Source organism: Xiphias gladius, chromosome 8 (genome assembly GCF_016859285.1).
Source record: "Xiphias gladius isolate SHS-SW01 ecotype Sanya breed wild chromosome 8, ASM1685928v1, whole genome shotgun sequence".
Lineage (NCBI taxonomy): Eukaryota > Metazoa > Chordata > Actinopteri > Istiophoriformes > Xiphiidae > Xiphias > Xiphias gladius.
Genome location: NC_053407.1, coordinates 9,572,466 through 9,716,644, shown reverse-complemented (window position 1 = coordinate 9,716,644; position 144,179 = coordinate 9,572,466). Strand labels below are relative to the sequence as shown.

The 144,179-nt window shown below is 39.9% G+C and overlaps 2 protein-coding genes across 3 annotated transcripts in view; one reads left to right on the top strand and one right to left on the bottom strand.

Annotated features, from left to right (window-relative positions):
* Positions 1–2,330, bottom strand: part of cracr2aa (calcium release activated channel regulator 2Aa) — a 17,809-nt gene extending 15,479 nt beyond the window's left edge. The window contains exon 1 of the mRNA XM_040134197.1: positions 2,166–2,330. The gene's annotated coding sequence lies outside the window, so the exon portion shown is untranslated. The remainder of the gene's footprint in view (positions 1–2,165) is intronic.
* A 40,824-nt stretch (positions 2,331–43,154) lies between these two features.
* Positions 43,155–135,565, top strand: tmtc2b (transmembrane O-mannosyltransferase targeting cadherins 2b). 2 transcript variants are annotated; one of them, XR_005708012.1, is made up of 13 exons: positions 43,155–43,306; positions 83,435–84,011; positions 104,283–105,129; positions 107,743–107,857; positions 108,389–108,474; positions 110,401–110,585; positions 111,841–111,919; positions 114,928–115,049; positions 120,409–120,490; positions 122,728–122,842; positions 126,297–126,360; positions 131,762–133,010; positions 134,470–135,565. XR_005708012.1 is itself a non-coding variant. In XM_040133904.1 (12 exons), the coding sequence occupies exons 1-12, from the start codon at positions 43,224–43,226 to the stop codon at positions 131,939–131,941; spliced, it is 2,535 nt and encodes an 844-aa protein (XP_039989838.1). In that variant the 5' UTR covers positions 43,155–43,223; the 3' UTR covers positions 131,942–133,514. The 2 variants fall into 2 exon arrangements, 1 of the variants encoding a protein (XP_039989838.1); XM_040133904.1 differs by lacking the exon at positions 134,470–135,565 and having other exon boundaries at positions 131,762–133,514.
* The last annotated feature ends 8,614 nt before the right edge of the window (positions 135,566–144,179 follow it).

Sequence of the window (144,179 nt, the reverse complement as noted above, 5' to 3'; positions counted from 1 at the left end):
GTCTCAACATTTGTACAAAGCAGCATGGTCTTTATGAAATATGTGCTATTTCTAAATATGTAATGCCTGTCTATGTAATGTAGAGCCTGAACATTGTGCAAGATTTTACAAGCATGATAAACCTCACGAGGAAAGTTACCAACCAACAGTAAGCAACAGACAAAATTTAAGCAAGAACTTTGGGGGGGGGGGTAAAAAAGGGAACTATTACTATTCAATACTATAGAGTATTGAAGTGTTTTTGTACTCAGACACATGGTAATACATAATATTGTCTAATCTTTAGAGACTGTTCCATTGGCCAGAGGCCACAGAAGAGTTTATGGCTCCTTTGTTAAAACTTGGTCAAGTTTGTTGAGACAGGTGGCCAGTGACCTAAGATTAGAGTAGAAGGATATCTGACAAGAAAAACATTCGGATTGTGTTTGCCGGGATACTGGCTTCCACACAGACACTCCAACTGAAAGACATTTGTCCAGAGACCACACCTGGCACATGATTTAACACTAAACTCTCCGTGCTTAAGTGTAAAGATAGAACTCATTCACACACTTGGTCTAACTCAACTAAACTGCAGTCAAATATAAGTTTGGGGAATAAAATAATATTTGCACTGAAACAAAACAATTTGTCATTTTCCAAAGATGTGCGATTAAATGCTGGAGCTTACTGCTTTGCATAGAGTTACCTTATCTGTTTTAGGGTTTGACCTAAACAGCTGTTAGGGCTACAGCAGTTACTACTGGCGAGGCAAAATAAGTTAGAAGAGAAACTCAAACTGTGTTTAAAGCGACACAAATTGATGGAGCGGTGTGTTGGCTGATAGACAGTGAGCTTACATTTCTAAATAGTCATGGCATTCAGCAAGCTATACACAAATGAGGTACAATCTGTTCGACAGACCACACAGTGCTCATAAGCTCCATTTTAAGTAGACAGTGACATTGTGATCAGGAATAGAGAAACAAACGGTTTTGTGGTCCATAGCTGTGACTACAGCAACATGGGTTTGGTTTATACTGTCCCTGACAAAAATGACAAAACTACTGAGTACAAGTTAGCTGTAAAAACTCTTTTGGCCATATTGCATTATTTATTTCCGAATAATAACCATTGTTTATAGGTTTGCCCAGATGAAAATTGGTTTTAAGTGTCTATAATGACAAATTACAGGGCTATTCAGAAAGAAACACCTTGAAAGGCTTTGTAACATCCTGCCAATTTTGTTTCAAAAAACTACAGTGATAGAGCTGCTGTGACACCTGTCTCTTGAACCCCACCTTTAGTAACAAAGTCATGTTTTGTGTTCATGCTGTTGCACACTTTTTAATTACACTGTATTGCATTTTTTGGACGATTCCCAAATTCAGTGGGTCATCCAGCTGTCCGCCTGTTGTCAAATGGCGCAAGCTCTTCGTAGCGCTGTGCGCTGCAATATCGGATTGTTCAGTTAAGAAATATCCAACCCAGCACCACAAATCTGTCGAGAAATGGTGTTCAGGGGGTATTAAGTATTACCCAAATATTTATCCGACTACACATCCGTCTGGCGCGCTGAAGGTATTTCAGGTATAACGAGTCAAGTCGCCAAATTACAATCTACCCCATTTCCTGGAGAGAGGTCCCGGCCATTTTTCACACATGACGAAAATCATCAGTCATCTGCAGTTACCAGGGCACAAACTCTGAAAAACTGCAATTTGCCAAACAAACGTGAAGTTTCACCTGTCAGGTATTTCACAGTTACAACAGAAATGTCATAAAAAATGAAGCAACAAACGCCTGCAATATGTAAACATGATGTCGAAGGAATCGGAGAGGCTTGTGAAAAGCAAAACAATAGCCAGATAAGAGCAACAGGTTGCAGTTTCACAAAACACGTGTTACGAGATAAAACGTTCACTTCCTTCCCGATAAGTATACTTTATTTTAGCGTGAAACGTCCTGCGACAGACAAAGCCTGCCTGGCATGGTGGTAATTAACATCTTTACATAACCCAAGAGTTAACGTTAGCCAGAGAGGACTTCCCTAAAACACCCGGTAGACCAGCAGTTGTAACGTCAGGCTAACGGCGACGGCAAAGAGCAGACCGTCAGCTTAAGGACGCTAAAGTGCTCACTGCTGTAGCCAGCGGACCGGTGGGGAACAAAAGTTAGCTACATACCGGTGAATGAAAAGTGAAATTCAGCTTGGAGGAATTCATTTACTTGCTCTGTATCGGCCTTATCCGCTTTGAGTGAAGTTCACTGTTTACAAGTGTCAACTGGTGAGAGTGCAGGAATTTGACTAAGCACCGAAGGAGCAAACCTGGAGGGAGGGACTTCGACAAATTCATCGCCGGTAACCATAGCAACGCTAACAAGGAAGTCTACATGCAGCAAGCCAGAAGATTCCTTTCCCCACTTTCTTTCTTTCTTTCTTTCTTTTTTCTCCTTTGTCAGAAAAGACAATTTTTCAGCGGCAAATTTCCTCAATCACCAGACATGGAAAAAAGATATGGTTTCTTTTGTACAAATTTAAACATATTCATCTCAGAACTCAAACTTAATTGGCCATATGTAGTTCTTTGTGTGAGAGAAGCGCCAGATTAAATGTGGTATTGTTTCATTAAAAAAATCACACTCGATGTTTTTAGATTTCCTCATATTTTACTTCTATTGAAAGCCTTGAATGATTTTTTTTTTTTTTTTTTATCTCTGTTAGTAACGTACGCTGAAATAACCAACACTAATTTCAACACAGCCTACAGTATAGTGATTGAGTTGTTCCAGCCGAAGACAACAGAATGTGGTCATGTGGATAGAGCTGCTGGTGGAAAGTGAAAAAGAGCATTTGCCTGCAATGAAATCATATGCATACAGAGAAATACAGTGCTGGTGTTGTACAATATTGTACACTACGTACTGTTCACTGGCAAGTAGGAATAATGTAGGAAAATTATTTTTGATAGGTCTGGATATACAAACGTAGCAAACATATAAACAGTAGTCAAAGCCCATGCACTTCTATAAGCACAAAGCACTTCTTCCACCAAAACAGTGGTGGAAGTAAAAGTAACTCTTGACATTTTGGCATGTCATTGCAGGAAACCAGAAGTGGTGCCAGTTACATAAACAATGACTTGGTTCGATTTAGGTGTGATCCACGTCCATGAGTTTAGCCTCTACAATAGACCCTTTTCACAGGTGACATTTTGACTTGTCGTAGCAGGAAAGGCACAAGTGGGACTAATAACATTAATGACGGCTGAGTCCCATCAAGTGTCCCAGCAAACCATCCCAGTGTGTGAGAACGCCCAATTTTATTACCTGAAATACAGATGTATAATCAGGAAAATGTACCTAATGTTTCAAAAGTAAAAGCATTCATTGGCCTTTTTCACAAAGGACATTTTGCCATGTTGCAGTGGGAAAAGTCACAGGTGTAAATAATAAAATGGATGATATTTGAACTACATTAAGCTGCTTAAGTTTCAGGGACATCGTATTTTTCATGTTGGGTCATTGTCACACTGGATTTACTGGGACACTTGAACACAACGGAGTGGTTACTTGAGTCGTTCCATTCAACTGCATTAACTCTACAGCTGTAGTTTTCACAAAAAAACATGATGAGAATATGATACACTGTTATAGATTAAACTAACCAACAGAAGTTTACAAAGTAGGTAAGAGTTGCTCCGCCTTGACGATCTACCATAGTAAAATGTTACTTAAGCATTAATGCAACAGCAATAAAAATAATTCATTATAATATCAGCTTACCTTTGATGCCAAGTACATTTTTCTGATAATACGTTTTCAAAGCAGGATTTTAACTTGTAGAGGAGTGTTTTTACAGTGTAGTATTACGATTTTTCCTAAGTAAGGAATCTGAAAACTTCCTCCACCACTGAGAGTAGTGACTGTTGTTTTCAAATGCATGCAGTGAACTAAAAAGTAGAACGTTTAGTCTACCTCTGAAATGTAGTTGTCCATATAATACTTATTAAAATCACAGCAGAAGAACCAATAATAATTATTATTATTTTATACCGCCTTAATGCAAGTACTAAGCCAACTAATCAAGAATATGAAATTCAAACTATTTTTAGTTTGAGTTCCTCTGTATTAATCTTTACCTGTTTGAGAGAAACTAAATTTCACATTATAAAAACTACAGAAACTAATCAGTAAGGTAAAGGTTCAGTTTTAAATACTGTAAGACAAGGCAAAACTATTGACAATTAATTGCTGTGCAGTTGTAGTACCAATGAGCCTCAGATGGGGGCAGTATAGGACCTCCTATGGATTCATCAAAATAAACGAATAGCATTTCAATACTAGTTTTCCCATCATCATAAAACAGGGAACTTATGTTTAATCAGCTGCTTTTATAGAAGTTATTATTATACTTATTGACCTTTCAACATACTCTAGCAGATTTTACACCTTCCATCTGGCCAGATATAGTCTAATAAATGGTACAGAAGAGCGTGCGCTCTGTCTTATAACAAGTGGGTCTAATCTACAGGGGGAATAGTCTTATACTGTACCATAAAATGTGTCTGCTCGAACGCACAGCAGCCAAGTCCAGGTGTAAAAACACTCTCCCAGGCCACGACAGTCACACTTTCCCACTCCACGGACTGAAACTACATGAATGTTCCAAGTGTGTGGCCGTGATGAGGACCCTTGAGCTTTGACTATCTCCTCTTCAAGTTGTTTATGAAGGCTGATTTGCAGCAAACAGATGTATGCAAGGCAATGCCCCAGCTGAGATTTCAGAGCCGGATGTGTTTTCACTGGAGGACACTGAGTAATGGTCATTTGAATAGTGCTAATTTCGTGCATTTGTGGAAGCAGACAGCAGCAAATAAGTGTGATAATCCTGTAATTGATTTTAAATTCTGTGTTTTCATTATCTGCATACAATGCAGAGAACTACAATTAAAAACTGAGTATTATCTGCTTTAAAGATCTATATTTATTTCCTCAGGTTGTTTCATTAAGACTACAGTTCTTCCAACCCCATCATCCGTGAAGCTCAAGGGGAAGATAGAAAACTATACCCAGGCTCTGAAGCCGAACAAAGATCCACTACTGCAGGACCTCTGGGAACCATTTTTACCAGTGGAGAGAAGAACCAGAGCAGAGTGGCAAGAAAGAGAGGACAGGGTATGAAGCCAGTGTCACCACACTGCTTTGGTTTAAGCCCTTGGAAGGACTGACATCACACTTGGAGAGTTTCATTCTGCTCTGCATCTCAAGAGTATGTGAGGGTATGTGGTTGGGGGCTTGGAGTCATCCATGCCACTGCTTTAGTGGTCTTTCAGTGCCTCTGGGATCACGCTATCTGACTATGATCAGAGATATACCAGTGGCTATGGATGGCCTTTACTGTATCTTTATGTATCTTTGTGGCTACGGTTTCAGGTTTTGCTGGTCTAAAGATGTGCTCTTTTGTGCTTTCAGTCTCGTAACGATAAAAGGATTTTGTGCCAGGGAAAACTGAAGAACTCATTCACATATTTGTGCTGCAGCAGAAAGACTGTAAAACTTTATGAGGAGCTCTTGATCTTTTGTTATTGCACCTCCGCAGTCTGGGTAAACAATTGAAAGCTCACATTTAGGGCAGACCTACTTTGAAGAGTTGTTATCATCTCCAAATTTAGACCATTTTTGACATCTATGATATAGTATGTTTGTTTTTATTTTCACCTAGAGGTTCCCTACTGGCACTCAAACTTAATTTACTTCAGAGCCCCTTTGCTTAAGGTTCACTGGTTCTGTCGCAGGCTCAAGATAACTTCAACCCAGTTATTTTCAAGTTCAATGCAAAAAAATGTGTTTTTTGCGTATAAGATATGTATTGTATATGCACTTCAGAAATGTTTTAAATAGACTGTCTTGAGTGGAGTTTCACTTTCTTACTAAAACCTCTAGGTGGCACTCTAAAGTAGGTTAATGTGGTGAAAGAATCCAGCCCAGCACCTGTGGACTTAATTTGCAGCCAAAACACTCACAATAATGAGCTCTGGATATGGAGATAAAGTAAGTCATGGTTCATTTATGACTGCTGAGTAGTAGAAAGGATTTTATGAATGGATAATCTCAGTTCTTCCATTCTATAACCTGCACATTTCTGCAAAAGAAGCAGAAGACTCCAATGTGCTATTCATTCACAGTATCCTGTGTGAAAAAGGGATTATTTCTAGAGAGAAATGCAGGTGCTTGGTATTGTAAATTGTATGAAAATGAAATGGAAATGTTGCTTTGTTTTTAATCTGATGGTGTCACGGAGCTACGGTTAAATTGCTGTTACAGCAAAATACACAGACAACTCCGTATTGTGCTATGTCTCAGTATTTTTACATTACAGTGACGAAAGGTCTGACTGATCTGACTTATTTTCCAAGGATGTGGTGATGGTTGGGTCCACACTCATGTGGCAACCTGGGCCCTGACTGTAGCCAAGTTGGAAGCACAGTAGTGTGCATGGAAACCAAGCATGCTGCTGCTATTGCTTCTTATCACACAAACTCTTATTGTGCAAGACAAGCTATTACATGCTCCATTTACAGGATGGCTGCTGATACATGGAGGGCCAGAATTTTTAGCCTAATGTGTGACATAATGGAAAGCTTCCAAAGCTGCCATAGTTGCGTCACCAATCCATCCCATTCAGCCTCTTAGGATTCCATTATGTTGTACATATTACCTCCAATTGATTAGTGAAACTCTTATAGGGATCAGTGTTTAATATCTGCACTCAACCTTACTGTACATTTGCATCCGGGATTCCAGTTCCTTCTTGCAACCGGATTTATGCCATTAGACATGATTGCATGTAAATACCACTTGCGATCGGCCCCTCCCCTGGAGAATATGGAAACATGTGTTTCCCATTGTTTCATGGGTTTCTTCATATGTCACACTGACCACACAGACTTTTCCATTATCTCACTGTGCTTGTGTACCTCGACAGACTCTCTTATCGTCTTTGCAGTTTGCCTTCAGATTATATTACCTGAAAGAACGCAGGGGTAAAGCAAATCAGTAAATAAGCGGTAACGTAACTTTATAGCTGGAGCTGTATGCTCACGAATAGTTAAGATTTTTGGCAAATGCTTGCTTGCTTTCTTTCAGAGAGGTAGATGAGACTAATACCACACTATCTGCTTCGCATAATGAGTGGAAGCAGGGGAAAACAACCTGCTACTTCTTTGTTTGTACAGATTTAACAAACAAGATATACAGTAACGTGTTAGATCATAAAATTTAGAAGTGCTGATAGGCCAAATTTAAAAAAAAAAAATTTTGGACAGAGATAGGCTAGCAGTTTCTTCCTGCTTCCAATCTTTATGCAAAGCTACCCTGCTAGCTCTAGCTTCATATTTAGCATACAGATGTGAAAGCTTTATCAATTTTCTCATCTAACTCTTGGCAAGGAAGTGAACAAGCATATTTCAAACATGCTGAACTCTTCCTTTAACCTCATAATCTTTTCTCTTTCTGTCCCTTAACCAATATCGATAACCAACAAAGCTGATTCCAGTTTGATGAATTGTAATATGGAGAAGCAAATTGACGTTTAGACCTTCAATAAAATACATTTTATTGCATAAAAGAACACTTGAGCCTTGTGGGATAATTTTCCCGATTACTTACCATATGCGGTGTTTGAAACGAGCTTTACTTCAAGCCACTTCCATAACCTGGGCAAGTGAAAACATTATCTTTTTATCTTTTATTTGGCTCAGGCTTTCACAAGTCTCGTTTTACAACCCACAGGAAGAAAAAGGACAATTTTCTGGCCTACACGGCTTCAAGATAAATGCTGCTTGCAGAAATGAATTGCAGGTGTTATTTCAATCATGCCATAGCATTGTTTTAGGATACATTTTCTGAGATTTGTCGTAAGGTGAACCAACTAAAATGTTTTGCTGTCTTTGCGAAGATGTTTTTGCTTTGCTGTCCAACCAAAGAAGAGACTACAATAAAACTGCATCTCTATTCATCATGTAATAAAAGCTTGCAGTTCACACTCTTACTAGAAAATACACATTAATATTGAGAAAACTCATCCTGAGCGAAGAGAACTGGATTAGCTTTTTCTGTTGTTAGCTACATTTTTTGCTAAGCGTATACACTTTTTAGATATTCATTTAATGCAGCGGTTTAACAGAGCTTTTGATTTTTCTTTTCATTTTCGGTGGTACTGTTTTTTAAGTCACTCATCAACTTGGTCTCGCTTCATGACATCATTTGTCCAGCCTTCAATGACTCATCTCTAACAGTACAATCACTTTGATGTCCTACATGTTTCCCACTATCTTTGGTCCGTTGCCGAGTTGTGTATGGAAAGGTGATGGTTTTGGGCCAGAGAGGAAAATGACATCAGAGGTTTTCCTTTGTAAAATGAAAATCTGAAAGGTCCCCCTACGGTAGTCTATCAGTTCTGGTGACCGATTAAATAAAACAGCCAGTTGGTGATAAATGAAATGAAACATGCTCTGGCAGAGCTGGCTGGCAATGCACCACAATTTATAACTTAATCTGAATACAATGCAGTCATAACTCAATTAAAAACCTTTTTACAAGTATACTGACATTTGAATTGATGTATATCTGGTAATAAAAATGAATTGTGAGTCTTGCACAATTTTAACACCCACTTACTTTTTGTCAACCTAAGTGCAACCTTTGACCTCTTGAATCGCAGGCCTCCCCAGTGTCTCCTAAGCTTTTCAAACCAGCTCGTATCAGTGTTATACAGAGCAATAGGCAAGGTGGAGCATATGTAAAAATGATATTCCAGCTCCACCATATTCTTTACAGGCCTGCCCATAAATACATGACTGATTTATGAAGCTGATAGTGAGCCAGATGAAATAATCTACTTCTGCTTCTTAGTTCATGCAGGTTGTAATGACAAAGTCTCATTCCACCATTGTCTCTCTTTTCCGTAATAAATATACTCTTCTATTTGGTAGGGAATGTCTCTCAATTCAGTATAATATCAATTATCTTAGGGTCTATCAAGACAAGTAGTCAAAGAAATTGATGGGGTCTTGAGGGCGACAGGATCAAAATCACATTGGTGCAAGATAAAATATTTGTTAAAAGGGACACTTTAAGAGGTGAATAAGATGAAATAAAGTACATGTCAGTAAAGCATGTAGTCTGCACTGCACATCTGAAATGGTTGTGAAGTTCCACTATAGTCAGCAGTGTTTCAGATGTGTTTGTCTGCAACAGCACAAGTTATTTGGTCAACAAACCCAAGATGTGAAAACCCCCTTTATAAAATAGGGTGTTGGCAGAGTGTCATTTTTCTGTCTTCAGGAAAGAAAAATGAAAGCGACAGGCTTCACTTAAGTTCTGTGCATGTCCCAGTGTTTTTGTGAATACATTTATTAGTGATCTTTAGCCAAAATCAATAGTTTTTATACTTCTTCTGCAGTAGGAGTGATAGAATTAATTGAGCTGAGGGGCCTTACCTCATTGTTGCTAACGGAGCATAAAAGATTGTTTTACAGGAATTAGTGATGACAATAAAATGATTTTACAAGACATAATAACATAAAATAAATGATATTGGACATGCCAGGATTGTGCCATCATCTGTAAAATACTGACTTTATTGGCAACCATTTGATGCTGTATGGTTCTTATTTTTTTCTTTTTCTTTTTGGAAAAAATCTGACATTATAGAAGATATATTCAATATTTCTATATTAACAGTGGATCAGATGATTGCTCGTATATGAAAGAGGTTGACCAAAAAAGGAGAGTGAAAATTGGATTTATATATGCTAGGTGGCCAGATTGTTGGATGTGTAAATAGCCAACCGTCTGCAAACAGGTTAGCCATGTGGAAAATTAAAAGATGATAATATGTCAGTGTTGTGTTCACAGCTTGTTTTCGCTGCCCCTCAAGTGGAGAAAAAAATCAGTAACTGCAGGTTTAACTAACTAAATGAGGGTAAAAATTCTACTTTTGCCTTTAGGATACTTTTCTGAAAGTCAGTGTTTGTCTATTGTTTGCAAATTTCAACAGTAGATACTCCATAAAATATAAATACATTTTGTTTTTGAATTCAGCTGTGAAATCACAAGGAAAACAATGCCAAGTTTTGAATTTTAGCGAAGTTTTTCCTCTCTGGTTTGTGTTTGTTATAGGGATATAACATCCTGGTGTATATAACATTATCAATCTTGCTTCTTTCTGGAACAGCAAATACTTCCTCTTGTGGCCGAGGCCAACTGTGGTTTCCAAACAGTGAAATGAGTTTGTTCACCTAATCCAAGTTTTTCAGGGTTTTATATTCCTTACCAGAGGTTTTTCAAACATTAAATGAAGATGAAGTGTCATCTCTTTGTTGTGGGGAAATGTTGATCATTCAGTAAACTGATGCTGACATTTCACATACTACATAGCCCTTTGTGTTAAATTTGGCTGACATAGAAGTACGTGTTTTCCCATTTTTGAGAATACTAAAACCTATATTTTTCAGTTGGATGGCTCACTTATATAATGTCATACCATATAATACGTTTCTGGAAGTGATTTTCACATAATCTATTTGCTGTTTTTTCATATGTAATAGTAGCACAAAAATACTACATTTATTTTCTCTTGTGAGAAATGCCAGATTGTAACTGGCTTCAAAGCTCTCTCAATAAGTTTAATATCACCCAGAAGCTCTGAAGAATAAGAGTGTGGTGAGAACCATATCTTCCTCGAGGGATCAGGGCCTTAAGTTTAGAGCTACAGTTCCTTTTCCACAGCCAGGCTCCTACTGATACTTTCCATCCTGGCCCTCCGTCAGCACTTGCAGTCTTTTACACATAGTGTGAGACTGTAAACCAGAGAGCACAGCACACATAGCTCGGCAGCCACAGAGACTTTCAGCTGTCCACAGGGGGTAGAACAGCTCTGACTTCTAAAGGTGGATGATTGGTGCATAGGTTGTGTATTATGGTTAAACCTGATCTGACGACTCCTAGACTGCCATTATTAAATCTTGAACAGTTTTTCCTGTAGTAAGGAACTTATCTGTAGCCATGGAGTCAGATTAGGTATGTAACGGGAGAGACAGAGACGGAGAGACCGGACCTCCCACTGATAATCACTGTTCTGAATGGGCAATGCCTTCTCACTGGGTGGCACAGCTTGTAAATGCCTGCTCAGACCAGCAGGCAAATACCACAGCAGCACCAGCCACGTGTTGGGTCAGACCGAGGGGCGGGCCAGAGAAGAAAGGTTTCGCAACCTCACCCTAGGCCGAGCACAGCAGCTGATGTACAGCAGCTTGTTATAATAACCATTCTCTGGGGGAACTGAATACTTAGATTTATGGATGCAGGATGACTTCCATTGGTGTGTCAGAATTGAATTAACACAAGTATAATATTATAATATGATAAATGTTGCTTTAAAGTTAATGAAACAAGTTCTTCCCAGTGTTAATTCATATGATTCTAACTAGAGCTGAATTTCATTGACATTACCAATTAAGTCACATTCTTGCACTAGATTTGATAGAACTCCCAACTCATATATCTATCATACATCGCACTAAGGCATTCCACGAAGCTAGTCTATTTTCCAAAGAGCTCTTTTACACCAGAAACCTTCTGTTATTCATGAAAGTCATGATTTAGGATAGTGTCCTTTGGTCCAACTGAAAACCTAAAAGATAATTTTAAACAATTGGATATATTAACTTTTGGAATAGAATGATAACTGTAAAAGTTAACCAGTGAGCCATAACTCAAATATGTTTTCTGGATGAGCTTAGCAGTATTGGTGTGTACAGTATTTTATAGATAAGAAAGCATTGCTATTAACCCTGGTTAATGATTTTTGCTTTTTTGTTGCTATCGGAAGCCCTGAAGAGGTCTTTTTCCCGTCCTGTTGAATCTTTAGTGAGCCAGTCTCTACAAAATGTTACCACAAAGCTTTAGGGTCGACAGATGGGGGTGTATACTTTTACTCATCAGACTAAAGTGGGTCACTGATTTGGCTTGCATTGGGATCAGAGGATTGCTGTGTTTCAAAATCATTACTCGAAAAACTACATTAAAGTTATGGGAATCTAATTGTTATCTTTTTACTTGTCATTTCCCCTGTTCAGGAAGTTACTCAATAAATCAATTATTCATCTTACTGATTGAAAAAGTAGTGAGTAACTAGTTAAGTAAGGGTGACTCTTAGCTATTACAGTCATTACAATCATGGGGAGTACAACTTATACTAGTATTATCCCTCAGTTACTTACACTTACTTACAAGACCTACATAACATTACTCATTACTTTACTTTTGCTAGTCAGCACAGCTCAGTAAAGGTGCCATTAAACATCTCCACGTCATATATTTTGTATTTAAGATGTGTAGAAATAGAAAACAAGACCGTTTGAGACAATTGCATAACAAGCAGCCTACTAACAGTTTGGAGATGTTATTCATCAACAGCTAGCTTCAAGTTAGCTTGACTTTCCGTTCACACAGTGAAGCTACAGGATTGTACACATTTACAAAACCCAGGCTGGCTTACCACTCGCCACGGCTCGAGACACTATGCCAAGCTAACACTTCCCTGACCGTTCTGTCCAACGCATGCAGAGAGACCAAACTAAAGTATATATCCTTTGAATCCTTATCCTTTACGGCTGGCCAGCTAGGTAGCTAGGTTAACATCAGGGACCCTTTGGGGAGGTGCTGAATAGTTGCTGTTGGATTCAGAGGGTTGTGGTTGGAAGGACAAAATATTCTGAGGATAAAAATGTCTACATTTAGTGCCACGAAAAAGACTTGTCCAAGCACTGATGCAGTGAGGGATCCACGATCCACGCTTGTTTATTTCACTAAAAGAAATTTTCAAAACATAGCATTTATATGGTTTGACCTTTCAGCTTCAGGGGTCTGGACTGTCTCAGTCTATTATAACCTAAGCAAAATGGAATATATTGTGAACAGCATAGTTCTTGGTCAACATTATACAGTAAATTCTGAGCCCCACAAAAGCTGAATGTTTGATGTGTTTTACGTCTGTCAGAGTGTGAAATGAAGTGAAATGGGAGCTGTCACAACTCTGTATCTGAAACCCAAGCCACTTAGCTGCAGTTCCAGTCTGCCCTGAAATAAATCTAACTACAGCATAGTGCCTTTCTCTAGCCCACATCCTGGAGCTGTTGCAGATGTTCCTATGAATAGACTGCGTGTGAAGTATTCTGGTACTTGTTATGGATTATTTGAATAGATTGCCATGTAGACGTCCGCATGAATGTACAGAGCTGCAAGTTTTAGATGCATTTCTTCTTGCTTCTTACAGTTCATTAGTGGGAATATCAATTTGAAACGGTGTTGTGTGAGTCATGAATATGAACTACTTTGTTCTCCAGGGAAACACTAGACAAAGAGGTGTTCTGTGCACACTTACTGAGGTATTCTCAAAACAATAACAAAGCACCCATGACCATAATGTAATATCAAGACAAATGCACCCGCTGTCCAATTAATTAGCCTTTCAGAGAATTTTTAACTGAAGAAGTATAGAGGTTCTTTTTTCCTACACTAGAGAGTGTAATGTGAGGAGAATCCAATGCAATGAAGCCTGCAGCAAATAGAAAAAAAAATACATAGGCATTTGGTCTTATAAGTTTGTTTATCATTGATATTCTCTAGGATGTAGTTAGATACGTGCTGACAATGTGGCTATGATTCAATGTAATTTCTTGATTTGTAAAATGATCAACAAGATTTCTGAACTCAAAATAATGGCTTCCCACCGTCAGTTATTACTAACAACCCAATTTAGTATATTCATTTGACATCACTTCAGTTTGCCGTATGAATGATTTTTATGTCTGTGTGCCAATCCTTGTTACTTTAGCAAGTGTGTCCAGAAATCGCAAGACTACATTAAATGAATCAAGTTAATGTATAACTGTATAACAGAAATCACCTGTTGCTAATTTGATGTTCATGATTTTCCATGCAAAGGTTTCACCCTGTCAAACCTGCTACATTCCTTTCCTCATGCTTTCACACAGGTCCAAAATATCAAATGACATATTCTAAGCATACTGTGCATCTGACATTGAAATAAAACAATTGAATGTAATAACTGTCTGTGGGAGAGAAATATGTCCAGCTATGCAGAGCACATACACATAACACCCTTCCAAGTAATCACCTAAAATGAAGTCATTTTTAATCCATGATGGATGACTTGTTCTTGACTTCAGTTTCTGCTCCTTAAGTTTTGTTAATAGCAGAGTTGTGCTGGCCCCTCTCAGCATATTAATCATTTCTGAGTGTTTCTAGTAGAGGGAACACTTTGGAACCAGCTTTAAACAAGCTTTAGTTCTGGCAGAGGAGGTGCAAACTCTGTGAGGAAGTAAACTTCTAGGAATGATAATCTGATGGTGGTGGAAGAGTCTGTTTTGGCTTCATTCAGCAGAAATCTGGCATGTCAGTGGAGGCTGGCAGTGCCAAAGAAAAATCAAAGAATCCACCATGATTCTTTCCCAGCGAGTCCAAATATGCAGATGTCTTTGATTTAATGGGAAGTTGGTGAACTTGTTGTACATTGCCATTTGTCCCAATCCACAGTCTACTGTGGTATATTTTATTGTATTTAATAATGTGATTATTATTGTCTAACTCATCTTTTTTTTCTTCAGCGGTCAGAATGTGATCCAATAAACAACTTCGGACAATGGAAAAATAAAGTGTGTCTGAATATTGAGATATAAAACAGATATTTTCTCATTCCTGTTTCCTGAGACCTTTTTTCATGCTGAGATGCACATTTTCCACAGTGCAGCACTGATTCTGATCAATCATCCTTCCCTTGAGGTACATCTTTGCAAAGCACATCCAAGATATACTAATTGTTTATTATATTTATTATCCTTATGGGATATGATAATTCCACTTTTCTTTTCCTTTAAGGGCCGATTTGTTCGTCATCAGCCTCATTTTTTGTCACGATACTAACCTCCCAAAACATCACAAATAAGGAAAAGTGTGAAATTGATTATTACTAAACCTTTCTGCAAGAATTAACTACCATTTCATCATTTTTATTCAATATTTCAACAGGAACTGTGAAGCTAAATGAACTGGAAAATAGATTTTTGTTTCCTGCTTTGGCAGATAAATACAGTATGTGCTGTCTCGCTGACTTTTGAAAGCTGATATACATTCAAATACTTGACAGTGGTTGTAGAGAAAGTGTGGGCATTTCTACATTAAGTGTTCTGTATACAGATGCCTACTGCCAATGACCTGAGGGCCTCAGGCACTTGCTAATTAAAAGTTGTTTTTCCTGAAGTGGCACAACTTAATCCCCCAATGGGTCAAAATGGATCAGTAATTAAATCTACTTGTATGCTTTTTAACAAATTCCTCCATCAATCACTTTATGATCTCTACTTCAGCAACAGAAATGGGCTGCTGGACTTTATGCCACCTGTCTTTAGCCGAGGATTACTTCATTCTCCTCACCTCAATCATACACGGAACTGATTAAATAAATAAATTAAGGAGGCATTTGCAAACAAATGCTCTACTGCTGAAGACGAAGCACAGCAGGTCATTTTGATTTTCTTCCATCTCGCCATATGTTTCCAGTTTTTTTTGGTTTTGAAAAGCAAAGACTGCTGTCAGAAAAAAGATAAGAGCCATCAAGCTGAGCAAGAAACAATGAATCAAACCTCGTCTTTTCCAACATATGATAAAGAGTATGAATCTGCACACCACATGGTCGATAAATTCTCCTGGACTGTACCTGGATGAAAAGGCTCAGCTGTATTCTGCATGCAATCCCTATTTCTGTTTGGACAGAGAGAGGTCTGCTGGATGAGGAATAAGATTTCTAACACTAATATCATTCAACACAAACAACAAAAAGACATTCTGTAAGGCTTGCATAATTGTTGAAATTCTCCTTTTATTCTGCTGAACATGAATTAGTGTTGGGTGATTTGTTCCAGGCTCCCTTTTGTTTAACAGGCCTGGGATGTCCTCTGGATAAGTTTATTTTAAGGCGTGATGAGTTGTGCACTGACCTCAAAGAACAATAACATGTAAAATACAAAATGTGGGCTATATATCCTCCTGAGGAGGCTGCATTGTTAAGACCGCCAGGATTCAATTTGATTTGAGATTACAACAAATAAAAGTACAAATTTCTGCTATTGCAGTCTGATTATCTCATAGGAATGTCCTGAGGCCATGCCAGACTGAAAACATCTATCATCATGGATATCATAGTACAGGAGAAAGTATGCACAGTATTTCACAGACTTTAACTGGCTTAAAAATTATCGTATTTTTTTGTTTTGCATGCTGAAGATGTAAAGTACATTCAAAATCCAGACATTGCTCACACTGGAAGAACAGTTTTGTTCTGTTAGCAAAGATGCTTGCAGTGAAACTATCACAAAAAAACACACAGATATTTCTTATTGGTTGGAGCACAACAGCTTGGCCAGCCCTATACACGTGAATATCTGTCGCTGACTGACTGAATGAGAGATGAAGTTACACCATAGGTCAATACAATGCCACATGACCGAGTGATGAACTTACATCATTGGTCTGGCGGCCTAGTGTTGGAGTTTCCCCATTAGCCTTTCCTCTTTCAAAATGAATTTGCGTGCAATTTTTATTACGTCATCAGGGGGGCATTTACAGGCAGTGCTGCCAATTTAGTGCCTTCGTCGCTAGATTTACAGACTTTTCAGACCCCTTTGGTGAGTTTTTTTCAAAAAAGCACCTAGTGACAAATCCAGCAACTTTTTGGACAAACCTTTGCTACTTTGCTATATGTTAACCGATAATGTTGGTTAACATGTAGTTGGTTAACACTAAGCAGCATTCAAATATACGTGATGACATCATGAATATGCTAATTAGAGTAGTACGTCTTCCAGCAACAATTAGTGAAAAGACTCATCACTGCTCTAATAGACGGATTAATTCATATTTTGGGAAAATATTCTTAAAATGTTTTGTAAATCATCTCTTACCAAACCGGGATATTATGTTGCATGCATGAGTTGATCATTTAAAAAAAAGTTTGGGGGCTTTTAGTATGTCAGTCACTGAACACAAAACCTCTGTCACTTTGAAGTCAGTGAGTTTCAGATGGTAACACTGAAACTCAACGGTGCAGCTTTTCATCCCCAAACAAGGGAATACTTTGGATAGCCATGCAGCTCGTGTGGGCTAACAATACATATGAAAAGTAGTTGTCGTCTCACTCAAAGCTGTCATTACCATCTGTTTAGATCATTTTAAGTCTGAATGTACTCTGTTATGACGGATTGTAAACATGTCAGACGTCTAATGATCTGTGCTCCTGACAGGAAGATTAGAAAGAATGTTTTCATTAGAAATTCATATGTTACATAAATCCACCTGAAGAGTAGGAATATACAGAATAGTGACAATTTCTGCTCAAAATACAAATATCAATTTATGATCAATTTTGAATATGTTTAATAATGAAATTGGGTTTTTTTTGTTATTCAGAATGTGGAAATAAGAAAAAGACTGGATAGATATAATTTTGCTTACCACATCCTGATGATTTGTCATTGTCAGTGTGACATAAAATGGCCATCACTTTAGGCATTTCAATAAACTGCTTGATAAACCTAGATCCTTAGGGTGTATAGTATTTAACTTTGAGAAGTGCTCTGGTTGCAGTGTTTATGAAACCAGTAAGTCAGATCAAAGAAAAAACACATTTCCGTAATGAAATGTTTGTCTTATTATTTAAAGCATAATTATAATGAGTAATCTCTTTGTTTTTATGTTTTAAATTCTTATGGTAGATTTATTGTTCTCTGACTGCAAAATGTGAAAAGGTAAGTGAATTCCATCTTTTTAATTTTCTTTTTAAATGTCCTGCTAAACAACGATGAGGAAATGCATTATTATCAAAAAAAGAAGGGAGGGAATTTGGGTTCTTTTCAAGTTTCTGTTATCTCATGTGTTCAAAACTCAAAGCCAAAGTCCAGTGTAATAATGGATCACATGTGTACAGTTTCTTTATGTTTTATGCCCAAAGTTTATGATAAGAGGACTGTTACTTGTAAGCACTAAAATAAATGATGAGAGTGGCTGATACATGTTTCATCTGGGTATGTTGTAAAATAAAACTTGGCTCGCGACATTGCAAATCAGGTCTGGTTGTCTGCTTTGCTTATCAAATAATTTTCAAGGAATACTTTATTCTATTATTTGTTTTTTCACTTTTTCAGTCTGCTCTTTACAAAACATATGGATACTTTCCTGGAAGCTCCATGTCAAATAGTCTAACTTGTGCATTTGGAAGCTTTTCTGTGCCATCAGCCAGGCTTTAAAGCAAAAGCTAACAGTTGTTTACACATCCACTCTGACACAAGAGCTGTATAGGAAAATGTAAAAGAGAAGAAACACACAGAAACAATATAAACCCCCAAGGCTATTACTTTGCAAAGGTTTAGTGTGAAATTAAATTCTGTTAAACACAGGAAATTGCACCATTTGAGCTAGATTAAATATATACACAGTTCTGCTTGTGATGAATTGCACACATAGCTAATGAGTGAGGGGGGTACTGATTATAAGTCATTGCTTTCTTTCTGCATGATCTGTTTGTCAGACACCGAGCATCCTGACTCCTAACAGATTTTTATTATTAAAGAAAATTTTATATGGCTGACTTCACAAAGTGTCTGCTACATTGAGTTTGAAATAAAAAACAAAATCCTGCTGAGTGAGGGATTCTGATGTGTATTTCTATTTCTGTCTACTTCAGGACTTCAGCATGCAGTATAGGTCAAACACATAATGTCATAGTTAATGTAGTTGTTTTGAATATTTGGTAAAAATTATTTAAAAGAGGTGAACCCTGTCTTTGTCAATTTCGACTGGGTTGCACCACTTATTCATAAATCCATCACTAATTTTGTGGGTAAAGTCTTTCCAAACTTCATACTACTAGCTTTTTTTTACATAGATAAATTATTAAATTGGGTTGCACCATAAAAAGAAATGTCTTAGCTGCCAATCCTTTGTACATGTAGGTATCAATGTGTTTTATTTATATATGCATACAAGGAGAAATATTTGTTTTTCAGGGTTTGTAGTATCCAAGCAATTAAGAATGAGAGAGACATATCTAACCAAATACTGTTAGCTAGGTTAGCTAACTAATTAGTCATTCCTCCTTAAATCTGGAGGACTGATGTTAAAACAAGTTCTGGGTTTTACTCAGCAGAGATATCCATATAACTTACCAAACCTTTGTCTTGAAACAAACCCCCAAAAAACCAGGATTCATCTACCTGAATTAGTCTGGTGGTAATAAGATGTCGACCAACTTGAAAGTGACAGCAGGTTCTTTGTACAGCAAGCAAAAAATATGATGTGTTCAGTGGGTGCGTTAATTACAATCCCATCAATTACAATCCCGTGGCTTTAAGTTTAGACAGTATACAAGAGCAATATCAAAATCTTGGCATATAGCTGCCAAATATGCCCTAATGCTTCTAAACACAAAAAGTTGACAATTTAGTGATGTGTTGATTGATGTCTTTTAATATTTGTTGTTCTGGGGTCTTCAAGATGTAAAGAATATGGAAAAACGTGTTTGATCACAAAGGGGTATATTATTATTTTATGAATTACATTCTGACAGACGCTTATTTAAAATTAAAACCTCAGATTTTTAAAAGATTTGCAGGTTAAAGATTTACCTTCTTATGCTCTCTACTGGCAGCTACTAGGTGTAACCTATTAGTAACAATTAATCACTGAAGTAGTTTGGGTGGTGAAACTAATGTTAATTTCATCAGCTATAATTAGATTTAGTCTTAATCTTTGTCCTAAAATGCAAAGCCCATGTTAGAATTAGTCATATTTAGTCAACCTCATCCTTTTTATTACTAGACAATTATTAGTTGACTCAAGCTCCGGACATTTTAGTCTAGTCTTAGTCAAAGAAAACCATAAACATTATAGTCTTGTTTTTTTTTCCAAAGAAAACACTTGACATTTTGGTCTTTTTTTAGAAAATGAATTGTCAAAAATGCTGTGAAACATTTTAGTCTAGGTTTAGTTAAGACCAAGAATGAGCATTTCAATCAAACTTCAGCAAACTGCTTTCAAATCAGATTTCATCCAGTTGATTTTAAAAGAAAATTAAAATGAAAATAAGCCACAAAATGACAGGTTGTGTGACTAAGAATGCAGCTTTGCAGAGAGGATGACTGATCTGATGTTATTAATTTAAGAGATGTATCCAGACATTAAAGACGATTGAAAAACAATGAAGTGTGGAGAGCCAAGTCCAAGTCCAATGCAATCCAACTCCAATTGCTATGATCTTAACTTTCTGTTTGATGAAACAAACCCTGAGATTACAGAAAAAAAGAAAACCCTACACAATCGAAAAGAAACACGTACAAAAGCCCAGCAATAAATCCTGGCCTTATAATGTTCGGTTTTCTCAGGACTGTGGCAGAAAGCTCTGGGTTTTTCTTCCTGTAATTTTGTAGGCCTTAGTGGTACTCTTGTACTAGACTATATTATACTCACACAGTAAGTTTTTATAATAGGTTGTACACTGCCATTGAAATGCATTTGTAAAGAAGATATTTGGAACATCTTTACATAATACACAAGATGAGTAATAGGCGGCTGGCTAAAACTTGGGTTTCATTCAAGGCCAAAACAAATCTACATAATATAATGTGCATTTTCATAACCTGTAGATGCCACAAATAGACTACATGTAGCTGCATGGACCCATTCAAAATCGACAAGACCTGACTATTTAAATGTGTTAGACAATTAAGTTGTGTGTTGTTTGGCATGGATAGCATGTTTAACAATAAACATGTGTTGAGCAAAAGGTTAGCCAACTTAGCTGGCAGGGCTACTTACTTTTCACTGAGGCTAAACCCCCATTTGCAACTGGTTGTTGTGCAATGCTAACACATAACAGTCCACTGCATTTAGTAGTTAACTTAATATGGCTTTAAAAGTAACGTAACATTATTTAATGTCTTAACAATAATTCATTTTCTGTGGGGTGCAGCTTGAGGTGCTGTTTCAGGTTTGTGGTTTTCTTCGCGACGATTTTGCAGCTTTCTATACTGCACACTCCCTTTTTCTCTCGGCATGTTGTCAGTGCAGTCATTGGTTGCGCTGCTAGCGTGCAAAGTCACCAGGAAGATGACTTGGGCACGCAGTAAGAGAAATGTGCAGCAAGGCCATACAAAGAAGGACATTTGGATTATTTCATTGTTTGAAAAGACTCTAAATGTAATTTTATCTCCTGTTATTCATCAACAAAAAAATAGCAAGATTTTGCTCTTTTTCATTTTTATTCTCCATTTTATTCACCTCTCTGAGGTGAGGTCTGGAGATTTTGTCACAGTTATTGTTAATGATTTCAGTTTTGTCTTGTCAATGTCTCGTCTTTGACAGGGTAGAAAAGTCATTGATGAATATATTTAGTCACAATTTTTGTCAACAAAATTAACTCTAGGTACAACCCATTTTAATTCTGGTATGTGTAAAGCTCCACATTGTAAACACTTGCATTTTACAAGGCCAGGTTTGAACTTCCAGCTGCAAGGAGGCGGTTGCAGGGCACGTGGACTTCAAAATTACTCTGTATATCAATATGTATCTTCTTGGCAGAATATGTAATTTTAACCAGAAAGTAGATCAGATCAAATAGTACAGATAAAAGTGTCAGGGATTTCATGAAGTTCCCATGGAAACCATTATTACGTTTTGATATTTTCATAACTCGTGATCATGTTTACCAGTGTTACTAGTTTAATACTCTAACACATGCAGAGCACATGTAGAAATCACAAACGCAGCATGTCTAAAGGCTTCATTTCCAGCAACTGAATCTTGAAAGCTTGCAGAATTTAAATCAATGGAATGTCTGAGAAAGTGCCCTTCTTTGTGTGTGTGATAGCCATGTGTGTTTATGTGTGTCGTGCATTTGAGTAATCTGTCCTGTTCGAATAATACCACAGTAGTATTGGGATGTACACAAACCTGAGGCAAAACTGTATCTTGCTGACAGCCCCAGTATTAATTTGGTATGTTGGCCTTTTAGGGTTTCATTTTCAAAACAAGACACAGGCCAAAACTCATTTTAGGAAAGCATCATTCAAGCTGTCTTTTGAGCGTGCATTCATGACCAGTGACCCAAAAGCTAGTTAACCCTTATTTTTTGAAATATAAATAACATTTTCCTCCTTTTGCATATATGTACTTTTTGTGCCCTTGAACTGTCCTGATGAAGGTTATGCAAGTAAAGTTTCTTCACTGAAAGCTATGCAGAGATTATTAGAATCATCTCCTTTGCTACATTATTTGTGAGAAATTTTAGAGGCTTTTGACCATGACCTTACCAATTACAAACATGAATGAGTATGACAGTGCAGCCAACTAGTCTGTGTTTACATGGAAATAATCCAGAGTATACAGACAATGTTTACTTTAAGAAGGATGTAGAAATAATGCCTAGTTTACCCAAAGAGTATGAGTGAAAAATCTTTTGGCTCTGGATAAACAATAACTGTTTAGAAACCACATAAATTGGTCATTTTGGTAATCTTTATTCTCCTGTTTGTCCTCAAATGTCTGTTCACCTGACAAATGCTTTTAGGATGAGTTGACCACAGCCTAAATGAAGGCAATTTACAGCAATTTAATCTCTTTGCATTTTAATTGGTTGGCATAACCCCCTCCATATGCACTCTAAAATGAAGCTATTCTTAGTCAGGGGTGAGGAAAAGTATAAAACAGAGACAGAAAATTCCTTCCTTTCAAGAAGACACTGTCCCTGAGAGGACATTTAAATTCAATTAGAAGACAATTTCTTTCATGTCAGACAGTTAAATGCCACTTTAAGCCAATCTGTTCCACAGTCATGGTGTCGTGGAGAGTCAGAGGCAGGAAGTGTCAGCGTACTCTAAGATCCGATATAGGTAGATTCACGGCTCCCTGTTGCGGTGTAAGTCCTCACAGACCCCGCCGACAGGGGTGCTGGAAAAGCCACCATGGCCTCTGGTTGTTCCTGTAACCCCACACCCAGTGTATCCTGGTTGAGGAGTGTATGGGAAGATGCGGGAGAGGGCCTTGGCGAGCATACTAAAATCCAGTTGTCATACGGGTGAGGGATGAACGGTGGAAGAAAGGGAGCCGGTCATCAAAATTGTTCTGCAGGGACAGAAAATGATGGGAGTATTATGATATTGAGACACTCATTACGGGAGGCTGTTACACCACAGATCGTTAATTAAACTGATATACTGGTCTTTTGCGTGACATAAACAGCACAATTGTAAAAGTAGTTATCCTTCTCTCTGTCGTGGAGGATAAGTTCTAATTAGATGGTTTGTCTGTGCATCCAAGCAAATCAAATCAGAGACATGCGAGCTCCATATTGTAGATGATTTTATTTAATTTAGCTTGTTTAGCGGTGATGCTGTGGGGCTCCAGCAGTAATCTACCAGATGTTATCCTTTGATTCTTTGAAGTGATTATTAAAACATATTTTGCCACCAGGGTTTGGTGGATGCTATCAAAAATGTGTCAAATGAAACTATGTATCTGGCCTCTGTTATTATTTATGTCATTACGTTTATGTTTCCCACAGAGGATACACGATTATCCGCACCAACAATTTAGCCACAGGAAAGAAAAAGCTACTTGTTTTTCAGGTTATTTAATTTACCTTATTAAGAACAACCTGTTATCGTCAAATTAATTTCAGTTCAGCACATGGGACAAATTCATCTCCAGAATTAATTTCTATCTTTTTGTCTGTGCATTTCTTTATTGCCGAAGTCACTTATAAACTTTCTCACTGGTGAAAAAAATCTCTTGAGAAGCTGTTGGGATTTTATACTTGTTTCCCCTTTTGACCACTGGTTTTCACTTTTCCAGCAAAATATCTCAACATCTACTGGATGGATTATCATGAAATTTCGTACAGACATTCAATTTCAGTTTATGCGATATTTTAATTGCTGATCGATGACTTGAAATTTCCATCGGCCTACGGTGTACGACATTGTGAGCGTAGCAGTTCATTTCCAGGTGAAACTAGATACAAATAGTATACAGCTGCTTTAAAATCGATTGTATTAGTGTTAATATTGGATTTTAATTTTTGATGTAACTGCCAGTGGGGATGTATTTGCATTTGTTTGGTGACATGTCTGTTGTGGGAGATATCATTTGTTGCTCAGGCTTCTCATCCTTTACCAGCCAGCTTCATGTGGATCAAAATTACTATCATAGCCTTTATGGTTTCTCATTTATGTACAGTACATTCAGACCAGATTGCATTTTTTGCGGGAGCTTAGATCAGCAGGTCAGGTGTTTCTCAGTATGTATCAATCCTTCACTTTTACGGCTGATGGTCTCATGGATTTCACTGTGTGGAATTTCCTGTAATACGATAAAGATGGCTAAGCTGCAACAAATCAACTGAAACTTTACTTGGTAGTTTTTTGGGGTTTTTTTTAATGTTACAAGTGATATTCAGGTTGAATCATGATTCATCCGTTGGTGTTTTCGACCTTTTATAACCCAATAAGGGTGAATGTTTATATTGGAGAGATATATTCATGGTTTTTGGCTGTGACACCTCAGCTATACAGTGCAACCATCTGACAGTTCTCTGCATACATGATACAGTCGATTGCTTTTCTTGACTACAACCCAAATCACAGGAGAACGACAGACATCACCTGTGACCTATTATGGTGCAAATCATGCTGCTTTGGAGGCCACTAGACGGGACAGCGCATCTTACACAAAAGGAACTCGCTTTGTCACATAATAGCTTCATAAAGACTCACACCTGGGGCTTTAGTGTGTCCAAACCTGCTGGGAGAAAAGCTGAAGCTCCTCTTGGGTATCCATAAGGATCATACAGTATCTCATATTCTCTAAGAAAGACAGTCTATTGCTATGTGGGAGTATGAGTGATGAGTTATGGACATGATAAAATGCTATAGAGAGGTGATGGCTCCCCCATGTCATCTTTTTTAAGATTCCTCCTCAGTCTGCTGCATTGTTTGCATGTCAAATAATGCCCTTACTCTGCATTGTGGTTTTAGCAAAGCTATAAATGATAGTTTGCTTTGAATTAGAGTATAGCGATGTGTTCACTTCATCCTTTTGAGGTTTGAATCGTGTGCGAGTTGGGTTCATCACAAATAATGACAACAGAGCTGGTATTGATTTTCACAGGTTCTCACTAGACAGATGTTACAATACCTCAAGGGGTCACCACTACTGATTTGTCTTTCTGTAGCCGCAATAAAGCCTGGCAGAAAGGAATTTCTTTGTACAGTGCAGAAAACTTTTCAAACACACATTATTTACAAATGCATGTGTTTCTTATTTTTATCTGTTTTCCCACGCACTGTCAGGTACATAAGTATTTGGACAGAAAAACAATTTTCGTAATTTTGCCTCGTACACCACCACAATGGATTTGAAACAGAGCCATTGAGATGTGACTGCAGTGTGGACTTTAAGCTTTAATTCAAGGGGTTTAACAAAAACATCCCATTAACTGTTTATGAAATTACAGCCTTTTTTTTATAAAATAATTGAACAAACCAACATACAACCAAATTATTAATATAAGGATTAATTTTAATACTTGGATGAAGATCCTTTGCAGTCAATGGCTGCCTGAAGTCTGGAACCCATGGACATCAACAAATGCTGAGTTTCCTCCATTGAGAAGCTTTGAGAGGCCTTTACTGCAGCTGCCTTCAGTTGCTGCTTGTTTCTGGATCTTTCTGTCCTCAGTTTTGTCTTCAGTAAGTGAAAAGCATGCTGAGTTGAGTTGAGGTCAGGTGACTGACTTGGCCATTGAAGAATATTCAGTTTCTTTGCCTTGAGAAGCTCCTGGGTTTTCGCCATATGTTTTGGTTCATTTTCCATCTGTACTGTGAAGCACCATCCTATCAGTTTTGCAGCATTTGGCTGAATCTGAGCAGATAGTACAGCCCTGTACACTTCAGAATTCATCCTGCTACTTCTATCAGCAGTCACATCATCAACAAACACCAGTGACCCACTTCCATTGCCAGCCATACATGCCCATGCTATAACTGCCTCCACCATGTTTGACAGATGATGTAATATGCTTTGGATCATAAGCCGTTCCTTTCCTTCTCCATACTCTTCTCTTCCCATCATTCTGGTAGAAGTTCATCTTGGTTTCATCTGTTCAAAGAATCTGGTTCCAGAACTGGGCAGGTTTTTTTTAGATGTTTTCTGGCAAAATCTAATCTGGCCTTTTCTGTTCTTGAGTGTTACCAGTGGTTTTGATGTTGCTGAGCTCACCAGTGCAATCCTTCTTTTTAAGAATTTTACCAAATTGTTGATTTGGCCGCGCCTAAAGTTTCTTCCATCTGTCTAATAGGTTTGTATAGTTTTTTCAGCCTAATGATGGCTTCTTTCATTTGCACTGACACCTCTTTGGACCACATATTGAGAGTTCCTATGAACAGCTACCAAATGCAAAATCAACACTTTGAATCAACTTCAGACCTTTTATCTGCTTATTTTTTCATGAAATAATGAGGAAACAGGCCACAACTGACCATGAAACTGACTGTTTGTCAATTGTCCACTTACTTTTGAGCAACTGAAGATGAGGGACTATGTATAAACATGGCTGTAACTCCTAAATGGTTAATGTGATACTATGTAATACTGTGAGCACACTGGTAATCATACATCCACATACCCAGCCTCCAGCAGTTGTTTAATTTGAGCAGTAAATTTCCCCATCACTGTATTTTTCCACGCAGTCTCAGATGCAAGGGACCACACATACCGCCCTGTCTGAATTGTTCTAATGAGAGACAGGGATAGAAAATGCACTATATGCTTACACGTTGTGGGAGAAGTGCATGAATAAATAAAAAAACGTTTATGTAGCTTTTTGGAATAATGAAAAAATTAAATCCTCAACTTTAAAACTGTGTAAAGTACTGTGTAAATGTTCATTATATTAATGCTTTTTTCAATACTGTAGAATCAATCTGTCCTCCCTGCATGTGATTACACTGTAGCACTATTCAAATTAGTTACAGCGAGAAAGAGAAAAGAGAGAGGACGGATGGCCAGGACAATAGAAACATGGGCACAAACTACAAAAATCACGAAATGTAAAGCTATAATGTCAAGACAGTGATTACATCACTACAAGAAAATAGTGGACATGAAACTCCTAAGTTTGCTGCATTGGGGTTAAGTCTCAGGTAAAAAGGCTTGAAATGGCTTCAGTGTTGACTGTTCACTGCCAATACTGGGTGTATTTTACCTCTGTCAATACAAATGAAATTAAAGATCTACATGATAATCCATTAAATGCATCAAAATATCTATTCATTGCTTGTTAGCTTGCTTGTTTGAAACACTAGAACAGACTGAAATAGCTTAGCAAACTTAATTAAACTCTATAACAGTGAGTTGAATACCCTGGATTTTGCCAAAACTGCCTGGCGCCGGCTGGGATTCACATCCACCAACATAATGGTGAGGCAATACATCCGTCAGTATAGCATTTAAAGTAATTACAGAACCCATTGTAAAGGCTTAATTACTGCTGAGAAGACATTCGTCTTTCTGTGTCCTTTAAATGCCACCGAGTATGTTCTGTCTGTGAGATGCAACCTGAACTGCTGAATCCTCATGGTTTCATACCAAAAGGCATCAGATAGGTCAGCTCACTTCAGGAGGTATCATTGAGCTGTCAGTGTATGCTGTTAGCATTTATTTTACATCAGTTTAAATTGTTTGTTCATCATCACCTGGGCCTCATTGATCTATAGCTACTGTATACGCATGAAAGAGGAAAGGTGCGCCTGTCACATTTGTCACATGAGCCATGGCTTGCTTTTTATGCAAAACATCAACATGCTGCACTTAAATCTCTATTAAACCAGTTAGCATGTGTTGTTTTTATCTGCTCTCTAAATAAATTAACTTGACTTAACTTTACACCGGGAGAAAGTGAATATTGAATGTTATATCCATCACTAAGCACTGCAAAAACATCATGAATTGGCTTTTTCAATGCCAGCTCCAGCATCCAAACATTCATTCGTTTCACTCTGGGCACCTTCTGATGTTCATCTGTTAGCACAGCTCTGCTTTCACAAAAGCCCCCATGACTTGGATAGTTGTTTTATTTATATGACAGTTCAGAGGCTTTATTTTGGGCAACATTCCTGCATGTGTTCTGTTTTGGTGCACCGCCAGGTCCTGCACCTGTTTGCTTTTTTAAAAATATGAAACATTGAACTGCGAATTGTCAAAGTGAAATGTAGCTCGCTAGCAAGAGACTTTGAAACCAAGGTAAACTAATACCTGGCTGACACACACAAAGAGCCAATGCTGAACTGAGGCTACTCAGTCAAACTCCTCTTTGAAGCAGAGAAATGTGAGGCCCGGCTTTTTCAGAACTTTCCACTCCCAAGTCCTGTCACTGTTTACTGGATGACCCCTCCTCTCTGGTGTACAGTCTGTTGTGTGTATGTGTGTGTGCACTCCAATATGCTGTGGGTTTTATAATGCAAAAATCCAATGTGTGTGCACAGATGAGCTTATGTTTGTACAATGAGACAAACCGTAGTGATATCATGCTTGGGCCCTTGTACATGAGATTTGTGCAAGTAAGGTCAACGCCTGTTAGAGGGGTTTGTGTGTCAGAGTGTGAAGATGTGCTCCAGATGGCTGGATGGTGGAGATTTATGGATGAACAGTGGCTTTGTAATGTGAATGTGTGGGAGGGGAGAGAGATCTGTGACCTCAGTGCTGCTGCTTCCACACTGTGATGAGTCTCCATATAACAGGTTTGCTCTGCCTGGGACTCCTTTTGATTGCTCTTCTCTGGGACAACTGGAGCAGGAAAAGAAACACTTCTGGCAATGATTATGATTCCAGTGAGGAATAAATCCTCCGTATTCTACAGCCTCACTGTAGTTTTCAGGTGTGAATTTTACTGTCACTGTGGAGCACTTCTCTGCAGTCCCGATTTTTCTCTCCAAAGCAGTGCACCTGTATTTAGTCTCATTTTCCTTACTCATTGCTGGAGATGCTGTTTTTGTAGCTTCGAGAGTATCTCAATTTCTGCCTTGTGGATAAACCACTGGGCCTTATCATCAAAGGATTTAGCCAGGGGCTAATTGGTTTCTCAACAGGCCTCAGCCCACACTCTCATGGATGCTGCATATGGGTGGAGTGTGTTCAGTCCAGCCAGCCAGTCACTTCTAAAGCGGCTGCACAAAGAGAAAAAAAAAGGAAGCCTTGATGAGATTAAGCACTTCAAGATGTTCGTATGTTGGTTTAAAGCCGAGAGAGAGAGGGAGAGCGGGCCACTCGGGGCATTGCATTGTCACATCCTGTTGTTTGTAATGGTGTGCGCTCTCCCACTCTCTGATACTCACGCAAAGCATGCACAGGCACATGCACTTGCACAATGGCAACAATGTCCTTCTGTGTCTGGCAGCAGTAAACAAGCTCAATCACCACCTCCAGATACAGGAGAAAAAGAAAACGTATTGGAATATTGGAAGATATGCACTTGACAACTTTTGCTGGAACCAAAATATACTCTTTATGGGAAGTGGAAAGTGGAGATCTTGTTGCACAAATGGAGTGGAAAATTAGTCCTGTTGGCTGCCAGAGGTCTTCTTTGACACAAACCCATTAGTTACCTGCTCCAAAGGCATAAAAAGTTTCTGTGTCATATCATTATGTAGCAGGACTTTCGCCTTCATTCATTGCATCAAAGCAGCAAGTTACAGTCCAAAATAATTTCAGTTTGGTTAATTATAGGCATGCAGGCCACTGCAAACATATCGGCACAGCCTAAGGCAGGGTCTTGTGTCCTGATTTCTGAGCTGCCAAACATTTCTAAAATAGCATGCATGTCATTTCACTATACAAATTTCATTCCCCTCTTCTTTCCAGTAAAAATGGGCAAAACAGCTAGAATGCCTTCTTTGTGCTTGTTTCTCTTGGTGTTATTGAATGCTGAGACTGAAAATGACCTGTGTCTAGAGCATGAGGCTCACACTCTCACAAGACTGTGAGTGGCAAGCCCAGCTGCTGCAAACAGAGAGCCGGAGGTAGCAGTGATAAGAGGACTAGACAGGAAAAAGAAGGTCAGGGAGAAGCAGGAGGCTGTGGGAAACATACCTGCTGCACATGTAGCCCTCTCAGTGGAAGGTTACACTACATGGCTAAAAGTCCAAAAGCATATCGACACTTGAACTTGAGCGTGTGTTTCCTGCATCTCCAACCTGCAGAGTTCTGGACTCTATAGTGATTATTTCATATGGACTACAATACTTCTAGTCCACTAAGTGCTTGGCTTTAATGTTGCTCATTGAAACATGCACTTTGCAACAATACATCTGCTCCTTCTCCTTAATTATATGTTACTTAAATAATTTTTATTATGAGAGTAATAGTATAGTAGTAAAATATCACACGCTTAATAAATTGCATTATATTGCTTATATCACTTATATCAACCATATATTATATATACCCCTATATACTTTAGATGTCCTTGACACCAGCATCTGCACAATTCATTTATACAGTCAAAGGAATGGTAATGTATATCATGTATTTAGCTTTTAAATGTCATCTCTCCAAATTCTTTAATTTGGAGTTTATTTATTTCGAAATAATCTCAGCTTCAATGGAGGTAAAAGGTCTAGCCTAAACCATTAAACATTTTGGTGATATACTGTGTGTGTCACTCAAGAAGAGTGTCTCCAAAGTCAATTCGACTTTGGGTAGAAGTTGAACAAAGTATTCTGTTTTTTGCAGTATGTCTAACACTTCTTCCCATTATGTAAACAATTTGTTAACCTGAACTATGTGTAACCTGCACTGAATGATTGCAGCAAGGGCAGAAAATTGCTTGGATGACTTGTTGCATAATTATCAATGCAAAATTCAAGGCTGATCCACCCGCTTATCATCATCATCATCATCATCATCATCATCATCATCATCATCAACATCATCATCATCATCAACATCATCATTAATCTGCTTTTGCTTCCTCGCATGCAAAGTCTGGAATTCAAAGCCTGCCATTAGTATCCACAGCAACAAACCCAGGGATGGATAAGCAACACTCAGACCTTTACAGCAAACTGAATCATGCAAGTTTCAATTGGAAAGAAATGTAGTCTGTTTATCAAGGGCAGCTTATACTAAATGACAACCAATAATTGTGTCTGATAACTGCTCAGAGTAATGGGGCATGTCTGCTTCATGGACACTGGTTAATGTTTAGGTTGCATTTATCAAAATGGCCACCTTTGCTTTTAATCCAAATCCTCACAGCCTCTGGCATTTTATGGCTCAGAAACACTTGTGGAGAACGGAGTTGGTTGCCAAATCTTGTAGTTCTGACAACACATTTACTTTAAAGAGATACTCCAATGATTTAATATTGCACTTCTATAAAGTTGGGGACTCAAAAGAGACAGATTTTCAAAAGTGTTTCATAATCAGAGCAGCAGAGGCAGAGACAATTAATTTGAACTTTATTCCCTAGTATGAACCAAGCCCCGAAAACACCCTGATCCTACATTTCCCATAATGCAACTCAGTAGTCTCTTTCACTGATTTAATCGCAGAGTTCATTTTTCAACCTTTTGAAAGCTCCCATTAAACCCAAACAAGACATTATACAACTATTTTTACAGGCTTGGTAGCACACCTCCTTTTCAGATAAACTGAACTTTATCTATAAAATCGAGGTGTCCAGTTGAAAAATGACGCAGTGTGTTTACAGCAACAGGTCGTTAATGCTCTGAGTCATTAACAGTGCATCTGTGCGCATTTAGTGAGAGACAGCCATCACCACAGGACAGGCAATAAAAATGCATCCCATATATTACATTCACTGTGAAAGCTGTCCCTTTTTTCTGTGATCTTGAAATTTATTAGTTTACTCTTTGAAATATGGAGAGTAAACACTACAGTGCGGGGGTTGTTATAGCTGTCTGTATGGCTGCCAGCACTAAAGAGAAATGTGGGAATCCTGTTCAGTCATAAAAGAAGTCCTTCGGCATGCTTAAGTGAACGTGTTAAGGAACAACTGCTTTGATAAAGCCACCAGAAGACAAATGATACAGAGTTGATACTGCATACTGCCTGAAGCTTGTAACTAGGATAATAAACTTACTGATTGGCCAATATCATTTCTACTTGTCAATGACCTGTTGTAAACTGTTCTGGTTGCAGGATTCAGACAGTCTGTGGGATCTTTTCTTTTCTGACCCCTGTCTAAACTGTAACCTTGTGTCACTAGGATTCTAGATGTACGAGAAGAAAGAGTGGCTCTGTGTTTTATAAGAACTGAACATACAATTTGAAGGAGTAAAATGGGTCCTCCTGAGTAGCAGGGAAACTCCCTATGGGAAAGTCCCCAATGTTACCTCAGTGGGCGATTCACTTAAATGTAGTAGGATTGAATGTGTCATTTGTATATACATTAAACATTATCTGAGTAGGATACAACATTTTCAACAAAGTTGCAGGGTGTATATATAAATTGCACACTTTATTGAAAAAATTAAAATCAATTGAAAAAAGGAGGTAAAAACACCAATAAAGTGGAGCTCCGTCGACAACAAAGTAGAAATTCTTCATTGAATCACTTCCAGATGTCCAGGACAGAAATAAGCTCAAACAAACACATAGACCTGCAAAACACAATCTCCTTCAAAATTGAAATGTTGCAGAAAAATGTCCAAACATTATCAAGCCACTGTTTATCACCAGTCAAAATATTTTCCTCGACATCCTCCACATCTGTCTCCGCCCATGTCTGCTGCGCCTGGCTGCACTGTTGAAAAGATGTGCAAATTAAAGGGCCCATTAGAGGCTCAGTGACACTGTATCCTATATCACAAGGGAGCGTGGTGGAATTGCAGTAATCCCAGTTGACGATGTAAACAGTTTGAAATATCATGGCGCCCAAAGCACAGCACAGGACAAAAGACATCATTATGCATGTGGAGGAATTTCTCTCATGGTCATTACTTATGATACGAAGCTGCTGAGCTGCAGTACCAGAGCAGTCTATGTGATTTCATATGGGAGTTTAGAACCATTTTTCTCTTCTTATTATCTCCCAGGCTTTGGCAGTGAAGTAGTCTGTGTATGGGCCGTACACTTTTGACTATGTTCTCTCTTTTACAATGGTACTGTATGTCACTGATTCAGTCTTGATCAACAATAATGGCTTGCTGCATGTATCATATGCTGGTCTTACACCACAGTAGTTTAATATCTGCACTAGAGGCAGTAATGAATGGGATTTTTCTTTTTTAAACATTGCATTTAGAGGGACTGCTTGCAAGCTTTGGGCAGTGGCAATAATGGCAATCAGCGCCAAACAATGTCTGCTGCACCCCATTCTTTTTCACTGAAAACTAGAAATTATGATGCTGGAAAATAGTCTATTGTTACATTCAGTTAGACTGCCAAAATAGCAGGGGGCTAAGTTGAAAAAACAAACAAACGCATTCTTAGCTCTCTGAGGGGAAAAAAACAAAATAGAAAAAAATGCATGTATACATTTTTAACTTGCCCGTCACATTAAATCTGGGCACATGTACAGTCTATGTACATTGGGCCTGGCAGACGCTCTTGTGTAAATGCAACATTTAAATCCAATTTCATTACATTTGACGGAAAATATGTAGTGGCTGCTTGTGGTATTGTGGTATTTTGAGTGCTCAGCTTTTGTTTAGTATCTGTCATCTCTTCGCCTTGCGTTGCGTGAGCTGGCAAACACGACTGCAACGAGAGCCCCTGTGCTGATGTTCTCAGCTTGTTTTAGAAAATGCACTGGGGAGTCAGACTTGTCAGAGAAGATTCGATTGTTTTACACTGAAGACATCTTTTTAAATGAATGCAAAGGTCCTGGTTATATGCATCTGGTTATATCTTATCTTAACTCTCAAGTTGCAGAGGTTGTTCACTTGCAATATGGTACAGAGTAGCAGCCCAACACAACTCTACTGAGAATGAGATCTGTCATCATGGTCCACAATAACTAAGAGCAGTTAGTTCTAGAGGAGCACATTGTCATATATTTTTATGTCACTCCCATTCACTTGAAATTGTCACTGCTTGTTCTTTGATCTCTGAACAACGAATAGAGATGGTATTATAGTCCGTCTTGTTTGAGAGACCCTTCAGTAGTGTGCAGTACATTGATAATCCAAAATTATGCCAGTATGGAAGGGACAAAATCATTGCAGGATGTCATTATATCCCAAAATAAGACATATGACATTCATTGTTCAGTTTGATTTTTGTTCAGTTGTTTTTTATGTGCTTGTTTGTCTCATCTATGTCCTTTCATACATGTCCTGATATTATTACCCGTGTAAAAGATGTCAGTTTTCTATGATGTATAATAGCACCTAATCCTCTAAACCACATTATATGGACAAATTACAGTCTAAGGGCAGTTCTAATAGCCTCAAACAGCGGTTACTGCATGTCCCCTCCATATCAATCCAGGCTGAAATCCTGGTGTGTGGCCCCACTTAAGCACTGGAGCACCATGTGAATTTCTGGCTCGGACCACTATTGGCGCTGAGAAGAAAAGAAAGAAGTAGGAAGAACAAAGGAAAACGTTGAAACCACTTGCCTTTCCAAGCTTGCGTGTTGTCTTCACAACTCAAACTATGCCACTATGTAGAAAGCATAAGCGTGGCCCAACAATTTGTCAACTGTGTCTTGTCCTCCAAGAGAGAAAAGGAAAGAAAGTCAGAGTGACAGAAAGAACAGGAAAGTGGGTGCAAACGAGAAAACTGAGACAGAGGAGGATGGAAAGAGAAATAGTGCGAGAGTGTGTTGGTAAAAGAGCGAGGGGGAAGACATTTGTATGCAAAGTCAAACTTTGGCACATTAGCATTCAGTGACTAGTCACTCTCCACTGTGTTCACTCCACTATAAATCACACAGCATGTTTACAGCGTAGGAGTGAACTGATGGAGGGGGTTATTGCTGATGCAAGGCACACTATGATACCACTCTGAGCACTTCACATTTGATTTTGCATTTTATGTGCGAGCCCTGCAGTCTAAGCTGGTTCTCTATGTTAATGGCATTCAGAAGAACATCTTGATAAAATTGATTTGACGGATAATTGGCTGCCAACAGACAATAAAAGCTCTTTTGCCAGGAACGTCTTCCCGTAATTCATTCAGTTCAGTTAACTGATTTTCCTTCTGAGAGTTTTTGAGAGCCAACACTTTTGTGATACAGTTCCTCTGATAGCATCTATGACTACGCTTAGGTTATATCAACTTGTTTACAAATTTAACAGGATCTTACTGTTCTTTACACATAAATTAGGGAAGGGTTGATTGGTTGGTCCCAGTCTGTGTCAGAATTCCTCCCAGCCCATGCAGCTTGGTGAAGTGGAATACTGACATAAAATAATACAATCTCAGCCAGTCACATAACTGGTCTCATCTGAAACAGCTGAGCCATGTCTGTTGATAAAATCACCAAAGTGGCTTTGGAGTACAGAAATAATTTTCAAAAACTTCAGCAAAATATTTTCACGACCATTTTGGGGAGCCATAGCCTCCCCAAGCTTCTTAGTAGCGCTGTCTATACGTAATTGGATTCTCAATGCAAATGAAGTCTAATATTCATTCTCCTTTTAGCTTCAGTTTTGGTCTCTACTAACTCATGATGGAAATATTTGGCTCTTAAGCTGCTAAATGCTCCACTATGTTCACCGGCTAGTCCCTAAATGTGTCTGTTGGCTGTTTGGTCCTGAGCAGTTAGAGTACAGTGGGTTTTTGGAGGTTTTTCATTGTAAGTAGCTGCCAACTGTGGCTAAAATTGATGATATGAAAGCAGAGAGAAAGCATAAAAACAATGAAGTTAAATGCCACAAAACCAAAACAATGTGCTCAAAGATGCTATAAAACTCTATAGAGCTAAAGGGGAACTGCGGAGTCAGGTGATAATTTTCTGTGGTTTGCTATGTTTATGACCCCTTTCACATTACACACATTACCTGTGGTACTCTCACACAGGTGTTTTCACTTATTTTTTCTCTAGGCCATTTCTCAGGACTTTGTGGGGGTGTACAGACAGTGCTTGATTGACATCTCCCCCACTCTCTGTTGCACCTCTTAAGACAGGAGAACTTACACCTTTATTATTGTTATTGGTACATTATTATTAGTGAATTTGTTGACTTAATGTAATTTACCGGCATAGCTCGGCTCATTGTCACAGTCAAGGCTTACTAACACCTGTGGTTTTCCTACTTTGACAAGTCAAAATGTCTGCTGTGACAAAGGCCTGTTGTAAAAATTGAAAAGCCGTATGTGTTTTTTCTTGGTGATATTTTTAGTAACAGGTCAAAGAGGTGTATTCATGAACATGCTTCCTTATTTCCTTCCTCTGGTTGTCTGTGTCATCTGCCGAGTATGCTGCTCACTCAAAAATCTGCCAAACTGCAGCAGAGCCAACAGACCCACGACCAGAGACAGAATAATTCTGTCTAACTCTGTCTCAAGACATGACATCAAAAAATACACAACTCCTTAACCTCAACAAGACTTTTATTCATACTTAGCTCTCCTCTGGTGTGCACTTACCAGAGGAGTCGAGGCCGGGGCAGATGAGACCTGAGCTGGCGTTTAAAAGGATCCCTCAACTCGGCTCTCCTCTTCCAACTTCTGCTGAACAAATTAACCCAGATCAGCTGCAGTTCTCATCAGAGGCTGAGGACCAAATGTTACGTATCAAAAAATGACTGGGACTGATGTATAAACATATGCTTTTGCAAACAGACACACTGGTTTAGGTGCACGTGCAAAGCATCAGGACACATGCAACCTGTCTGGCACATATGCTGCACAGTATCTTAACTTAACACTCACACACATACACAGCTACAGCTCGGGCATTCACAACCAGCTCAGGCTGCTAGGACAGGCTCAGGGAGCTGTGTGTTCTTTAAAATGGTTGTAAACATCCTCAAACTGAACGTATTTGTGAGGTTTAGGTCAGAAATGTGCTAACTAAGCTTAAACAGTCCACTGGGTCTCATTAATTGGTCATTTACTGAGTTAATAGTACAGGTCATTGCTACAGATCAAACAGATTGTAGTTTGCAGTTTTACGAATAATCATATTTGAATTTATGTGTATAACTTTAAGTACTTCTTTCTCACTTATGTCTTGACAATCACTCTGTTTTATTTAATTTATTTATAGACCTGGACACAGTTTTATTGACTCTTTGTTGAGCTTGAGAGCGGAGTTAGAGTCTCCAAATCTATTTCCAAGTATATCATCATGTCTGGCTGCACTGAATATCTGACAGATATTCTGAAGCAAAAACAAAGCCAACTGCAGGAGAGGGTCATTTTTTTTCTCTGTGGAAAGGCAGTCGACTAAATGTCCTTGGTCCAAAAAGTGTCATTTTTGCAGCTTTTAAAGGCTACAGAGGGATCCAGTATAAATCCACCCAGCTCAGGTGAACAGTTGGAGCCTGCCAGTTGCCAGTCAAGTGGGTTATGAAGGTTAGGTATAACAGAAGTTTCAGCGATTGTCTCCGGAGTGGAGATGCCGCTCCATCCATAGAAAGACCTCGCTCTGGGTAATTTCATCATGCAGATGAGTGCGAGCGCTCCTTTGCCTGTGACTGTGCTGAAAAGGACACAGGCGGCATGTGGCTGGCAGGGCCCATATGGGCTGGCAGAGAGCGTGTCACCACCACCACAGTGATCTGACCAGTTGCAGTTATCCCCTCTCCTTGGGTTGAGTTAACAGGGGAAAATGGCATTCAGAAAAAGCCACAGCATTCCTCTGACAATGCCTATGTCTGTATAGCATAAACAGATGGGAGGTCTTGGCTACGCTGGTGCCTAGCTTAACTTTACTTTTGGATCTATTGTTTTTATTTATAGCAGGCTGCTGCTGTGTTGGCATTTTCATCCTGTGGAGAATTTGGTGCCTAATCAAAACGAATTGGAAGTTACAGAACCCTCCATTGCTAATGATAACAAAAATTAAAGTGGACATTTAATATAACAGGTTTCATACATAGTGTTGAAATAGACCATGGAAACTGTTCATTTTGTTGATAATTTGCTGGCTTTCTGTTCTTGTAGACAGTTTTTATTGTTCTCCGTCCTTTCTGTCTTTGAGCCATGAATAACCACCTTCCTCCTTCTTGCTGGCTATTAAACCTTAACCATTTCTTCTGCTTTTCTTGTTCATTTTGGGCTTCACAGTGGACATGACTGGTTAACAGCGCAAACATATGCGGAATCCTACGTACCAATTCGATCCATGGTTTACCCACTCCAGCTTGATTTAATGTCACCCATAACAAGATTCTGCCTCAGAACCTTCCTCGCCAAAGATCAAGACTATCCCTCTCTGCTTAGACTTGAGAGAGAGAAACAGCAGCATTGCGGCCGCTGCAGGGGGCATCTGGGGTTCAAAGCAAGTCGCAGAGTGTGCTGACGGACTCCTAAAATGGTGGTTACTTGAAGAGAAAAAAGTATTGCTGCTCTTTTTAAAGAGCTAACAAACCTTGGGTTATGTGCCACTGATTTAGGCAAGCTCACCCCAAACATAGCAGCAAGCTTTGACAATACACTGGATTCTCTTCTCACTTCTCTGCTCAAAATTTAATTGCTTTTTAAATTGGAAATGTTGTTCGCTCCATCGCACACTGAAATGCGGTGGAAGGAGGATGTATGCATGAGTGTGTGCAAGCAGTTATCTCCTTATATATTTAGCAGCACAAGGTTCAATGTAATCTTCCTAACATCACACAGCCTGGCAGCTAGAATCTCCCAAGACCTTTTTCTTGTATTAATGCATAAGACACCGTCCATCAAACTTCCTGCTCCTCCATTTCCGTCACAGTTAATGGACCTGCCAAATACCAAAAACCCTGTTGAAAAAGAGAAGGACAAATACGTACTACCTCCACTTCCTCTCGATCTGCCGACCACACCATCAACTCTGAAGTGAAAAGTAATAGTAATAGCAAAGTACCTATTATGGTTTACTGCTGAGCAAGCTGCTTCAAGATGAATATTCAGAGTTCATATCCCACATTAATGATCTCATGTTTTTCCTGATTGCTAGAGTCTCTCTTGGAGTACAGGTTGAAAGTATGAGAGGACTCAGATTGCAAGAGGATGAAGAAGAAATTAGAGCAAAGACTAAGAATAATATCATGGTACAAAAGGTGGTGAAAGTATTTCTGTTTTCATCTTGGCTTATCACAATACACCACCTGCATGCATTTGTTGGTGTTGTGCAAGTTATCGTTCATTACATTCTGCCCGATATATGTTTTCTTGTTTGATTATGAATGTCAGTCCCTCAAAAACACCCACAAAACAGATTAAGCCTCTTGGCTTCGTGCAAAGCCATGCGTTAAGCATCACTTTCTGTTTTACCACACTCACGTTTCTCCTTCTCCTTTTGATTTTTTTGAAGTGATTTGGCCCTCAAATGTGGGTCCTTAACCTGTAATTATCTAACAGCCAGAACAGTGTCCCTGTAATTCCTTTAAACCATCCAGGATCCAAAGACATTCAGGGAGGTCTTCCTCTGTCACATACATCAAAAGACACCCCCCCCCCCTTCTCTCTTTCACCCATACACACATGCACATGTTTTCACTTTGGTTGGACACTTTACATATGTGAATCTGGGAACTTATCATCCTAATATACAGTTACTATGAATCCCCAACACAGAAGTTTTAACAATAAATCATACCTTACTCTCTAAATCTGACTGAATTTGATCCCTTAATCTATGACTCTATCAAACTGGTCATTTCTATAAGACACAGCAGAAGTCAAGCTGTATTGACCCGTCACTTTATGCCAAGTTCATGCAAGGATCCAGCTGTGAGTGGTCGAATAAGCATTCAGACTCTTTGCTTGAGTAAATGTAGGAATAACACAATGTAAAAATACTACATTAGAGGTGAAATTCCTTTACCCTATTAGTGTTATATTATTACATATATTGCATTATTGGATTATTATCGCAAATGCATCAACATGTACAGTGGGCAGCATTTCAATGCTTCAGCTGGTCGAGCTGAAGCTAATGTCAGTTACTTTGTGTGCTTTTGGGTGGTTTCATCTCCAACGGTGCATCACATTTTACGGACGTGGAATGTAACTAAGTGCATTTACCCCAGTGCTGTGCTTAAGTACAAATTTTAGGTTCCTCCATTTTCAATTTCATGACACTTTGTATTTCAACTCCAATACAGTTCAAAGAGAAATACTGTAACTCCCCCTCAACAGACTACAACATTAAAATGCTGGTTACACATAAATACATCAGTGAGAATAATTTAATGATGTAATATATAACAATATAACTATCACAGGAGCCATTTCATAAGTGCATTTTTCTAATAATATGTACTTTTACTTAAGTGACATTTTCAATGCAGTACTTTTACTTCTTTACCACTTTTACAGTATGAGATTGAGTAAAGGATCTGAATACTTCATCCATCACTGTTATTTTATAAGCTCACCACATGTTTTGTTTGAAATGTCTTATTGGTCTTTGCATCTACCAATTATTTTCATAACTGTTTATGTTCATTTTTGATATAAAATTATGGTTTTATTTATGTATGAATTGATTAATTGTTTGCAGTATAAAATGTTAGAAAATGTTCAAAACCCAAAGATACTCAGTCTTTGAAATTCTGAGAGACAAACAGAGAGACAACTGTGAAGTAAGTAAAAGCAGCTACACGTGCACATAACATAACCATGTGCACATGCACTTAACCCAATGGGAAAACAGCATTGGCTCTTTCATGTTCTGATATTTCATCAGTCCTTGTGAACTGTAGAATAGAAGCCTAAAACCTTGTGCCGGTTGCTCTGAAGTCTAATTAATTCCTGAAATGTTTTACACCATAGTGTCCTGCTGCTGTCCTGTGAAAGGCTACATTGAAGTCTGGCCCAACAGATGGGGTCTGTCTACTGAGACAACCCCAAATCAATATGCAGTGGGTCAGGCTACTTGCTTTGTCTCTGGAGCACTTTTACAATTATTCCTTTTTTCTCTCCTTTGCCACTGGTTCTCTTCTTTATATTGTGCAATATCCTCTTTGGAAGGGAGTCCAAGAACATTTTAACAGTCATAAATAATGGAAGAGTTTGATTATAGGCTAAAATGCTGTATATTGTTTTTGGAAATTAAAACATATTGTTCATCCTGAAATCGATGACACAAGATCCAATCTAGGAAAGTTTAATAATAAGCAGACGCTGATGTTATTTGTCACGAAAAAGAAGTCTTTTTTGTTGTTGTTGTTTTACTCTATCAGAGTTTTAAAGAAGTCATTTTGGGACTATGAGACAATCACTGGATAATTACTGGAAACTGTTATATTTATTAATGGACAGTGCATTTTAGTTGCACAACAGAGACTGAAATAAGGGCTTGTAGGATCTCCCCACAGACATCATGCACTGTGAGCCCTCTACTGGTCACTGTGGGGCCCACAGCAACTGATGGAATGACCCTGTAGAACCTCTCGGGGGCCAGTGTGATGAACATGTCACCTTTTCCTCACATTAACTAAGGGAAAATATTTTTCCTCTTATGTTTTAAACCAGACAATAAAAATAAACAACGTTGAATGTTCTGCCTTTTTCTATTTTTTTTCAGTAAACAGAAGTCAAAGCACAGACACGCAATGTTTCTTTTGTGGCTGCTGTTTTCTGCAGCTGTGCCCATTTATGTTTAGTGTATTGAAGCCAGACTGGTATTACAATAAACGTTTTACCATAATAAGTCACAACACATTGGATGGTTTACAGCAGTCCCACAATATTTTATGTAACCATGGAGTTCTTTAATTATTAGTTTCCCGAATCAAGGAACACGAGATACATGTTAGCCTAAACCATCATTTCTTCTGTATTGTAGGAGTTAGATGAGAAATGCCACACCACTGATTATAATAATATTCCATTCATTATGGTGCTAAACCCTTAGTGAATTAAGTAATAGTGAAATTAAATGAAACATTCGTGATTGTGCTCGGGGAATTCTAGGAGCCTACCTGAACGTCAGTCCGAGGACTACCTCCACATTACGGACTACTGTTTGGGGTAGTAAGTGAACCCTGAGATTTGGGGGTGGAGCGCATGCGCGCGAGATCTCCTAACCACATGCGCCTGGCTCACAAATGCGTCAATGTCACAGAGATACAAGAGTGTAACCGGAGGTGTAGCAGCTTCTCCTCCACATTAAAGCCTGACAAGTCATAAATTATGAGTCGAGTACTAGAAAAATGAATATGAAATGCAGCCTTAATATAGGCTGGATACATTTATTTTATAAATTACATATAAATTGTTTTCGGTGAGGGTGGCTCTTCACAGAATAACAACTAATATGTCCAACATCAGAGGATGCAGATGTTGATGATTGGCTATTTCAAAATGGGCACAGCAGCCTGATTTATCCAGGTGCAAAAGGAAAAATGTATGTTTAGTCATAAGTAATGGGAAACATAGATGCGACACTTTTTACCTGGTTTCTTCTCGTTTTTCATGTTCGCGTCCTTATTTTTTACATTCAGCTCGTTTTCTCAGCAGGCTTTATTTTGACAGTCAGGACCGGACGTCGCGTGTGTATTGTTGCCGACTCGACCGCGGTCTCCATCACGAAGCGGCTCCAGGAGCGGCCGCAGAGCATCGGATCGCCGAACCGCCTCCGTGTCAGGAAGGCGTGCGGTGGGCTCAGCCGCCACAGATTGACTGAACGCCGCTCGTGTTTCATTTCCAGCGCCCGACGCCCAGCAGGACACAGTGCTCCCGAGCTCGGACCCAACATGGGTTAGAAAGAAGGCGACCTATGGATTATCCACTTTGTGCAGTTCAGCGAGGATGATGGAGGGGGAAATGGACTTGTTTTCACAGAGACATCCTGACAAAGACGGGGATTGAGAGGGAGTGGAGATCCGGATTCGCGAGATCTGTCTCGCGTTGCATCTCTATCCTCTTGTTATTTGTCCTGTCCTGTTTTGTTTTGTTATCATTGTTCCCCCCGCGTGCGTGCGAGACAGAGAAATGTTTGCAGAACTGCTGTGCGGCGCCGTGGCTCTGGTCCTGTATGTCAACACTCTGGGCGCCGATTTCTGCTACGATGACAGGTACGTGGGATGACCGAATGACACCCACACACACCCCGTGGCACTAACGTCGGTGTCTCTGCCGCGTCTCCTCACCTGTTATGTATCAGGTCTGGACAACAGCGTCGGGATAATGACGGGCTTCATTCATTCTCATTCTGAATGAGAAGGATTTCCGTGCGCCAGCCAACGCTGGCATTTAACTCGTGTGAGCTGAGCTTCTTTCATTAACGCAACCGGCCGCCTGCCTGAGGGGCAAGTATCAGTTCATCAATGGAGCGTAGTGCTTTGAAAAGCTATCGATTGATCCTCACTGTTTACACTTATGTGTCTGTGGTACGGTGTGCCTAACTTGGAGAAAAATCAGTATTACTTTCCCCCTGCAGACGCTTGTGTGCGTCTAGTGACTTTACAGGGATCATCATCATACAGTGTTTTCATATGTCCTCTAATACCACTATAGTGGGTCCAAAGGACAGAACAGTGAAATCAGTAGTAAGCAGCAAGTGTGCTCGGAAGCCTCGGTGCAAAAGCGTTGCAGTCCCCAGAGCCTGGGCTCGCTCGAAGTCCTGACTTGAGCTGAGGAAATAATTGATCTCTGGAGAAGCCATGTGTCTCGTCAGCCCACGGCAGAAGTCCCTTTGCCAAAATCGTCCAAACGTGCAGCCCGCTGAAACTTTGAGCAAAGTGTTTTATCATTAGTTTACTGAAAAATAGAGTAGAGGTTGCCATCCACAACTAGAAACCATCAGTGCACGGGTTCAGCCTCTTTAATGCATTGCTCATAGCTGACCTTTTGATATTTGACAGCCGAATGGTCGTCAGTGCCTCAGGCTCGTTTATGCACCATCCATGTCTCGATGTAGGTCAGAAGCATCATCACTGTCCTGCCATCACTGTGTCAAGTTGATTAATTATGAGCTGATGTGTAAAGATATGGGGATTGAGTACAGCTGCTCAGAACAGAATATTGTGCGGTTTATAATCTTCAATATATGCTTTGTTCCGGCAGTTTCTATATTTATGACAGGTGTTGTTCTCTATTAAAACACGCCCAGAGGATACAGCTTAGTGAACAAACAGTACATTACAACCTTCCACATCAACGAGTGGTGTATTTCCTTTACTGCTCCGCTTACTGCCCCGTGTATAAAACATTCCCTGCTTAACACATTCCCTAAGGCCTTTTTGCCGAAAGTCTGATACTTTTCTTGTGGTAGAGGCGCTATGCATTTGCACTTTGTGCTCAGGTCAGGTGATTCCGGCACTGCTGTGCAAGAAAGATGGTGTTCTGTGTCCATAAACCTGTCAGGGAGTGGCAGTGCTGTGGAGAGGTGAGAGGCTACTGCTGCTGCAGCTGCTGCAGAGTTGGCTGCTGTGTGGCTGCTGGAGAGACTCGTGCCTCCAAGTTTTAATGTAAGGCAGAAAGCCAAACTCCTCATTATTCTGTGAGGAGATGTTAACATAATGTTATTTATTACCATATGAGTTTTGGTCCAAGTTACTCAGGCTTCTTACAAAACAGATGAATGGCAGCAGCAGCCCAGCCAGGGATTTTTTTTAAAGACTTTCTCCGACATGTTCTGTCTCTGACATGTTTTTCATCGCAGGGTATCTGTCATCCAGCGTTATCTGTTTTTAACACCAAGTGCTTGGTTCTGGCTTGCAATTAGCAGCCGTCTCCTGTCCCCCCCGGCTCCACTGATGGAGGGAGGGAGATAAAGGAAGGGCGGGTGCGAAAGTGATATATAATTTTGCTAAGTGAAACAGTCTTGGACACACAGACTGATCTAACTTGCTAATGCTGTGCTTGTGAAAAAAAGAAAAAAAGAAAAAAGCGAATGTGTCTGTCAAATGAAGCTATCATAATGGAAAACACTGAATGTGTGAAGGACAATAAATCAAACTGTGACACCCGCATCACCCAACACTCTGCAGTCTGTAGGCTGGATTTATTTTAACGATAATGTGACGATAATTTATGGATCATTCAGATAATGTTTTTCAAAAACTGAAAGGACACTAGTATTACAGAAGGCAGGCCCACATGCTCAAAAATAAAACAGTATATTTGATGTTTTTTTTTAGTGTGCATTTAAAAGTAAAGAGAAACTCTGTCTTTTATTGAATTTTTATGATAAATAGTTGCAGAAGAATTAAATATAGATATTTTGTCCTGGCAACATTGATTGCTCTATGTAAGAAGACAGATTCTGCTTCGCTTTTGCCTCTGGCTGTGAAACCAGAGCATCGACGTTACCCATATAGTGATTAAAAGTTTAGCCCCAAGTTTGTGGTGTGTGTTTGGGTGCATGTCTCAGAGCTACAGAGCTGGAATCAAAAAACACCTGAAGATTTGCAATCGATTGGCGGGAAGTCCTGCTACGGCACTGGAATACATAATGATTGTGTTGCTTTCTTCCTATGTGTTCTTGTTACCGTAAAGGGAGTTTGCAAGGAAAAAACATAACTTGCTAGGATATTGTGTGTTCTTGGTCACATTCTTCTTATCAAAGGTGTGTTCAGTGGTTACACATTCATTTGAGCAAACTTTATGCATTATATACATAGCAACCAAGGCCATCAGGAGGTCAGAGTTAAAGGGAAAAAACAGTTTACATGTGTTCCAAACATTTTATCCTCCAGGCAGTTATATTTAAAAAAATCCCATGCAAGGCAATTTTCTGACCCTGCAGTCAGTCTCGGCCCCTCCCTCGATTAAAAAGAACATCCTGGAAGAGTGGCTTGCTCCACGGTGCCAAGCCTTTCCTTGTCTCCCTCCCCTGGACACACTCATCATTAGCACATACACAGCTTCAACACCTGCACTGGAAAATGGGAATCGTACGTCATACAGTTCTTATCTCTGCTGCTATTATCTACAGCTAGAGCTGAGTGAAAGAATGGAAGAGCCCAGATAAATGTCAGAGGAGAAATACTGGTGCAATATTCTGCGACTTGCTGTAAGCCTGCACATGAGAAACTTGCAGTGAAACAGCAAAACTGGGGGGATACCTTAGTGCACTGTTAGCTTGATTGCTGGTGGCAAAATTTAGGTCACACAAAGTTTCTGATTTAAAAAAGCTTTTGTGCCACAGGTCAACTAAGGTGAATCTGCCAGTAGTGAAGCCTGAAAGGCAGCACTCTTCTTCCCCTTTAACTATTGAAAATGTTAGTCTGTTTTGAAGGTACAATTTCATCTGAAACCATGAACACTGGTTCTATGGATTATCGTTCCCGGGCAGTAGGCTGATGGATGTGATGAACTGCACCCACCTCATATCTCAAGGTTGTGTGAAGGTTGTGGGTCAAGCTGAAGGACGCAGCCTCCCTGGGCAGGGGTGATGATTTATAATGCTCAGACACTTGGTAGAGTGTAGTAGTAGTTTAATGATCATACCAACTGGATTACAGAAAAAAAAATGTGGTCAATATTTTTTTTTTCTGGTGTTTGGCATATTTCTATTTTTCTTCATATTTTCTCTATTTTATTCATTTGTTATCATGTAACATAGGCAGTTTCTTTGCCTCTTGTTGTGTGTTTGTAAGCATGTCTCAGATCAGCACGTGTGTTCACAGACACAGACAAAAAGTAGACTGTGTACTTCATAAATATCCCCTTGATCTCTGGAGAAGACACATGTCTCCTCACCCCATAGCAGAAGTCCCTTTGCCAAACTTGTCCAAATGTGCAGCCTGCTGAAAGAGTCATCTGCACTGTGCACTTTTTTCTTGACTGCATCCCAAAAGTTTAATTCTAGCCTTCATAGAGCTTTTGTTTAATAATCTGGAGGCTCTGTGTGGTCCCTGTCAGGTGGAAAACAGTCTGTGTTGGCCAACCTGGACTGACGTGGACTGTGCCACAGTGTGTGACCATGACTGCCTCTTCATTGGCTCTGTGTGTCAGTGCACTGATCTGGAACCCTACTCTCATTGCCTATACTATAAGACAGGCCGGTTAGCGTTGCGGTTATGTTGAGGGCCCAAGGGCGGCAACCCAGCAGTCTGAGTATCTCCAGTTTTTTCCCAGTCAGGGTTTCTCTGTCTGCGCCCTGTAATTACCATCCTGCCAACAGAGAGGGGACTCACGACATGGTTTGATAGATGTAGCTGCTCCACTGTCTCTCCATCTCTCTCTCTCTCTTTTTCTCTGTCTGCCCTCCCTTCTACTACCCCCCAAAGCCTTTTAGGCCGCCAGGTCCCATCAGCCAATGACTGCCTCCAGATGGTCCCATTTGGTTTTTGTCCCGTCTGCAGTTTGAAGGGGAAGGTTTGAAGTGGAATCAAATGGAGGACGTTGTTCCCGATGACACAGACAGTGCGTAGTAGAGTCAGCGAAGATGGCCTCAAAACTAAATTATATACAGCCATATTATCTTATTTTAAAAAAAAAGGCTGATATCAATATTTTTGTAATAAATGTAGATCAAATGGCTATGTGTAATGTTAAAGGAGTCGTTTGTAGTGATGAACCCACAGAGAATGATCACCCAACTATGTAGTTCTCTTCAGCTCTATGGAGCTTTTAGGGCATCTTTAAGAACATGGATTTGGTCGTCGGGCCCACAAGTTTACAGTTTTCGTTGACTCTCACTAGTCAGCAGGAGGCTGGTTTTCACTGTACACTACTTGCCTAGCACCAAATGGTGGACAAACAAAGCTATAGTAAAGATAATGGCGCATATAGCAGCTAAAGACACATTTTTCCTTCAAGATTTAGTGGAAAGTGAAACTTAGCTAAAAGTAGAGTGAATATTTGATTTACATTTGCCAGTTGGCCAAAAGACACAACTCCAAATGAAAGCTCATGTTGCCTCATATCTGCTGGACGTGTGAATAGGCAACTGTTTGCTAACATGTTTCCATAACAAGAGTGAGTGATTGCCCAATAAAATCCGTTGAATTGAATGTCAAAATTAAAATGTCAAATTAAAAATACAAAGCAATAACAAAAATTATCGATGACCAGTGTGTTATTGGCTGTTTTCAATGTGCAGTGATTCTGTTGTCGGGGGGGGAGCTTTGCATTTCTTCAATCAAACCACCAGGGACAATCTGTTGGCAGGAGAGGAAGGAGATATGTTGAAGGCAACCTGCCCAGTCTTGTTGGCCCCACACTTGATAGATAATCTCTGATGAATCTGGATTGTTGTGATTTTTGAGCAACATTTACAGATTATTCACAATTACTGTCCACCAATTTGAGATTCAATTCATATTCCAGGCAGAGTGGGCCTTGCGTGTCAAAAAACTAAAAACTTCTTTGTAATTGAAATTCCAATTCCTGTCTCATTTGTCTCTGAAGATGCCTAAGTATCACAGAAACAATCTCCCACCATATAGTCATTCCATAAAATGATGATTCTCGTGTTAGAATATGCTGCCACTGCGACCATCTTTACTTGAGCTACACCAGCCCGGAAAGATCCGCTCAGTGTTAAGCGCAGATAGATTGGATCTCCATTTTCCTAAGCTCTCATTTTCCAACAGATAGATGATGAGGGTAGAAATAGTTATTTTCACTTTCGCCACAATTGCAGATAAGCTGGCCTGGCAGAAATTAATTTGTTTCTAAAAATATAATTAATGAGGGGTTCTGATATGTTTGTGAGTTAGTTCACATACCCACAAAACCCCACAAGAATTACTTGAAGCATTAGAGTCTTGGATGGAGGGAGTTCATATTTAGGTCAGTAGGAAACAGCTGACTAGATATGATGGTCCTTTTTCTCCCTCGCTGTCATCAGCCCCAGAATAAAACTTCATTATACTGTATCTTGGTTATAGAATTTCAACTCCTTAACTACATTTGAAAACGCTGGCCTTTGCACTGCATTCCCTGAGGTGAGGGCAGAAAGGAAAAATCTGAAATACCTGCATATTTAGAAAATGTGCAATAGAGATTAAATTTGAGAAAGTGTTTTATTGGTGCACTTCCTAATATGTAAAAAGTGTGGAAACACACACATCGCAACAGAACACTGCATTCCTGTTGCTTAACTGTGGGCTTCCTTTTCCCAACCTTTCCTTTCTGGGGCACCAGGTTTCTCAGTGACTTTCAAAACTGCTTTTGCAATTTAAAGAAGGTTTGATCTTTTTCCAAGAGTAACTGTGGAAATGTCCATTATTTTTTGCTTACCTGCAATACTTTGTATTACTTCAAGTAAATACGACATTATCACAGATATGAGTATTAACATATATGTTGGAGAAAAAGTAACAAGAATTTGGAGTGCAGAAATGCTAAAGATATGTTTAAAAATACAACAAAAAGCAAACGGAAGATGCTCTACTGGGATAAGGCAGTACTGAAATATAAAGCAGGTACCCTTGATGCATGAGTAGGTCTAACACTGTTCACATGAAAGGGTATGAATTCCCCCAAAAATCAAGGCACACTGCTTCACCAAAGTACAAAAAAAATGTTATTATCGGGACTACATAGTTCAAAACAACACATAGTAACCAAGACAGCGATAATATTACACTAAGTGTATTAGCTTTGGCAATGCCGCAAAGACACTTTATCCTGCTTTTTAACTGTGAAATGTTTGTTCATGTTATGTGTTTAAGTTAAAAAAAAAAAAAAAAATCGGTCGTGCTATAATAACACTGACATTTCATTTCTCCAGCTATTAAGACAACTAACAAGCTTACTATTCACAAATCTGGCTTTCATTATAAAAACGTTACAGTATATACTGTATGCATTGTGCCCAAAGCTGATTTGAGTGTGAGCAGAAGCATGTTCTAGTGCTTAGCATGGTAGCACTAAATTTGTCACTTAGTCACAGTAATCCTGAATTAGATTTTACATAGGAAACATGCTCTTGTGACGCCACCGGACAACCATAACCTCCAGGTCCAGATGGTGTCTAGACTCTTGAGAAACATGATACCTAAATGAGTCTGAAGTACCTGTGATATCTTGATGGGGAGGTGATCACACAGTGTGGTGGAGAAAACAGCCTACCAGTCTCCCTGTGATTACTGGAGCAACCTGCTATCTGCCATTGGATGAAACTGAATATGTGTGGTAGGGTGTAGGGAGCTGAATCACTCCACTGATTGCCTGCTTCAGCTAATTGTCATTTGTGAAATGCTACAGCAGTAGGCCATTGGGCTTACTGTGGCACTGGAAGATGCTCACGAGCAGTCACCATGCCCACCGTTTCTTTAAAGCCCTTGCTGTGCTCTAGCAAGGCCAGAGCAAGCTGCTTCAAAGCTGCATTAATCAGGCTCTGATGCTTTGTAATCACCCGACTGGTACGCAGTGGGATGAGAAATGGGCCATATGTAGATGTCGGGTTAGCTGCCTGGTGGTGGATTGAGGAATTAGAGATTGTCTTCGCTGCACAGCCCCTGACAGTAACCTTAGTTGTCTTTGGGTATTCTCAGTGCTCCTTGCCTGGCTATTTAATTAAAAGCCAACAGATTATCTCTCCTAATACATCACACATGCAGTATACTGCAAACAGACACACACATACACAGACACACACACACACACACACACACACACACACACACAGACAAAACAATAATAATCGCATTAAATGGGAATACTGTCTAATACCAGACTAAATCGCCTAACAAGTAAATCCTTCACATGGTCAGTGTTGTGTGACAGGCATTCGGCACATCTACTGAATGATGTGAGAAAGGCCTTAAAGCTGCCATCAGTCAAAATGATGCATCAAATGTGCTGTTTTTACCAAGAAAATAAGATGAGTCTGCTTTATAAGAGAATAACATGATGCATGTGGCATGTATTCCTTGAAACAATGTTTTAAATTGATATAATGATCGGTAAAGGCGTGGTATAGGTTATACTCCCATCATTAGAGATGAGTCTCAAATGATTCGACTCTACAGGGCTAAATTGTTAATGGGTCTAGACAAGGGTTTGGATTTCGAGTGCTAATGCTCACTGATGGCTCTTAAACCATGGCCACTCTCAGGCTCTTGGTCCTCTTCATATTAATGGGATTAACAGGACTGTGGATGAGAGGGGGCACAATGTGTAAGCAGAGAACCCCAAGCCATTAGAAACAAAAGCTCCCCTGTCTCCCATATCCAACAGGGATGCTCTAGTTTGCCCTTTTCAGTAAAGAAGAGAAGAAGGCTACCCCTCTCCATTGGGCCTCCCCATCTTGGTGGCCTTTTTCTCAGAGGAGGAGCACTGGCTCGTTTGATAAGGTTATGACACAAGTTGGCCGGTTCGGGGGCAATGCCTTTGTCCATTGTAAGAAGAGGGGGGTGTTCGGTCCCTGGACCCAATGAAGGAGGCCATTTGTTGTCAGTTAGAGGAGGAATTAAGCCCTGGTTGTATTGGCCTGTTGTTTATGAAGGGCAAAGAAGGACAAAGAAGCAAGACCTCAGTGTTTGAACACAGCAGAAAATTCCTGCAATTTTGCAGAACAAAATGATCAGAACCAATTGGGTGAACTCATTCTGGTCGTACATGCTCTGGTTAGCATTTTCAAGTGGCGGCACAGAGGAAGAGGATTCACAGTTAGCGAGCCAACAGAAGCAATATTGTATTATGAATAAACCAGTTCAATTAGTTAGTTTCAGGTGGCATGGATGTATAGCTGGAAAGATGATGTCAGTCAATGTGCTTCGGGAAATGTGGTCTGACATGTTTTAGAGCTGGTTGCCAGGTTGGAAGCCAGCCAGCTGCTTTTGGTTGCCATATTTTAGTCATTTGTAATTGGAGCAATTGTGGTTATGTTTAATTATAAGCCATATTTTACTAATGAAAAAGGTGAAATCAAGAAAGGTTAAATCTATTTTTCATAACTCAAATCTGCTGGTTGGTGCTCTTACTCTGGAGGGTTTGTTGTTTTTGAGAATGGATTAACTGGTTGAAGTTTTCCAGAATAACCTGATTTCTTGAATTCATATTCTAAAGCGTGGTGGTGTGTTGCTATAGTGCTCTGTTCCTGCTGTATTTATCATCCATGCATTGCCATTCAAAGTGTGAGGAAGTTTTTGTTTTTCTTTCATTTTCATTATAGTATTGTCTTGTGTGTTATTGCTGCTGACGGGTTATTGTTTGTATTGACGAAACTGATTAAATTTGTGCAACGGCAGCACTCATTCACCTTCCTGGACGTTTCTCCACTGGGTCATAAAGACACTTTTTTTAGCACGAGGAAAGCAACCAGCCCAAATAAATATAAATCTAGTCAAAATCTTGTTGCTTGTGTTAAATAAAAAACACAGACTTGCTGTGCAGCAGGTCACTTGAGAAAACAGCTGATCAAGCAAAGTTTTGAAATAATTTGTCATGATTATTGTTGAGGACTTTTTCCCTTTCTTCCCCTTTCTTGCCAGATCCAGGTTCATTCCTTAAAGGACACAAGTGTTGGAATTCCTCTGACTTGTTTTATTATTGTGGTTAAAGCGGTTTTCAGATATGATTACAGTATCTGGTGTTTCCTAAGTGTGGGAGGTGAGTCAGATGCAGCACAGAAGGGCCTGTGGTCTGGCCAGTTTAGCCACTGTGTGTAACCTGCTGCTCCCCTTAGGCCTGTAACACTGGGCCTGTAACACATCTAAAAATGTGCCCCTTGTGGCCTTTATTCTGATGCTGTGTGTTTTCTGAAGTCACCGCAGAGAGGGAACATCATGGTACATTTCAGAAAAAGAGAGGAAATTTGTAGGAGCTGATCAGGTGTGTATTGTAGTACACTTTTCTTTTATTTGTGGACCAGCAAACAAAACTGATAGAGCAAATTGAAGCCTGAATTCTTGTGGACCCGAACAGTCCCAGCTGTAGGAGTTGCCTCCTCCGTCTTTCTTCCCTCACTTCCTACCTCTGACCAGACCACAGCAACGGAGGAAGAACATCTTTTCACAAGCCGCCCTAATTGATACTGTTAGGCCCTGGGAGCCCAGTGCGTGGTTTTAGTACTTTGGAAAATGCGCGCAAAGCACAACATCCTGCAGTATGCCACCTTCTGCTGGGACACCACAGGTTATTTACAACCAGACAACCAGTCTGGCTCAGGTTCTCGTATAGTTTCATTTAAGTAAGTTAAAAAAAATACCTACCGCACTTGGATGTGACCCTTGCCAAGTCTTTCATCAAATAGCAACACTGAGAGAGGGCAAGAGTTGAATCCAATCCAGAACTGTAATCTCAGCCTTAGGTGGCTTTTCACTAAATGGTTATGTGGTATATGAAAGAATGAAACCAGATATATAAGTATGTTAGGTTCCTATGTTGGTATTAAAAAAACCAAAAAAAAACCCAGCTACACCCAATAAATGAGTTTGTTAGTAATTAATTAATGTTTTGGGATATATATATATTTTATGTTTAGATATGTGTATTAGGCATTACAAAATCCAATCAAATGTAGTGTAAATTGACTGCTTCTAATGTAGCTTGTCATGACTTGGTGAGGCAGACGAGTCTGACATCTCTCCAGATGGAGAACAGCTTGTGTTGTATTGTATTTCACGGACAGAGCCAACTCTCTCCTTCGCTCTCTTTCTCCCTATCCCTCTTTCTCTCTGTCATCATGAATAAAATCACACCAGTGACAGATTGATGAAATCGTGATGGTTTACAGGCTTGATTTCAGTGGTTTATTTTGGCTGAGTGCTGACCCTCAATATCTGTGGCCATGGTGTTTCTCCTCATCTTTGACCTTTCGCATGTGTGACTTTCCCCTTTGGCTATTCTGCCAAGTGAGGTCTTCCTCTTCAGTAGAGATGGATTCACACAATTGGCCAGAGTTTATTTTTGATCCAAGGATGAAGTTTGGGTTGGGAAAAAGTGTGCACAACTGTTTTTCCTTTACCAGCCCCTGAGGTTTGAGGATCTGGGGAGAAGCTCTCTCAGCTGCTCTGACAGAATAATGAGACTTCTTAAATGTGCTCTCAAAAAAAAAAATAAATCTAATCTGAGAGAGATTGAGGGTATGCAAAAGAGGAAACGGCAGAGCTGGCAAGAGAGAATTATATTAGCATTATGGCATTAGATGAATGTCCGATCCCTGATTGTTTAAGTGTGTGAAGGTGATGAGGCTTCAAGATCTGTTTCAGCCTGAAGTGAGCATGCGTTGTCCTGACTGTGAACTCCAGCTGCTAAGCGCCTTACAACGTTTACCTGATGAGATCTTAAGAGGACCAAAAACCCCGCCGGCTCCCCCAAGTTGTTCTTCAAAATGTGTCCAGCTTGTATAGTAGACACATTTCCCGCCACCACTTGGTAGAAATATCAGTTGCTGCTTTAATTAGGAAGCTGTTTGAGAGAAATCCATCCTCGGCAGTGATGGCTTGCGAGTTTTGTTGTTGTTTGTGTGAGTGACTGCTGGGGTCCCCAGTGAAGACCCTGACCTTCAAACACACGAGTCTCACGACTTTACAAACAAACTGTCACTCAGAAACCTCAAACCTTGTCTTTTTCGTCCAAAAAAATGTTGACCCGAGTGAGTATTTTAGCCTCATGGTCTGGCTTAATGTTTTATTATCTGGAAACAAACTCCATTATCTTGGAAGAAGACAAATTACACTATGAGAAGAATGACACTTATATCAAGAAACATACTGAGGCAAGACGGATTCTGTCAAGGAGGAAGCAAAATTATCTTACCCTACTGGCAGATTTCCTTCAGTTGTGTAAAGAAAAATGCATTATCAGCACTAAGCACTAGATTAAATGACTGGTGCAGTGCTCTCCCTGCTTCTGCTGCTCATTTAGTAGTCTTTTGAAACATTTGCTAATGCAGTGCACCCATCACTCCACTTGATTGATGGAGCTTATGATTCTCCTACATGACAGCTGAAGTAAAGCAGGCCGGCCTTGGGCACCTGCCATGTGGGCTCTTCGGCTCCCCTGAGACGCAGCGCTGTTGTTTGGAGAGAATAGACCTCGACCAGCGCTAAGACTATGTCATCTCCTAAACTGCACATCCTGCAGCTCTTATTCTCCTCAGGAGTTAGCATCTACCACTGGCAGCTCATTGAGAGGTTATTGATTTTTAGTGGAGGAATAATCCACCATAGTTTCCCAGTGTGCACACAGATGGCTGGCCCTTATTGGGTGAATAAGGATTTCATTTATTTCTCCCTGCAAGTGTTGCAGAGCCCATTCATTCATTCAATGAAGTGTAAACCCATATTGGAAGATGGATGGCTTATATGTCTACTGCCTGCAGGGTCACAGCAGCATACATTTGTATAATATAATGTATTCTCTGTGGGTGTGGTTACTGTTCCAAAGTGGCTTAAAAGTTTAATTTTTCATGCCTCCAGACCCACGACAGCCATGGCCGGAGGAATTATGTTTTCAGGTTGTCCATCTGTCCGTCCATCCGTTCGTCCATCCGTTCATTCATCCGTTCGTCCATCCATCCGTCCGTCCGTCTGTTTGTCCGTCTGTCCCATTCTCATGAATGCAATATCTATTCAAATTTGGCACAAAGGTTCACTTGGACTCAAGGATGAACTGATTACAATTTGGTGGTCAAAGGTCAAGGTCACTGCGACCTCACAAAATACAGTCTTGGCCATGATTTAAGAATTCAAATGCTAAGTTTGATAAAATACATGTAATACCTTTTATTAAATTTCTTCAAAGTCTTCACTACATATATTATATGAATCTGACAGACAGGGATGTAAACTGCAACTTGACTGGTTGGTGGAAGCATACAACCGTGAGGCGGTAATTCTACTTTTATGGCTGGATCTAGCATCAAGAGGTACTGGCATAAGGAAGTGAAACCACACCAACTTTTTTGTGTTTTGTATGTGATCTGTTGCATGTGGCCTACAAGTAATGATCAGATTTATATAGGAGATTATGGTGTATCTCGCACTCAACTGCTGGAGACGTTTGGCTGTAAATCATATGGAAGAATGATGGATACTGGCTTTCACAATGAACAGATGAGTTGGCAGGACCCGCGCTGGTGTGTTTGCCTGCTCAATGAGCTTTACTTTGTGGTAAAGACTTGACATCAGCAAATTAGGGGTCTTTGATAATCACAAAATTAGACTTCAGTGGACGAATAAAAGAACAGTTTTAGATACCTCTTTTCAAGATGCTCTGGAATGAAAACAAATGACATGTCTTGTATATACAGTAAGTCATAAACTGAAAGTTTTAAAAGGCAGAATCAGTGTTTATTGGATTCAACTTTTCATAGAATGGGCCTTTTAGAAGTCACAGCATTAGACTTGTCGGAGAAACATCTTTAGGCCGATGCTTGAATGTTAAGAATGTAGCACTATTTAATAAAAAAAACCTTGATAAAAATGCTACTCATTTGTTTTATACAGGTACAAATGAAAATTGTTAGCTGATTGATATAAGGCTTTTATCAGTAAAATCGTCCTTTTTTTCTCTGTAGAGCTTTTGTTACTAGACCACTGGACTTATTTGAAGACAATTTACAGTTGCCTCCATTGCTAGTTTATTAATATTTATTGTATTTATTTATTTAACTCAAAACTATCCCTCACTCTTAGTTTGGCTACTGTTACACATTTGTTTTTTCCAGTGTAATTGGCTGTTGTTTTCATGGTCACTTTGTGTTTTAAACTAAATTGCAAACTTGGCTTTCACCCTGTGCAATTACAATTCCCCATCTGAGAGCTGTGATTAAGCTATCCTTGATTTCCACAACCCTCTTAACTCCTGTCGCATTTATTCCAAAAATAATTATTTTGCCTCAAAATAAGAATATTTTAAGTACAAATTTGAATGAATGTGCAGTGAAGTACTTCCTCAATACATTGCTCAAGTTATTTGTCATTCAGAAAGTCATAGTACATGATTCCAAGGCCTAATAGTTTTACAATATATCGTCTCAGTCAGTATAATGTTGGAAAGTACACATCTGAAGCTGTGCCATAATCAGATAATCATCATTATGAATGATCTCATGGTATTTATTAAGAAGACCTCTGGTTTTCTTCAGGAAACCACCTCAGCTGTCTCTCATCATGTCCCATATGTGACTGATAGAGAAAATAGTCGTTTGAAATATTGCTTATATTATTTGGAAGCCATTAGTGGTCATTTTTTTCACAGTATTGCATTTCCAGTTTAACATAACGAGTTCATCTCCATTCAAATATAGTTTATCATTGTGATCAGGGGAATCCTTGGCCTGGGAATGAAAGGTAGTGAATGGGACACTGTGGGGAATAGAAACCTGAGTTGTACACTTTTAAATGAAAAGTTGAATGTAAGAAGAGGTACTTCTGCCAATATTATTGTTACAGCATTATCTGGAGGGTTCAGATGGAAGAACCTGCAGAACTATACATAAAAATGTGTTTTTGATGATTGTGGACAACACTAAGACTATGATACACACATACAACCATGCAAAGCAGAGCAGTCAATGGAACTGTGGGCTCTTCTTCAGTATAGCAGATGGACGACACTGCATGTTTTTCTCATTGAAACAGTTAGATCCTCAAAATAGATTTGGGATATATTCATTAATAAAATAGACTGTTTTCCCCCAGTTTTAATTATTTGCAGATTTGTCTGACTTAGGAGGCTTTCAGCGTAACTGTCAGTGGACTCCCAAGGGTGAGTCAGCTGCTGCAGCATTGACGCCCACAGTCTAAACCAGATTAAGAGTTTAAACCTTTTAGCTCCCAGTTGAGAGGCTGCTGAACTTCTCTTAATTTATATCCATACGTTTCTTGCATGGGATTTTTTGAAGCAATAAACCTTGAAGGCAAAATGCATTTGATCTTGATCAGAGAATTCATCAAAGAATTTGATCTATATCAGAGTGTATCAAAACTGGTCAAACATCTTGATCTTATTTGAAAAATGATCAAAGAATTAACGTTTTACTGGCCACAGCTGGCGATACAAAGATAAAACCCAGTTCTCCTTAACGTACATGCACAGTGTTTTCACCTCAGCACATTTATACTTTCTGACAGCCCTGGACCTTGAAACGAAGGTGACTTAAATATTCATAAACCTTGGTGCTATTTACCTACGGATGTTCAGCTCAAACTATTTTCGTATGTCTGCAGATAATAAAGTGTGGTTGTTAACTTGTTGAGGACAAACAGCAACGCTAATGAAAGAAGGGGCTACTGCTGTCTGCATAAATACGTCATGATACACTGTGTATCATGATGAATCCAGAGTTGTCAGTCTCAGCACACTAGTAAATACTATCCCATCTCAACACGGGGTGCAGTATGACAAGACCCTAATGTAAAATGTGAAGCAGCTGAGAGCTTTTACCTTGTCAATCCAATAAAGCCACTATGATGCAAGTTTAGCTGTGTGTGGTGCAACCTTTGGCTGATCTATGAGTCTCTCTCCTCGCTGGCTTTGTGCAGTCGCCAGCATGAGATTTATGGGAAAACTCGCCTTAGCTTATTGCGATGAGACTTCATAAACATTTGATATGTTGAGCTGCTCTCCTCATTTTCCACTTTGATTTTTTCATGAAATGCAAATTGGAGTGTTTTCTAATGCCCTCATTAGCAAATACTTAGGAGGTCTATTCCTATTAATAGGAACAGTGTGTTGCACGATTTTAAAGCAGAAAAATATGAAATCGCACCTAATGCCTTATAGTGTTGCTAAATTGATGCTGTTTAAGGAAGCTAACAATGTAAAAACAAAATATACTCTCAAATTTTTCTCAGACAAAATGGCTGAATTACATCTAAATAATTAATTACTTTAGCCTCTACTGTGAACACATATCTTGGCATATCTCCAGCATTAGTTCATTAAAACCCTATTTCCTCACATACACATACACTGTTTGACAGCACATACTTGCTTGCATTATTTTCAGCAGTACCAGTTTGGGTTATTAGCTCAGTTGGTGATATGTTTATGGCTCTTGTGACTGTTTATTTGAGCAAGATTTAAGTTTGTTTATTTGGGACCAGCTTCTCCAGTATACAGTAGGCCCAGTCAGATAATTGTGAGATTTATGAGTTGGATAAAACGCCAGTGTTCAGCAGTGTTTACCTCTGGAGTTTCAGCATAGCTAAATCACCTGCTTTCTTACGGATGACCATGGAATAATTGTGCCTGGTTCAGAATAAACAGGAGGTACCTGTTTATTTCCCTGAATGCTCTCTGATTGTGCGGAACTGCAAGTATGACTGACATTGACTAGTGCAGGGTAATTATCCAGTTTCTTTTCTGTTCTGCTTGAGCAATAAACAGATTCTTCATATTTCATATTGCATGATCCTTATTACTTTTTTTAATCCTTAACTGCCATATACCTCATCCTGCCTCTTGTGGCATAATGGTAAGCTAAAGGATAAGGCTGGTGTTACTCTCCTTTTCTCTGTACTTTCTGACTGATGTCTTTTCAGGAGATTTCTTGACAATACGAACAGTATAGAATGTTGCCAGCCTTATACTTAGAACCAATGTTCCTTTGTGGGATAGTTAGATAAATTGATTTTTTGTGTCAAACTGTAAAAGATATTCTGCTTTGTGTTTGGAGCCTCCTGGATCTGAATGAGCCATACACAGAGCTGTATTGGCGGACTGAAACATAGTGTTACGCCCCAATATCAAGGGCCATTGGTGACCTCTAAAATGGCTAAACAGCAAGATGCTGGTAATTGATTTGTTAAAGCAATCCCCCCCTCCCGAGAAGAGAAGTACAGTCCCGAGCCGTAGTCAAGCAGAGGGAGGGATGAGAGAAAAAAGGGGGTCCATGACCCACAGGCAGATCAATACTACATGATGAGGGTGTGGAAATGGTGCTGCAGCTCTTTGTTCTTATTCAGGCCTTTGCTATCAACAAACCCTTTTTGCCATACTATACTTGTTATACATGTGATGTCATTAAAAAAACAAATCTCAGTGACACAGGCCATTTGTTTTTACTAGCCATATGTTTGACAAAGTGGTTTTTCCATACAACAGGCAGATAATAATTCTTTTTAACTGCTTGTCATTGTAAGTGATATCAAGGACATAAAAAGTAATGTGAATCCCAAAAAAAGCCTTTTAGTACACCATGACATGGAGTCCTACTACAAAGGAATGGAGACATCACACACTTATGATGTGTGTTTTGAAGTTCAAATTCCATGTTAGAAGTCAATACGAAGATTAATATCTGCAATTTTACTCTATTGGAAATAGTTGAGCTCATATCTTTGGGATGTAGGCTTGATTGCAATGTACAATACCTGATGTGTGGGGAACATAGTGCCCATTAATTCCACCAAAAACTGACATTTGCTCGAGGCAAGGCCTGAATAATTTGTTGGCATAACATGAATAATACAAGAAGGACACTAGGGCAGAGATGGTGTGAGCCTGTTGTATTCGTCCTCGGTTTGGGCTCAGACTTTGAAACCTGCTGATGTCTTTCATTCATCTGTTTGCATGTACAGGATACAATCCTACATGCACTGTAGTATTTGGCAACATCGCCTTCCAACTCAGCTTTTCTCAGCCAAAAGAGGGGATAGGTCAATTGCACGTACACTTTTCAAGTCATAAAAATCCATATACAAGTATTTTTCTTTGGGGTTTAGAAAAAATTCCTTGGCCTTGGGAAAGGCAGCTGAAGGGTTGAATGGAATAATAGCTCTTTTTGCACCTCATAAAAACCTGTGAGCACACCTCGAGTGTTGCTGAAGGCATCTCACTGAAGGTCCCTCACTTACAGCCCTCAAAGAAGTCCCTGAGCACAGCGAATGATATCTGCTTTCACACCACTAATGTGTGTGTTTAGGCCTCTTCCTGCCGTCCTTCACAATAAAACACAGTTTAAGTGTCATACAAGAATGACAGGACATCACATCAAGAATACCTTCTACCCTTCATGTCATAAGTGACAGTTGACCGGTCTTTTCCTGCTTGCTCTTCTGCATGGCAACAGCCGCCAGTTGACACTTCAAAGTGTTAAAGCATGTATTTCTTACCACAAATAAAAGAGTCTGGACTGGACTAGATGTGTGCACTGTGTGGTGATTTAGCCCAGTTTGTGTGACTTGAATTTTTAATATCTGCTCCAGCTCGAAGAACGCACTGTGTTACACCCGAATAACAGGCATGGGCAGAGAGCAGGGTCCCCATGGCGGCAAGTGATTTCATTATCCTGCAGAGAACACCCACCACTACTTTTGGGCAAGGATAGTGGACTGAGCTTGAACTGAACTTCGGTGGGTGAATTGTGAGTGGACAAACTGACAAATGGGCACTTTTTTTGTCCTTAATCCTGTCGTGAGGTTAGTTGTCAAAAGACAACAGCTGCATTGATTATCTAAGTTTTGGTGACGAAAATAAAAAATTACTTTGCACCTTTTTTGCTTTTGTGTTGAAACATAACGGACCAGAAAAAGCTCAGATATATCACCTCTATGGCAGTGGCTTTTGGTCTCACTTTTGCAAAATGATTTGTTGATTAATCGGTTAATTGACTGACAGAAAAGCTACGGAAAACAATTTTGAGAATTGATTAAATGTGAAGTCATTTAAAGTCAAGCAACAAGAGAAAGAGACTATAGCCATGCTAGCAGCCCTGCAAGACAGTATGCAGGCGTTATGCAGGCTGGCATTAGCTAAATGCTAATGCCAGCATTCTAACATGCTCATTATGACAATGCTAACATGCTGATGTTTAGCAGGAATAATATCTGTACATATGTTTACCATGTTCACCATCTCAGTCACCATACTTAGTCATAAACCAAAATATTGGAAAAACTGAAAATTTGACCTCGTAATGGCGTTAAAGGAAGGTTGACATTTGGTGGCACTAGAGGAAAAGTCCATTGAATATTCATACTTAAGTCTGGACCAAAGGCTGGACTAACCAGCCAACCCTGCCATCCCCAAAGCAATGTTGCTAGCATGGCTAAGAAAGTGGTAATTGTAATTATAATGACACAAATGTATTGCTCTGCACACTGGCCGTAAGTCAAGATCTAGGGTCAAACAGGCTGGGAAATCTTTCCTCTGAGATGGCTTGTCCTCCTCTGGGCTCTGTTATCAGGGATCTGACATACTAGCGGGTTCATATAAACCCCACGGCTTTGTTTACATCTGCATGAAGCTGTGTTTTACATGAGCCCTCTTTGTCTCTTTAGCTTCAACATGTTCTGCCCTCCACTGTGTCCCTCCTTTGTCATTAAGCATGCAGTTTACTCATAATTAAGTGCATCAGTGGATTAAGAGCTCACTGGCACTGATTTGTTCTACTTCTACTCTAGAGATGACAATCTGTCTCTGTCTCTTTTTCATGCAAGGATATGTAAATACAAACGCACCGACTTGGCTGTCTGAGGCTGATTGGACTGATGGTAGAGAGCACCTGAACTAAATGTAACTAGACTACGTCATAAATAGCCTGTAGAGAAGTCACAAGCAGGTGACTAAACTAAGATCGACTAATGATTTCAGCACTAAACTGCTTGTCTTGGACATTATGTTGGTATCCTGGACTATCATAGCCCACTACATCAGGTGAATAGGGACGGAGGTTTATTCATTCCCACAGCAGTCTTGAATATTTCATCATTACCAATCTACCCCTGTGAGTCAGGGGATCCCGAACCGGGGCCTACATAATTTGTTTGCACCTCACTGTTTTGGTCATCATCACGGCACTGGTAGCAAGACGAACGTTCACTTTCTGTCAACATGTTATTTTTGACATTATGGCTTCCTCGCTCCTTCATGAGGAAATTGGGTTGACACAGTAAAGTTCTTTCCATTTAAGCAGCCTTAATACTTAATGCTGTTTTGTTTGCCCCTGGGGTCTGCTGAGTGTGCTTTGCACTTTTCTGGGCTGGCACAGATTCTCATTACCCCTGGAAAAACTTCCCATGTTCATGTAAAACAGTGTAACCTGATCCCGCAGACTGTAAATAGTTTGCGGGAGACTTAACATCCTCCACAATTTGGTGGAGGCGATGCTGCTTCCAAGGAAGATTCACATAAATAAAAAATGGCCCAGCAGACGATTTAAGGAAACAGCATGTGCACGTTTAACACCTATAAATATCCAAGGTGAGATTAACATCGTTTGTTCGCTCTAGTGAGAGGAATTATGGGTAATCAAAGGAGACAAAGGAACTGGCAAAGTGATGCTATTCCAGCTATTTTTAATGCAGCCATCCAAACTGTGGCTTCAGTAAATGGAATCAAATTATGTGGGGTGAGGCATTATTTATGGAGTTAAAAACTGAGACCTTAACAATCAGGATGTTTAAAAGTAATGTGTTTTGCATATACATATAAAACTGGGACCTTTGGTGAAGAATTTTAGGTTTTAAGAAAGCGCACGACTCTAGTAATCACAAGCAGTTCTTATTGGCTGAGGGAAGACACGCAGTCTTAGGATTACTACAGTGATGCAAACCAGTGAACGCTGACGATATAAGCTCCATCAAAAGAATGGGCTTGCAAAATGTTTACAAGACATCATCTATTGTGAAGGAAGTTATTTCTTACTCCCTGGTGAGATAATCTTTTTTCACCAGCAACTTGTCACGCTGGAGCCACCCAAACAAAATCAAATCCCAACCTGCTGGATAATGGGCCTTTGAATCCTGTAGGACTGGTGATAGTGATTGCCTCTGTGTTCAAGGGAAAGCAGTTTGAAGTTTGAAAAACGTGTGTTTGTTTTGGCACACTGGTGCTGTACGTGTGTGTGTGTGTGTGTGTGTGTGTGTGTGTGTGTGTGTGTGTGTGTGTGTGTGTGTGTGTGTGTGTGTCCTCTTGTGAGTAAACCTTTGTGTGTCTGCTTTTTATGAGCTCGTCTGAGTGATTTCCCAGTGAGAGTGCGTTTTACAGCCGGATTCCTCCAGGATGAGTCTGACTATTTGATAGAACAGACCCATGGCGGCCTCCCAGTCTCCAGCCTAATGAGCATCATGTCTAACAGGTGGTCCATCAGAGCACTAAAAACAAGAGGCATTAGGGTGTTTGTACGTAAATCGCTTATTTGCCGTGTGCTTTGGGAGACTTTTTTATACCAGTAGCGCTGCTTTTTTCTCCATCCAGTGAGGAAATTGAATCATAAACACAACATTTCTTGGATCAGTGACTGGCAGCCTAAGAGGCTCTGTGGTTTGTACTGTAACTGATCGAACAATTTCAGAAAACCTGGAAGGTAGTCTCAGTTTATTGACTGATTTAAGGTTGTTGAGGTTTCATACACTGTCTGAATTCTCCTGTGGACAGGCTGCTATGTTTCATGATCCCACTAGGAAGAACTTATAAAACAGGGGCACAATTTTCACAGCTGGAAGGAAAAGAGCTCTAAAGTGTTAATTGCTTCCAGACTATGTGATTATACACAACACTGGTCCATTACATATTTTGTGAATGTAATTTGTATGACACTAAGCAGTATTTGCTTTAACTTTAACATCTAAGAATGTATCAGCGACCATATAATGTAGTTCCATTTTTATTATTTTGTACAAAATTTTACTTTCAATGCCAAATTACTCATGTACAGAAAGATGTGTTTACAGTATTGCCGCTTGCAACTGTAATGTCCTACATTTAGACCCTCAGTTCCCTTATTGTTGCCTCGCAGTACTAATAATGATAGTTGTAGTACTAAAAACTACATTTGTATAACCAGGATGGTCTGTTGAGATCAGAATCCCTATTCAAGTGACTCCTGGCCAGAGTGACAGCATAATTCCACTGCACAAACCAAAACAGATCCAACAATCGCATACAAAATTCTAAAAAATTAAAAAAGGAAAAAAAAGGGCAAATAAACAACTAAAAATTTCACAAAAAAAACAACATTTTCAGTCCTTTACATGTCTAAAAGGCTAAAAGACAGAAAATGATATTTTCTACCATGCAACAGCTTATTTTTTCACTTTTTGCTGAATTCACTTTAGAAATCTCAGAAAGAGACGAGAAACATGAAAAGAGGTTTTGGCTTGCATCCTGATGTAGTTGGTGCCTTGGTTGATGTCTGAGGCATGATGAATATCTCATTTCATGAGTCTTCAGTCTACTGTTTTATCTACGTTATATGGAGCTGAAGTTTGTTTTTACAGCTAGGGCCATATCTCAAATTACATTTCATTATGCTAAGTTTTAATTGAGTTTAGTCAGGTTAATTACTAATTAAATCGTCCTCATATCTTATCATGATAGTATCTCAATTTATGCTAATAACTCAGCCAGAAAAAAGATGATATGAGCTTTTTTAAATTAAGGACGAGTTTTAATGTAAGGCTGCGTTTTATTAAAGTGTCTTTTGTTTGCTTATGTTTCTAGGGAGAAAGATAAAATGCCATCTGCCATGATTGCTAATTCCTGTTTTTTTTTTTTTTTTTTTTTTTTTTTTTCTACTGCTAATGCTTTTTGAGCTGCCTACAACTTCACAGTGTCTTCTTTATTTATTTATTTTTACAGTTGCATGAAATCCCTCTACTGGTTGACCAACAAACAGTCTGTCGAAAACAAAGCAGGAGTGTTCAGCATGACCAGCGCATTTCTTTTGTTTTGGAGTGAGCTCATTAAAAGATGGTGTGTTAGAATGCAAGGCCTCAGGACCACGTGGGATGGGGTATGGTCCCCCCCACACCCCCACCCCGCCTGCGTTGCTGCCGCAGCTGACTTTTAATGGAATCTGATTCGAAAGCTTGTGAATAATTCCTGTGGGGTTGTGGTTTGTAGGTCATTGTGCCATTATGGTTTGTTCCTGGTCTGTCTGAGGGAGGATATATGCGTGTGTGTCTGAGTGTGTGTTGGTGGGGGAGGGGGAGCAGGAGCAAGGCACGGAAGCGTCGTCTGCTCGTATGGTCAGCATCGTAGCTTGTCTCTCCATGCTGCTTTAGGTGGACACAGAGTGAACACCCCCCCCCCCCCAGGTTTGACCCACAAATCCTTTCCTTTAGGCAACAAAGGGATTATGGGAGAAATAGACTAATCTACTTCTGTGAGTTTACTTATGCAAAATGTTTGCCACACAAGCCCTGGCGTGATCGTAATCTTAGAGAGCAAAAACAGTTTCAGATATTGTTTCTATTTGTTTATTTCATCATCCATAGCTGCACTTTCTGCATTTTGTACTTTATCTGAGCAAAAAGAGCAAAGAAAGAAAACGCTGCAGTTCTAATCTGAGAGCCTTTGTTTTTTTTTATTTGAGATACTTGAGAAGGAACACTGGGCTTGTAAGGGGCCACCTGCAATAACAAATTACTCCCCAGCGTGTAGGAAACATCCAAAAGCAGCACTCGGGATGGTTTTTTTCTTGATTTATTAATATTGTGTATATGCCTGAGGGTTGTGCATGAAATATAGCTGGAGGTGTTGCAAGATGAAAAATATACCTCAGTTAAGGGCTTCCCAGTCAGTTATATTCAGTAGCACATACCAGAAACGACAGTTTGTTACTTGGATAAATGCATGGAGCAAAACTTTCAGCTCAGAATGGTATTTCTGGCTCGCTCATCTCAAACATCTTTGATCTCTTGTTTCAGTTTATATCTGGATGTCGTGTCTTTATCTGCTGGTGAGGTGGGAGTGGAGTGATGGTGAGTGAAGGGGACTGAACAAGGATGAACTTATCAATTTGCCTTTGGCTAGACACATCGGGTATAGAGCGTCTCACCATAGTTGGCTCTGCCTCGCTTGTTTAAATGTTCCTGTCTTGATGGTGTGATATAGTGTATCCCACGCTAATTCAAACAGTCCAGAGAGAAATAAACCGAGGGATTTTCCTCAGTAAAAGTTAGCATGCTGGAGTGGCTGGAAACAGATACAGTAAAAGCTTCTTGGCAGTGATCACATTATTGTTCCTCCTCAGACATCCCCAAACATTGGAAATTATTCTACATGTTGTTTGCATGCTTTATAAAATGATTGTTTCCCCTCCACAGTTGGCCTGATGTTTAAAGATCGTGTGATATTCTTGTTGGGCGATATTTATCTTTGAGGGAAGAGCTTTGATTCTGCACCACAGGAAGAACATGTGGGTAGTTTTTGTGTTGCACAGAGCTGGTTAGTGTTTGACTCATTTCCAGACTAGATCCCAGATGCTGGACCTGGGTGGTCACACCCTTAGCGATGTTGCACAATGCCTATTTACTGCCTCTTGTTTGTTAACCAAATATTGTGTTTGCCTGGCTCTAGAAAAATCAACCCTACACAGCAGGGGCATTTAACAGGTTGACCACACAGTTTAACAGACAAAGTCACTTAACTGTCATAGTGATATTTCCTTTCCAGATGTTCTAATGATGTTCTCATCAGCTCTCACTACCTCTGTTTTCACAGTGTTTTCTCAATGTGAGCCAGATGGGTCGTTCTCTTCTGAGGCCAGAGCAAGGTGGTCCAACAGAATGGGTGTGGGAACATACTGTATCACTATACTGGCCCGATTATAGGACAACTTGGATTATAAGACATCCCTGCTTTTCCAACATCTATTTTTGTAAATAGACTTTTTGACAATAAGATATACATTATCAGACTAGATAATGAAATACTTCCATCAAAGCAGAACCTAAATCCCCATGTGAAAGATGGTCTTTGCAGCTAACTCTTCTGTTTATCAGTCACATACACGCTCTCAAGCTCATGGTCAGAATGGTTTTCTCTAGCCGTTAGCATTTTTCAAATTGTCTTTTTGATCTCTCATCGTGACATTCTCTAACACTGGTTATTCTTGGCTGCTTGACAGACCCCGACTACAGTCAATTTCTGCGGTAAATACATTGACTCGCTTTCACTTCTCAGGAAATCATCAAACCATCAGAATCTCCTGTATGTTCAACTGAACTAATTGAGGAGTTTTAGGACTGGCTAAGTCTATAAGACACACTATAAACAAACCGAAAGAAATTCAACTTGTCAGTAGTGTCTGGTTGACAAAAGATGTAATGGAGATGCAGTTTCTAATTTACCTCAGGTCTAGTTTGGCATTTTTGTACTCCAATTTCCTGTCACTTATCAGCCAACATATATATTGATACAGATAATTGCAAAAAGCTAATATCGTTCAAATATCTGCTTGGGCATTTTATCAGTTAGCTTTGCTTACCTATTTAGTTAGTTTATTACCAGAAAGCACTAATTAGGTAGCAGTAATTGAAAATAATTGAAAATAAACCAAAAAACCTTTTTCAAGTTTTTCAGATAAAAGTAATAACAAACTGTGACCAGAATCTTGTCCATTTTGCACCTGTCAGGTCGTTATAAATATTCAATTTGAACAAAGAGAGCAACCAGACTGTTGGCTGTTAATGGCTGGTGTCCATGAAAGGTTCAGACATGGTTTCAGGCTGCAGGTTTCTTGCACAAGCTCATGTATCTCTGCTCTCTCAGTTCTATACAAGAAATCAATGGCCCTCTGGTGAGTTGTTGACTTTGTTACTCACAGTGTGAACACACGGTTAGACTGACTTGTTCCTTTTGTCACTTAAGTGCTACCAAGAGAGTAGCCTGGATTTTTTTTAAAAGCAGCTTTTACAGCTGCGTAACATTAACTATCATATTTTACAACATCAAGAGACATCAATCTGTCCAAGAGCAAAAACCATTCTCAGAGTTCCCATTTATTTAGCTGATTTAAAACGCAGCTGGTTGCATGGAAACAGGGGCACTGTTTAGCTTCTCAAGCACATCCCTGCTACTCCCAGGCATCAGTCACAGACAGCAACAAGCTGCTGAGTGCTGTTTGAAGGGTGCGTGTTTATGTGCTATACATGCTCAGCGCTGACGGATATGTAGTGACAGTAAGATATGAGCGGCTGGACATCCAGGACAGGGATTGTAGTGTCTGACGGGCAGCATAATCAGCGTGCTGCTCTCTGAACCCCCTTCTCATCTGCTGTTAGTAGCGGATAATGCAGCTCTAAAGCCTCTTGTGTAAGAGACCTGGTCACTGAGGACGGGACAGAAGGGGAGAGGGAATGACGTAAGTGCCCTCCCGTTCTTCTTCCTGTTCTGCCCTGATCCTTGATCCTGGGCTCTTGGGAGATCAGCTGCTCTGCTCTGCTCTGTTGACCCTAACTCCTTAAGGAAAGATTTCCTAAGGAGAGTCAATGCCGGCCCCCTGCCCCCTTTTGGCAGCTGACCTGGAAACCGCGCAAAGAGCAGCTGACGCAGACGGAGGCTGCAGACGAGGTACTGAAGGGCCTGGGTTTTTGATTTGATGACGGACGTGGCTCCATCTGTTTCCTGCTCCCAGGGGCTGCGGCATTCGCAGTCAGATCGGATGAAGACAAATGAATAAACGGAAGGATGAGTCATGGTTTTTTCTCATGTTATGACAAGTGCTTCTGCTTGATCGTGTGAAGCTGGAAATATTGACGTTTGCTAAATGACTTTCAGGATGGTTGTGTGGCAGGCATTATTATAGATGGGTAAACACAAATAATAGACAGTTTTGCTGACAACAATACTGTCTAACTGTTTACCAATTCAACATCACCATGTTTACTCTGTAGGGTTCCATTGTTTGCTCAGCCAATAAACAAGCCAACTCAAAAAGCAGGACATAAATACTTCTTGTGCTCCCCCCAGGAAGCTGTTGGCTTCTTAGGAGTGTCTCCCCTTTCTTTATACTCCCCATCCACCTCCACACTCAAACCCATCCGTCTCCTCTCTCTGGCTCTGTCTTCTTGTCTGTCTTTCCCCAGCACCTGTCAGCTCCATTGTCCTCCTCAGAAGAAGAGTTAACCCACACAGGCATGCTCCAGCAACCTTTTCAGTGACCCTCTCCCAACGGGGCGAGTGCTTTTGTTCTTTGAGCCTTTCTTACCACGTTTCGGGGCAATCAGCAAGGGGGCATCCGTCTTCCCATTGAGGGAGGCGTGCTCGCTGCTCGCTGGGTGTGATAATGGACCACACATGGTCGCGGTCCAGCGGCTCGCCAACACCCGGGGCCTCAGTGCATGTGCACAGGCCCTGGTTCTGCCTCCTCTCATCCTCCAGCCATCCCAGAAAGTACTCTTCTTCTCAGCCTTTTGTCAGCCTTTCAGTTACCCTCAGCTCTGCCGGGCCCCTTTGTCCTCCTATCTGGGGGCCTGGTCCCTAGGCGTCCACTCCCTCGCCTTTGTTCACTCCACCTACAATATGCCACCGACAAGTATTCCAGAAATGCAATGAATGCAAGTCTTTCTCTCAGTGTGAATGTGCCTAAGTAAAGAAGGGAGAAAAGAGGTTTTTGATTTTATGTTGCTCAGGAGATGTCGATTACGATTTGGGCAGTTTATTGAGCTGAGCTGATAATGTGGATAAATTAATTGGGATACCAGTGATAAAAATAAATCTTTTCTTACTTTTAGAGAAAATTCAATGAGATTCATGCTTTAAGGAGTTTAATTAACATTTTTCCGGAATGAGGGATTGTTGTTTATGTGTTGCAGTTTCTAAAATTTGCTCTAAATGAATGCAGGTATTATTAGTGAATTAAAAAAGCATGCATGCTAGCATTGCAGAGAACTCAACAACAGAGCACAGCTCTGTCCCAGCAGTCCCCAGGGGATGAATAACCTCCATCATAGACCACATGAATCCCAGAAAAGGCTTTCTTTTTTTTATCAGACCTGTAGACATATTTATCATACTTTACTGAATTAAAGAGCTAAAAAAAACAGGCGTCAGAAGTCTGGATACTACATTAAAAACTTAATATATGTCCCACTGTCTCCACGTCCACTAACATGTCTGACTTTACAACCATAAATCTTTATATCCCGAGGCTTATTAAGTTTCGCTTTTTTCCTTTTTATCTGTAGAGTGGAGCTTTTTGATGTTTGACACACATGTCAGGGAGGTTTCTTTCTTCTTTCTTTCATTATATCAGAGGCCTTGCTAATTTAGAAAACTTCTGTCAAGGCCTGCAGCGATGGTACCACCCTGACACCTTATTAACATGAGGCGTATTTGATGGTAATGATCTCAATTTAATGAAATCTCCATCCTTCTTTGGCTAGAATTTCAATGTAATGGTTTTAAGCCGTAGAAGAGATCTCATTTAATGTACCTCATAAAATCAGTCACCAGGTTTCTCCAGTTTACCATACGAATGGCATTGATTTGTTGGTGCTGCCTGCACAGACCTGCACGAGTGGAGCATAACATGCAGTTGTTAATGCTGTGGTGCTCTGCACCACATGGCCCTTTGTTGTTCTGCTGCTAACCAGGAATACAGTATGCGGAAACATCAAAGCGAAACAGCTACCTCTTGAGTAGTAGCCTTAGCAAACCCATTGGGAAAAAAAATCATTTAAGTCCCTATGCTGCCTCTAGTAATTGGCACAGTTTTTACTAAGTTCAAGTAAGTTTTTGAGGTATCGTTGGGTTGAAAAGCTTCCATCAACAGAGCTGGGTTAAATTTTTTTCATAATATCAATCTGATCCATGTAAAATATCCAACCCGCTTTACTCTACATAAATTTATTGTCACTAACATCCGATCTCAGTCATGCCAAACTTTTATAACCCTTCATCAAAAGCTCCAAAACCTCTGAGGCCAGTTTGCTGCCTTTACTTCGACATTTGTAGCAGGATTTAAAAAATGATTTAGTTTCCTACAATACAACCTTGATTTGATCCAAAGAAAATGTAGGTGTATGCTCAGTATTTCTTCAACACCACGGGCTGTTTCTCAATTTCAACATAAGCCTCTCAGGGCAATATTGAAATTGAGCAACTCCCTATGGAGTCACATGACTCTGATCATCTACGCCAGCCAGTTGTGAACACGAAAACAAGGAGCTGTCTGTTTAAATGTCAGAACTGCCCTCAGGACTGAGACACTAAAGATTGCTGTTGTGTGATACTTGCTCTCAGAAGGTGGGGCTTAGCCAAACACATTGATTACTGCTTACTTTATCCAATTGATTCTGTGCACTTCATTCCCCACTACTTTGGAGTGAATGTTACAGCATCATCAACATCTGACTCATCTGACTTGACTTGATTTTCTTATTCATTTAATTTTATTTCTTGTGTTGTATTTATTGTAGAATGTGGCAAAGTGTGAAAGCCAACCACTGCCTGTGTTTTGAACGAATGGTTTTAGAAAACCCAATAGTGCCGACTGTTGCAGTATATGCTGTATATTAGTTTGGAATTTAATTTAGCCCCACAGTGGGAACTGAAGAAAACTTCCTGTGAATGTTATTGACTCAGAGACAGAGATTAGCTGGAGGAAAGTCTTTTGTGATGCGTAGACAGGACTGACAATACAATACGGAGGTGACACGAAGGCCAAGGAGGAAATATTAGTGTCAATGGAGATGGTTTTCAATTTTTGGCCTTTTCAGGGCGCAAAGACCTATTATTAGATACATGTACGCTGAATTTGTAATAGACAAACCTCTTGTAATATAGGAAAAGGAAAATCAATAAGGGATCTTTGATTTTAAAAATGGATTCACCTCATCAGTTTATGTAATCTTAATATTATGTACAGTGACACTTTTACAGTGACAGTTACAGTGACCCATTTGACTGAAATGCAGTGCAAAGGGTTTGCGTGCCATAAAAAAGAAGATGTGACATTGCAAGCACTTAAAAAGCTCTTCAGTAATGATTTGGACACATGGTATCAACTTGTGTCCAAGCAGTGTGTTAAGTTGTTTTGATTTATGTATTTGAGAGATTCTACACTTTCTAAATGGAAAACTAAATGAGGAAATCCAAAGTCTGTAAAAAGCACAGGCACCGGTTACGGAGGCGGTGTGGTTTGTGTGATTTGGTGACTGTAATGTTTTAAATGCGTAAATGAGCTCCTTTGCAAAAATGCAAATTGACACCATGTGGAAGACAAAGCATTTAAAAACACGTAAGAGGCTATTTGGGTTCCTCTCTGACATGTTTATGGGTTTACAAGGCAGTGCAGTCTCACGCAAAGGCAAGCGACGCTGGAGATATTTAGGGTCCCTTTGCATTGATGCAAGGCTTCAGGCCGTGGAGATGGACCTCATGTAAGGTTATGCTTTCCTCATTTTTTCTTTTCTTTTATATTCATCTGTTTCTCTCTGTTCAGAGTTTGATTCCTTCAGTTGCGCATTTCAACACTGTTTACCACGTTTAAGCTTACAGTACAGGTGATCTTTTATCTCCTTTTGTAGCAAATAAGCATCCAACCCCCTTAAGCCTAGTTTACCGTTTCCAATTTATGTTGAAATAAATAACAGACTAGCGTTGCACCTTAACCTGATTTCCTCCCTGTGTACCAACTTACACTGGCCCTGACTATCTGAGAGCAAGCAAAACTTAATGAGCTGGCAATATCAGCTATCAGGGCTGCATTAGTCAAGTCTGTTATGGAAAGATCAGTGCTCAGTTGTGAAGACCAAAACCCCTTCCCTCCACATTAACACTGACAGCCTCCACAAACACGTGGCTGTCGATTGGTGCTCTCGATCTCTCTGTGAGTAGGCTACATGTGCCTTCAATTAGGTCGTGGAACAGGAGCCCAAATGGGAGAGTTTAAAAAAAGCTGGTTTGAGAGCAGTGTGAGAACACTGGCCTGTTGTGATAGTATCTAATGAGATCACTCAGAGCTGCATCCTTGAACGCTGCCACTCATTAATGTAATGATTCTTTGTGTGTGTGTGTGTGTGTGTGTGTGTGTGTGTGTGTGTGTGTGTGTGTGTGTGTGTGTGTGTGTGTGTGTGTGTGTGTATCCCAATTTAGCAAATAAGCTTTCATGCTGTTTTCTGCTTTGTAGTGAGCAGGGAGAAGCTGCAAAACGTCAGCTTTAGAAGTTTATATAAAGCTAATAACACTATGATCTGAGCAACGATAAAATCAAGTGCTCTCTTTTTCACAGTCTCCAGCTGCATGCTTTTGTCTTGCGCTGTCAGCGCCTTTAGTTGATGGGTCTCTCTCATATTTGTTTGTGTTTGATTGATTGTGCAGGGCTTCTAGGAAATAGCCACCAATCACAACGCCTGCAGGAGGATAAGGTCCCTGAGTCCTCTTGCACTCAGACAGCTTCTTCATATTTAAACAGTAGAGCCTTATAGCCGTGAGGAGAACTGGGACATGACACAGCTGTTTCAAATGCTTAACATAGAAGATGATCAGGGTACTAAAGATGTCTTCTCCTTTCTGCTTCACTGGCATTCTTAAAGACTCTCCCTGCACTTAAGCTCAGATGCAATAAACATTAGTGAGTGGAGGCCTCTGCAGTGATGTGCCATGATTCAGGCTCATCCTTCAGGGCTGCTGTGCCTCGTAAAGCCCCTCCATGCAAAGAGGTTTGGGAAGAAGGATGGCAAAATGCTGGGCAGCAAAATGTTCGTGCAGGATTTTTCCATCCTACACTGCTGGTCTCATCTTTCAGGTGCAGGTCTCACTGAACTCCTCCTTGCGTCAACATCTTCCAAGCCCAAGCCCAAACCAGAACACTTAAACGGCCCAGTGGTGGGCCAGCCCAAATGGGACTTGCACACAACACGGCTACAAGTAGCCTCCAATGCATTGATCTCCCTCTCCATGTGAAAGAGAAGAACTCTAAACACGAGAGGAGGGACAAATCAAACTAATTTATTACCACATGGCCAGAAAGGTCAGAGCATGACAAAAGCCCCCCTGTTGTGAGGAGGAGTGCTGTGGAGTGGCCCCATCCGAGCAGAGTCTGGTTGACTACCACAGCATTAGACATGGGTCAGGCTGAGGGGAAACATGGAGGTAGAACTAGTTTGAGAACAAAGACCTTGTTCTTGATTCTTGTTGGGCTGTGACATTTATTTAATAAAACCTGTTTGCTTAAATTTTCCACTTCAGTGTTAAATTGGCTAAAAAGCTTAAGAAGACACCGAGAAATGGAATTTTTCAATTTGGTGCGCATTATGTGGCCACTGTAAGAAATCCAACGAAATATAGACGTCTCAAGTTCATTAGAAAAGCAAATATAGCGTTACGTGGTAGTAATATAGCCTTCTCAAGTGATAATTTTTCAAGCAATCTAATTGGCATTTAATAGCAAGAATGCATTTTTGTCTGGTCAAATGGTAATTTGTGTCAGGGTTAAAGAAATGTGCTGATATACGGATGTTTTCTTGTGTTCCCTTTGGCAATGTCGGTCGGTTGGTCTGTCAGTTGGTTGCATCTGTCAGTCCACCACTTTGGTCCGCATCGAATCTATTGGATGGATTGCCATAACATTTGGTACAGACATTCGGAGTTTCCTGAGGATGAATTTGAGTGACTTTGGTTATCCTGTGACTTTTCCTGTAGCACTACCATGAGGTTCACATTTCTGGTTTTGAGTGAAATGTCTCAACAACTATTGAATGGATTGCCATGAAATTTGGTACTGACATTCATGCACCCTAAAGGATGAGTTTTAATAACTTCGGTGATCCCCTGACTCCTTATCTAGTGCCAACATTTCCATCAGCGTCAGCTGTATTTTGTGTTTAGAGCTATTAGTCAAATATTAGCTTGCTAACATGCTAAAATAAGAAGGTGAACATGGTAAACATAATACCCGTAAAGCGTCAGCATGTTAGCATTGTCACTGTGAGCATGTTCGCATGCTAACGTCAGCATTTAGTTCAAAATATACCGTTATTCCCGATACAGTCTCACAGAGCTGCAAAATGGCTGAAAACACGTAGTCTTGTTTCCCTTGTTTCCCTTTTTTCAACAGACAGGTGCTTGTGCGTCACTATGTGGCAGTGCAGGGGTTCCGTTTGAATTTCACCCTCAAGGAGTAAACTAACTCTTATGAAAACCATCTGAACTTCAGCTGTGGAAAGTTCTTACCTCCGACTTCCCACTGTGCTTTACCAACGAGGCAGCCAGTTGTAGACCGAGGCAGTGACATATACAAAGCAACAGTTTCTGTTTTCGCAAAAGAAAAGAGAGAGGAGTTAAGTGCCTGAGAGAGAGAGGGATTGTGTGTGAGAGAGAGGCCTACAGGGGGTGACCCAGCAGCTCTTTGCTGTCTGGTCACAGCCCTGCAAATGCTGACAGATTTACTGGATACAATAATCAGAGTGTACTACATCACTCTGCTCTGCACGGGCAGCTCCTGTAATTGGCTTTCACACCTGGAACTGACTATAAACATCACACAACCTTACACTTGGACTGAAAATGTGGCTTTGATTTGTTTAGAATGCAATGGTGGACAGTGATCGAGGATGCTTTTGTCTCTTACGTTTTTGGTGTAACGCTGAGAAGCAGCAACAACTTTTTCCGCCATTGTTAAGTGAAATTAGTCAGTATTTTATATTAATTAATTTTAGCTAACAAAATATTATTTAAGTCTTGAAAAATTGGCATCTGTTGGTCATAAAGTAATGAAGTATGAAATGAAAGTAATAGAGATATAAGCTTCCAGACAGCTTTATTTAACAGGGCAGTTGCCCTACAGCTTCTGCTGGACATTAGAGGATTGGGCAGGTCTCATAAGTGCCCCTGGCAACTTCACACCTTGGGATTCAAGCCTGGGCTGCCAGAATTCCCTGCTCTGTCAGCCTGGTTGGCTAGATAGAAGTGTGGCTCAATGGTTGGTTGGTTGGTTGGTTGGTTGGTTTGCTGGCTGGCTGGCTGGTTAGCCCTGGTGATTATTATTCAGGCCATGCCCAACTGTGCCTGTCCCCTACAGCACAAAGGGCGGATCAGGGATACTCGGCAGCGGGCACGGCTATTCACCGAGCTAAAACACTCTGCAGAGCTGGACGAGCTTGCCCTGCTCCAGACTCAGTGTCTCAGTGTCCCAGTGTTTGCTTGTCTACTGTGCCATGAAATGGAGTGAGTGTGTATGATTGTGCCAGTGGAGCAATGCAAATACCCTCCCTGAGGGGAAGACCTATTCCACTTAGTTAGGGAGTGCTGCTGGATGAATTAGACGCAGTGTTGTGTGTTGCACTCTGGAAAACACTTTGATCCCTTTTAGTGAGCCTTTAGTGAGATCTCTTTTTGTGCAGTTTAAATGCATGCACATTTGCAATATGATAGTTTGTATGTAAGTTTGTTACGAAAACTTACACATGCATAAACACTTTGAGCAAAGCTTGAGGCAATGGATCCTGTATTTGTACATTCAATTTATTGTTAGGGGCTGTATTTTTCTTGATAAAATGGATAAATTGCAACTTGAAAAAATTATGTGAGGTCACAACAAGGTATTTCCATAGGAGAAAGAAAATTAAACAATCCGAAACATCCATATTTACTGTAAAGTTTTGGTGCCAGGGAAAGTGTGTCTGTTTAGGCTCACTTTCCACCAATATCACCATGTATACCAATAGGTACACATAAAGAAATTAAGTAAGGGGAGGCAGAAATACAAATTTAGATGAAGCAGATAGCAAAAGCATGAGTACACCCAAAAGTAAACACAACAGTTAATGCAATAATGACACAAAGTGATATCGAGTGTAAGAATATTATATATATAATAAGGGCAGAAATTCTCTTTTAGGAGCATAGAGGAGATTCGGCCCTAATTACCATAGTCCCTGACCTTTATCGCCATTGTGAGTATCTCATCCATTCTGACTCTCCTGCCTTTCATTAATTACCATGACGGAGCGAGGCATCAGGTGTCCACAGCCAGTGACAATAGTGTAACACCCTCTTCTTGATTTGCTCTCAGAAATGGTTAATTTATGAAAGTAAAAAGAAAGGAAAGGTTAGCTTTGTTGGACTTCACAATTCAAATTTAGGATTTTTTTTTTCAGTGCTGTCAATTCATTTAAAATTGCTCATTTTACTGGAAAAATGTGATTAAGATGAGTATTATAGTTGTTCTGTCAGAAGACCTGTTAATATTTGCAGAACAAGGGTTAGTTCAATAAATCAAAAATACAATAGTATGAAATATTCCTCGTGCCTAAAAAAACAAAAAAAAATGTCATACTAAAAATTTTGTCTTGTGGTAAAAACATTCATCATTCTCTTCGGCGCTCCCTGAGGCCATTTTCTTTTATTAAGAGCTTTTCGTATGGGCTTACTAATCGCATATGTCAAATGAAAGAAAGCAGCCATTCATTCCTAACAATAGGGATTTTACAGTGGCCTCAGTGGATGTGTGTTTGCTACAGTCAGCTACCCCACAACCGTTTTCTCTTTGTCCTCACATGCTGTCCTCCTCTTTCATCACTGTACGGCCCTGTTGTTAAAGCTAAAATAAAAAAATTGCAATAATGCAAATATAAAGCTAAAATATCAAAATTCAAAATTCAGTGACACTTTGATAGTGGAGTTATTAATAAAATTTTAGCCCGAAGATACAGAGAGTTCTGAATGTAAGCCAAAAGAACTTTGGACCTTTTTTCTCTATGTTGAATGGGACCCAGGTGCTTTTTTTTTCTCTCCTTGGCTGAGCTAGTCTTAAAATGTTAATGCTCGATTACATTTTATCTTGTTTGGCATGCATTGCCAATGGCTGGTGGGTCCCATCTATATCCCCATGCTTTGAGAGCTTTTGTAGCAATGCCGCAAAATAGTAATTTTCCCCCCTCTCCCTTTTTGGCAAATTATGTTCCTTCATCTTTGTGCTTTTCATCCCCATCACCTTTTGTATTAATAATTGATGTATTCAAATGAGCTTTTGAGAGTTGGATTGTTTTTCTGATGCGCTGAATACATTAATCACAGTAAAGACACAAAATAGCACGTTATTTATTTTTCATGTCATGAAAAGATTTGAGAGCAGAAAGACTAATATTAAAATTATGTTTTTAAGCTATTATTTTTCTTCTCATTTCTTTGATATCTGGGATTCTAGTAAAGGAAAGAAATTGAATATATATTTTTAGCAATAGGGAAAGACCATTTTTTTCTATATTAGGTACCAGAAGTGCAGTGGAGGTATGCCAGTAATGTCCTGCTAGCTGGCCCATGGGAAGAAACATTAGACAAAAGAGCATGCCGGAAACACTGAGCGGGCTACCCTGGTGTCTCGGTGGGCAGTCTAAAAATACCACTGTGCATCTTTCAGATATCGAAGCCGGGTGATGACATATAGTTGGCAGACCTTCGATCACTTTCCCCAGACTCCCACCAGATTTGATTTTCTTTTCACATGCTGTCACAAATGGAAATCTTTGTGTGCTCTATATTTTAAAGGGCTGACTTTCTCTTCAGTGGTTCAATATCCTGACTGTGTGCTGGTTAGTTTGTACTTTTTCTCACCGACCGTGGAATCAGTGTGAATCATATTAATTGGTCAAGTCTTATCTGTACAGTGTAGTGGTTCATTTCTGGGTCAACAGATGCAAATACCAGGATCCAATGGGAACTCCTGTTTCAAACACAGAAGGTTGTTACTTATGAAATTTAAAATTTAAGTTAACGTTTTTCTTATTTTAATTGTAACTAAAGCATTTCCACAAACCTTCATCATGTTGTTTACTTCCTGTCCATCAGTTTGCTCCCGTATTTTCAGCTATGTAAAGCATCTGTTACTTTAAAACAAAGGTTGTGCTTTGCCCTTGTGTGATTTATCTGTGGACAGATGCCCAGTATTCTTTGGTGAGGATGGATTGCCAATTCCCATGTCCTTTTCCTTTAGACTTTAGAGGATTTTTAAAGAAAGGATTTCATTTGGTCACATGGCTGCATTTCACTCACAGCTTCATCTCAGATTCATTCAGTAGTTGTAAAGGAAAAATGCTCATGACATGTCCTTGTTTTTCAGTCTCTTCTCTAATATCCATCCTCATCTCATGTGTGTGTGACTGCTGCCCAGACTGCACCGAAAAGCCAATAAATCTTCAAATTAGATACATGGGATCAGGTAGTCCTTGGACTTGGCTATTTTGCTTCATCCTGCTTGTGCATTCATATTTTAAGTGAAAGTGTTCCAGGGGTAAAGAGGTTAGCTCTCACATGATTATTTCGCAGCTAAGGCGATAAGGAGGTAGCAGGAGCATTTTTAATGGAAATGCTTTTGAACTCAGCAAAAAAGGTTTGAGGTACACCCATGTAGGAAATTCATTTTACTCTGGGTTTATAATTACATAGTCTACAGCTCTGTGTAAGCAGTTGCCCTTCGTTAGAGGTTAATTTATGCAAATGATAAATTACATAGCAGAATAATAAAAACAGACTCTTGTCTCCATTTTCAAAAAGAAAAACTAAAAATTTGCTCACAAAAAAATAATGTCTTACACATTTTACAGCTTTGTGTCAAACTGAGAAAAGTCACTGTACTGTAGAAGAAATAGGCTATTTTCAGGGTGCTGTGTTTACTTTCTGATGTGGTGCTGGGAAAAAAAAATCTTTTTAGTGAAGCTGTGAGAAGAGTTATTCAGGCCTTTGATACGAAAAACAGACACTATGCTGCCTTTTTTTTCACTTCAGAAGGATCACACATCTTTGTTTTGGTGAATTCATTTCACACTCTTAAAAACATCGAGTTTAGGACATGTTAACTTTTTCTAGGGTCTCTGGGTTCACCATAGTCATTCAAATTAGTGGTACTTTGTACTGTCTAATGCACACAGTAGGCACACAAACCTTGCATAATAACCTTATCCTTCTTGCTAAATATTCCATACTGTACTTACAGACATAGACAAGCCTTTATTTAGTAAATCAAAGACTTTGTTAACATAAAAAAATTCTAAACAAGGATGAAAGTTAAGTTTCTGACTTCAACCCCTGTTTCAGTCCATATTGGGACAAGTAAACAGATTGTGACGGATTCTGGTGCATGATCGAGAGCCAAAGAAGCTGTGGAGGAATTGAGGATGGCAGCAAGGAGTAGATGATCGAGGAACAGTAATGGGATTTAGAAAACTTTTCAGGGGCTTCTCTTGTTAGTGGCCACACAATCCCCTCGTTCCTCTGGGAGTTGGCGTGCAGGCTGGCGGTTGGGGGAGGAATGTGCTCCCGGCTGGAAAAGGTTTTCACTGCACAGAGAGGTCCTCCCTGCCGCCAGCACTACTGAGAAATGGGCCCGGCCAGCCACAGAAACTCAATCTTTCTCTCCAGCTGGCCCCTTAGTTGGTAGAGAGGCAGGGGCTGATGACGATGAAGAAATTCAGTAGATTAATGCCTTGCCATAGATTGGGACGACTCACCACGACTAGTTGGAGTACAATGCAAAATTTGTTAATTCAGCTTTGGGTGTATCCCTTTCCTCTGCTCTGAGTAGTTATCACAGAGTAGGTTAAGAGGTTGCACCCCCTTCTTTCTCTGCTTTCCTCGATCCCCTGCCTCTCTACCACAGTATGTTAGATGCTCCCCTGCCTCTGCCGCATATAAGGAGACAGTCTGAAAAGGTGAAGCTCATGCAGGGCGACTCAGGAATTCAAGGCCATAAACGCGTTGGGCTTTTGAAGGACTGGCACTGGCTGTCGTCTGTGCTTTGCTGCCAGAAAAATCTGGTGTGGTTTTGAGGCAATATATAATGTATCTGGCCTCACTGGCTACTCCACAGTGTGCAATGGAAAAAGAGCGCACTTGTCTCCAAAACAGCTTTGAGAAGTAATTGAACCATAATGCCTCTTATGTGAGCATCTTGTGGTGAACTGAAGATCTCACTTGACAAGTGGGCCAGAGAAAATAAACTGGCATATCTGAGTCATGAAGTGGAGAGTTGGGCTACCAGCTCTTAAGCCTGCCAGTGGAGGGCTGGAGGCTCCGTCAGTCTGACTAGAAAAGGTAGAGAAACCCAATCATCTGCGCGCTGACATCTGAGGCATTTCTATTATATCCCAGCTGATTATTTCTATGCCCCTTCCAACACCCTGAGGCCAGGTACTATTTATTTCCCTTAGATCCAAGAGGGGCTATTTCTACTCACCCTTCTCAGGGAGGGATGGTTCATTTTGTGATTTGATGAATGCCTCACTCCCAGCTGCACCACACCAAACTGCCCATGAGCTTTCTGGAATTGAGAGGTGGCAGTTGTTCAGCGGGCTTCTGCCAAAGTAAAGTGTTATGCATAAGAGCTTCAGAACGGCTGAGGAAGCAGTTCATTACTCATGAATCAACTCCTTTTTGGGTTTGCTCATTTTTCTCACTTTTATGTTAATCTTAATTCAGAGATAACAATTATCATGTGCTTTTTTCCTTCTGCTGTTTTAGCCACCACACCTTTTTCCACCCAAGTCTCTTTGAACTAATTGAGTGTGTTAATTGTGACTGCCATTGAGGACACATTGCAACCTGGTGCAGTTGGCTTGTTCTCACGTGTCATGTCCCATCTATCCCGCTTTTAATTACAACACTTCTGTGCTGCTAGTGCCAGCCACCTTCTCTCTGCAGGCTCCTGTTCTGTTGCCTTCAAATCATCAGCAACACCATCTCCCAGTGAAAGCAGCAGAGCCATGCCACTTTGTCATACACCTCATAGCATGGTAGAGGAGATAGGAAAAATATTTAACACTGAAGGACTCCTGTAGGGAGAAACGTGCCTTTCTTTTCCCCATTTCTTTCCCCTGCTGGCCATCCCCCCAGCAACTGACACACACAGCTTGTGGCTGATTTAGCAGCGTCAGGTTAGGTCACGCAGGTTCAGACCCTAACAGAGGGGGAAGTCAAACTGGCCTCTAACTTAGTATCCATGCCTGCTACGAGAGGCTGAAAGTACACATATGTTGTTTAGAACTTTACTTAAACATGGACATATCTCTCAGTTATGCACCACTGCAGCGTCATCTGCATGTGGCAGACAAACTCCAAGCTGCCAAGTCGATTGTCACCTCAGGTCACCTTCTTTCCAAGCTGTATTTTGCCAACATGGCGTTCCCCTACTGCATGCCTGTATTTGTTTGTGGTTCAGGGTGTGGTGCTCTTGCTTAATCCCCGAGTCCACAGCTGTGAGACCTCTGGCTGCGGTGGCAGAGCTGCCGGGACCTTGAAGCTCGCACTCTGATTTTCGTTTGTGAATGCCACATGACCACACTCTCAGAGGATCACTGTACACAAATGCAAAGTTTAATTTCATAGCCACCTATATTTTCTGCTTAGTCCGCACTGGTAAAGAATAGTTTTTCATCCTCCTCAGAGATCCTGCAGTGCGTTGCCAGTAGAAATATACAATGAACACTCATTTTCAGATGTAGCACTTTTATTGAATATGGCAGAGTGGTAAAGTGGTCGGGAAGTGAAGCAGTGACATTAGTTGAATTGACAAAAATGTCAGCCTTCAGTACTGCATTAAATATTAATTTGATCCATCCATCTACAGTACATCATGTTTATTATACTCAGAAGTCTTTTTCTAATCTTTTCTGTTCTCTCTATAGCCGTGCAATCAAGACCAATCAGGACCTGCTTCCAGAGACCCCCTGGACAAATATCTTCTATGATGACTTCTGGGGCACCTTACTCACGCACAGTGGCAGTCATAAGTCTTACCGGCCCCTCTGCACCCTCTCCTTCCGCCTCAACCACGCTGTAGGTGGGCTGCAGCCCTGGGGTTATCACCTGGTTAATGTGGCCTTCCATGGGGCTGTGACAGGCCTGTTTACCTCACTGGCTCGCCTGCTGCTCGGAGGAGGGCTGTGGAGCGTGCTGGCCGGCCTCCTCTTTGCTGCTCACCCCATCCACACTGAAGCGGTGGCTGGCGTCGTGGGTCGGGCTGATGAAGGTGCCGCTCTGTTCTTCTTGCTGTCCCTGCTGTGTTACATACGTCACTGTACACTGCGGGGCCACGCTGGGCCCTGGCGGCTTGTGGCCTGGTTCCTGGGCAGCCTTGGCTGCGCTGCCTGCAGCATGCTGTGGAAGGAGCTTGGAGTGACTGTCCTGGCTATATCTGCGCTGTATGACGTCTGCGTTTTCCACAGGCTCAAATTGCGACAGGTCATCATGCTCCTCTACAAGGTAAACAAGTTTGTTCTCAGCCCGTGGTGTTGCTTTTTCATATGTATCTGATTTCCTGCACCCGCTCCATGACTCCATATATATATATATATATATATATATATGTATATGTATATGTATATGTGTATATATATATATACATATACATATGTATGTATATATATATGTATATATGTATATATATATATATGTATATATGTATATATATATATATATATATATATGTATATATATGTATATATATACACGTGTATATATGTATATATATGTATATATATACACGTGTATATATGTATATATATGTATATATATACACGTGTATATATGTATATATATGTATATATATACATATGTGTCTTGTTTGCTTTTCATCACAATATAATTGAAAAAACATCCAGGTCAGATGCTGTGTTTTCTATTAAATGCAAGGAAACACAGGTTGGAAAGCAAAAAGAATATTTTTCTCTGAGTCTGTGCATGAGGCACATTCAGTAATGATGTTTTATAGCTTTACCCATGTAATTCATCTATTGATGGGTATTCTGAAATAAATATCCTTGACGAGGATGATGAGTAATTATATGGCAATAAAACATATGTAATGCTTTTATTTTCATTCTTATAATCTCAACCATTTCAGCCTCAGGACTAGACCTACTCAGTCCGTAACAAGATCACAATCTGGTCTGTTACATAATTTCGAGTCATGACTAACACTGCAATTCAATTCCAAATCTGTCCCTTCATGTGACTTCACCTTCACTGACATACATTATTCTTTTCTCTCTGATATGAATTCATAACAAACGTATAAATTAAGGACCAATTTAGTCAATTAAACCAAACTCAGTTTAAGAATTAAGCAAATTGCTCATCGACCCATTAGTGTTAATTATTTTGTGATGGATAACGTCTTTATAGAGCGTAGTGATGAAAGGTGTACTGTTTGCCACATGTTACACATTAGCAATTGGAGCAGATCATTTTGTGCATGTGTTTTCCTCCTCTTGTTTGCACTGTATATATGTGTATGTGTTTGTGTGTATGCTTGTATATTCACATTTCACAGGGCAAAAGAGAAGAAAAATGAAAAACATTTTTCAAAAGAAATAGCTGAGATAGCAAAAAGTGATTGCCATTTTATATTTTTTTGTCGCTTTCGAAGCATCCAGCCGTTAAGTGGCCTTTTTCCCCAACAGCTCCTGTCAGAAGTATTTACTGTCTTCTGTGGAGACAATGTGACACCCATGACTCTTTACCCATTATAACAAATTCAACAGGACGTGTGCACAAATGTGACAAAAGAGCTCCAGAGCAGCCAATGAAAGGGTGGCTATCTGGCGCGCCCCAGCCAAAAAACAACACTTTAAGAGATGTTATGTGGCAAGGAGGGATAGGAGTCAGCAAGAATAGAGACAAAAACTGAGAGACAAAAACAGAAAACATGGTTTAACTAAAGTGCAAATCTAGCCCCTCCCTTTTAATGCTCAGCCTCGTGTGGTAATGAAGACTGAGAGCCTCCGCTGCTGTCTTCACCACGCTGTCCTCTCATGATTCAAGCCTTGTCTGACTCCCTGTGTCCTCTGGAGTACAGCCCATCCGTTGCTGAAGGCAAACAGGCCTTCTAATGGCATGTCAGGCATGGTTAGACTAAAGAGGAAACAGGGCCAAAAGAGCCGATGGAGATGATGCCTCGGAGCTGACAGATTTTCAACTTTTTGATTGAAAATCCACAAACCCTGCTGATCCAATTGTCTTTGAAAAAAACATGGACTGGCATGGAGCAGGCTCTATAGATTTCTTTCATGGTTTGCCATCGAGGTTAACAAGCTTGGCAAGTGTCTCCAGGGTCAGATGTGTTCACAGCACATCCAGCGTAGCTCCTGACTGGTGTGCTGTGTTTTTGATGTTGATAACAGTTTTTGCCATGATGCTTTGTAGTTTTTGTGTAAAAATGATTGCTGTGCAGTGAGGATCATTAAAATGATTGTATGTTAATAAACTTTAGTTTGTTTTTAAGATGCAGCTCAAAGTGCCTTACATAAAATTACATAAAACATGTTTAAAAGATTTAAACAGTTTAAGTTTGCAAACAATTTAGAATACAGTGAAACTGAGTACAGAGTAAAATATTTCAGTACAAGTGCAGCAACAAGAAACTACATAAAAGCCAGATTCCCCAGAAAAAAATCTTCAGATGTTTCTTTAAGGAATTTACAGAAGTCGCATGTCGAATTTTGTTTTGAATTCTGTCAATAGTAAGTAAAGGCTTCTTCTCCATATGTCTTTGTCTCAACGGTTGTATTTCACACTGTTGTGTTTTATGATCTAAAACAGCATCTAGGAGTACAGAGGGACAGATGGTCGACTAAGTATGGAGATGATAAACCATTCAGGGTTTTATAAACTAGTGATACTTTACTATTGTTTAAAAAAAAATACAGGGTGCCAGCATACCCTATTTTACCTGGCAACCTCTTTTCTACACACCAAAGTCTATTCAGTTTCTTTAGCAAGTTAAAAGAGCATTGCAGTAGTCAAGACGAGAGAAGACTAATGCAACGATCAATTTCTTTGCAGCGGAAAGTGCGAGACACAGTATATCTAATCTTGGGGAAATGCAGTCTTAGTGAGTGGCACCCACACTGTTTGCCACTAGTCGAACCGGTTTTGCACCTAAAACTAATTTTAGTTATATGGCCCATGATCACAACTTCACTTTAAAACTCAGTTCAGCTTATGACACCCTCTGTCCTTAGGCTCTTGGGATTCTCATGCCACTTCTCATTAAAGCAATGCCAAGGATGTTTGCTAACAACTACAGCAAATGTATATCATAACTTAGAAGTTATTTGTGAGATGGATAATATTGATGATATAATTAAAACCTATTTGAACACCAAATTAATATTGATAAAACCTCATGTGAATATGAAAGTTTTACTTTAAAGAAATAACATAGAAGGCAGTAGATAAAGTATATGTCTTTTTTTTTCAACCTTGCAAATTGCACCCATAAAGGCCGTATGTATACAGTAAATCTGTATTGTACAAAAAAAATTGTCAGTATCATGTTCAACAAGTTTTATTTCAATAGGCCACAAATAAATGGAGAACCTCACATACTAGATAGTTTGAAAAGAGAAATTGCATTATGTTTTGCAGCAAAGAGGAAGATTGAGGCTACGGCTCGCTCACAGTGGGTTGCTTTGCATTGAGGAGACAAATAAGGAACTGCTTCGGTTGTCAGGCACTTTTGGAAAACAACTACCTTTTGGTCATTTTGCTGAGGGAAGACTGCAAAACAGCATATTTTTCTGGAAGTGAGGCTGCAATACATGACACTTGTCATTACCGTAGCATGTCATTTATTCGCACCACAGACAAAAAAAAAACTGACTGAGAGAGAGCTATCATCTTCACCTCAATCAGGTTAACTTGGGAGGTTTCTTTCTTATAAGACTTGTCCGCTTATAATGTAATGGTATTTTGTGATCTCAGATTCATATGTTTGACTATTGTAACCCAATCTGTATTTCTCAGTGCAAACAGTCCACTAGTGCAATGTCTACATTTATCTCTTTCTGTGGAGAGAAGGAGTCACTTTGACTGATGATAAGCAAAGGGAGTTTTTCCCCAGGGCAAGTTGAGCCTTAAACCGCCTATATGAACATCACATTTTGTACAGAGCTGAAAATGATCATAGTGAAAATAAATACAGCCCCCCCCCCCAAGTTTCAGGCTTGAGATCTGTCAGGTGCTGAAAACTTGGACGCAAACTCCCAAAACTGAAGCGTACAAACGGGAAAGCTGCATTGCAACATTAATGTTCTATGATAAGAGGGAAACTAGGCATAAAAGCATGACAAAGGACCTGTCACTGTCTCAGCTTTTTCTTTGTTTTAGAACATAAAACCCATGCTTCAGTTGGACTAAAGAGGCTGGCTTGTTGCAAATGGGCCTGCTTATCTGATTGTGGCACACAGTCAATTACATTAGAGTTTTATATCTGCTGCAAATCTCCCATTGTGTCATTACGGCTTCTGTGTGCGGTTTGAAGGTTTTAGGCAGTCGGGACCAGGAGCCTCACCGTAATACCATAGGTTCATAACTCATTTCATCCAGGTTGTAACTGCAGACTCTCTGCATAAAAATCAGATGTATGGTTATCATCTTGATTTATTGGTTATATGTTGTTTACTAGATCTTGGAACAGTAGAATCACACACTACAAAAAGCTTTAGCAACATCATTTCTTTAGGATTGAAGCAAAATTAAAAAAAAAAACACACCAGAAAAACAGACATTTAAATTAGGGCAGGACATTTTGTCAAATTGAACAAACTATAATTCATTAGTGTACTATACACGTGTCTCTTCTTGCAGGCTTTTGTCTGTGTAGTGTCAGCTTCAAAGCTTACATGGATCCACTTCTTCCGTTCATCAAATTTAATCATCCCTGGGCAATAAAAAATCTTTAAAAGGTATTAGATAAACATGTGCCAACTTTATATTCTCAAATAGATTCTGTGGAAATTAAACATTCGCCACATTATACAGCACATTCAGCACAAACGCTAATACAAGGAGAGGACTGTTTTCTGTTTGTGTTCATGTTAGCAGCACAGGAACTCCTCTGCCTGAAAGAATGAAAGAAAACGGAGGTGGACAAATGGAAACAATAGTGCCCACACAGTAATTGAATAAGCACATGTTAGGTTAACGGTGACGCCGGAGTCATAGCTCTTGGCATCCTCTGGCATCCAAACTCTGCAGAGAGCTTTTATAAAGAGATCTGGTGCATCCTCTGGATGCTTGAGTGACCTGTCTAAGGACAACATGATGTTCTTGTTCTTTTGATAAATCAGAATCAACCATCAGGACTTTAAAAAGATATTTGTTATGCATATATACATAGAAAACACCTCTTTCATACAGAATAAGCCTGCAGCAAGGAGCAATTTGACTTTTTATCACCGGTAATCTCCCATATATCTTTCAACAAGCATTACACCCCTTCCTTTCCGTCCCTGCAGTCATTAGTCTGTATGTTTAGTTTTGATTCCACCAGCACTTGCAGTGTTGATGACCAGTGCCAATGTAAGTCTAAAGCTTACAATGTGTTTTTAATTAGTTCCTTCCAAGACATGTACTGTCTTCAAAAGTGGGAGGAAAAAAATTAAGTTGTTTACTCAAGCTGACCTTTACATTAGTGAAATTCAACAGTTGCCTTTGTGCCTGATTATAGCATTTATGGCCATATGTTCTTATGTATTAAGCTACTCCCAGGCAATGAGTTTATAGCATTCAAATGTAACATATTTGGCAGCAGTGAGTGTGTGTGGTGAAACCACAGTTTATGTGGAAAAATGTGTTTTTTACGAGACTGTTTCCTGCACAGCATTAGTAAATAGGCTCATTTTCAATAAGAGATACTGAAACACAATTAGAGCTCTTAATTTAGTCGAGGAAAGAATGCTTTTTAAAGTAATCTGACAGTGTTTATTCCATAGCATAATGCAATAAATTGTCTGCCCTGCAGTGTTCTTTCTTTCTTAGTTGACCAGTTTCACTGTCTACAACTAGACAATTTCACTGTCTAGTTGTAGACAGTGAAATTGGCCTAAACGCAAGCTCTAGGCATGGGACAAACCAAAACTGTTTGGCCATATAATTCTATCTAAACATCTTCACTACAATTTTCCATCTTTTCCATTGAAGTTTGGCTTTTTTTAGTCACGAGGGTCCATTGTTCTTTTGTTTGATGCCCACATAATAATACACTCCTTGTCCACATTTTTAACCAGAAAGAGAAAGTTTTACTGAGTTCTTTTCACACGGTGGAGCAACACTGATTGTTGATGTACAGTACAAGCCAGAGTCCCTGAGGGGCTGACAATCCTGACATGAACATGACGAGAACAGCCCTTTGAAAACACAATACAGAAATCTGATGCTTTGAAAGTGTAAACTAGATAAAAAGAAAATTATCTTGGCGATGTCATGTCAATGCTGTACATCCATCAGTGCCTCTTGAACATACCAAGGATCAAATATACCTTCAGAGAAACTCGAGACATTCCTCTGCAATTGCTTTTGTCCACGTCCAATGTCCCACAAAGCAGCCACTGGAAAATGATTTCCAAATCTGGGACAAGACCCAGCTGGCTTTCAGTGAATGTCAAGCTTACGTACTTTATCTTTTCGCACCTCCCATTTTCTGTTCACACTTTGGCTATTAGTGCAAGGTCACTGCTTAAGGCGTGTGTGTAATGCGTCGGGAGGCTGACAGGGTTTACCTGGGCTGAGAGCTCAGGTGTCATGGAGCTTGGGAGGCTGGCGCAGCCTGACCTCAGGGATGTCAGAGACGGAACAGAACGAGGAGGGCAGATGTGCGGTAGGAGGTCCCTCCAAACATATGTATGTGTGCAGTGCATGTTTACATGCTGAGGTGTGTGTATATATGAACTATAGAAACCTGCATACCCTCACCTGTATTAGTTGAGGTAAAAGGAAACGCAGCCCACCACATAGATTCTTACCTGGGGCTCCACAGATGCTGCTCCATGCTCTAATGGCTCCTGTCACTTTGTGATGGATTGGGCCTGGTGGGCTCAGCTAGTGCCCCCTGCCCTCACCCACCTGCCTCTCACATGGGGATACACACCACCACTTCTGGTCTAGACAGGAAGATGGGCAGTCGGAGGCATGCATACCGTAGCACATTCATAGAAAAACAAAAAGGTAATGATAGTAGAGGCTTAGGGTGTACAACTTAAAGGAATAGTTCAACATTTTGGGATATAGGCAAATTCACTTTCTTATGGAAAGTTAGATTAGAAGATCAACACTAATCCCATGTCTGTGCTTTAAATATGAAGCTAACCACCTGCTGGCTTCATATTTACTGTACAGACATGAGATTAATATATATCTTCTTGTCTGTCTCTCAGCAAGAAAGCATATTAACATATTTCGAAAATGTCAAACTATTTCTTTGAAATGTGGTTTGAAACTGGATACAAAAGGTGCTTTTTCTTCAACTCTTTCATTCTGAAGAATAGCTAGTAAATGCAGCCGGGTCGTAGAGAAGACACATACCGATGATTGAAGAGGTCTCTCCACCCCTGAATGTCGTAGCTTTGGGGTAAAATGAGGCAAGTGCAGCCGCAGTGATGGAAAGTGACTTGAGCTGGGTTCGCTTCAGCCTACCGTTCATCAAGCATAAGGGATCCTGACAAGCAAAGTGCCACAGCAACAGCCGGCTCTGTGAGCCTCACTTTGCCCACTGTTTGAAGATGGAGACGGAGAGAAAGAATGAAAAATCCCTATGACAAAGCCTCATGTTGGTATAAAAACAGATGCGAAATACAGCATGAGGTTTGAAATTTTTCACATTGTCCCTCGCTTCACTTCTCACTGAAAACAACTGCATACCCCGTTCTTTTTATAGCCAGCATGTCTGAGAATCGATAGTGGCATGTTATGTAAGACAAGACCTCAGTTCTGGGAAGGAATGTCCCACGGCACCAATGTCCTGTAGTATCTTTCTTGCCCATGCATGGAGTTGTCTTAATACAGACTAATATAGATTTGCTGGTTGGTCTGTTTTCCAAAAATCCTTAAGCTGTCACAAAGGATGATTGATTCACCCACAAGTATTACAGCAAATAACAGACTCACAGTAATAAAAAAAATCCCCTTCATTTAAATTAACTGAGACATGCTTTCAGTGTATTTTTTCACAACCTTTCCTTTCTTCAGACAGTCTTGAACCAAAGTGGCCCCTTTCTTCCAGCAGATGCTGAGGTCAAATTGAATTTTATATTTAAAGTTTTGCAAACTATAGTTTAGAAGTTCAACACAAGTGAAATATATTTTGGGCCTTTGTTTCAGTTGCTGACCATAGCTCCTATTTATGGTTCCTTTTTATGGTCTCAGCGAATAAACTGGCATGTAAAATCAGTCAGCCAGAACTGCATTACTTGAGACTTCCAGCCACTATATCTGTATAAAAAAAGACGTGTGAGGGCAACCCAATGGTCGAATGGTTAGGGCGCACACCACATGGACGCAAATGCCCCGTGCAGCGAGTCCCCAGTTCAACCCCTGGCTGGATGGACCGTTTGCTGCATGTCATTCGGCTACTCTCTTTCTCCACATTTCCTGTTTGTCTCCACTTTTACTATCAAATAAAGGCAAAAAATGCACAACAAAAGAAATTAAATAAATACTTGTAAGGAGTTTTCTAAAAAATAAATCTCAATTTTTTTTTCTTCTTTGAATTAGGGGGTGGGAATTAGACAAATTAAACGGAAACCATGCCTACTGATTACAGACATAATTTTACACACAATCCAAAATCCCAGTCATTCATAAACTCAATTTCTTTGTAGAAGTTTTGTGAAAGCTCGACCAAATGCTCTTGGGATTTTTTTTCAGTTAGTTGTTTGTGTACTTACTACAGTAAATATGGCTTTTAGGAATCCAAATCAAAACAAGCAACCAGATATCCAGTAAAGTGTATAAATTGCTGCCAAAACCAGTCAGATGGATAAGAGAAATGAAATCATTTAGATGCAGGATGGGAAAAGTGTCACTTTATGCAAAGAAAGGAGAGGGAAAAGAATTCAGGGTTATCTGCAGATTCTTTCTGCTGCATCATCTCATCACGTTGCGTAATATTCACAAATGTTGATAAAGGCAGAACGGTCCCGTCTATTACCTGAATAGGTTGGTGGTCTGCTGGAGCTCTGAGTCCCAGTAGAAATTCCCCTTGTGCATGTTGCTACAAAGCACCGGTGCATTTCCCAGCAGAGGTCACCATGAGCGCTCCCAGCACAGAGGGAGCCAAAGAGAAACAGGGCATGTGCGAAAGAGGTGGAGCAAGAAATTTTTGTTTTGAAGAGGAGGGGAGAGCCTTTAATGGATGGGGCAGCCAAGGGACAGAGAGACAAAGAAAAAGAGAGTCTGGTGTAGACATTTTCAGGAGACAGAGTCTGTGTGAAGTGCTTCTGTCAGATGGCCTGTCGCTGCCAATGAACCATCAGCCACTGGGTGATCTAATTTAGGATACACAGACTACTCCAAAAATATTTTTCACTTAATCCATCTTTGTTCACACCTATTCTTATTTATATAATTTCTCAGTCTCACCAAGAGTGTCACTTTAGGTCTGCTGTTGCCCTCTCAGATTATATATTACGATACCAATGAGCATTTGAACAAAGTAATTTATGAGCAACAAGGGAGTTCTCTTGCAATGTACTGAATTTTGATAACCTTTGTGATTAAGCATATGCAGATTGTTGAGCATGTTAATGCGGCCATGAAAGACTGAGTGCTGCTTTTCAGCTGTTTTCCCTTTGTCTCTGCTCTTACAGTACTCTCTAATTGTTTTCCATTCTTCCTTGTTCAGCTGCTGAGTTGCAGTTTTTGTCCTTAAACGTTCAGTCGACCGTGTGGACTAAATGGACTCTGGCCCACACCCAATTCTAATTTCTCCGATGTGACACACTGGAATGATTATCGCAGTGGTAAAGCGAAGCCACACGGGAAAATCCGTCGGTTGTAAACATGCAAATTGTAGAAAGAATTCTATTCCACAGTAGGATCTGTAGAAGGAAATTCCAGTAGTATCGAGACTCACATTGATTAAATCCCTCCATTTTACATGATCATACCTTGGTTTTGTCAGCTCCAACATATTCATTTGTTAGTGTAGTATTTATAAAAAATTTAACTCCAAAGTGAATCAAATTGATTACATGTAGAAATGTTCATGTGTTGCATCTCGACATTCTGTCAAAGAGGGATTGGGTGTAACAGCCAAAGGAGACGTACAGGTGCCTGGTTTCTATGCCAGCACATCTGGGAATTCTTCTCGCAATCCCCAGATTCACTGGTAATCTGGGAGCATACTGCTGTAGAATGAGTTAACATGCCCTTGTGTGAGTTCAGAGCCATGTGGACACTCAGAGACCTACAGAAAGATGTTTGGCAAGCTCAGCATACTCCCACAGCATTAAAGGTTTGTCAGTTTTCTGCTTGATCTCTCAAGGGTGTTTTTTTATGACTCTGTCATTTTTTCCTTAGTGCTCTTGCTTTTTCTCCCTCTGTGGCCATCATTGATTGACTGTCTATAATGAAAGATACAAATTAAAGTAATTCCATGGTCTTAAGTGACTTTTGTGATTCTGTAATGATTTTACGAGGATTTTATCACTCTGATCTATGGTGCCATTCCTTTTCAAATTAAGCAGTGCCCTTTTGGTATTCTAAGTTAATTCTACCAGATGGGTATTCTGTGAAGGATCCAAGTTTTTACCTGGCTCTTGGAAAATAAACAGCACTGTCTGTATGTTTGTAATCTCTTTTATTCTTATGAACAAAGTGCTATGTGTGCTATATGTGTGAGCTGCCAGTAACTCACTATTGTTACCTGTACAGCAAAATTTCTTGTTTTATTGTTATGTACTCTTGTTTTATTCTATAGAAAATTAGCTTTGAGAGATACAGTATTTATTCCTACTCACTGAGGGGATGGAAAGGATGGCTGTACTTAAATAAGCACGTGTCATGGTAAACAGTATAGCTGAAGATGCTGGTATTGTTATTGTGAGCATGTTAGCATGTTGATGTAGAATTTAGCTCAACATACCACTGTGCTTAAACCTGCAATTACTGATGTTTGTGAACACTTAGGGGCAGCAGAAACAGGTTGTGAACACGACACTGACACGGTAATACAACTTCATAATGTGATCTTCACCAAGGATGGTATGTTTTCTCCCGAGTCTATTTATATGTCAGCAGGATTACTCAAAAAGTACTCTACTGATTTGCACCACACTTGGTGTAGGGATGGGGCGTGGGCCAGGGAAGAACCCATAAAATTTTTGGGTGGATCTGGATCATTTACTATGAATTTCAATTTTTTTCCTCTGAAGTCTGGTGTATGTTGTTTGACATTGGCCTTGGCAGAGGTCTACACTCCACTGACTGCCATTCCGGTTTCGCTCTGTTTTTGGTCTCTTCCAAGTCCTGAGGGAAATATCTGGCTCTTAAGTTACTAAATGCTCCACTATGTTCACCAGCTAGTTGCAAACTTTGTCTCTTTTCTGTATGTTGCTGAGCAGGCAGTGTGAAGGGGTATTTTAGAGCTTTTTCACAAAAGAGCAACAGCTATGTCCTACAGCCAGAAAAACTATACTATGAGAGCATTGAGAGTGACCCAAGTCAGTAAGGTTTCAGACCAGACAGCTAAACAATGAGCCAAAACCCCCTCAGTAAAGTCAAGAGGAGCTTCAGATTTTCTGTAGGTTCATCACTACAAGCGACCTCTTTCACATTGTCACATTGATATTTTATACATTGATTGCTTTTCATTTTTCTATGAAGAAATATTTTAACTTTTATTGTTTTCATCTCTCATTTTACAAACACACAAACTCACTCGCTCCTCCTCTAATCCATTGGTAAAAAGTGGAACATTATTATTTGATGATTCAGCTCGGACTGAATTTTGACCTTGAGTGCTTAACGGTTGACGCTCGCTTCTGCTCTTCGTCTCATCATCCCACACCACAAGTCATCTTTCTTACAGCACGTTTGCTGAGCCTCTCTCTTGCTTGTTACTAGCCAGTATAAACAGCAACAAATGGCATGCTGTCATTGAGATGTGGTGGTCAGCCATAACGTGACACACTGGAGAGCTATTTTCAAAAAGTGGTTCAGGGAGGAAAAAAATGCAATTGGAGCAATTTTCTACACCCAGTAACTGACATCCCTCTGACAGCAGATCTGCTTAACTTTGGACCCCAGCTCTGACTTTGTCTTTCTCATTCATGCATGTTCTGTAGGAGCTTACTGCCTCACTAAACCCTGCAATACAATGACTCTGACTGGCTCCCAAATGCATAGTAATGACTGGGAATCCATGCATGGACAGGACTAATCTAGTTTGGATACAACTGGCAACGTGCCTTGGAAACAATAGACCATGAGCAGCAATGAGCGTAAGCGCTTACCTCTAACCCAAATTTCATCCCCACTCCTTGAGCTTGAATCAGCATCTTGTCACATCAAATTTGCAGTAGTGGTCGCACAGTCCAGTTGGCCCTAGCACAAATATAGAAAACGAAGGACCAGAAATAAGGAACAGTTAGTTTATTTTTCAAACTATGTCTGCGGTTTGACTCAATAAATATCTCCTCTGAAATGCTAAGGGTTTGAGTCGACTTTGGTTTTCCATTGTCATTATGCTCTTATTGTTTGGTCTGCCTGACCCTTTTTGCCTTTTCAGAATATGACTTCAATTGTTACTGAGCACTAATGAGGATGAATTTACAGTTTTTTTCATTTTCAGGGCTTTTCGGTTGTTGAATTGTGACGTGTGAGCTTCATGTGGCTGTGTGACTCAGCAAAAACATTATAGAAGAAAAGCAACAGAAAAGCAAAATAGCACTGGCTTTTTTCTTACCACTTAGAGTTAAGGAGTCGAACTGATGCATGAGTTCAACTTCAGGAGGATTACTTTTGGAAAGCCTAGTGAGGAGTTTTGTTGCTTTTCCATACATTTTATCAACTCAGGTTTCAGTAACCACTAAAAACTTGGCAAAGTGGAGGATTTTCCGTTGATGAGCTGTTTATGTTTCGCTCCTAAGACCTTCCTTCACCCTCCTCCTGTCTACCTATAACACACTTCTCTGTTTACTCCCATCCAGAAGTTTTCATCCCCTCCAGAGGCACCCTCTGATTAGACAGAATGAGATGTGTCTTTCCTATGCCATTACTTATCTATAGATGTCTGATTGCTGCTGATGAGATAATGAATCTGCTCCGGATTTTGGCACTAGGAGAGCGAGCCCCTCTCTGACCCCTAACCCCAGGGTCATCTGGCTTCAGCATGAAAAGAAGACATAGCATGATTGGGACATCTAAAATAAGCCTGTTTAAAGAGGTTGAGTTAAAGTGAGACAGAGTGAGGCGAGCTGGAATGTTAGGTGAAGGTTTCAAGAGAAATGGATCCTGTGTTGGTTCTATGATTATGGTTAATAAAAGCTGACCAAGAGAGCATGAGCTGGCGTGTTTTAAGATGTCTTGGGTCGGAAATTTTCTCGCTGAGATGTATTTGTTTTCACCATTTGCATTTTAACTCCAACTCTCTTTTTTCACATCAGGTCTTTGGAGATAGGCAGTGATACTTAAAAGAGAAAATGTTGTTCTTTTCATGTTCAGCACAGACATTTAACTTGTCAGTTCCTTTCATCCAGATAGGCACCACATGGTGTTGTGTGTTGCCTTTCTCGGTCTCTTTCCCATGTTCTCCTACCTCCTTCATCGTCAAACACACCGTCATCGCTGAAAACTTAATTCTCTTATCTTTAATCTTTAACAGTCAATAGTCTGTTATATTAATCTCCAACAAAATCCTGTTCATCACTGGCCTATTTCCCCACGCTTTGCTCTTTCTGAGGCAGCTCTGTCTATCCACCAGCCAGACCAGCTGACTCTGTGGGTTTTATGATGGGTTCACATGGGTTAAAAGCGTTTCTCATGAGAAGTGCGAGGCAGGTCCACTTTGGGGTTCTGCGGCCTTTCGCACCATGTGGCCCGCAGCTCCGCAGCGGTCCACTTGACTTTAGGTAAACTGAAGCTACACACTGTCATTTATAGAGGGTTGTCTTTCCTTAAGTGATGACAGAATCCATGTTGTTCATTTTAGCTATATGGAAAAATTGAGTGTTAAGAATTTATTGCATGTGTCTTGAGATGATCTAATGATCTGATGGGGTCATCAGAGGGGGTAACCTTTCGAATTAACCCTTTGTAAAACCACAACATGTCCTTTTTAAACTCTCATTTTCGGGTCGGATTTATCACATAAAGCAAACAAGATATAACATGTTAATTGTAAATTAGTGAGCGTTATAGGTGCTGGAAAACAAATTTTTTAAATTTTTGACAGAGCCAGTCTAGCTGTTTTTCCCCCAGCTCATACACTTTTTGTGTGAGAGCAAATTGTCAGACATCAGTTTAGGTAATTCATAACATGGTGTTGGGAAGTGAATAGTTGGACTCTTATCTTGTCCTGCCTGCTTACAAAAAAGTTTTACATCCAAAGGTTCTTTACTGTCTCAGAGGAGGGGATCACAACAGCTGCTGCAGATAAGAAGGAGGAAAGATAGATGGTGTGTTTGTGGTTGACACAAGCTTGATCAGTTGATCCACCAGTCAAGGAGCAAGCTAACAAGCTGAGTGTATATCCATCCATCAAACCTTTAGAAAGATTTATACAGGCTTTTGAAGGGGATCTGATGTTCTTACCAAATTTGAGCTTTGTGTGTGCCCGTGTCTGAAGGCGCTGAAGGTGGTTATACTCTCTGATTGGTACCCTGAGCTTATTTTCACTTCCATTACAAGTCTATCAATGTGAAGCGGGATGTTGATGAAAGACCTTCTGCAAACAATTGATCTCAGTAATGATGAAGAGGAAGGGATAGGTCAGACATGCCACTTCTTTCACAGGATTTTCTCTGAGGTGCTTGCTGTGAGCCAGTCACAGCGTTGCAGTTTGATGGGCTAGTTAGATGCGTCATGAGATGGAATGTTCTTAAAATGCTCTTGAAAAAAGGCATGGTGTGCATCAGCCAATTATGCAAAAAAGCCCATGTGCACCCAGAGAATAGAGTACTATTATCCAAACTCATTAATTGAATTTCTCTCTGAGCGCTTTCCACTTCACTTTGCTACAAGACTTCTTTCACAACACCCAAGCGAATGTTTAAAAAAAAAAAAAAAAAACTTTAGATTGAGTTTACTTCTCAGTCATTTCAACCTAATCAAAATGTAGAGGGGGAAAAAAAAGGCAGGCACAGGCACAAATAGGGAGTCCATAATTGGCCCGTTTTGCATTTCATCTCCAAGGATATTTTATTCACACGCCTGCCTTATAAAGGCTAAATTGTTTCAGTTCTGAACTGATTGCGACTGAAACACAAAAGGGAAGAAAAAAAAAACTGCCATCATGCCTCCTACGGGGTTATGCAAAACCACTTATTTCAAACTAAACTGGATTATAGACAAAAGACACAAAGCTGGAATGCCGTGGTTTTCCTGCATAATAGAGCTGTAGCACCAGGGGAGCCATTGCCTGCCTGGTAATTGAACTTATGCTCTAGATTGGTAGACATTTTAACCCCAGACATATTAAGGAGGATGCACGTGTTGGTTTATCCAAGACATAATAGACATGGGGTTCATGTTGTCCCCTGGTAATATGTTCTCCAGAACATCTCTAGAGCATCTCCTGTTTGCTCACTGCCTATATATGTCTTACCTTCACATTTATTTCCCTTAGAAAGTCAGAGGAGTTGGCAAAGTAGGCCAAGAGAAGAAACAGGTGGGTTATAAATGTGTGCATAAGTGCAATCTAAGGATTGTTTTTATGTTCTCAGTACTGCCCATTGACTTAGTTCTAGATAAAAAAGGGACATCTCACTGCGCATGTGCAGCACGAGACTGTAAATGAAACATGGCCTCAGTCCTCAGCATCAACATATGGATGTGGTTAAGGTGGTGTTATCTGATTTGGTGCAGTGTCTGGGAAGAGTCAGGATGACATATCTGTTTGTCACATTGCCAAGTATGAATGAGTAAGTTTGGGTTTCTTCCAGGTCGTCACCAGCAGCGGCACTTTTGGACCTTCAGAGGTGCATATATATATATCATGCTATCTCATTGCCCTACAGCAGGAACAGAATCAAAGGTGCTGCAAAAAAATCAACCGTAAACTGCACAGAACTGCCTCGGAGGAGAACAGGGGGGTGTCTGGCTGGTAACCTAGTACGATGCCCCTTCCACATAACACAAAAATAGAGGAAGTTTTTCTTTCAGTCTGTCCTGCAGAGTGCTCTGAGCTAGCACTGAGGTGGTGTCTCGTAAGCCCTTGCTTGGGCCAGAGAGTCAATTTTAGAGCCTGCAGAAGAGCCCTGTAAATCCAAGCTGGATTCCCTGAAGCAGTGATTGAGATGTGCTAAGACTGCTCAGCAAGCCTCTCTGGCCGAGTCTGCACAATGTACAGCCCCTGGGCCTCACAGACCACTTCAGTCCACCTTATCTCTTTGTAGTTTTTCTGCTCACCTGCTTAGATTGAAAAGTGGCTACGGGTCCTATGTTTCTCCACTCCAGTCATTTTAATGATGGAATTAAATAGCACATTGAAACCTAGTGTGTGAGATATGAAGAGGATGATGGCCATCCATCTATCTATCCCGAGAGTTCATGTGCAGTTCAGATGACAGATTGTAAAGTTGGGCTGTAGGGGACTGGTGAATTTGAATGCTACTGTTAATCTTTGGGAGTTCGATCACTGTAAGATTGCTCTTACAATGTAAATGCCTACTTTTTCTATTTAAGTTTAAGCTATTTTGTATCAATTCAACATGATAAGCATGTTCTTTACTTGTTCACTTGTGCCCAAGCAGTTGTAGCAGTTTGTTAGGAACTTTGTATTGTGAGACCTTGTCAGAATGTGGTTTTATTATTATTTTAGACCTCATAACATATGAACGTACATCTGACGGTACAGTAGGTTGTCAAGATGAAGATATCTATTTTGGCTGCTAGCCATAGCTTCACTTTTATCGTACAGCCATGACACTGGTATCAATCTCTGGGTAAGAATGCATGCAAGCATTTTTCCCAAAATATCAAACTATTCTTTCAACCTGTGTTGAAGGATCTATGTCATCCAGTCCTTATGGATGTGTTTATTTCTGTTTTAAGCATACCTCAGTGGATAGTCCCACAATCAGTATTAACATAGATGCTGGGGGCTAATTAAAATGATAAATAGTACATTATTAACCTTTGTTTGACAAGCAGTGGCGCTTATTCCTTCGTTCTTTTTAAAGGACCATTTAAACATAATTTTTAGCTTCATGACCAATGTGCTTTCTGTTCTGGCTATTCAGTCACTCAAATTGAATTTCCACATGACAAAAACCCAGGTCTTATTTTTGGAACGCCTTTCACCATTTTGTACTATGTTATCATTTTTCCTTTTTTACTTTTAGTAGCACTGAGATAACTAGGATTGTTTTGCACAAACTCCATTGTTTTGTGTTCAGTTGCCTAGCTGTGGTCTTTTGTTATTATGTTGGACTGTGTTGTTAAAGTAGATTTATTATGGCTGACCGGTTGAAGCGGTGAAGCGGTTCATCCACGAGGTCGCGGCACAGCACCTTGATTTTATAATTTTATTTTTAGTGTTATTTAATATCATCTGATATCAATTTCTCATAACCTTAGTCTTTGATTTTACATAAAATTTCTTTATTTATGATCTAATCTGTCCTGTGTGCAGCCCACTCTTTCCCTGGATTTCCATGGGAAGCTGATGGTAACACTTTTGGCAGTTGCTCAAATTAATGAGAAATAGTGATGTGGATTGAAACAATGACCTTTTTGTTGCCAAGAGACTGAACAACGTCTTCAGCAATGGTATATCCTCACAAAATACTGAAGCACTATGGGTTGTTGACAGGTCTCCCCTGAAGGTTTTGACAGAGCTGACCTTTTTTTTTTTTTTTTTTTTTTTTTTTTTTTTTTTTTTTTTTTTTTTTTTTTTTTTTTTTTTTTTTTTTTTTTTTTTTTTTTTTTTTTTTTATTTTTGGAACGCCTTTCACCATTTTGTACTATGTTATCATTTTTCCTTTTTTACTTTTAGTAGCACTGAGATAACTAGGATTGTTTTGCACAAACTCCATTGTTTTGTGTTCAGTTGCCTAGCTGTGGTCTTTTGTTATTATGTTGGACTGTGTTGTTAAAGTAGATTTATTATGGCTGACCGGTTGAAGCGGTGAAGCGGTTCATCCACGAGGTCATGCACAGCACCTTGATTTTATAATTTTATTTTTAGTGTTATTTAATATCATCTGATATCAATTTCTCATAACCTTAGTCTTTGATTTTACATAAAATTTCTTTATTTATGATCTAATCTGTCCTGTGTGCAGCCCACTCTTTCCCTGGATTTCCATGGGAAGCTGATGGTAACACTTTTGGCAGTTGCTCAAATTAATGAGAAATAGTGATGTGGATTGAAACAATGACCTTTTTGTTGCCAAGAGACTGAACAACGTCTTCAGCAATGGTATATCCTCACAAAATACTGAAGCACTATGGGTTGTTGACAGGTCTCCCCTGAAGGTTTTGACAGAGCTGACCTTTTTTTTTTTTTTTTTTTTGGAAAGATAATTTCAAAAACTGCTATGAACATTATACAGTGCATTCAGAAAGTATTCGGACCCCTATACTTTTTTCCATTTAGTCATGTTGCAGCTTTAAGTTAAATAATGTTTTGTAATGTAAATTTATTTTCACTTTGTCATCAGGGGTTATTGACTATAAATTGATGAGGGAAAAAATAAAATTAAACGATTTAACATAAGGCTGCTACATAACAAAATGTGAAGAAAGTGAAGCGGTCTGAATGCTTTCTCATTGCACTGTATACCAATATTCATCTCCCTATTGTGGTACTTCAGCCACACAAGTGCACTTGGTGCTCCTCTGAGCACCTAAGAAGTATACAGCTTCTAAATACGGTGACTGAGTTACAAGTAATGCTCTTTTCTTTTGTAATATTCTGAATTGTGAAGAGTACCATCGCATCAAAACTATTCCGACTACGTCAGGATTTGGACGTGTTGCAGAGTTGTTTTACTGAACTGCGTTATATTGTAAGGTGTCATCAGGTGTGTTATCATGTAAACCCCCTATATTGCACCGCAGGTAGAATCATAATTACTTGTTTGCAGATCATTTTCATGGCGTTGTCATGTTGTCGTCTCCTGATTTTTCAGCCTAGCTTCCTGTTGCCAAAGTGTTAGGCTGTAGCTCTTTGCATTAGCAGTGATCATTAGCAGCCAACAGAGCTTTCCCCTGCAGTCAGATGTCCCATGAGGTTACTGAAGCCTCTCTTCACAGATGCAATCTGTAAATGACAATGGACAGGGCAAGGAAATCAACAGTACAGCCCCTAAGCCGCAGTGGTATAATGTTTATGATCACAGATGAGATATGTTTGTGCCCTTTGGCATGTGGAGATGGATAGAGATCCCATTCACTTGTATAAAGGTAAAGTGAGGTTAGTCTGCGCTGCCTTGGGTCTAACTTTAAACAATGAAAAGGATTACATCTGAGAGAACATCTAGGACTATGATGCCCTGGAGATTTAGAATCAGACTGCGGAGCCTAATGGAACAAAGCATTGCTGCATACCTCAAATTTAGATGATCTATATTCTTTATCTTCTGTGATACTGAATTATTTCTCATTTTTGATGTATTTTTGAAACACAATACAGGTTAATACCACAGGAGATGAGTGGACACTGCAGTGCATGCTGTTGTTAGAAAAAGCTCTACATTTTTCTAAGTTGGATTTCCAACATGAAAACAATAAGAAAGGTCAGTTGGTCCTAACAGTGGAACATGCTTGTGGGGAAATGTGTCAAGTCACTTTTCAGTGCTCTGCCAGCACAGTATTAAACAACCAAATACACTATAAATTTAGTGGCGTTTCCACACAACATTTGGAAGTGTTCAGTATCAAGTCTGTAACATGATGAATGGAGTTCACATAGTTGTGTTTGTTTTAATATATCTACGGATGCGATGGAGAAAAAAATGTGCAGGAATAGAAATTCATGTAACAAGGTCACTTTCATTTATAATCAGTGAACTGTGTTAGCGTGAATGTTCGGGTTTTCATAAAAGATCCTAATGTGCCATTTTTTTCTTCTGGCTTGGCTTACAAAGCAGTTGAAAGAGACGGTAACAAAACAGAAATAGATGGCTCTAAACTGTTATTGCTTCACAGGTCTCCAAAAAGATCACAGCAGTCAAAACAAATCCTTTTGACATATCAGATATTAAAGCTACTCTGCTTAGTAAACACTTTCTAAATTGTCTTTGAACACTCTTTCTGGTCCAGGTGGCATTATGCAGCTGTACTGTCGTGGTCACGTAGCTATTCTATTCTTGAGTTGAACTAATGTGAGATCAGAAACTCTTATGTTCAATGTCCAGTCCATAGTCAAAGTAAATGTAAAGATATAAGACACATAAATATTACAACCACCCAGAAAACTAGCTTTGGCTTGTTATTCTCGTAGGTACAGTATATTTTCTCCAACAGTTGTTCTTTTCCTTTCCAGTGGATTGTGAGTTTCAGTACTGTTTCTGTATTTTCTTTGTCTTTCAGAGAAAGAACATCCACCTGCTGCTGAATGTGTTTTTGCTGGCAATCTGGGGAGCCGTCCTGTTAGCCTGCCGCTTCTACTGGATGGGCAACAAACCGCCAAACTTCTCAAACTCCGACAACCCGGCTGCCGACTCCCCCTCGCTCCTCACCAGGACGCTAACCTTTTTCTACCTGCCTGCCATTAACTTTTGGCTGCTCCTCTGCCCGGACACACTTAGCTTTGATTGGTCAATGGACGCCCTACCTTTGATCAGGAGCCTGGCTGATTGGAGGAACTTTCATACAGTAGTCTTCTACCTTGGACTGCTATTGCTGGCTTGGTTTGGCCTGTGGATGCACCACACAGCTAAGGGCAAGGACACGAATGGCAAAGCGCATCATTACACCAATGGCAGAAATGGAAACAGTAATGGACACAGTTACCAATATAACAATCATGAACATACGCACAATTCCCACACAGGCACTCACATTAATAGTGCCCAAAATGGTACCAAAAAACACTATGAGAACAGGACTCCACTGCCCACCACTGAAAATGTTGTGGTGTTCTCTTTAGGCCTGTTGGCTATCCCTTTCCTCCCTGCCACAAACCTGTTTTTCTATGTAGGCTTTGTGATAGCAGAGAGAGTACTGTACATCCCCAGCATGGGCTTTTGCCTGCTGGTAGCAGTGGGGATGAGGTCCCTGTACATCCGACTGCGACGCAGGTCCTTCAGGACGATGTTGGTGTACTGCAGCGCTACTCTGGTTCTTCTTTTTGGTGTCAAAACTGTTCTGAGGAACCGGGACTGGCAGAATGAGGAGATGCTCTACAAGTCAGGGATTTATGTCAATCCCGCTAAGGGTAAGTAATGAACTCTAACATGAGCACAAACATTCTTCTATGCACTTTTATACACATTCCCACATCCACACCAGTTCCACCCATCATATTTGGTTGTCTGATTAGCATGACCAAGCTTTTAGGTTTTTAATTTCATCATGCAGTGTTTCCCCTATATGCACCTAAGAGCTGCGTTACGCCGCTTTTTTAAATTTTTTTTTTTTTTAACGAGAGGAGAGGGCTCCATCTTATCTCTTTAGACATTAAAGTTGTAATAATGACAGCACAACGATTATAACAACAAGCAAAGGGTAGATGTCAACAATGAAGCAAGCTCTGCTAGTCACAGATTCAGGATTTTCATTTGCCAAAGAGAAAACTCATCACACAGTAATTTACAGAAAATGCACTAATTTGATAGGGTTACACAAGGAAATACATAGCTGTGAAATAGACAACATTTGGAAGATCCATCTTGATGGATTGTTTTCTTCTTCCTGGAGGCGGGTCTTACTATGCGAAAGGACCCCCGTTACGTGTGAAAGCTGTCAATCTCAAAGACAACTGACTCCCTTACAAAGATATTACCGTTACACATTATTTGAATGGCGTAAATGTAAGTTATTTTATCATTGAAAATGTCATTACATTTAAGTAAGTTAACGCTCTTTGATAATAAACCAGTATGGGTGGTTGTTAATATAGTATATTTTTTCTTCAGTAAATGTCAATAATTGTTGTAAAGATTATACTTTTAGGATGTTCAATAAGATACCTCATATGTAAGCTAGACAGTTATTTCCCCTGCACATTACTGTGCACAAATGCACTGTATGTACTTAGAGCTCAAGAGCCCTTCTGGTGCCAGCAAATTCATAAAAACCTCTCAGCAGGGCGCGCTTTGAGAGCGCACAAAAAAAAAAAAAAAAAAATTGCACACATGAATAAAACGCATTGCGCACTTGCTTGAACCCTGCTGCTACAACTCCATCCTAGGGGTAACACTGTCGTGTGTACTGCCTCTCGTAGTCTACTGCTGCCCTGAATAATTCAAAGTAAATGTGCTTCAAAGTGTGTCCTCTTCATCACTCAGCCTTACCACAGGATATAAAAGTGTTCACAAGTTGAACTCAGAGCCCTAAATGCAAAATGAGCCTGGTGTAAATTTTAATGTTCAAGGCTTCTTAAAAACAGATGATTTCACTGTTGTTCCACAGACTACAAAAAAGCTGTGTCTATTTATCACACATCTTCTTATCCTCAGCATGCAATCTGTTGCATGACACCAGATGCCCCCTCTCACTTGGAAGGGCACTGTCACCCGTCTCTGGCACCTTCAACGAGAGATAGAATATTCAATAGCCTTCACATTCAAGGTCATCAGACACAGATTCCCTTCCAAAGCGAGGTTCTCAGAGCTGTTGAGGAGGGAAGCAGGGCAGGGACTCGCAAGGCAACAGCAGGACATGTTGTGTTAGCTAATTTCCCTTTCAGATTCTGCGGCGGAGCTGAGGCATGACAGCTGTTTGTTTTGGCGGGCCATCAGCTGAACAGAGCAGCAGCAATGTCCCCGACTCGCATTCATTATGGCTAATATGAGATTTGAATGGAACCCAGCCTCAAACATAGACAAACTCACTGGATCATTTCAACTGTGAAATTTGGGGATACACAAAACAACTCTTTGCTGTAAAACTTCATAAAGTCATCTGTGTATAACTGGATGCAGAGTTAAATGAAGGAAGCTTGAGTTGTTTTCCTGCCTGCTTTTATTTATACTGAATATTCTTCTGGGATTCCATAGATGTTAGGATTTTGAACACTAAAGTAAATAGATTGCTTTGTGTATTTTAGTGCTCTAATAAACACTTGTCAACAAAAGCGGCATGAGTCAGGATTTTTATCTTCCTATTCTATGTGAAGAGTGAAGATGCAAGAAGGACCAGTATCTCATGGTTTACACACACTTGTGCAATAACGCATGGCAAAACTAACAATGCGCAAAAGCCTCTCTAAGCATACCCCTGTGTCTTCAGCCTTTTGAGAGATTAATTTCCAGAAAAGGCATAGTTATTGTCAGGTTTATGCAGTCTGAAATAACCTTAAAAACCTTACCCTCTGTCACTGTTATTTTACATCAGAATGAATTTCTTTTGTTCTATCACCCCTTCTACATTTATTTTTCACACTCCACAGCTCTGCACAGAGTGTACAAAAGCTCTAGGCAGCCTTATTTCACCTGTCAGATACTGCATTAAGCCAGTCAACAGTAATGCCATTAGTTGTGCAATAGCACTCTAGTGGTCTTCTTTTCAGACACAGTCTCATAGGAACAACTGGTGGTTTTGGCACAAAGCTCCCATAGTGTGTCATCTCTCTTTACTCATAATGTCTTGGTATACCAGCTGCAGCAGAACAACATCCTCTTTAGAGGTTAAAAACACTGATCCCATGTCAGAGCAAAGCTGTGAATAACAAAACAAAAACATAATTTGCCACACAAATGTCTTCTCCTGCTGCTTTAATTTAAGAGCTTTTCCAGATTCTGAAAAATGTGTTATTGAAGAAGGTTGCCACCCTTTTTTCTTTTTTTATTCTGTTTGATTAACTTTTTTTTTTTTTGTAACCTGTCAGCATGGGGAAACCTCGGAAATGTCCTGAAGAGCCAGGGCAAGATGGAGGAGGCTGAACAGGCGTATAGAAATGCCCTCTATTACCGCAGCAACATGGCTGACATGCTGTATAACCTGTGAGTTCATGCTTTATCAGACTCCTACGCTGTAATTTATATTTTCTTATCCTTAATGCTTAGATTCATTTGCCTTTGATTTAGTTTGGTGTCTGAAGATGTGAAAATGTGCCTGCAGGGCTTAGAAATGTCTGTTGCATACATGATTTTCTTTTAAGTGCGTCTCCACTCCAAGCTGTTTCAATGAATTAAGAGTGTGTGTGAACAAATGGACGACCTCTCCTTTTACTTGCGTGTGTCAATTGATCAGAGCTGTTCTCTCAGAGGAAGTGTCTTGTATTCCCCAGAGTGCTGTCTGTCTGATAGGGTTATTAATGATGCTGTTTTAGCTTGAGGGGAAAATGCAAAACATACTCACAGTGTGCTTAAATGTCTGTGTTTTTCTCAGCTGTTAATCCTCCCCCTCACTTCTATCAGCTGCTTGTGTTCTTGTCTAAGCCTAAACAGAGGCTTATAACTTTAAACATCTCCTCTTTTGAGTTTTTTTAAGCTCTAAACAACCTCCGCCGTCATTTCTTTTGTCTGTTCCAGCGGTTTGCTGCTACAGGAGAGCAACAAATTCTCAGAGGCACTTCACTACTATAAGCTGGCCATTGGGAGCCGGCCAACTCTGGCTTGTAAGTACAGCTCTTCTTTTTTATTGACAATCTCCAGCTCTTGTGGTTGTGGCTGTGCTGTGTCCAGGCAACAGTGAGCACAGGCTGTGGTTATTTGAAGGGAGACGAAAAGGTGGCAAAGGGCAGTTGGTATATGGCTGAATTAAACATTCAGCACAGCCGTCTGACTGGCTTTCAAAGCCAAGTCATGTCAACAAATCAAGTAACTGCATTAAGTCATTTATTATGAATTCAGGCCATGGCACTCTCATTTCTTTTTATCCCTCCTACCTTCCTTATCTCTACTTCTTTCTATGACTTTTTGGTGTGTCTTTCTCTTTTCCTTGCTTCCCCTCAACCCTCTTTTTCTGCATTTCCATATATTGTCATCTTCAGCAGGTTCAATCCCTGATTAGAAAAAAATCACTCAATATCCTGCCTGATGATGCAATAAATTAGCGCCCCATTGTTCCAGTCATTAGTCAATGACAGATAAACAGAGAACCTTAAATGTCTCTTCCTTTTTTTTCCCGGATTAATTATAGACCTAATCAAGATCATGGTTAGACTACAAAATTTCCATTCAGTATGCAATTATCCAATCTGTTACAGCCGATAACAAGGTTAATTAATTACCCTAAGCAGCAGACATGTTGAAGGAATGAATGAGAATGTGAGAGTTCAGTATTTTTTCAAGGCTACACCATTACTCATTGTCTAATTGGGAGCTAACTAGTGTAAAATGCAGCACTTTTATTCAATATGTAGGGCTATCCTGCTTTATGATAAAGTGCTATTGATTTCTGTCACTTTTTTTGCATAGAGAAAATCGCTTCTCACAGGGCAGTGAAAGTGGAAGAAGCTTGCTTTTGTCTGTCTATGGTTTTCTGGTGGTTATCTGTTCCGCTTTCAGTACAGATCCATGCAAAGGAAAAAAGTCCCCGATATTGACAATTGAAAGCAGTAGCATGTAGGTACAGATAAGACTGTGACCTGTGAGGATGTGGAGTAAAATAATGTAATCTTTTTAAATTACAAGTTCCAAGAACAGAAAAAGAACAAGGTAACTTCTCCTGTAGGGAAGAAAGGCTGTTTGATTCTCAGCCACCCCCTTTAAAATTCTTATATGTCAACACCCAATTGAAGAGCCTTCCTAACTGATCTGCTGCATCAGGTTAATATATCCCAACAGCCATCCTTGATAGGCAGTTGTTTAGAGAGGTAGTTCCACAGGGACTAATTACACTCCTGCTGCATATCGATCATTAGATGTTGTCTTTGATCGCTCAGGAAAAAGTTTAACAAGCATCCAAAGTAACCCACAGGATGTATACAAAGGTCAAATATACAGTACAGTAAAGCATGAAAAAGGTTAACAGTGGGTCAATTTTTCTACCCTGAAGGTGTATTTCATATAGACAGGGTCATTACCCCCCTGTTCAGTTCCGTTGATCTCTGTGGCTTCACGTCAGGGTAAGACACTTATGTCAAGGAACTGACCATTTAGAAAAATATCTACACACATACATTTGGCAGAAAAGACTTCTTCTCTTCTTTCAGAGAATACGAGCAACAACAAGGATTCTCCTGGGAGAACTAATCCTGCCCTAAAGAAAAACATACATGAACATGAAATCTTTTTTTTATATTAAAATCAACAATACCAAAAACAACTCACATATGGAGGAGGCTGGGGAGAAGGAGTGGTAGAAAGATGTGGTAGCGCAAACATATCAGCAAGTGTCAGATTATAGTGGCCGCACTCTACACCTGCATAAATATGATTGGATGTTACTAATAAGCTGATGGCCACACAACTGTGAATGAGCCAGTGACTGTGAAGCATGAATGAAAAAAAGTGACGCTAATCAGCTGATGCAAGCACGACGTCAATTCTCCACCCGAAATAACGTTATTCTCCATGTTTTGTTTGGTTGCCCCAAACAGCGGCCTACTTGAACACAGGCATCATCCTGATGAATCAGGGTCGTCTAGATGAAGCCAAGCGCACCTTCCTAACCTGCGCTGATATCCCAGATGAAAACCTGAAGGACCCCCACGCCCACAAGAGCTCAGTCACCAGCTGCTTGTACAACCTGGGCAAGCTGCTCCATGAGCAGGGACATCAGGAGGTAATGACCCAAACTGCAGAAAATCATTAAAGATGAACGTATGCTAAAGAGAACCTGAAGGACCCCCAATTAAAGACCGGTAATGCCAGAAGCATAAGCAGACTTTACTTCACAAAACTGCACGGTAATATTGATGGGACTGTGTTAATTTAACGCATCAGTTTACCATAAAGAAATTAGTATCTTGCGCTGAGCTACACTTATACCCACATGCAGCAAATAATGGTTGTTTCCACTTGGTTGAATAGCTGTAATAAGTCATGTATTTATTTTCCTTAGTAAAGTTGGTAAATGGGATAAAAAAGCCAATATGCAATTTTTCAATTACATACCCATAGAACACTTTAACATGCACCACATGGACATATAATTCCTACAAAATGCAGTTGTTTTTATCTTTATAGTGTATGATGTGGCCCTTAAAAATATGAAATGTAAAATATCTTGATTGCATGTACTGTAGTTTACATACATTTTTAGCTCAAAAGTATGTATTTTGAAACATCTTTTGTCAAGCAAACACATCCATGACTACCATAGAGTTCAAAGAGTACTCCTTTACATACAATACGTGCTGGAAAATGTAAAACCCTATTGAATTGAGATAAAAATGCAGGCAGCTGCCCGGGGAGCCTTAAGGGGACACTGAGAAAATGTTCGGTTTTATGTGGACATATTCCAAAATTACCTCCATCATAAAGGACGTAGTGTTTTGTTCAGATAATCCTCAGGCTGTTTCTGGTTTAACTGGTTTTCCAATGCTGCACATTTATATTGTACGCATGCACCGATGCTGCTGATTCAATCAGGAATGAGGCAGTAGAACTGCAGATTCAATAAAGGCCTTTATAAATAGTTGGCATGCTTGAGAAAGAGAGCAGTCCCACTTCCTCCGACCTCTAACCACAACATTTGCTTCAGCAATAAAGTAGTTCCAGTTTCTTCTACCATTTAATCTCTGAGGGACCCTGAGGTGAATTGCCGGACCTACAAACTATACATACTAGAGTCAATATGTGACACCGCTCCTGACGTCTTGACAGCTGTGACACTGAGGATAGACCTGTTCTGCTCAGCTCTGTATGAACCAGCCTCCTGGCAACCCCCAACTCCACGCTGTGTATTCACAGTGTCAGGGCCCCGGCTGCAGAGGAGGAATGAGTGTTTACCCCAGCACCAGTTTCTCTGGCGAGGTCTCTCCGCTTTCTAATGCAAACATCCCCCACCTTCTTTTTTTTATTTGTTTCATTCACAGGAGGCCCTCTCTGTGTTTAAAGAAGCAATACAGAAAATGCCAAGACAATTTGCACCACAGAGCCTCTACAACATGATGGGTAAGAGCTGCTTTGGTTTCAAGACCAGGCATAAAAGCTGTTGTTTTTGAGTGTGGAAGTATTAACAGACCGTGGAACTGCGGGTAAAGGGTTATTTTTGGAGTTTTATGGAGGAAATTTCTGCTATACATCATACATTTTTGTTTTACTTTGTAGTTCTGAGTCTCTTAAAACAAAGAACCTTTTTGTTTCTTCTGGACAATCAGCATCTTAACTGAACCAAACTTTCAGTACACATCAGGTATTACTAATTGCATTTAAGACCACTGTGTACAGCCCCACCAGCTGTTTTACACATGCAGCTTTCAATGTGAGATAAACCAGGGGTCACTATCATCCACTCTGGAACAGGGATATCCCAGACTTTTTGAAATTTGCCCCAAAAATGCAGGTTAAATTATTCTTATAAGTTAAGGTCAAAACAAAACTTTAGAACAAGTGCTGTTTGTGGTTGTAGATTTATTTGTCCATTAATGATTAAATATCTGAGAATATGAGAATTCAAAAGATGTTAACCCTGGGTTCAGAATTCCAGCTGTGAATCCTAAACCTGGGGTATGTCCTCGGTTAATAAATATGAAGATGAAAACCTGGTCCAGATCACTGTAGGCTTTGTGTAGCCTACAGTTTATGTTAAGCCAGGGCAAAGATATGCTGTTAGAATGTTTAAGGAGTGCTTGAAGAAAGTAGATTGTCAAAATAAAATGTGTAAAATCAGTGTCAAATACATTCATTTATATCAAGTTATATTAATGAAATCCTTGTTTCAGAAAGTTAATTTGAGTTCATGCTATTAAACAATGTTTTGACCGGACATTAGTAAGCTTTACAATATCATTTTACACAGAGTTAATTTGCTTTGCTGGATTACAGCTGTAGAACAGCTGCTGCAGTCTCATTATAGCTACTCTCTCTTTGGTTTTTTACTCTTTTTTCTCTCTCTCTCTCCCTTCTGCTTTCTCTCTCTCATACAAGTGCAGCTACTTAAACACACACACACACACACACACACTTGAAATCTAGGATGTCTGTAATCCAGACTTGGTAGTGCCACGGGCTCACTTATGTGTTGGAAAAATGAAATTTGACAGAGCTACTGAGATTATATCAAAATGTTGATGAAAGCCCCAGTCGCAGTTAAGGAGCAGCACTGCGTCTGTAATGGAGGCACTGGGCCGGAGATCTGTGATTTCTGCAGCTTAGCGTTGTTTCCTCACTGAACTGATTTTGCACATTTGGCACACCTGCTCGTATCTATTTCCTTCCACTTTCACTCTCTGTGCTGCTCTTATGTTGTCTGTCAGTCGCCAAGGAGCAGAAGCTTTCATCAGGGGCAGACCTGGTTGCTAAGCTCCACCTTGCTGGTCTCGCTCCAACACTCTCTAGTGGGCCGAGGAATGTTCCAATCCGCGGAGCTGGTTTTCAGCTCCTTGGATATGATGTCATGCCTAACTGCACGCTGATGTTTGTGCTAATCTCATACAGAGGTCTGCTGCCAGGAAGGAGAGACAAGTAGAGACAACAAATGAAGAGGTCATGTCAAAACAGACCTGTGTATGCATTTTTAAATAGTTCAGTATCTTGGGGTCATTGTAAATTTCCTATAATCCTATCTATAATCACATCGAAGTTTTAATAAACTAAAACCTAAATTAGCCACGCTTCTTTAAAAAAAAGTGTGTGTTTTCAGTTTTTGCACTTGTCAAATAGTGAAAATGTCAGTTTGAAATGAGAAAATGACAAGAAAGCCATGGGAATATAAAAAAAAAAATCTCTACATTGGGACAGTATTGAGGTTTGAGATATTAGTGATATCCTCCAATCCATTCTTATGCTCTGTTCGAAGTTAGCTGTTGACAGCTGTTGACAGCTGTTAATATTTTGATAATGTGGCTACAGTATCATGGATTTCTTAAATCAAAAACCCAGGGCTGTACTGATCGATGTAATCTTGAATACATATTCTCATGTATTACATTACATCTGGGGGGGAAAGTCTTAAGCTTCGAGCCGTATTTTCTCATAATAAAAGGAAGTTACTTCTTAAATTTGATGTCTTTTACATGCCCAAAGTATGTATCAAAAGGCACCATTGTACAGTGTTATCGCTCACTGGAGAAAGTGTGTTTGCAGATCAAAAAGGTTCCCGAGTTGTAATTAGGTGTGTGTCACCTGCTGCTTATCACAGTTTCTTATCAAGGAAGAGATTAGTCCTAACACCCACGGAATTAAAGTTTCAGTCCGCTGTAGTCTAAACAACTTGTCCAGTCATTTGGCTGTTCATAGGACTCAGTGTAGATTGAAATATAAACATGTTATCAGGTTATAGTGAAATTTTTAACACCTGTGATACATTCAGTTTCTCCCCCTAAATATGTTATAATGTTGTTTTTAACTGTTTTGTGTCCAATTACCAGCCTGTTGTCAAATTCTTTCAATAATACAAGTGTTATTGGATGGCTATGAAACAGAGGTCATTGTTATTTCAGGTGTTAGAAGGCAGAGGGTCAGATTTTGCAGTGGGGGAGGTGTCAGATGATGACATTCAGGGAGCATGAAGGAGTGTGTTATAGACTCACTAGTCTTCTTTAAAAAAAAATCCACTTAACTTATCTTAACTTATTTCTATTTCAAGAAATAGATTGAATTATTTTAAAATTTAAGAAATCAAACATTTTCATTATTGAATGGGATTCAAAGGTTTGTTTTTGTGAAAGACACTGAAAGTAGACAATAAATAATTTCTGCAGTATGAATGTGGTTTATTTAAACACATTTTAAAAACTACATTCTTCTAGTTCAGTGCCAAATATTACCCTTTATGTAAAAATATGACTTAACTAAGAAACAACATGGGGTTTGTACTGAGTTTTGTATCCCACTGGAATGAGGTCTGGCCTCACTGCTACACTGTCTTGCAAATCCTCAGCAGAACAATGGAAAGATGTGTGATATCTTAACCTCTGACAGCTTGACCCCTGACTCGACCCTTGTTTTGCTTCTCACAGGAGAGGCCTACATGAGACTGAACAAGCTGACTGAAGCTGACCACTGGTACCGAGAGTCCCTTCGAGCCAAGCCCGACCACATCCCTGCACACCTCACCTATGGCAAACTCCTGGCTATGAAGGTAAGACTTTGTATTTTGTGTCATCCTCCCTTGAGACTATGTTACTTTTGACTAAAGAAATAATACATTTCTTATATATATTAAAAGGTGAATACACGAAAGAAAACACATTTGCTTACTTCCATACATTCAGGGGTTTCGCTGCTACAGCTTTTCTTGGTCTGGTATGAGCGGTAGCTTATAGTGACTACTGTTAGCTAACTTCTTAACAAACAAGCTTTGTGACATTGCTGAGTCAGTTCACTGACTTGTGGCCATTGCTCAACAAAAGTTACATAGACTCGCCAGCAGCAGCTTCACTTGGGCAGTTTGCGGCTAAGTGCCTTTCTCAACAAAAGATTTGTAGTTAGGCTGAATGTTTATCAGTCATGCTCCATTCAGGGTCATTTCTGTGTCGAAATGCTGACTTTCTGGTCTGGCTTCACATCGTCTAACGTCTTGTGTCCCTGAACCACCTCTCATTCTCTACCTGTCTTTTCGTCGTTCTTTTGACTTTCTTTTTATTACATCCTCTTTCATCTGCCTAGACTTTTGATTCAGTTGTCTCCAGCTCCTTACTGACGGTTGTTATGTTCTCCTGAAGGCTCTACAGTTAATCAATAGTGTGTGGGTGAGAGAGTGAGAGGGAAAAGATTGGAAGAGTGAGGACATGAGAGAGGAAGGTGGGCACGTTGCGTTTCTCAAGATGACACTCTGTCTGGGAATAGCACTTCCTGATTAAAAATCTTGTCTTGACTACCCTTTCTGGTCCATGTAACGTGTTCCTAGGTCTTAAAACGTAGCTCAAAATGCTGCACTCGTAATTGCAACGTTGCCCTAAAAAATAGAACATTTAAATCTCTAAACTCTGTAGAAAAGCAAATGTACATTTGCCCTAGATTTTAGGTCTGCAGAGATAATATCCTTTCAGGGTCACACAGCTGACCTTTGTTTCAGTAACCAAAGAAAATGCCGTCTGTGTTGAGAAGGAGCCTCAGAAGGAGTTTCTGGAGTCCCCGAGTTTATGAGGAGATGGTCGTGTGGCCGGGTCATCCATTACAGATCGCAGCTAGATAGGCCTATTTGGAATAGATCTGACTGAGAGGAGCATAGCTGAAAAGGACTCTCAGAACAGAAATAAACAAATTGGAGGAAGAGTAGCACAGAAGGTCAAAAGAAGGGTGGAGGCCTCCTCTTTGGATGACAGCCCTCTCTCCCACAGTCTGGGCCCTAATGAAAGGACGTAAATGTGTTCAAAACCCCAAAGCAGTGGTATCTGGATTTCCACAGAAAGGCAAGGCTCCTCCTGGCTGTGTCCCTTTTAATTTCCCTTATGGAAACAGAGACTTTCAAGTTCTTTTCATTTATCCTCTTTCCAAAATTATGAAGTTGTGTGTATCACAACTAATGTGTATGGAGGAATTTTACTGGCACATAATTTACCTAAACTTGCTAGAACAATGTTAAAACACTTTTTGTATCAATAATTTACCCTTAAAGGATTTGTTTGACATTTTGGGAAATACGCTTATTCTTGCCAAGAATTAGATGAGACATTTGATAACACTTGCATATTTGTACATATGAGGCTATTACCAGCAGCGGTTTAGCTTAGCTTAGCACATGGACTGGAAACAGCGAGCCTCGCATTGTCCATAACAAAATCAACAGCACCTCTAAAGCTCACTAATTAACATATTATGTTTCATTAGTTTACTCCAAAAACCGAAGTGTAAAAACAACACCTATCTATGGACAGAGCCAGGCTACCTTTTCCCCCTCTTACTAGTCTTTGTGCTAAACTAAACTAGCTGGTTGCTGGTGGTATTACACTAATATAATACTATAATAATACTATAATGTCAGTGAAGTGGGTCGTTGTGTGTCTAAATTAAATTCAGCTCCTGCACCACACTAGATTGATTTTCCCACCTGTGCTCAGACCGATGGTTGTCTTAAATTACAGTTCAGCTGACACAAAAGATAAAAGTCACAGTTGTTAAGCTGATATGAATTCCTTTCTGACAAAAGCCAATGGACATCAAAAATTATCTAAAACCAAACGCTGTCAGCAACAACAGATTAGGGGAACAACACAGTTCTTTAGAGGAGATTGTTAAGGATTGGTGAAGTGGATATGTGGAAGAGTTCAGTCGGCCGTGAGGAGAAACTCATTTTATTTAAGTAAGGGTTATTGATTTTGGAGGAAAGTAGAGTTCAAACCTGCAGGGATAATTCTCTGTAGATCTCTGATCATGATAGCTGGTAGAGGTGTGATCCTGTCAGTGCAAATAATGCCATCAGAGAAGTTGTTTGGTACAGGCTTAGAGCCTCTTTAGCCAAGAAAAAAACGTTTGTTTTTTTTAACCCATGAATCCGAGTCAGGGTGCCATTTAATGTATGCTCCTCTGTTGTGGCCATGGCCCATGTGCCTGATGACAACAGCATTTAAGCATGATCAAAACCAGTGAAGGAAGTCGACCTGCTCACCATCCCCCGCCTCTATATTCCCCTACCGCTGCAACTCCCTGTGGCCCAACTGCGGGTGATGAAGACGCTTCAGATACTGACAGGGGCTTTCGAGGTTCAGATCCCTACGGGAGAGGTGGAGAGGCTCCAGGGTAAGGCTTGGCAGCAGGGTCAGGGAAGGGTGAGGGGACGACAATGGAGCTGAGCATGAAGCTGAGGCGCGGAGAGCAAAGAGTTGCTGTGATTTGTGGATAAGGGGAGAACAAAATAGGGGAGGAAGGGAGAGTTAATTACACAGATCAGTATCACCACTGACCCCTCCAAACCTCCGCTGACACCACGGGGGAGCAGGATGTGTTCTGGGCTCTCCGTACGCACCACAGGTCAGAGATAGACACGGCCGCCGTGACGCTTGCAGTATTGGACTCAGTCATCCACTTGCCATTTCCTCAGCTAATGGGATACAGGCTTCATTCATAATCACCTCGGCGACCACAGAGCCAGGGCTACATCTGCAGTTTATCTGATGTTATCAGGAGATTTGAGGTGTGAGACACTTACCAACAAGCCTTAGCATGTGTGTGACGGAAGGGAAGTTAGCTCTACTTTGTTAGCAAATCAGCGAAATGTTAGCATTCTGTCACGCTAAACAGAGATGGTGAACATGGTCAATAAGGCTAACACGTTGATGCTAAACACCAGCGTGTTCGCATTGTCTTTGTGAGCATGCTGATGTTTAGCATTTAGCTCAAAGTACAGCCAAAAGTACAGAGCTGTTAGCGGGGTTATAGGCTCTTCATCTTGTTTGCATACACTAGAGTTCTGAACAGGCCTAAAACTCAGACCTGAATTCCTGTGTCCCAAACTGATATTTTTGCTTCACATCATCTTTCCATTACTGACAGTTAGCTTGCCAGGCATGTGCAACACATTGGTTATACTCTACATTTCTTGCTGCAACACACGGCACATATGGACGCAGAAGCTTGGCACAGTCAGAGGGAGGAAGAAAGAATTTTCAGATCCCCACTCGAGTCCAAAGCTTAACGCAGCAAATGTTGGGTAGGACAACTTTAGCAAAAAAAAAAAAAAACCTTCCCTGAACAAAAAAATGTTAAGTAAAGACAAATATGATCATTTCTTTCTCAGTCCTCAGCAGTGTGAAGTAGTGCCATGGTTTTGACTTCACAGAGAAAAAGGATAACAACAAAACTGAACACGAGTGCTGGTTGAGCTTCATGATTCATTTCAGGTCAAATGAATTATAATTGACTTATAAAAAAGCTGAAGATGAAATAAAATGCAGTTGCCAGTTTAAGGGGTTGCAACAGTGAAATAATACAACAAGTAGTGTAACAAATTGGCTCTCTATGGACTAATAAGACCAATAATAACATTTTTTAAAGAGGAGTAATGAGAAATGAGCAACTGGTTTCTTTTTTGAGATTTTAACTCCTCTCCATATAATTCACTCTGAGAATGGCCTCCCTTAATATATTTAGACCTGTCATAATCCAAATCTTCTATTTACTCACAACTGCAATGAGTTGCAGTTGTGAAAAAGTGAAAGCTTAATTCTGAGGTTTAGCAAACAGACGTAGGCCTCTGCTATTATAAAACCAGCTGGCCTTAAAACATATACATTGTTCCATCTGTGAATTAGAGTATATAAATACACAGAGATGATGCTTTTCAGACTGGAACTGGGTTCGCTACTTGGACGCCATTAGCTATATTAAACATAAACTTAGCACAGGCTTGATTTTCACAGCATCAAGTGAAACTTCTCTCATATATTTACATTAGAAAATTATGGATTTACTGAATCTACAGCGCACTAAAATGCATACTCTTGACAAAGTATACAGTCATTAATACTAGACTGTTCTGATTGGATTTGAGCCTGTTCTTCTATTTGAGTAAACTGATGTAATTTGCTGTATTTCACACTGAGTTCATATACATTATTTTTACTGAGTCGTCCAATCTTTATTTAATCCTTTTTCATCTTTTTTGATGCTTTAGCATTTTAACTCAAGCCTTTATAGACGTGGTACAACTCCAGTTTAATAATATGCATAACTCATTCAAAGACATTGTCTTTTAGAGTGAAACACACTAATTGGTTGCATTGTTAATGCTAAAACATCGTCTTTTGTAGATGAGTGCACATTGTTAATTGTTGATCAGATGGCATCTGGTGCCCAGCTGAGTGCAGGAAGGTGTCAAAGTCCCTACTGGCCAGCTGCTCTGTTCTGTTTGAGCGGTGATTGGTTACGTGTCACTGTCTCGAGGACCTGAGGGAGCTCTTGAGGTCCGCAGGGCTTCAGTGATGCTTCTCCCCATCATACTATTCTCTCCCTCCCAGGATGGATTCCTTCATCCCTCTAAAGGCCCAAAACAACACTGCACACACAGATTAAAAACCTCAGTGTGTTTGTGCCGTGCACCTCTGTGTGCTTATGCAAAGCCAAAGATCCCTATAGACACATGAACCTTTCTGTCTCATTCCTCTCCTCTTCTTTCCACCCTCCCACTCCATTTTCATTCACCATTCTCTGTCTTGTTTAATATCGGTCAGGCCACACACACATTGGCAATCTGCGGTTATGCTCTGGAAGTGTTATTTGCACAGATAAAAGTGCGTAATGAATGAGCCTTTGCCCTGTCTGGTCCACTGTGCCAAGCATGACAATTTGTACTTTGACAAGATGACACATGAGCTTGAAAGAGTAACACTTGTGGTCCATGTGTTTAATGTCTATTTATTAAGATTTATTGTTAAAGTAGGTCTGCATTTCGGAGAGGGACATTAGGTATACACGGAGATGTTTTGGATATTGAGCTGACTGTGGTGTTTTTATAATGAGTTGAAACAATAATAACACTGTATTTAATTTGTCTCTCTCAGGGGCAGAAAGCAGAAGCAGAGAGGTACTTCCTGAAGGCCATCCGACTTGATCCCACGAAAGGCAACTGTTACATGCATTATGGTAAGCGTAGATGTATATGTATTTTTTTTTCTTTCAATTTGACATATCCTGACTTTATTCTTACTACTGCAAATATTTAATTTGGCAATTTAACACACGCGTGCCGCACTTGTGTGCACAAAGGCAGGAACTAAAACACCTTGTGAGGTCATTGGACAACAGTGTTGGCTGACCTTTTTGCCGTGTCTTCCTCCAATCAGTCATGTTGTCAGTCTTTAGGTGGTTAGTAGGGGATCACAAGAAGAGACGATTATTTCCTCAGATTGTTCTCTGTGATTTGATGGAAATATGGAACGTGACAACTCCGGCGTCTTTCTTGTCTTGCATTATTTCTGTGTCACTCGCACATGACATGAAGCAGCAGTGGTAACTCTTAAATTAAAATTACTGTCTGAGCTGACAAGTTAATTACTTCCTTTCTTTCAAAGCTTCTGAAGCCTTGTCTTTCTGAAACAGAATTTTAATGATGAACTGATGTGTCAGCTTGCTTTTATTGTGCCAGCCTGAATGTGTCATTTAAATCGATCAATACACCAGGTTAATGGTGGATTTTTGCATTTTGTTGAAGTACTGTATGTCTAAGTTGTCACCTTTTAAAGGTTAAGAAATCAGTTACTTCAGAAGATGAACTGTACTTATACTACTGTACAAAGCATGGAATATGGATAAACATGAAATAGCAATAGAATACAAATTAAAGATACAACATTCATATACTGTGAACTTCTGGCTCACACACAAACCATGTATCCATCAATTTTTTAGTGCCTTAATCAGATCAAGGCTGTGGTATAGTTTACAGTTTGATATATTTACAGTTAAACACAACAGCAAACACCAAATGTATTGTGTACAGCTCGATATTAAGTATTTGGGATGAACAGAGTTGTTCCTTATTGACTGTGCCTTTTTTGCCTTGAAAATGGCTAACAGTGTCTGCAAGTCATGAAAAGTCTTAAAAAGCATTCAATTTTGTTTCTTTCAAAAAAGGCCTTAGAAATTATTTAAAAGTGTTTAATTTAATTTACCAACATCTGAAATATTTAATCTTGCCTGACATAGACTGTGATGTAAGTTATAAAATGTTTTTGTATCTGATTGCAGACTGTTGGGATACCTTATACACCTATTACACACTATTATATTTGTGGAGTTTCAGTCAGCATAATCAGACCTGTAGAAAGCACTGTCACTGCTGCTAGCTACAGTAGTGAGGGAGTGCATCATCTCATAATGGGCAAGTGTCAATTTAACAAAAACTTCAATGAACATAAATGAATTAATAATTTTCAAGTGGTTAATCCTTCCATCCATTTTCTACAACTTATCCAGTTCCAGGTCACGTTGATTTAATTAATCGTAAAACTGGGAGTTATTCGTATATACTGCTCTGAATTCTGAAAAGGAGTGTAACATATTAATAAATAATTCAAGGCTCTCAACCTACCAATAATCCACTAAAAGTCACGCTGCCGCATGATGAACAGGACTTAAGGTGTCACAGTCCTTACACACAGATCACCTTTGAGAAGTTTTTGTTAAAAAATAGCAGGGCACTCCTGGACACGGCTATTTATTGGTGCAGAGACTGTCTTTCCTTTATTACTCATAGATTTGCTTTGATATCATAAACCCTCCACAACTGCAGAGGTAATTGTACCCTGGAGCTACTTTGCAGTCAATCATGGTCTGAAGTCTCATTTTAAGCCTGTCTCTCACCTTAGGCCTGTACTAACAGCTTCAGTTTCATCCACAGTTATTACGGAAAATATGCTTAGGTTTGCTTGGTGGTTTAGCATCCTGGTACAGTAGTGGAGCCAACCAAAGTCAACAGGGTATTATTCCTCTCTAAACCTTGTCCTTTGCAAGGGGTCCACCCTCGGTTCATGGCCTTGTCAGGTTTCCACTATCCCATCTCATTAGGAGCGTCCACAGAGGTTCACAGCAAAAGCAGCCACACCCGTAATAAGACACAACCCTCCTGCGCGAAACGTTTTCATCTTAAAGAAATAGATCAATCAAATTTGGCTAATCGGAACAAATGAGTCTGATAGATGGCCAAAGAGGGATGGTATGCTGCACTCATATCCAGTGTTTCAGCATATTATTTCAGGAGCAGACCAGGCTGTACCTTCACCTGGGCCAAAGGCAACACTTCTAGGCTGACTATTCCTCACTGCCTCTTTGGTGATCCCTTGGCATTTCAACTGCGGTGCTGTTCTCTCCTGCCCTGCCAGGTCAGTTTTTGTTGGAAGAGTCGCGGCTGCTTGAGGCGGCGGAGATGGCAGAGAAAGCCGCACGCCTCGACAGCGGGGAGTTTGATGTGGTCTTCAGCGCAGCCCATATGCTCAGGTGAGTGTTTGATTGGAATTCTTCTTTTTTATATTTGATGACTTCCTTAGCCCAAGCACATACACAAAGACACTGTGTCTATTTTATTTTGTGTAGATGAGTTGGGTGGGCCAAAGTTTTCCAAGGCTGAGTAGAAAGAAGGTTGGGTATGAGAGAGGGAGGTCTACTGTCTGCACGGTTTATCCAGGGGCTTACACTTCTCCTCAGCCAGTGTGATTTACTTGGCTGTACTTTGTAATCCTCTTCTCTCGCTGCAGTGCCAGCCCGAGAGCTGCTGGTTTGTCTTAGCGTGCTGTGCAGCTATGTATCTTCATATGCTCTCTCTCCCTTAATGTCTCTCTCTACCTCTCTCCCACTCTGTCTCACTCTTCTTCTGCTGTCACTGGCTTCTACTTGAAAGTCTGCTTCCAAATCAGTGCAGGGTTCAGCTGATGAGCCTGTGCAGCAAATCTTAAGCAGCCCACAAGCTGTTGTATTTCTGGACTCAAGCCATTAATGGAAATGTGTAAATACAGCCATGTGCCAACTTATGGTACATTGCTCCACTGACTGAATAAACTTCCAAAATCATATTACCCAGTGTAGAGATTTCCTTGGTTAGAGTCATTACTGGTAGCTCAGGGCTTTCGCATTAAAATTACAGCCTGCTGAAGGAAAACAGTTCTCTTTTAGACAATTAATGCAATTTTGAATCACCAGTTTGATAAAGCCGCCCATGCTATGCCCAAGTGTACAGCATTGCTAGGCAGCTCTCTGTAAGATTCTTAACCAGCTGCTTTACGCATAGCTCTTCCCCCACCTGTCCGATCAGGCAGGATCTTCACCACCAACAGCTTTCAGTATTGAGAGCCTCTTCCAGGGTCCAGACCCCTGGCAGCTAAAGAGAGCTTCAAGTGGTGTTTGGGCTGAACTTTTCTCTGCCTGCTTGGCATGGGGTCCCACTCCACAGCTCATGTTCTTTATGTTGTTTGTCTTGGATGCAGACATGGAAAGGCCCTTGGTTGGTAGGAACACAAGTGAATCAACACGGGAAGGGAAGAGATTAAAAGGAAGGGCAGAAGCTCTCAGATGTGCAAATGTTTTTTATTGCCCTCCTGAGCCCTCGGTTTTTGATCATTTTGCTTCCAAACTAGTAATTTCCTTCGGCCTCTTTTGAACAATTCTGATGTTTTTTTTTAAAGTAAAATTACACTGCAGCATCACATAGTAACATACAATCCAATACTCTAAAAGACACACAAAAGCAGTATATGCAGTCATAGTTTACCTCATGGTTTCCCATCCAAACCACGTCTTATATAATAATATAATACACCATATCTGAAAGATTACTGTATTGATTATTAGATTATTGTATTTAACTATCATGTCATGTCATAATGTTAGGTATGCCAATTTGTGCACATTTGGCTGAATCCATTTCCAGAAACTGTATAAATTGGTTTGATTTGATAACCTTATGATGATAATAAAAAGGGGGAAAAAAATGGTACATTAGGTTTACTGCACATACTGTATTACCCTTAGGGAGGATTTCTATGTTCAGTTTTGCATTCTAACAGAGAGGATCTGACTCTTAAAAAAATTTAATTCTTTGCTCAAGGCAGATGGGACGGCTGCGGTTTAGCACAAATATCCGGCTGTTGTTGAAAATGCAATTTGTTCATTCTGTCATTAGAATCCAGCAACTTCAGATTTATAAGCAGTACTGTCACTGTTGTGATTTGTGCGTGTCTGGGGTTAATAAAGTATCTCTAGAAAACAAGAAGTCAGACTAAAAAGAACAGTGGTTGAGTGCTGATTTGAAATATGATCAAGATTTTTTCTCTCCATGGATTTTTTTTCATTAATTCCTATTCCATTTTCCCATTAGAGTCCTTCTCTTCATTCCTGTGTTCTTGTAGTCTCACATTGACTTTCCACAGGTTTAATCCCAGGCAGCGGTTCACATACTTGGCCTACATTGTCTTCTGCACTCTCAAAACCCGCAGTCAGACAACCCGTGGAGGTTCTGCTACTCCTTTGGTCATGGTGTGGCAGCACTCCAGTTCTCCGCAGATAAAGTGTTGATAAATTTGATAATAATATTATAGAATTAGATTTGTGCATTTTCTTTCTCAGAGGATTGTGCTCTCTAAATATTATGCTGGCAAACAAACATATGGTTGTGGTTGGACATGAAACCCGCATTTATAATCTCAGGACAAATTAAGCAACTTGAGTCGATGTCTGGATCTCTACTGGAATGTAAAATGCTTTTCTTTTTTTTTTACAGAGCTGGAAAAATTCAGTTGTACTAAAAAAATAAACAGCATTGGCATGTTCTTCTTTATATCTGAAGTATGTTAGTGGATAACATTTCTTTAGTCATGTTAGCGACGTCGCTCCTTAGATGGCAGTGTTGGTCGGTTTACTGTTACAGCTAACTAAAAAACATAAATTCTTTGCTCATTGATCACAAACATCATCTTTCAAACCAAACAAAAATAATACGTGTGTACTTAGGCTGCTGACCTGGTAATCCTAAAATAAAGGCTTTGCCTTTTATCTGAAACCATATGGATGATGATCCCTTGGCAGACTTCAACAGCCAAATGAAACTGGTTTCAACGACCTCACTTCCTTTGATCATTACGACTTAAGGGGCTCCACAGCCAGCCGCCTCTGACTGTCCTTGACTTTGTCAAAGTTTGTTTGCAATGAGGCAGTTGTTATAATCAGTGACAAGCATGCAGCTGTGGACCATAAAGGTCTATTTTCTGAGATACCAGAGTAGTAATAACAGGAAAGGCCTTGTGACATAGGAGCCACTTGTGTATAACAGTAGTGGATTATGAAGGAAGATAGGAAGCATAATATAGGACATTCCTGTCCTGTCTGCAGGTTTTATGTCCTCAGGAACAAAGTATTTCTGGTTCCAGGAACTCATGCCGACTAGCCATCTGCCCAAAAATCCTTTTTGACGCAGTGTGGCATATACAGCATGTTTTGGTGCATCCGGCCACCCCCTCTGCTGTCCTGTTTGTTACGATAGTATGATTTAATGATTTTGTGTTTCCATACTGTCTTCAGTGGTGCAGTATCTGTCCAGAATGTCAAACCTTACCCCATCAGCTATACAGAAGTGTACGCTGAATATTTCGGATCAGCCATGGTTTTTTGATAAGTTATCTTCAAGTACCCAATAAGCCAAATGTCATGACCCCAAGGCTCAATTAGAACAGAAAGTGCCTGCAGTGCACTGCTCAGCACAGATGTTATCAAGTGAAAGATGCTATCGAACGAGAAACCTACAGGCGACTGGATCGGCTTTTCTCATTCCTCATGCTGCTCCCTCCTGTTATTTTCTCAGTGACCCCTGAGCGCTAGTAAACATGCAGGGTTCAAGGCATCATCCTAAGCCAGAAGCAGTAAAGATGAGTAATGATTGCCTCTCTCTGTTTTCCCCTTGCAGACAAGCCAGCCTAAATGAGGCAGCCGAGAAGTACTACGGACAAGCAGCAGGCCTGAGACCCAATGTGAGTACAACCACAACTAGCTAATCACCCACATTACTATTTACCCTGATGGACACTGTGCAATCACAGTCTGGATGGCGTTCCAGTATTATTACTGCCCAGTCTGCCTTCTCACAATGGCCTTCATTGTCAGTAGATCTCAGAAAAATAAGGGCTAGGCTTTGACCAAGTTCAGAGGTTTGTTTATGTAGCATCCATCATCAACTTCAAAGGAGAGGCCAGGGTAAGCAAATTGAAAAGAATAATGATAATAACACTCAGTCACAGGACTTTGACATCTTGAAAATGAACGTGGTCCAGCCTTTGAGAGCTCTGACAGGAGGGGTCGAGTTGTTTAAGTGAGGGGTGCAGAGGGAGAAAAATATGTCTGGCATGTGGTCACACTGTTTGTTCCTGTCTCTTGATTAGAAGAAATCACTTTAGGATTAATGATCAAAATATATCTGGACAATGTTATACAGACAATAAAATTTGCTTGGCAAACACGCCAACCCTAGTATAAAATATACAAACAATGACAAACAAAAAGACAAACTAAAAGAGTATAACAAAAGGATAACATTTTAAATTTCCACAGAAACCATGAAATTGAGCTCCTATCCCCTTTGTTGTCCTCATTGTCAATGTAGTGTTCAACTTTTGCCAAAACATTGCGTATTTTTAACGTCTGATTAAACCCAGATGGAAGGTAAAAAAATAATTTTTCTCATTGCTCCAGCTCAAATGCATACAAAAATAATGTAAGAGGACCATAGAATTTAAGGTGAACTGTGGGAATGGTTCCATTAGTTCTGTTTTATTAGCAGTACAGACTCTACTCATGCTGTGACCACACTCTTACATCCGATCACTACTTACTTGTTTCTCTGTTTATAGAAGTTGGAAGTTATAGAAAGATTAGGGAATCTTAAAGGAATAGTGTGGATTTATTTATTTATTTATTTATTTATTTTGACATAATATGCGAGGACCCACTGGTACCAAAGAAGGCCAAGCTAATGGAAACATACGAAGCCACCGTAGCCCTCAAAAACAAATCTGTCAAGGTTCTGCTTTCTTCTGCTGTCTGGCAAGTCACTGCTCATTTGGTGACTGTTTGATGACATTACAGATACAAATGAGCAGCACCAAAAACACATTTTCCCCATAGACGACAATTACAAAAGGATGTCAATGAAACTGGTGACAGGACAACTGCAAACTTCAGACAAAGCAAATTATCACTCTTTTTATAAAGAAGTGAATCATAACTATTAAGATCTAATCATTTGTAAATGTAGTGAAAACATTTTTGGTGAAGGCACTGGGTTAGCAACTTTCAACAGAATGAACGCATGCCACTTCTAGTATTCAATTCTCTTACTACATCCATGATGTACACCCACATTCACACCTACAGAGTAAGTAAGTCAACTTCTTAATGCGCAGAGACATTTTCAACCAATGAGAGGACAATTGTCATGCTGCTCCCTGATCGATAAAAAATACATGCTGAGGAGGTTCGTGTCTCCCACAGTTCGATTTCAGGACCAGATCAGTGTTATTTTCACGTGACCATTTCTTGGCATCTGTAATTGTACAAAAACACATCTATGTCCACAACCAAACACTGAGACTTGTTTTTGCCCCTACTTTGTCACTTTTGCTTGGATGCCTTGTGGCATTTGTATTGCTTACAGCTGAGGCACAATTGTAATTTAGCATTTTAATCCATCTTCTTTACCATTATCCTTTGTTCTTTGCGATGCGACTTGACTTTAAGCCATGTACCCTGTCCATTTTCATTTGTCATTTCATGCTTCCTGCAGCTTGACTCTTCACTCTCCAAAGGCACTGGTGTTTTGTATTAGGTACATATGTCTACTTGCTCTGAGTGAGAGCGGACAATTCCCACCATTCAAAGGATTTAGTCCTTTAGTCCTACGATCCCCTCTATCTAGACGAGTTAAATCCTATCGGATGCTTGGTTTACTTTGGTTGTTCTCTGCACCCTATGACATCTGTCCTTTGAAAGTTTCCCATTCCATGTAGATATTCTTTACCTAAATGCTTTTCTGGAGTCATTATGTTCAGGTCATTCCCAACCTAGCTTCACATTCCACTCTGGCAGTCTTAATAGCATATGCTGCTTTACAGTCCAGGCTAATATGCTCCACATCTGGCCAGGCCTGTGCAGCTACATGCCAGTTTTGGGAAGGGTAGGGAGGCAGAGAGGTTACAGAGCAGCAGGAAATGAGGAAAAAACTAAAGCTTCTGACAAGGGAACATTTTGCAGAGTTTTGCAAGTGTTGCAAGGGCAAGTAAGAATGCAGGGGTAGGAGAATAAATCACAAAAGTCTTAGCTAGATGAAGTAGGAGGAGATGGCTTGGGTGAGGAAAGGTGGGAGATGGGCGCAAGGAAACTAAACTTGGGAACTGATAAGTTTTGCATAGGTGTAGGGACAGATCTTTTGAACCTTAGTTCCGCTGCACTGAGAGGAAAACCAGGAGTCACCTGATTTTCTACCCGGCAGTCCTGCTCAGCGCTTCATATGTTATGTCACTCATCATGTATCTATCCTGAAGGATCTCAGAAAGCTTTCAATGCAAGCGTGTTAGCTTTTGCCTGTTTAGGTCAGCTTCTCATGCACTTTCCAGTTTGATTTGTCTCTCCAGCATATGGACAGATTTTTATTATCTGCCTTTAAAAGTCATTCCAAAGAACAACTCCTTTTGGCACAGACTTTGTTTTTGACTCTGGCAATAATCTTGTTAAAAGCTCACTCCTTATTGGCTTTCCCCTACAACCTGTATCATCTCTAAAGGGAAAACTTTCGAAACCATTGTCGTACCCTGTGAGATCAATGTATTGCCGTGGGCTAAAGAGAATGATACGAGAGGCATAAATTGTCACTGAAACATTCCCGTGTATATTCGCCAACAACCAAATCAACAAACGCAAGAAAATGCCTTCTCAAGGAGCCAAGCAGGGTATTATTTGGCCATTGTCCTTCTCTCACTTAAATGTCTCCAAAAACTGCATTTATTCTGAGCCACGTTAGCTTATAAACTGACTGACCTGTTTGAAACATACGGCAGCTAAAGGATGATTACACTTCACTTAACATAGAATCATCACCAACTCCAAAAAATGGCATTAACACTTTTTTCCAAATATACACCTACACCACTTGTCACCTCCACATTGCAGACACAGTATTTATGTGCCACTTTTCAACTATGCCCTTATATAAAAACACTTATACTTTTACTAGTCAAAAAAATGCTAGCCAAACCTCCTAACTTGCAAATTGATCCCCAAGTGTTATTTTGTGGTTTGACCCTCAAATGGTGGGGTCAAACAGAAGGAAATTTGTAGCACAAAAAGCCTCAGAATTAGCCCAACCATTAAAGTCAAGAACTCTGGCTGCTCCTGTGAATAATAATTGAAACACTAGGGAAAATGTTGTTTTCCTAAGGGCTTAATGTAATTTCACAATATTACGCGAGTGGTATCTAATAATTTAATCCTGCACATTTGGAGTCATGGAGCAACAGTAGTATTGTTGGTCTTGCAAGCCTTTACTTTGGCCAAAGCATCTGCAGCACATTTTATACATGTTGAGGTAAGAAGTGGCTCCTCTCTAAGGGACAATAGGATTATCCCAGAGTGTCTTTGATTTATTCATCGGTATAATTCTCCCTATGAGAAACGTACTGTAATTGGACATGTTCCCATTGATATTCTCATGCACGGAGCATCACTCATCCAACCCTGACACTGGAATAACAGAAAGATGTTTTCAGGGGTTTTGTGAGACAAGGGTGGAACGGTCCAGCAAAGGGGGGCAGTTCACACAACCTACAGTTTGGGCAAAGGAAGATAAATGGCCATACAGTGTGAGAGTGCCTATGTTTGTTAACTTCTCTGAAAAGGTGTTCTTAATGCATGGATAACTTTACCTTGAATATGCAAAGTATAAACTTCATACATACTTTAATAAAAAGGGTTCAGATAGTAATCTTTGTTTGCTTGCCCTTATGTTCGAAAACAGAATTTGTGTTTCAGAGATTTGTAAAGATAAATCTTTTATATATCGGTATATTTTAGTATGCTCTTAAAGGTTTTTTGTTTTGTTTTTTTTTTTTGTAGAACTGCTGTTGATGTGAATGGTTCACATTTCCACGCATTTCACATAACATTCCACAGATTTCTCATAACATTTATAGAAAATCGCTTTTCTGTGTTGTGCTGAGAATTTCTCTTGATTAGTTAATCAGCCATGAGAATGAAATTAAGGCCATGTGACAATGGTGTATGAGTTGATAATTATAGGAAAAGGTCAAAAACGCTGCTGTAAAAGCACATGATTGACCATTTTTACTAAAACTGTTTCATTTGAGCATTCCTTGTTTCCTAGGAATTGACAGTTACAGAAATGAATATAGTCTTAAGCAGTAAAACAGTAGCTTCTTGACAGGGATTAGAATTCTTTTCCACACTTCATACTAAAATGGAGATCAAATGTGGCTCCTCTCTTGGCCTGGATACTTAATGGTCTTACAGTGATTGCACCCTGGACACTTATGTCCTCATGACTCACCCACCCATCTCTGCTGCTGATGATTTTAGCCCACGGCACCAGCAGGAATATACAGTATATTCAGCTAGTCCCACTTCAAAGTGGTGGTTGCTCACTCTGACATGTGTGGCCACAGACATGACACAGGGACACGCAAAGCAGTGTGGTTACCAAGCTCCAAACACTGCACGGCAGTCAGGATGATCAGACAAACAGGAACCAATGGCATGTTGTATAGCCTCATATGATGACCAAATGTGTTATTACAAAACTGTTTTGTTTAAAAGAACAATATAACCGTTTATTTATTTTATTTTATGTATTCATCCACTCTGACATTTTCCTTTGTTTTGTGAAGAAAAAAATAAAGTCTCAATCTGTTCAAAGTTTGTCTGTTTTGGAGTTCAATGTCCAGAGAACAATTCATTGCATGTGGCTAAGGAATATAAAACATTTCTGGTAAAATTCCATTTTTGTGGAATCATGTGTACAAGTATGAATATATAGACTTCATTTGCATTATTCATCTCATCCATTCATGAGCTCTTATTTGAATTTTTTAATTAATAATTTCTTTAGTTTAAACAGACCATTAGTCGTGAATAAGTAACTGTTAATGTGTGTATGTTGGTTCACTTTTTCTGTCTCTCAGGAAGCTGAATCACTATGTTAATACACACTTTCCTATACTACTGTCCTCAACAACAGGGTAGCATCCTGCATTGCTATTCTGGAAGAGAACAGACAGTGTAACTGTGGAACAAAGCTTTAAGCTTGGTGTACTTAGCATAAAACTGATCTTTTCCTAAAAATCACTAAAATCTCATTTTTGGTTTCAGTATCCTGCAGCTTTGATGAACCTGGGAGCGATCCTCCACTTAAATGGGAAGCTTCAAGAAGCTGAAGCCAATTACCTTCGAGCACTTCAACTGAAACCGGATGACACCATCACCCAGTCCAACTTGCGTAAGTTGTGGAACATCATGGAGAAACAGGGCCTCAGGACCACAAGCCCCTGACCTCACCCTGCCCGCCTACAGTACCTGCCATCTGTACGCCAGACCTGGAGGAAAGGATGGCCCATGCGCTCCTCATTCGCTCTTTTCATGCAGGAGAGATGGAGGAGACTCAGGGAGGATGTTTGCTCAGAGAGGCCATGACTGTGCCGCACAGCCCTCCTAATGACTCCTGAGCTCTGCATACCACTCAGGCCAGCAGCTTTCCTCAGAAGCATTGCTCACAGTTTGGCTGGCGCTAAACAGTATTTGGACTTTTTAGACATTTGTTAAAAATAAGTGCTCTCACAGGAACCATGATTATTTTTCTTTTCAGTTATTTTATTTTATAACTAGAGCACTTAAACTTGAAGTGACACCATAGATACATCGTTCAACATTTGTGATGAATTAAGTTTCTTAAATGACTAATTGTAGGTCAGAAGGGTGAAATTTGTCCCCGAGCAGTGAGAGATAAAATACAAAAGAGAGAAAGATCTCAGAGCACTGCACTGAGGGCATTTTCCATCATCATTTAGTAAACTTCTTGGTTTGATCAGATGTTCCACCTTGATAATGAAGAAAATAAGATTATATGAACACACCCAAAATCAGTAAAATCTCCAGTCTGTGTATTTTTTTCACATCCTCAGTGGGTTTGTTTTGCTCATGATATAACACATTCTTCATAATGAATGTAAAATTAGCACCATTATTGTAAACCATTTGTAGCAGATGCCCTGAGATTTGGTGTGAACTTGAAAAAGGGAATTTAATTTGTTAGCCATTACAGCACAACAATAGCCTCAGAAAAGCTCCGCACAGGCTGGATTTTTGGCAAGAAAATGCAACAAGCGAAGGAAGTGGGCCTACTTTCACATTGTAATGCCTTATAATAAAAGGTGTCAGTCTTCTTTAGCAGTGTACAATAGCATGCAGGTGGCATTTTTTACAACTACTGCTTGTGAAACTACTGTTTCACTCTTAAAGAGGCCAAATCACCATGGTAACTTGTTTGACAACGACATTGGGAAGCTATAAATCAAATTATTAAGCCACCTTCCCATGGAAGTCACAGACAACAAAGTGGCAGGTACAGTAGTTTTGGGGACACCGTCTTCCTGCCTGCCGCTTTTACAAAGGAGAGTGTGTGGAGCTGAAACAGATGGAGGAGTTCTTCTAACCAAATACAGAAGCAATGCCGATGCACACCTTTTCGTCATAATGCAGAGACATAGGACATCTGGGGGAAATGTTCTAATTCCTCTGTTTGTGCTGGAATAAAACTAATTTCATTGTGTTTGTATAAATGAATCCTAATATATACCCATATTGTGTCTATTATTCAGAAAATCGTGCAGCAAAAAATAGCCAGACTTCAAGTGGAAGTTTGGTTCGTTACATGAAGTATTTTCCCATGTTGTCAAACCTCTGTTCTCAGTCTTGAGGTCTCATTTTGTATATATTCTGTGTAATTAACATCTGTTTGTTTGTTGTTGACAGAATACAGTAAATGATATGGCACCTTCCCAGAAGTAAGAATATGTGCAGTATTTGTGATCATTTGCTTTTTACCGGCCACAAACCTCCTGAAATATCTGTGTTCTTAGTTTATTACATTGTAAGTTATTGCTTTGTGTTACCTTAGCAACAGAACCAGCTGGCACTGTGTTTTTACAAGTAAAATGAAGGAAGTTAGCAGATATGGTGTATACATTTGTGGTCATTACTGAGAAAAATCTCCAAATACAGTTTAGTGGCCCATTTATCGGTACATACAGTAACACCTGCAATGGTGGATAAAAGATTGAATATATATGTCCCTTGTTGCAGCCATGATAGTGTCAGCATTATTCTGTTTTTGACTGTGATGTTCACTATTGATACGCTGAGTAAAATAGTCACATCTCACAAAGCCCATGTACTAATTTCTCCTGTGTATATAAAGTGTTTATGAATAAACACTGATAATTGTTATTGCTTGAGTGAAGATGTACAAAAAAAAAAGCGATTCACTCTGTGTCTCTGCTCAGGGATCTCAAGCAGTGGGTTATTGCAGAAACTTGTTCACAGAGCGTTTACTAAATTAAAGATTTATTTTTGAAAATTGTTGTATTTGTATAAATTATCGAGATTTGTAGCCTTTTTCTCCTTTTTGTAATATAAAAATGAACAATGTGCCAGAATAGACTTTTTTTTTTCCAATGTTCCTTTTTTTCTGCAATAAATTTATGTTGTTCTGCTTTTGTTTTGGTTCCTGTGCAGCCATTTTTGATGTAGATTTCAGATCAATTTATGGATTTCCTATGGGTATTTAACACTTGCAACATTCAAAAACACACAGTCCCTTCACACTCTGTAGCAACATCACTTCTAAGTCAGTTTTCCTGTATATTCATGTGGGATATCAGACTTAATGGGGCGGTCTTGCATGCTGTGGAACAGGTTTTAAAGGGCATTTAAAGTCCCCCCCTGCAAATTTGCTAAATTGTGTCATAAAATCAACTGAAATGGATCTCCTCTGCTTTGATCTCTGAACAACAAAGTGGCAGGTACAGTAGTTTTGGGGACACCGTCTTCCTGCCTGCCGCTTTTACAAAGGAGAGTGTGTGGAGCTGAAACAGATGGAGGAGTTCTTCTAACCAAATACAGAAGCAATGCCGATGCACACCTTTTCGTCATAATGCAGAGACATAGGACATCTGGGGGAAATGTTCTAATTCCTCTGTTTGTGCTGGAATAAAACTAATTTCATTGTGTTTGTATAAATGAATCCTAATATATACCCATATTGTGTCTATTATTCAGAAAATCGTGCAGCAAAAAATAGCCAGACTTCAAGTGGAAGTTTGGTTCGTTACATGAAGTATTTTCCCATGTTGTCAAACCTCTGTTCTCAGTCTTGAGGTCTCATTTTGTATATATTCTGTGTAATTAACATCTGTTTGTTTGTTGTTGACAGAATACAGTAAATGATATGGCACCTTCCCAGAAGTAAGAATATGTGCAGTATTTGTGATCATTTGCTTTTTACCGGCCACAAACCTCCTGAAATATCTGTGTCCTTAGTTTATTACATTGTAAGTTATTGCTTTGTGTTACCTTAGCAACAGAACCAGCTGGCACTGTGTTTTTACAAGTAAAATGAAGGAAGTTAGCAGATATGGTGTATACATTTGTGGTCATTACTGAGAAAAATCTCCAAATACAGTTTAGTGGCCCATTTATCGGTACATACAGTAACACCTGCAATGGTGGATAAAAGATTGAATATATATGTCCCTTGTTGCAGCCATGATAGTGTCAGCATTGTTCTGTTTTTGACTGTGATGTTCACTATTGATACGCTGAGTAAAATAGTCACATCTCACAAAGCCCATGTACTAATTTCTCCTGTGTATATAAAGTGTTTATGAATAAACACTGATAATTGTTATTGCTTGAGTGAAGATGTACAAAAAAAAAAGCGATTCACTCTGTGTCTCTGCTCAGGGATCTCAAGCAGTGGGTTATTGCAGAAACTTGTTCACAGAGCGTTTACTAAATTAAAGATTTATTTTTGAAAATTGTTGTATTTGTATAAATTATCGAGATTTGTAGCCTTTTTCTCCTTTTTGTAATATAAAAATGAACAATGTGCCAGAATAGACTTTTTTTTTTCCAATGTTCCTTTTTTTCTGCAATAAATTTATGTTGTTCTGCTTTTGTTTTGGTTCCTGTGCAGCCATTTTTGATGTAGATTTCAGATCAATTTATGGATTTCCTATGGGTATTTAACACTTGACAACATTCAAAAACACACAGTCCCTTCACACTCTGTAGCAACATCACTTCTAAGTCAGTTTTCCTGTATATTCATGTGGGATATCAGACTTAATGGGGCGGTCTTGCATGCTGTGGAACAGGTTTTAAAGGGCATTTAAAGTCCCCCCCCTGCAAATTTGCTAAATTGTGTCATAAAATCAACTGAAATGGATCTCCTCTGCTTTGATCTCTGAACAACAAAGAAGACGTAAATATTCCCATATGGAAGGGGTAGCACAGTGCGTACATATGGCTGGTGTGTTTCGATTCCAACTGCCCCTGCACAATTCAGACCCTGCTGACAAGCAAAAGGCCCTTCCCTGAAAATGAAGCAGTCTACCTTGTGATGTTTCTCACATGTCTACATGAGAGGTCTGCTCCCATGATCGGAACTCGCCATGGTGCTCAGCTTTCCTTATTGGACTGGAATGCACAGACGCTGCTTGCACTGTCCGGTCGAGTTTGAATCGTGTAGTAAAACAGGTGCGCTTCACATATCTTGAAAAATAATGAAATAGTGAAGCTTGCTTTTTTGTTGGGCTGTAGAGTCGCGCTACAAAGGAAACGTGCTTTTATTTCATGCTATAATTCTCAGTCGGCATTTGGGTTTCTTCCCATATGATGTTAAAATATTCCTCTGACTTTGAAAATATATGTCAGCCAGTGCACATGGTAGATGCAGCAGTAGCAAAGGAAACTTTTTTAGGAATGTTCCCAAGCGATTTCCCCGGCACAGTCTTTTCCCCCATCCCAAAGGAGTTTTAGCCATGCTAGCAGCACGGCTAAAACAGACATTTGTGGTCCCCAGAGGATGAATGATAACAATTTTGGTGATTCCCTGAATTTTCTCTAACACCACCAGCAGGTGAAAGTTTTCACTGAACCTGTAAAATACCTCAACATCTACTAAATGGATGGCATAAACTTTTGTTGACATTCATGATTTATGATTATCATTTCATGATTATCTCAACAGCTATTGGGTGGATTGTCGTTAAATTCTGTACAGACATTCATATCCTCCTCAGTGATCAACTTGGTGAGTCATCACCAGGTCGAAATTTCAGTCTGTTCGGTACTTTGGTTTATGACTAAATACCCACAAAATAATGATATTCCCATCAGCCACAGCTTTACTTTGCTAATTAGCAAATATTAGTATGCATAAACTAAGATGGTGAACTTGGCAAAAATTATACCTGTCTAACATTAGCATGTTAGCATTGCAGCTAACCACCTCACAGAACAGATAGCATGGCTGTAGACTCTTGTGCCCCATTCAGACTAACACCTGAATTTGGTGAAGTGCGGTGCTACCAGGAATGGAAATAAGTTAAGCAATGCTTACATTTAAAAGTAATTTAACCAATCTAATTCAGTGTAATTATGTGCTTCATCAGTGAAGTGTGGAACTATACTGCAAACTCTGTTAACGGTGAGAAGCTTGGAAGCAGGTCATATGCATGTCTGTTGTCTGAAAGACTTATTAGTCTTGTGGAAAATTCAAGCTGTTTCATAGCCATGGTCTTGCCCTGTACTAAAGGATTTTTAATATACAGTAAATGGACAAGAATTCAGGTCATGCAGCTACATCCCATACTGATCAAATTCTCTCTGCACAAGTCTAAATGTAATATGTACAGTAACTGTTGCCAAAAAACTCACACTCAAGCTATATAGCAGACACATGTTGAGTTTATTAGATTATTCCGATCTCAGTGTTAATGCCCTTTAAATGTGTGTCCTCATTTGCCTTTAAACCTCTCAACACTTGTCTGAAAATGTATGCTAGCATATCATTTTGTTAGTTATTAGTTCTGTTCTCATTGGCAACATCATTATATGCAGCAGAAGGCCTGTAAATTAGAGATGAAGTGACAAGATCATACCCCAAGTGACAGAGCATCAGAGCATATTCAAGTTACAAAATAGACATGTCAGAAATGTTTGTCAAGAAAATAAGACATAGAATATGCAAAATTTTTCTCATGGCACTAGATAACCCCTGAATTCCCTGTGTCCAGCACCCAAGAAAATCAAGCAGGTCTGTCTTCCACTCTTATGACTTAGTGTGCTTCAGTGCTTTATATGACTTCTTGTATCCAGAAGAGTTCAAACTGGGAGAAAAGAAATGTTCTTATTATGCTGTGATCTGCCAAATCTGCCCGCTGTTATCAAGCAAATATTTTGTGGTCTGTGCTGATGAACTATCACCACTTTGATCTGAAGGGCCTGAGCCAGGCGCTCACAGCACCCAGCCAGCTTCCTTAGAGCGGACGGCTGTGCGTGATGCTGAGAAGCCCTCCTCTCTGGACCCAATAGCCGTTGTTATTACTTGATAGAAGAAGCATTAAGATGAAGCTCCTGCATGAGATGCAAACTCTGCTTCATATTATTGAAGTGTTTTGATGTTCAGAAAGGAAATTGTCTTTCTTTGGCATCATGTTACAATGCAATATGTGATACCGCAGCTCATTGTAACAGCAGTAAGCTACTGTTTCTAAATAAAACGTACTCATTGGAGTATGTCAAAGTTCGCAAGGTGGAGGATTTGAAGTCTTATTTGTGTGAAATCCTTCAGGGTACTCTAGGTAAATATGCTATAATGGATTTGTAAGCTGCACACTGTTTTGGACTTAGTGTATATAAATTGGGTCATCCTCTCATAACACCATTTAACTATCATGTTGTATCATGCTTTACTTTACAACTTTCTACAAGACATTTCCAGGCCCTGACCTCAACTGTTAGCATGCTAACACAATAAACAAAGACGGTGAACATGGTAAACATTATACTTGCTTACTCTAAGCATGTTAGCATTGTCATTATGAGAATTCAGCAAGCTGACATTTGCATTAACTTAAAGCACCATTGTACCTAATGCCATGTTCATTAATATTGTAATTCCGAGCCAAGTGGGATAAACTGTTCACATCAGCCTCCAACTTGTAATTCCGAACCAGAGATATTGGGAATTTCTGACACCAACAATATCCCCCAACTGTTGAAAGGAACTACAGACATGGCAACAAACTGTCGACAGAATGGCTACGCATGCACCACAGCTGGTAATGTCATATTAGCAGAGGTGTAATGTAACTTTTAAGTTTGTTATAAATAAAGAGAAACCTAAAAGAACATGAAATTAATATTCTCTTCACTTACTTTGGGAAACTTAATTTTGTACCTCCTGCATATATTCTAATGCCAAGCATTAAAGAGTCATAATGAAAGCTTAATACAGTGCAAACCCTCCCTTCTCATCAATCCTGACCACATTGAGTTAAGTCCAGTAATGACAGCACATTTATTAAAATGACACTGTCAAATCCTTTGCTTTCAGGACTACATGCAGATATGCAGTGTAATAACACCCGACTGGAATGAGTTTTAGATATTATCACTGAAATAAGTGTGCGTATGTGTGTGTAGAGAGAGCTCTGGCACACTGCAGGAAATTAACACACAGGGTGGTTCTCTGTCATCCATGCAATAAATCTTCTCTTCAGTGCTACAGCACTCTATATTTGGTTTTAAGGTTTCACACCAGCCTACTGACAAGTGTACATAGTGTACTGGTCTTCTGAAAAGTTTGAAGCCGAAGTTGCTGATGCAGGTGATTCCCTGAACTCACATTTCAAGTTTCAGTGCTAGGTCTCACCCAAATGTCAGTACACACATATCAGAATCCTCCAAAATCCCTTATGGGTTCTGACTAATTTGCTGGCAAAGCACTGCTCTATTCTATTTCCCTGTTTGGACTTTATCCCCCCATATACCTGCTACCACAGTCAACGCACACTCATGCTTGTGCTTGTGATCTTGCACGGGCAGTCATTTGTGCTTGTGCAGGTGTGCAATGTTAGCATAAAAAAGGAGTCAGAGACACAACCCAGATCCCCATCTCCCCAAAATGGCCACCAATGAGGATTTACAGATGGAGCACTATTAACAACCAAACTCTAGAGGCCTTTTCAACACACCATTTGTTTGGGATATTTTTTGGCAGCTGGAACCTACACATCTACGGAAATGGACCCATTTTTTTTCCGTCTACGCCGGCAGCATGTACTTAGTCTTCCTTCTGCCCTCACTCATGTGGAGAAGCAGAACTGCAGTGTCCTCCGAGCTGGAACAGTACAATGTGTGTGTAGAATTATGTATATGAATGGGTGTGCATATGCCATATTTGTGTGTGGTAGCCAGAGAGGAAGCAGGTGCGGCCTTGCGTATTACGACATCAGAATTGATTTGTTCCAGAGAAAGAGACAAGATGCGAAGATCCAGCAGTGTATTGTCAAAACAACAGGCTCTTCTCCAGACAGCTGGATTTCCATTCAGACCATCACATGGACCGCATGCATGTATAGGGGGAAAGGAATTTGTGGGACAATATTTATAGGTGAGTCGTGTGCGATCCAGTGTGGGCTCAGAAGTCCTTTAGGCAGTACTTTAGGCAGTAGAAGGTCAATGTTCTGCAATCGGACAATAGAGAGGATTTACTCATTTGACCCATAGAGAGGTGATTCCATATGATTTAACACATATTGACAGCCATAGCGGAGGTCCGCAGCTGTTTGAGCAACATTACAGGAGAACAGATTGCATATCTAAATGTACAACATGGTTTTCGTCAGTTTACCATTTGACTTTAGCATATGTGGTTAATTTTTGTGCTGTTTTGGTAGGAATTTGATCAGATTTCAACACACACCAAGGCCTCAACTTGGGAGGTGGAACTCAATCAATGGCTCATATGATAAGCCTAAGGGGTCACTGTATAAATACCAGAATAGAAATTAAGGATTTTATTTTATTTTATTTTATTTTTTTTATTGCTACACATAATGTTATAGAATTTTTTGGACCGTTTTATTTTTTTCATTCAAAATACTGTCTAGTTTTGTCAAATCAAGCCTGTGAGAAGTTTTTAGTTGAAACAGTCAAAGAAAGAAAAATCTATTTTTTGTTGAACTGTTTACGACTCATAAACAGGTATGAAACCTGTGTTGCGGGTTTATAAGTAGATATTGCTCTGTTTTAAATGGCCGTAAGCCAAAAATGGTTAGGTACTGCTGAAGTAGAATATCAAAGTAGAGTTTATTGGGTAGACAGTGGGAATCAATTTGGGACACAGTTGTGATGGAGAGACAATGCAACACATGCTTATGGACAATCTTGTTCATCTGAATAAGATATTATTCAGATGCAATAGAGTTGGTACCCATGGTCTTTTTAATAAGAAATACAAATAACAAATAATAAGTCTATTTGTTTGCAAATTGTGTGCAACTCATACCATCTGACTGGCTGGAGGAAACACTGACCAATGACGTTCTGCTCAAAAAGGTGTAATGAAACTTGTTTAATGTGCTAAGCAGTCACTTATTTAATAACCTTAATGAATTAGTTCTGGAAAGACAATCAAAGTCACACATACCAGTGCTGTGTAAAATACACACTCTGAATCTGAATGTGTTTCTAATTTACTGTAGATGCTACTGCTGCTGCTGGCCACTCCAGCCTACACCTGCTTTAGTTCTGCTCTGTTTATATCCACCTTGGTCGGTGTTTACTTCAATTTAATAACCACTGGGGGGTCATGTTCTGCTGTGCCACTCCAGCAGGGAGTCTTCCCAAGAGGAGAAGTCTTTCTGCCAAGTCAAACTCTATTGTCATCTTCATTTACCATGTGATGCAAGTGTGTCGGACCGTACTGAACTGACCCACATCATAACAATCTTTTCAGCCATCTGTCTTGTTGTCAGGCTGCTCTCCCAACACTTAATGAGATCAATACAAAGCCTAAAGCAGTAATGTGAAAAAGAAAAAGGGAGAGAAATATGCACCAATTAGCCACAACATTAAAACCATTTTCCGGTTTAAATGTTCTGGCTGAATGTTGTATATATATACACAGTATATATACAGTATATATGGATGTGGCTGATCTGTTTAGACAGTATGCACAGTGGAATTACACTGAAATGTGACTAAAAACAGAAAATTCTTTGACAATGAAAGTTGGGTGCAGTGGAAATGGTATGAAGGTCAGTGTATTTTCAGAGTGTCTGAAAAGAGAACAGATTTAGTTTACATTCACAAAGAACTTTCATTTTCAGCTAACATTTTTCTAATTTAATCAACCTGAACCATATCCCAATTGTTTTCACTGTTAGGTGAAATTTAGTCAACATGTTGAAAAAAAGTCCTATATATGCTGTTGTCACTGTATTCAATTTGAGGTATCGAGCAAAACAGACTCTGGTCGACAATTGTATGAAATTTTGTCATACAGTGTTGCTTTTTTTTGCACACAGCCAATTTTAGTCAGAACCCCACTTATTATAGCAGTTGACAAGGGGGATGACCGGCTGGGTTGAGAGAGAAAGAGAGAAAGGGGGGGGGGGGGGGGTTGCAGTCACAGAGCCAGACTCTCTAGCACCAGGGGCAGAAATACCTGCAGAGAGCGAAGAGGAGGAGAGAGGAGCTTGGTGCATCATGGGAAATCATCCGGCAGTCTAGGCTTATAGCAGCATAACGGGGGTGTTTCAAGCCAAACCTGAGCCAGCCCTAACTGTAAGCTTTACCAAAAAGGAAGGTTTTAAGCCTACTCTAAGTGCCTGCCTCCCGCACCAAAACTGGAAGATGGTTCCACAGAAGAGGAGCCTGACAACTAGAGTCTCCAAAACTAGAATATAGGAACCACAAGCAAGCCTGCGTTCTGGGAGTGCAGTGATCTAGTGGGGTAATAGGGTACTATGAGCTCTTTCAGATATGATGGTGTCTGACCTTAAGGGGCTTTGTAGGTGAGGAGGAGGATTTTAAATTCTATTCTGAATTTTACAGGGAGCCAATGCAGAGAAGCTAACACAGAAGAAATATGATCTCTTTTCCTGGTTCCTGGAAAGTATTTAACGGTTTGTTGGGTAAGCCTGACAATAACGAATTACAATAATCCAGCCTGGAGGTAACGAAAGCATGGACTAGTTTGGCTGCATCTTTTTTAGAAAGGATGTGCCTGATTTTTGCAATATTAAGTAGGTGAAAAAAGGCAGTCCTTGAAGTTTGTTTTACATGAGAGTTAAAGGACATTTCCTGATCAAAGATAACTACGAGATTCCTAACAGTGGTGCTGGAGGCCAGGGCAGTGCCATCTAGAGTAACTATATCATTAGATAATGTGTTTCTGAGGTGTTGGGGGCCCTGCACAATAACTTCAGTTTTGTCTGAGTTCAACGGCAGAAAGTTGCTGGTCATCCAGGTCTTCATGTCCTTAAGGCCTGCTGACCAGGCTTCAATGACAAATACAACTGAGTATCATCAGCATAGCAATTTTAATTTATGGAGTTTATCCTAATAATATTGCCTAAAGAAAGCATATATAAGGTGAATAGAACTGGTCCAAGCACAGAACATTGTGGAACTCCATGACTAACTCTTGAGTAGGATTAAGAGGATTTATCTTTAACGTGCACAAACTGAAATCAATCTGATAAATAGGACCTAAACCAGTTTAGAGTGGTTCCTGTAATGCCAATTAAATGTTTTAATCTCTGTCATAGGATACGATGGTAAAGGGTATCAAATGCAGCACTAAGATCTAACAAGACAAGTACAGAGACAAGTCCTTTGTCCAATGCAATAAGAAGGTCATTTGTACCTTTCACCAGTGCTGTCCCTGTGCTATGATGCACTCTAAATCCTGACCGAAAATGCTCAAATAAACTATTATCCTGTAAAAAGTCACACAACTGGTTTGCGACAGCTTTCTCAATGATCTTAGGGAGAAAGGGAAGGTTAGATATGGGTCTTAGATATTGATCCAAAACATATGGATCAAGAGGTGTTTTAAAGCTGTTTTAAAGGACTGCGGTACATAGCCTGTTAATAAAGACATATTGATTATGTTAGGTAAAGAGGTGCTAACTCAGGGTAAAACTTCCTTAAGCAGCCTAGTTGGGCTGGGGTCTAAGAGACAAGTTGATGGTTTGGATGAAGACATTGTTGAAGTTACTTTGCGAATGTCGATTGGAGAGAAACTTTCTCGGTATACATCAGGTTGCACAGCTGTTGCTAAGATTCTGTGTTTGAAGATAAATTGGTGCCGGATGTGGGCAGGAGGTGGTGAATTTTGTCTCTAATAGTTCGAATTTTATCATTAAAGAAGCTCATGAAATCGTCACTACTGAGAGCTTTAGGAATGCATGGATCAATGGAGCTATGACTCTCTGTCAGCCTGGCTACAGTGCTGAAAAGCAGCTGGGTTGTTTTTATTTTCCTCTATAAGAGATGAGTAATAGGCTTCTCTGGCATTACAGAGGACCTTCATATATTTTTTAAGACTATCATGCCAGGCTAAGCAGGATTCTTCCAGTTTGGTAGAACGCCATATCCTTTCAAGTTTTTCGTGTAGTTTGCTTTAATATGCGGTGTTGGGAGTTAAACCATGGAG

Excerpts from the sequence above, each read along its gene's own strand:
- tmtc2b (XM_040133904.1), top strand. The coding sequence starts at position 43,224 with ATGTTTGCAGAACTGCTGTGCGGCGCCGTGGCTCTGGTCCTGTATGTC. Across the intron at positions 105,130-107,742 it reads TTATGTCAATCCCGCTAAGG|CATGGGGAAACCTCGGAAAT; the intron begins GTAAGTAATGAA and ends GTAACCTGTCAG. Across the intron at positions 107,858-108,388 it reads GCTGACATGCTGTATAACCT|CGGTTTGCTGCTACAGGAGA; the intron begins GTGAGTTCATGC and ends TGTCTGTTCCAG.